The following is a 144,179-nucleotide window of genomic DNA, read 5'->3' on the forward strand; positions in this document are numbered from 1 at the left end:
AAGTATGTTTCGTGATAATGAAGCATCAGTCTTCTTCACATTGTATGGATATTCTCAAATATTCAGTGTAGCTAAATGAAAAATATTCAGAATTTCAGAAAATAACCACAAAAAGTGTTAGCCACTTGTTTTGAAACATAATTTATGATCATATTCTCCGTACGTACTGGGTATTACGCGTATTTTAATTTCGTTATTTCAGTTCCTTTTCCTCTCTTTCTCTATAAATAATTTATAAGTAAAAAGAATTAAAAGAAACTTCGGACAGTTTTACTTATGAGCATTTAATTTAACCTTTTATAGGTATATGTATCTGTACAAATCATTTCGCTAAATTCTTTCACAGAATTTCGCTGTTGGGAACCAAATCAAATAATTCTTTTACACACTTTTTCTAAAAAAAAAAAAAAAAAAAAAAACATTATAGCAACTTAAGAACGTCAACTTACAATTTAACACTTATCACGAGCTTACCATAAAGAGCTTCTCAAATTTTCAAATGTACGAAAATATTAAAAAAATAAAGTATATAAAATAGTACGATTAAAAGAAGCGATAAAATGATCTGTTCATAGAACACAGCATAATTTTAAGCTGAGCATTTCCGATAATCTGCTAGTTTTAAAAGTTACTTCCCAGGGATTAAAGATCAAAGACATAAAATCTTATATTTAAAATCAGCTGTTAAGTAACTCAAACTGATATAGAGCGAAAGTATTGTTATCATAATATTTCACTGTGCATTAACATCATTTGAAGAACGTCCCTTTCTCTAATAAGAATAACATACTATTTCTCCTATGAAATATGCGTAACGAAAAAGTTCTCAATAATGAAACACTTTAAAATTTTTGAAGACAAAGTTGAGCGTTTATTTATCAGGATCGTTTATCTGCGAGCTTTGCAACAAATGTTTCACTGAGTTAGCAATAGTGATTTTTTGACAGGTCAGAAATCAGCGAACTAGAAGCAGTATATACTTCGGAAAGATGTCCAAAAAAAATTCTCTCAAACTCAATAATAGACATGTTCTTAGTAACATAATTTAACAGAAAATTAAATATTTAAAGGAATTTAAATACGTGGTTATCAAAAATTTGATACCTATATAATTATATAATCCAAAATACTGTACACAGGAGAATAATCATTTAACCATTAAGGTATTCTCTATAGCAGAAACATTAGCTTGACCTATTGTATACAAAGTATTAACATGAGTCTTTGTCAAAATATTCTTTTGAGTATACCTACAGTACATGTATATTATAAGACGAAAGATAAATATACTCGTTACCAACAAGAATTTTATATATATATATATATATATAAGAATGCTTAGTATTTGTGTAGTTATACTCTACACACATCAGAATGAAGAATTCCTAGTATTTACGTGTTTACACCGTATTTAATACTCTTTAACATTATTTTTTTCGCCATATTGTAAGGCGTGCTAATATACGCTTAAGCAGTACATGTATCAAGTACTTCATTTTGAGGGATACGAATAATAGGATTATCTCAAATTATGTTTAATAATTCAATCTGTTAAAACCATTTTAAGCGCCGATTTCCGTCTAAATTGATTCATAGTCTAAATGTTTGTCCATAACCGATCCTTTGTCTAATTATTTAGCAATAATACCTTCTAACAGCCGCTTTGTTTTTCAATCAAGCTGTAAGGATTATGTTAATTTTATTAACAGTTAAATTTTAAGTTCCTTTCCTGTCAAATTCTTAACTTCAACTTACTACTTCCGGCCAGAACGTAGTTTTGGAATTTGCTGAATATTTAATGAGAAGGAGCGGTATTTAAACCACGAAGTTACTTATTGAGACAGAGAGAGAAACAGAGTTTCTGAACTACGCGCGTCTGCCTTTTTGGCCGTTCTCTCTCTCAAAGCTATTTTTACGCTCGGCCGTACTCAGGCCCTTGCTAATCTTCGTAGAAAAATCAGTTAAGGGGCCAACTCTCATTGAACCTTGATAGCTTTGGCTATACTTAGTTAGTAATCTTAGTTTTAGTTTAATTCTTAGTTTTCTAAGTTCAAGTCCAAAGTGCGGACTTTTACTTGTACACTCCCAGGCGGAGTTTTGTTAAATCATATCGAAATAATAAAGGGTTATTTACCATTCTCTCTTGTTGTTTCCTGTCTTCGAAATCTAGCGATTATTCGCTTATCAGTTTCTAGGTTCCTCACTTCCAACATTAACTTAGAATTTCAAAGTGAGGGACCTTACAATTGGCTCCCGAAAAGAATTCTAAACGGACCATGTCGTTAGAGTCCGGAAAGTTTAGGTTGACCCCTCCGACCTTTCAGGTCCCTACAACATCCACGAATCCAGTAGAAGGGTTTGGATTCCTCGTGGAAACGCTACATGCAGCCATGAAACCAACAGCCACTTTCGATGGCAAGGGCTCTGTCCTGAAATTTTTGGAGCAACTAGACCTACATTTCACCTTACACCCTGTGAATCATCTACAAAAAGTGATCATCGCTACGACAGCCTTAAAAGGTCAAGCCCTTAGCTGGCAGAAGAGTAAGGAAAGTTCTTGTTGGGGTACCCAGGATCTGAATCATATAACTGGGAAAATTTCAAATCTGCATTAATAAAAGCATTTCCAGTTGTTAAAGATCGTGCAAAGCTTGAATCAGAATTATATAGCAAATCCCAAGGCGGTTTCGAGGATTTGACGGAGTTCATTTTAAGAAAAGTTCATATTTTTAATCTATTATACGGGAAAAAGCCCGATAAAGAAATTATTGAAATAATTCTGCCTCGTATTCTACCGTTAGCGCAAGATTTCCTCTAAGTGCGTAATCCGCAAACGTTCGAAAGTCTATTCCAGCTTGCAATGAAATTTCAAAGTAGAAGAAACTCAGAGAAGGCGCGTGCAAGTCCGTTTGGCCAGTACTCAAGATTTACTCCCCGAAAGAAACCACAAGTTCAGTACAAGGCGTATCGGCAGACGGGAAAAGGTGAAAAGTTTAATAACAAGAGCGCAGATAAATCTAAGGGCGGTGGATATAAAAATCAGCGAAAAGAGGTGGCAGGTAACCAGACTTTAAACGCAAACCGGTGAACGAGAAGGGGCAACGGTCACCGAGTGGGACAGAAGACCCCTCAGAAATTTGTTTAAATACAGTCGTAGTACAAAATCTTGCTATGCCGGAGGTACAGATTTTGGTAAATAATGTACCAACAACTGCACTCCTTGTCACAGGGGCACAATGTTCATTCCCATCGGAAATTTTTTTCAAAAAACATTTTCGTCGTTACAGACTGTTTAAAGCGCCAGGACAAAAAGTAATTCTCGCCCAAGGCAAACAGTGCGTATGTTTGGGGAAAACCGCACTGCATGTTCAGATTAAAAACGAGGTCCTAAAAATTAATTTTTTAGTCGTGAAAAATTTACTCACATCAGTGATATTGGGGGTCGATTTTTTACGCGCATCCGGTGCAAATCTTAATTTTCAGAATTCTACGTTTCAGGTGCACATGAACCCGGTAGAAGAAGGTGAAGTTTCCTTGCCGGAATTGAATCTAGTACATTTGAACTTGGAAGAGAAAAAGAAGATTGAAGGATTGGTAAGAAAATTTAATTCTTTATTTAACGAAAAACCTGGGTTTTGTCAGGTAGTTAATCATTCCATAGACACTGGGAATGCCCCTCCAGTCCGGTCAAAACCTTACCGGTACGATAAAGTAAAAGAAGAAATTTTGGAAACTCATATAAAAACTATGTTAAAGAATAAAATAATTGTACCAAGCACGAGCCCTTACGCAAGTCCGGTGGTCCTTTGTAGAAAAATGAACGGGCTACCGCCTGAACACCCGGACGCGTATAGGTTTGCAGTTGATTATCGTAAGTTAAACAGTATAACAAAATATCTCATATATCCCCTACCAATAATTGATGAAATCATCAGAAACATTCGCTCGACTAAATTCATGACAACCCTAGACCTCACGTCGGGTTACTTTCAAATAGCCGTTAAGCCGGAGGATGTCCAGAAGACCGCGTTTATAACAAAGTCTGGAGTCTATGCCCTTTGGTTTGAGCAGAGCGCCAGCTAAGTTCCAAAAAGCTATGGACATAGTCTTAAAGCCAGTTTTAGGTAAAAGTACGATTATTTATCTTGACGATATCATAGTAACCAGCGAAACATTAGAGGAACATTTGAAACACCTGAAAGAAGTTTTTGCCTTACTTAACGAGGACGGTTTCAAAATAAATGTAAGAAAATGCAAGTTCGCGGCAAATGAATTGCGATACCTCGGGTACAAAATCTCTAATAAGGGCATAGAGACTGATGATTCAAAAGTTAAGTCAATTAAAAGTTATCCTCCCCCAAATACGGCTAAGAAATTGTCTTCATTTTTGGGCTTATGTTCCTATTATAGAATGTTCATAAAAGACTAAATTCGAAAATAGTTGACTTCGAAAATAGTTGAGCCTCTTCTTGTGCTAAAAAGAAAGAAAAGTAGATTTTCTTGGACAGCCGAAGCGAACACCGCATCCGGCGCAATTGGTTTGAACAGCTAAAGAATGCCCTAATCAATGCCCCAGTCCTTAAATTCCCAGAAGGCGAGCAAGGTCTAGAAATTTCAGCGGATGCTTCCGATTATGCAGTTGGAGCGGTGCTCTCCCAAAATGGGCAACCTATAGCTTTCTTTTCCAAAACCTTGAATGCTACTCAAAGGAACTATTCCGCTACTGAGTGAGAAACGCTCGCTGTGTTATTAGCAGTTCAGAAGTTTCGTGTCTACTTCAGAAGTTCACCGATAACGGTCTACTCAGATCATGCGGCAGTGGGTCGCTTGCATTCAGAAAAAAATTTATCGCCTCGCTTGATACGTTGGACTCTAAAATTACAAGAGTTCAACTTAATTATAAAACACACTCCGGGAAAGGAAAACTTGGTCGCCGATGCCCTTCGCGAATAAAAATTGGTGAAGAGGGGAACACTATCAAGTGTGCCATGCTCACCTCAAGAGTTATTGAGACCCGTGAAACAATAATCTAAGAATTAAAAAAGGAACCAGAGTTTAAAGATATTTACGCATACTTGGAAAACCCTGAAAATTTTGAACATATAGATTTAACGGCTATTCGCAATAGGGCACAGCATTACGAAATAATCGACAAATTATTTTACACAAAAGTAACGAATGAAAATCAGGAATACCGACCAGTAATCCCAGCGAGTCTACGTTTAAATATCTTAGAGGAGTTGCACGATCTACCTTCTGCAGCACATTTCGGGATACGAAAAACACTAAAGAGGGTACGAGAAGCGGTTTATTTTCCGCAGTTACAGAAAGTTGTTACGGCGTATGTTAAGTCGTGTCATATGTGCCAATTAATAAACGATGTTAATTACAGCCCGGCCGGGTATTTAAAATACATAAAGACCACTTTTCCAAACGAAATAGTTGGAATATAGATTTGCTAGGACCCTACCCTAGGACAAAAATAAATAAAAACATATATCTTTTAACAATCGACCATTTTTCAAAATGGGTAGAAATAGTTCCTCTCAAACGAGCTTCAGCTAAAATAGTCGCAGATTCGTTCTTAAATAAATATATATTAAAATACGGGGCCCCACTAAAAGTAACATCAGATAACGGAAAACAGTTTGTTAGTACTATATTTAAAAATTTGTGCACAGGACTTGGCATACGCCATCTAAAAATGGTACCATATAGACCGCAGTCGAATATAGCGGAACGCGTAAATAAGAATATTGTAAAAATTATCAGGGGATATGTGAAAAACTTTCATGACCACTGGGACAGCTGTGTCAATGAGTTAGGTTTTGCCTTGAGAACCGCGAAGCACGATACTACGCAGAAAACCCCCGCGGAGCTATTTTTAGGAAGAAAAATCATAACGCCGTTGGATAAGCTATTCTTTGTACAACAGCGACAAGAAGAATTCAAGTTAAACGACGTTCAAAAATTATTGACGAAGCGATTAAAAGTTCTGATATAGCAAGACAAAAACAAAAGATTTATTACGATAGAAATAGAAGGGAATTGGAATATAAAGTGGGACAAAAAGTTCTTAAGTTTAAATATTCGTTATCGTCGGCACCAGAAGACAGAGTTGCGAAGTTTGAGCCCAGGTTTGAAGGGCCGTACATGGTGGAAAGAATAAGAAAAGCCACGTTTTTTTTAAAGGCCGAAAATGGCCAACAACTGGTGGCAAATATCGATCAGTTAAAACCTTATTACAGCTGCACTGACTTAAAAATATTGCAGGATTTATTACAGGATCCTGGAAGTAAGGAGAGAAGCCCGCCAGCTCAGGAGTACAGCTCGAGTCCTCCAACGCAAAAAAGAAAGCAGAGCCAGCAAACGTCGACCAGGGAAACCCATACCACTAATGCTACAAGCGCACAAAAAAGGAGAAAGCACCGACAGATCAAAGAGTCAGAATCGATGAGGCTGCAAAAACTCAAGTGCCATCGACCACAAGAGGAAGGCCTGCTGACAAGGTTCCAGAAAAGGAGAAAATTCAACGACGAATTAAAACTAGAAGTAAAGCACAGTTTCCAACATCAACAATTACAAGGCAGACCCAAGGAGGACCAGCGTGGAGACCGAAAAGTCAGAAAAGACCAGTAGACACAACCGTGCCGGAGCAACAAGGTAGAAGTGTGTGTGTGTGTGTGTGTGATTATGGCAAAGCCTCGAGGGCTATCTGCCTAAGAGGGAGGATGCCTTCGTGGAGGACTTTCTAAGGGAAACTGGCTCGTATACACGTTACACATGGGGAAAACCACGAAAACGCCCATGCAGCCAGCCCGTTCGCGGGATTCGAACCTCGGACCGAACTACCAGTGTTCAGCGACTTTACCGCTCGGCCGCTGGTGGGCCCAACAAGGTAGAAGGGCCAAGAGAAGATTCAAAGACCCTGAAGGACGGAGAGCCCCACCAGAGCCAAAATGGAAATTGGCATTCAAGAATCCACAACCTGCCCGCAAGAGTCCTAGGTTCCTACATAAAGGGAAAAAGAGGAAAGCACTGGAACTAAATGGAACGGGACATCGAACATCGAGAAGAAGATTGGAGGTTATCAGGTTTTCTACATTTGATCAGTTCTGTATTGACAGAATGCAGGAATACAGAAAAAGATAAGTGAAAATTCTTTTTTGCTAATTTTTTTTGAAGTTCAAATTATATCATATTGTTATAAGTTGCTAAATATGTTTAGAAAACTTAAATCGCAGATAACGATATTTTGATTGTAAATGTTCGTAAGCATAGATTTTTATGTAGGTAATTTGGCGAGAAGCTACTACCGTTAAATATTTTTTGTTAAGAACTCGCAAGTTGCGAGAAGTAAGTTGTGAATAAGTTTAGTCGGAAGACTATTGGAATACTATAATCTGTTAACGTAAAGTTAAGATTTCGTGTAAATTTTGGTAAAGTGTAATTAAGCAACTATTATTGTTGATGTAAAATGAATTCAAAAGTGATGCGTAAATATTTAAATGTTCATGTTCATGTAGAAACGTTTGATCTTTGTGTTGAAATATCGTAAAGATTAAAATGACAGAGAAAAGAAATATTTATTTCTGTGTATGGGAGTTACGGAAGAATGGAATGTTTATATATGTGTGTTTAATGTTAGCTCTCCAGTTAAAACGTTTAAAAGTAAAATATAAGCTTTTGCTTACAGTAGGAAACCGTTTTCGTGTAGGGAGTCTTGGCAGGTCTAGTCTGTCAAATTTAACAAAGTTAGGTGTTGTGTAGCGGTAGTTTGTTTGCGGTAACACAACATAGAAGACCCTAAGTACATTTCAGTACATTTGCTGGAGCGCATGGGTGAAAAAAATCTGTAGTATGAATGAAAGTGCATAAGGGCCAAATGATGAATTAAAAGCGTAAAAGCTAGGTTTTAAAGTAAAGTTTTGTAAAATGCATTACTAATGACATTTCCTTCCGGATATGGAAGGATCAAGACCTGACATAAGTCTAGCAGAATAAAGAATCTATATAGGAAGAAGATGTATGTCAAGATATAATGCCCAGAAAGGACACATTGTAAAATTTTATTTTTCCTAGCTTTAGTCTAGCTTTTAGAATTGTTGTAAAGTTGGCCCTAAAAACGAAACTTTAAAGTCATTTAGTTAATGTAAAAGTTGGAAGAGTGTAGTTAATGTAAGTTTTCAGACTTTAAAGTCTTAAACAAGGTCGTTTTGAGACCTTATTTTCCGAGTATTTAAAGTCTGGTTGGAAGCTATGTAAGGATTATGTTAATTTTATTAACAGTTAAATTTTAAGTTAAAGTTCCTTTCCTGTCAAATTCTTAACTTCAACTTACTACTTCCGGCCAGAACGTAGTTTTGGAATTTGCTGAATATTTAATGAGAAGGAGCGGTATTTAAATCACGAAGTTACTTATTGGGACAGAGAGAGAAACAGAGTTTCTGAACTACGCGCGTCTGCCTTTTTGGCCGTTCTCTCTCTCAAAGCTATTTTTACGATCGGCCGTACTCAGGCCCTTGCTAAGCTTCGTAGAAAAATCAGTTAAGGGGCCAACTCTCATTGAACCTTGATAGCTTTGGCTATACTTAGTTAGTAATCTTAGTTTTAGTTTAATTCTTAGTCTTTTAAGTTCAAGTCCAAAGTGCGGACTTTATTTGTACACTCCCAGGCGGGGTTTTGTTAAATTTTATCGAAATAATAAAGGGTTATTTACCATTCTCTCTTGTTGTTTCCTGTCTTCGAAATCTAGCGATTATTCGCTTATCAGTTCTTAGGTTCCTCACTTCAACATTAACTTAGGATTTCAAAGTGAGGGACCTTACAAAGCTAAAACAGTAAATCGATGAGTTTAAATATAGCTATATATTTACTTGTCATAAAAAATAGTTGTACATGTTATCATCGCACATTTTGATGCAATTTTCGAAGAGTTATTGTAACAATCAGTAATTATATGCTTTTGCTTTTTGACTTAATTTTTTTATATTTCCGCCCAAAGGAGTGTCGAGAAATACCCAAGAAAAATAATTCAAAATATATCGAATAACAGGGAATTCTTTACTGCAAAAGTGTGACCGTTCATTTGTTTCAAAAAATGGAGGCATAAAGTTGCAAAGACATTAGGCATTTTTTGGAAGCGCGCAAGATGAAAAATGAGCAATCGCCTTCGCCGGGAGTCGAACCACGGACCTCTTGAATACCGGCCTAGCGTACAGAACCACTACACCATGAAGGCACGACAAAGAGGTGGGAGAAATACTTTATATAGTGAAAGTCGCAGTGATTTTTGTGCAGTTCTGAAGAATTAGGAAAGAAAAGAAAACATTGCTTTTCTGCTAAATCTGAGTCGGATAGGATTCAAATGGGATGAACCAAATTCATACTATATATAAAAAGTGACACTGTACTATACAATCGCTCTATTAAACTCAATCTCCTGGATATCCAGAACATTAAGAGCAATATGGTGGTTTGCTAACTAGTACCACTGAAGTAGAAACAAGTGTACAGGCATGCATCCCCATCCAAAAAAAAAAAAAAAAAAAAAAAAAAAAAAAAAAAAAAAACGCGAGCTAGCTAAAGGTAAAATGTAAAATGCATTTATTGTAAGTAGAGAGCATACAATCCATTTATCATAACTGTCAATGAAATGATAAAATAATGATTTTGCCTAAAATCAGAAAGTTCTTTTCTGTTCTGCATTTCATTTGTTTACAGCCGAAAACAACTTGTCTAAAACATCGCTGACGAAAACGTCGCGGAGGAAACAAAGCAAGACGAAAGCATCTTTGTCCAAAGCGAACGTGGGAGAAATGAAAGCAAAATCAAAGTTCTGAAACCTCGTTTTAGAAAACATCATAGTGGAAAGTAAAGCTGTGTGAGGGGGTCCTTTTAGATAGGGTCATAGTAGAGTCCAATATAGTGTAACAAGTATTTATTAACAGGTTTAAGTTACACACGGACATTGTATTTAACTTTAAGAAAATTACAGAGCAAGAGTCTAGTACAACCTATCAAGTGGGACTCTTGGCTTTTACTGAAGTACTCCTCTGGCTACTCACCAGAGGGCAGCCTTGTTGTCGTCGCAGTTAGCCCAACAGTTTATGTTAAAGGATTGGCTACAGCGGTTCAAAAACTTAAACACATTGTTCATTGCCGTCAAAAATATCACGGTTAAAAATAAATAAATAAATAAATAAATAAATCACTTACAAATCACCGCTTGACGATAACATCCCATACAAGTGATTTTCAGGTTTTAAAAATTGTAAACACATTTTCGCATAATGATTTGTGAGAGCAAGAAGGAATGAGGAATAATTTTACTTTACTATATTGAGTTAATTAAAACTTTTTGCTGAAAAATTAAAAAATAACCTTAAGCATACAAAAACTACAAATGAGCAGAAAGTTAATGCTAGTTATAGAAGTTATCAGAATTTTATAATTTGGTATATAATTAAACAATTTTAATAGAGTTACCCATGCACATTTTCTCCTTTTCCTTTCTCAAATCTTTTTTAGATTATGTTTTTCATGAAAAATTACAAGCAAAACTTTAAATCAATTAATGACCTTTACTATGTAACACTATAAGCTAACATTTTTATTTACTATGTTTTCTACTCGCTTGCACTTTTTGAATGCTTAAACTTACTTCTCAGTTTTTTCAACAAAAGTCTTTTAGTTTATTTACTCCTTCTTGTGCTCACAAATCATTATGAGAATTTGCGAATGTTTAAAGCCTGAAACGCATAACTGCGATATTATCATCATGAGATGGTTTGTAGGTGCTTTATTTTTTACCACGATATTTCCGATTAAGATTTTTAAATTGCAAAGTTTGTGAATCGCTCTATTTTCAACGATTATATTTTCTACCACGATATTTCAGAACAGGTGACAGGTGACGGAGAACGGGGACACCTGATGACTACCAGAGGTCAGCAGGCTTGTGTCCCATGCTCTTCACTGTCTAGTGGGATCAACTCCTTTTCGCCTCAATATCCTTGTTTACTTTTCTTCTACGATATGGCAACTCATTTACTTTGCGTTTTTTTAAAGTAATGTTGTTTATATTCATAGTTATATAAGGCACAAGCTTCATTGACTTTCATAATTATGGATGTAGTGAAATACTTGCAGTATTCAACATCTTCTGTAGGGGTTTACTGTTACCTTAGCACGGTAACTTAAATTACACCTGATCAGAGCAGTTTATATGATTTTAATTGATATAAAGTTTGATATAAATTTTATTTCAGTTTTAAAAAATATAGTGTACATTACTAGATTCCATGCATTATATGTTTACACTAGTAAATTACACATTGCATAATTGCACTTTTACACTATTTTAGGGAAAATTTCAATTGATAGAACTGATGGTAACGTAAACGTATAGCATGATAATATCAGCAATATTTTATAGCGGATTAATTCTCTCCATGAACTAAGTTCCGAGATTGTTCTGGAAAGAGTGCTTAACCAAGATGTTGAAGGTAAAACAGTTAAAAAAAACCCATAAAGAAGATAAATAGCTTGAAACCGCCAAACCCTCATCATAGGAAAATTTTGATCTTGAACATTAAAATTCTTCTGATGTAAAAATGTTGCATAATTCTCTTAAAATTTGGTTCTAAATTTTAACTAGCCGTTTTTTCCTTTCACTATAACATAATAGTTTATCCCATACCAAACAGGAAAACCATACACCGCCGGGCTAAACAATTGTCATATGATCCGGACTGAGTACTTGTGCAGAGTATTGCAGAAAATATGTATATATTATAAATAATGCAGACTATATGTAATATTTTATCAAAAGAAGCTAATTATTTATTATAAAAGCAATGTTCATAGTCTCTATTTGAATATGAAAAATTACTTTAAATGCTGTGCTAAATCATAGCTTAAAATGGTGTAGGAATGTGAATTATTTGAACATTATTCATACTCCTTAATACATATCCTTATTACTATACATAAATTCGCGCTATTTTTTTTAATCCAAAGATGGAAAAAATGTTTCTTTCAGCGTCACAAAATGCTCAGAAATTATATTTTATTTACTGCAGCTTTTCATAGTCAAATATAATATTAGTTTCATGGCATGTTCCTCAATTCTTGTCATAGCATTCAGTAAGAAAATTGAACATATTTTGGTAATTTATAAAATATTCTGTCATTACTTTACAGATAAAATGTTGTATGTTATTATTTTAAAATATGCAAAATTTCAAATGTGAATTAAACTTCGTTTTCAGCTTGAAATACCACTTGCCACATTATATTAAAATGTATTTAATTTTATTTAAATAACGAAAGTAAAAATAATCTGTCATACATGTTAAAAATATGAAAATGTTAATAAATTATATTTGGAAACAGTCAATGTTCATTAGTTAGCCAAATATAAAATGTACATTTGGGCATTAGATATCCAAATGGATACACAAATCAAAAATTTAAAATATAAACTATTTCGCTATATAAGTGTTTACGGACATAAGCACAAATGAGTCAACCTTTGATATAAATTTAGGTGGTTCATTTAAAGTAAATTCCTCAAAATGTAATGCAGGTAACTATATACTTTAGCTTTCTATCAATTATGCTCGCATATCTGATTATTACTTATAAAAACTTCCTTTCGTTACTTAGACTATCATGATATATATATAAATATTTTTAAGGAGTTAAAAAAAGGAAAATAAAACCTAGACACAAATCTGCGCAATGTGCTGCAAGATTTGAAAACAAATAAATCAGTATATATTAAAATACTGATTAAAAATTTTTTTTGGTTTCAATTGAATTTCTGTTCCTTGGATATGGTATATAAAACGTTTTCTAATTATATATGTATATATATACGATTTATGTATAAGCTACACAAACTATAGCTTAGGATTCCCGCTTTGTTGCGGGCATCCCCAAAACCCTTCTGGGTATCCGAATGTAAAAATAATCTGTCATACATATATAATCTGTATGTATATACATATACAATCTACATATATATACACATATAACAAGCAAGGTAGTTATTACAATACTGTATGACCAATTTGGTCTAGACAACATTTTGCGCAATATGCTGCAAAATAAGTAAATTAGAAATTGTAGTAAGCTCGCCTAAATATAACCAGGAGCTGTGGCTCCAAAAAGTTCAACATGTTTTAAGAAACAATGTCATTGAAGGGTGAGAAAAACATATTTTCCACTGACCTATAATATCTGAACTTATAAAGGACACCATATCTCAGATAGGTTAGAGCATTATCAAGTCTAAATCTGGCCCTCGTAGAGAAATAAATTTACTATGCCCTTTATTTGTTACAGAGGTAGAAACAGATAAGTGTAATTTTGAAACAAGAGGAGAATACTAATAAGCTCATTTTTAATGCTGATTTAAAATTATATCATTTATATCTTAACAAAATGATCCTAAACAGTAGCAATATTAGATGTCATATGAAAATTTTTTGGCTTGAGCTTTCGAAGTAAATTTGATTAATGAGATTTTAAAACTATAATTAATTTAAAAACAGCTCATAATTATGAGCAAAACTCGCGAATCTAAATTTCCAAAAACTCACGTTTGCTGGGATTATCAGAATGATTAATATAAAAGTGAAAATAAAAACGGACACATAATTAATATTTATCGTCTGTTTCTAAGCCTGCTGGATATAAGCTTACATTATGAGTTCTGCGTTTCACTGCTAATTCAAATTCAGTCCGTTTCTCATCTACTTGCACTTTTTAAAGGTTTAAAGTCAAAGGGCCCAAATTTATTTACATATTTATTCCATTTACTAATATTAGAAGATATAAGAATTTCACTGAGTTTTATATATATTTTACATGATGTAATTTTTTTTTTTTTTTTTTTTTTTTTTTTTGTAAAACTTCGCTTTATTGCTCAGATTCTGTCTTTTAGTTGATGAAATTAATGATAACTCTCCATACAAAGTATTAACAATGATGATGTACCATTCATTCAAAGTGAATGTTTGGCACTTAGAGCATGAAGAGAAAACAACCTTTACTCAATGAAATATCTAAAATTTCTTCTTACACAGGTAGAAAGTAGACGACTGCATTTACAATGTATACTAATTATAGAAACTTTCCAATTGTCTATGATTTAAGATATGAGATTATTACTTGATAATTAAACTAAATTCCTCTTTTACAGAAATAGTTGGAATTCAGTTCTTATTATGACTCGTAATTATTTTATATTTTTTTCATCGGAAATGTTTTATTCTTAATTTGAGAGGATATTCTTATTTCGTAGCTAATAATGGTTCTTTACCTTTAAGTTGAATAGTGAAAATATTCAGTTTTCTAAAAATGTATTACTTGGCAATTATATATGGTTTTAATTTAGTTTGAATGTGCCCATTCAATATTATAACAACACAATTAATTAAATGCAACCCATATTTAAATAGCAATGCGATCAGAAGAGATACTAGTCACTTTAAAAACTATAAAATATAAATACAATTGTATAGCTTTCTTCTTATTCTTGTAAGTTACGATTGTTGTTGCACAACAGACTTAGAAACTGTGCTTGAACGAGTTACAAGAATTACTGTGCTATAACTAAGACAGCTTCAGTATCGTGATCACAAAACTTTTAGGTGAGATTACTAGAACGCAAAATTTTCACTGTACGTAGTAGTGGAATACTCACTTAAATTAGTCCACTGTGTTAAAGCAGTGTTGTTTGAAAGTATTCTCCACGGCAAAGTAAAATTTGCATTCTTCGGTTCACAAAATTCTCTCGGTCTAAGTTCCAGGACACAAGCTTTAGTGAATTTCGCGGTAACATTTTATATGTACATCGTTCTTAACTTATATTACCCGTATAGCATCTACTAAAACGTATGTTATTTCTCCGCACTTTCCTATCTCAATGATTTCGATACGCGCAATATTTCGGAGTAATAATCTCAATCTTCATTTTCAATTACCTTGCACGTCAGCTTTTGTCTTCAATTACCTTAGGAAAAGCATTAGTTACAAAACCTAGGTTCGTGAACTTTGTTTTTTAATTAAAGCTTGAGACACATTTCTATAATTCAGATAAATTTACTTTTTCTTCACACACGGCAGTGATAAAAGGAGAAGAATATTACACAATGAAAAAAAATTTGAAAGTTTTCAGAATTTATATAGCGTCCAAAGGAATTTTTTTTAACGTTTTGTGAGTTACCTCACCATGTTCTTTGCACTTAAACCACATAAAATTCTAAATAAAAAAATTCATTAAAGTTTAAAAAAATATGAAATAGATAATAAACCAAATTTGAAATTCAAAATTCGGTAGTCCAGGTGCACATGTTCGGGTAAAGGATCACGTTATTCAAAATTTGATGGCTCTATGTACCGTACTTTTTTCACAATGCGAGTAACATACATATACTGATGCAGATTCTTCTTTATTTAACTTCTTTAAATATAAAACAAGGCGATAATATTTGGGGGCAACACTTAAAAAATGATTCACCGTTTAGATGAAACTCGATAAATTGCGCTTCTGGCTACTGCCCCTTTGGGCTAATAAATAATTAATTGTTGTTTTTCGCTTACATGGCTTAATATTAAAGCATTTTAATTTTAATTAAGCATTTAATTAGTTTAAAAAATTAATTCGTTCATATTCATGGATGAAAATATATTAATTTTCGCAACGTGTAAACTTATAATTAATGAACCTGAATGAAGAGTAAAACTTGAGATTCCAAACGCTTGAAGAAGATTTAACGCCTGAGCTTAAATGACGTGGATTAAAATAAATCTTCCTATAACTGTCTAAAGTAAACTATTTGTTTTCTCCCTAAAATAGATGGTGTAAAAACACTTAAGCACAAGGGAACGCTAATGCAATAAGAAAAAGTTGTCAGACAACAAAAGCGAGAATAAATAAAATATATAGCCTCAATTATTTTCGTCGCCGGTTTTATAGCTGGTAAGGTGATAAATAAGGATTTGAGTAAATTTTCTCATAAATGTTTCTCGGAAATGAACTTAACACAGAAAATATTATAAACTCGAAATTAAAGACTTTAACTTAACTTTTTGAAGGAAGATAAATATCTGCATTTTTAAATGTCAGATTAGCGAAAGAGAAAACGTAATTTTGACGTTAAAATTCAATGCATTGTTTATAAATATTTTTGCAGGGTCAGTATTTTGGAGTACATATTTGGCTTTTTTACAGGAAAGCGAGAGATTTAAAGTATTTTTATACAAATACTGTTTTTACAAGTTTCTTTTAATCATATTTTACGAGACAAATCATAACAAGAGAAATTTAGGAAATAGACTGCCATCACATCACTGTCTCTCAATTTTCGCATGCCTTCGTTGTATAATTGGAAGCATACTCGACGCGTATTCGAGAGATCGAGGTTCAAGTCCCGGAGAGGGCATTACTTATTCTCCATGTGTCATGTTTAAAAAATAACCTAATGATACTACAACGGCGCCAAACTTAAGTAGGACATATATTATTTTCTCCTTCTTCCGGCATGCCTTTGTGGTGTAGCAGTAGCTGACTCGGCTTATTCGAGAGATGCATGTTCGAGTCCTATCGAAGGCACTGCACATTTTTCTCGTCTCCAGCATCGAAAGCCCTGATGACTCTACAATATAACTAATGAATAATAGTTTTTATTGTCGCATATTTTTTCTGTATATATGTATGTATACTTATCTTTAGTAATATCAAATTATTCCAAATAAAAGCAACTTTTATGTGACTTTTGTCAATTTTAATGTATTTCATAAATTCTTAAAAATAAACTGTGCTTGTAGCTACTTGAGAGCTATATCCCACCCACGCTACCCACTTTGAAGCGTTCTACTATGCAGTTGGCTGTTCTTTTACTGCTGCAAGCAAAGGACAGGGATCGGGAGCGTTTGTGCATATTGGCACTGGTCTGACGTTTTCTTCTCTAATTGCTTGAGAGAACTGGGAAAGGGTCCATGGCTCATTTGGAATTGTGTCAGCGATAAGCTGTTGATACAAAACTCAATTTGAATTTTTCGACAGAATTGGTTTCAGATGACCGCTATTGCCATTTATTCGCATGGAGCGCATTTGAAATATGCTTCAGATAAAGCAATGGGGAGAGAATTGGTTGTTCTGGTATGGTTATCTAGACGACACGACATTTTGCAGACTTTCAGCCAACATGTGTATTTTGCTGCCACATCTATTTAGCCAAAATGTGTATTTAGCTGAGATGATATTTAACCAATTCAGATATTTATTCAATTCGGTCATTTAACCGGTAAGACATTTAGCCGATTGGGCATTTTCCCACACGAGCATTTAGCCGACAGGGCATCTAGCCGGCATCACGTTTAGCCGACAACACATTTAGCCATTTAACCAAAAACACGTTTAGCAAAACACATTTAGACGATGATGCTTACATTTAGACAAAAGCATGCAACAGCGTTTTAGTAAAATTTAGTCCACAACAATTTAATCTATTTATAAATTAAAAAGTTCTCTAGATTCTTCAAGTTAAGCTTGGATTCTCTAAGCCGTTTTCTCACCTATGAATAAAATTCATTGTTCGATCCTTAAAGCCCTCATCTCTGATTTTAATTCTTATGGAACTTTAGCATACCATATCACTGTGATTTGACATACAGCATCAGCTTAACTGAACGAGAGTTCAAATTTCCTGTCAAGGAAAATAGATTTTTTATTCAAAAAGTAGAAATAAACAAAATTCTGACAGAGAATCACAACTGCACACTGAATCATAATTTTGGTTCTGCATCTGGAAAATTACTCACAAAGGTCTTTGAGTTAGTAAATTGGGTATCGTTCATCCTTTTTAAGTTAACAAAAACTTCTTCCCTTCTTTGTGATATTTTTTCTCCAATCTAGCCCTTGGAATGCTAAAAAAAGTTTAATAGCTTAGTTTTCAAACCTTTTATTTTTTTTCTCAACAGTTCATGCAACAATCGCTTTCTCGTGTCATGACCATACTATGAAGTGAGAGAAACGACTCTACATATAAAATCGTTTCTCTCAAATCATTGATAAAATTTTTCTCTCTCTTCCTGAATTAGAGAGCTGTCTAATCGCTTTTGAAATCAGTTTAAAAATCTGCGTCAACCTAGATTTGTTTTTCTGTCTAATTTTAAAATATATATCCTGTATAGCAACTTCTCTTTGTAGTTGCACTTTTTTTTGTGTATTCTGGAAACCGCCTTCTGTCGAATAAATATGGACAAATTTTGCTGAAACATTATGGCATGGTTTCGTTTAAATATACTCGGCATCAGAACAACAAGAAAATCAATTTGTGGATACATATTCAAACTAGGAAATAACTGCATTTCATGGAGCAGCAAAAGTCAAATCTGCATTGCACTATCTTCAACTGAAGCAGAATATATTGCGGCAGCTAATACAGCACAAGAAGCACAATGACTGTTAAATTTGCTTAAAGATCTAGGACTAAAACAAAATCTGCCGATTACTCTCTATGAAGATAACAAATCATGCATCAAACTATCACAAACGGAGAAAAATATCTCCAGAACAAAGCATATAGACGTGAAATACCACTACTTGCGTGAACTTCAACAAAACGGGATCCTGTGCCTAGAGTACAGCAGAAGCTCGGACATGATTGCGGATCTACTCACCAAACCACTAGGCAAACCTGTGTTCGAGTAACTTCGAGAGTCGCTGCAAATGGCGATCCTGCCCATCAAGTAGGGGTGTTGGTATGCATATAGTGATGGACTGTCGCCAATAGCACGATAAACTGTATGAACTGGAAACCCTGCAAAAGAGTTGTGTAACTCTCTTATTCTGCACACTTACTTTTCTCACTCCTTCAGGATAGGACAGTGATATGATACTCTCTATAATATAAATCCCTTTTTTTCAATATGTATTTGGAATACTAACGAATTTTTTATCTATTTTTCATGTATTAATAAAGAATGTGTTTTGTGATCTTACGATTTCCGTCTACACCTATTTTGGATTACAAGTTAATTAGGTATGATCTCGCTTGATGCTGCGCTGGATAGAAGGTAAGAAGAATCATTTAGCTCTCTATTTTTTTAATTTGTTGTGAAATTTTGAGGCTATAAAATGTTTTACAACAAAAGATTATGAGTACTGATGAAAAGATCATAGTTAATTAAATAATAATAAAGAAAAAAAAACTGTAAAAGCTAAACTGTAGTTTCATATTAAAACCGAAAATAAATTTTTCGACGATACAAAAATGTTGAATTCAAGTCAAATGCAAACTGCCAAACTGAATTCCAGCAATTACTCAACATGGAAATTCAAAATGCAAATGCTACTAATAAAGGAGGATCTTTACGATGTAATCGAAGATGTACTTCCATCCCCATTACAGAACAATGGAACAAACGGGATCGGCAATGTCGTGCGATGATAAATTTATTTATCGAAGACAGGCAAATAATTCACATTAAACATGAAACTACTGCTAAAGCCACCTGGGAAAAACTTAGGCAGGTACATGAAAGTTCTAATCTTTCAAGTAAACTATTTCTTTTGCAAAAGCTTTACAGTTTGAAGCTTGAAGAAGACGGAAATATGCAAACACATATAAATACATTACTGGAGTTAGTCGATAAACTCAAATCAATAGGTGAGAATATAAAAGACGAACACGTTTCGGCACTTTTCCTTTGTTCAATGCCTAGTTCTTACGATACGCTCATTACGTCTCTTGAAGCCACAGCAGAATCGGAACTGAACCCAGAATTCTTAAAAGGGAAATTAATTGACGAATTTAACAAGAAAGTTGAAAATAACTCATCAGATTCAAAGGCATTTAAAGCCTCATTTCAAAACAAGACAAAGAGAGAAAAGTTTTGCTCATATTGTCATAAAAATAACCATTTTAGATCAGAGTGTTATCATCTAAAATCGAAACAAAAAAGTGAACCGCGCCAAAACCCAAAGAAAACATACATGTATTCTAAAACACGCCAAGCAAAGAATGTCGGAAACCTCGCGATGAATCAACAACAAACAAAAATTAAAACACCGGAAATCGAATCCAGACGTGACAGCGTCGCTCTGTCTATGAATTACACCGTACGTCAATCATCCGAGAGTTTTATTTTCGACAGCGGAGCAAGTAATCACCTGGTAAATAATAAGAAATATTTCACGGAATGTAAACCCATAAATCCGTCAGATATTATAACTGCGAATGGGCAATGTATTAAATCAACGGCGATAAGAACTGTCCGTTTTAAAACATTAAATGCTAAACAAGAAATAACTGAAGTTCTCTTATCGGAAGTTTTATACGCTCCTGAATTAGAAACGAATTTAATCTCAATTAAGAAAATAACGGAAAAAGGACTTTCGGTTCTGTTTCAAGGAAATAAATGTATGATCGCGAAAGGAGATCGGATTATTCTAGAATGTCATGCAATTAACAATCTTTACCAAATTGAACCACTAGACAGGAATAATGAACCATCAGTTCATGTAGCATTTCAATGCAAAAATGAGAACTGTGTTCAACTTTGGCATAGACGCCTTGGTCACAGAAACGATGATGCAATCAAGCAACTTGTAAACAAAGAACTCGCTGAAGGAATTAAACTATATAATTGTAAACATGATACAAAATGCATTCAGTGCATAAAATGTAAACTAACGGATTTCCCGTATCCCAAAGAATCGAAATTCAGAGCATCTAAACCGCTAGAACTCGTTCACACTGATGTTTTAGGACCAGTACAAACACCGTCTGTCAGTGTATACCTGTACTTCGTAACTTTTATTGATGATTACAGCAGGTTCACAACGATTTACCTAATGAAAAAGAAAAATGAAGTAATTTTTAAACTAAAACAATTTATTGCTATTACAAACAATAAATTCGGAAGAAAGGTAAAAACGCTAAAAAGTGATAACGGTGGTGAGTACTCAAGTAAGGAACTTGAAGAATATCTTATAAAACATGGTATAAATCACCAGCTTACTGTATCGTATTGTCCAGCACAAAATGGAGTAAGTGAACGCAAAAATAGGTCTTTGATGGAGATGACAAGATGTCTTTTAGCTGACTCAGGTCAACCTCACAGATACTAGGCCGAAGCAGTGCTGACTGCAAATTATTTACAGAATCGTATGCCTACAAAACCAAATGCAAAAACTCCATACGAATTATGGAATAACAAGAAACCCAACCTCTCTCATCTGAGGACTTTCGGGTGCTAGGCTTTTGCTTACATCCATAAATCTAAAAGAGGTAAACTGGATGACACTGCTATAGAAGGAATACTCGTCGGCTATGACAGCAGAAGTAAAGGCTACAGAATTTTAATTCCTGGAGACAAAATTATAATAAGTCGATATGTACGATTTATTGAAGACACTGGAAGTGAGGAGCCTGTAAGCATCTATTTAAAGCAGGATGAAGAAAATTCTAAGGAAGAAAGCTCAGAATGGGAAGAAATAAAAATAGAAGAACCCGAAGAGGGAGAAATATCAGAACACGAAGAAGAACCTTTGGAAGTCAGAAGATTGAACAGACTCACAAAAGGTAAACCTCCTGATCGCTACGGATTCCATGCCAAATACCCAATATCCTCCGAACCCAAAACTTGGAAGGAAATTCAAAGTTTGGAAGAAAATGAAAAAAGAAAATGGCTAACAGCTGTTCGAGAAAAACTTAATTCACTAGAAGAAACAACACTTGGGAATTAGTTGATTTAACAAAAGGAAGAAAACCAATGGGATGCAAATAGTCTTTCAAAACAAAGCTCAATGCAGAAGGAAAAATTGAAAGATACAAAGCCAGATTAGTCGCAAAAGGATTTAGCCAGAAGTTTGGATCTGACTATGATGAAACCTTTGCTCCTGTAGTAAAATACACAACGCTACGAGCCTTCCTATGCGCAGCTTCGTATAAGAACATGTCTGTCAGATATATCGATGTCAAAACAGCTTTCCTTCATGGAGAACTAGAAGAAGAAATTTACATGACTCAACCCGAAGGATACACAAAAGCTGGAAATAAAAATAAAGTTTGCAAGCTGAAGAAATCTATATATGGTTTAAAACAAGCCACTAGAGCTTGGAATCTGAAAATTGGAAAAATACTTCTAAACATGTCATTTAAACAAAGTAAAGCGGACCCATGCTTGTTTTACAAAAACATCAATGGAAAATTCACGTATATAATATTATATGTATATAATATGCTTATAGAAAGTGAAACAGAAGAAGATGTAATGGAAACAATCCAACAATTGAACGCTAAATTCGAAATCAAAAACCTAGGAGAAGTCACCTACTACCTCGGCATAAACATTGAAAGATTTAAAGATGGAACTTTTGCCATAAACCTAAAGAATAAAATCGAAGAAACAGTTCAAAAGTTTGGACTTCAGAACGAAAAACCAATATATACACCAATGGAAACAAATTACTGCAAACTAGAAGCTGAAGGTGATCGTCTAGAGGATAATACAGAATATAGACAAGCAGTAGGGGCATTATTATATATTGCAACAATCAACAGACCAGATATAGCATGTGCAGTCAATATAACCAGATATAGCATGTGAGTAGAAGAAACGAAAAACCTCGGAACACAGATTGGAATGCTGTCAAGAAAGTCATTCGATACTTGCACACAACTAAAGACTTTAAGTTGGTCTTCAACAGAATTCAAGAACCTATACTAACTGCATATTCGGATGCAGATTGGACAAATGACAGAACAACAAGAAAATCAATTTGTGGATACATATTCAAACTAGGAAATAACTGCATTTCATGGAGCAGCAAAAGTCAAATCTGCATTGCACTATCTTCAACTGAAGCAGAATATATTGCGGCAGCTAATACAGCACAAGAAGCACAATGACTGTTAAATTTGCTTAAAGATCTAGGACTAAAACAAAATCTGCCGATTACTCTCTATGAAGATAACAAATCATGCATCAAACTATCACAAACGGAGAAAAATATCTCCAGAACAAAGCATATAGACGTGAAATACCACTACTTGCGTGAACTTCAACAAAACGGGATCCTGTGCCTAGAGTACAGCAGAAGCTCGGACATGATTGCGGATCTACTCACCAAACCACTAGGCAAACCTGTGTTCGAGTAACTTCGAGAGTCGCTGCAAATGGCGATCCTGCCCATCAAGTAGGGGTGTTGGTATGCATATAGTGATGGACTGTCGCCAATAGCGCGGTAAACTGTATGAACTGGAAACCCTGCAAAAGAGTTGTGTAACTCTCTTATTCTGCGCACTTACTTTCTCACTCCTTCAGGATAGGACAGTGATATGATACTTTCTATAATATAAATCCCTTTTTTTCAATATGTATTTGGAATACTAACGAATTTTTTATCTATTTTTCATGTATTAATAAAGAATGTGTTTTGTGATCTTACGATTTCCGTCTACACCTATTTTGGATTACAAGTTAATTAGGTTAGGTTAGGTTATTTAATTATGGCAAAGCCTCGGGGGCTATCTGCCTAAGGGGAGGGATGCCTTCGTGGAGGACTTTCATAGGGAAACTGGCTCGTATACACGTTACACATGGGGAAAACCACGAAAACACCCATGCAGCCAGCCCGTTCGCGGGATTCGAACCTCAGACCGAACTACCAGTGTTCAGCGACTTTACCGCTCGGCCGCTGGTGGGCCAAGTTAATTAGGTATGATCTCACTTGATGCTGCGCTGGATAGAAGGTAAGAAGAATCATTTTTGCTCTGTATTTTATTTTTATTATTTTGTTGTGAAATTTTGAGGCTATAAAATGTTTTACAACATTTCTTTACTATAATTTTTACAAAATAAACTTTTATAATTTAATTTTATATTGTACACCATACGTTTTTTAATACTGCGCAATACATTTAAATTTTAAACAGTTATTGTGATGCAAGATTTAAATCAAACGCCTCTTTCTTTATTTACGTTTCAAAATGGTTTTAATTAAAGTTCGGATTTTAATCCACGCCTTGTAAACATTATGAGAGAGAGAGAGAGAGACTGAGATTAAAACTGAGTATTATACCAAGAATTCTGATCAACTCAAAAATCTCCTTTAACTTCTAGTTTAAATCTCCATAATGTAATTATGCTTGCGTTTTGAATGTATAATATCTGTTTCGAGTGCGGTGCTTGTAGCCATTCTGTACCGTAAAAGAATTTTTTTCAAACTTAGATGATAAATTCAATAGATTCATTAGAAATTTTCTGATTTATCTTCAGATATATTTTATTATCAGTTAGTTTTATTTAGATTCTTTCCTTTATACTTTATTTCGTCAAGTTTCGATCAGTCCAAAGTCTTATGCAGATTTTATGACAAGAGTCGTAAGTTAAAATGAAAAGAAAAATGGTAAACAGCTTGATCAGTTATAGAAATCTGGCTATAACCACAGCTACTGCTCGCATAGAGAGAGAGAGAGAGAAAGAGAACTGCTGATCGAGTAGAGGTGGACCCTTACGTTGAAATTGGCTTAAGCCTTATTATTCGAGGTAGTGTTGAACGCTGGTACGCTTGGTAAGGATGGAACGCTTGTTGCGCTTTCTGTGTCCGACCCAGTTAGAGCAGCAGCTTCTGAAGTTATAGCCCAGTAAGTGTATTAAAAATTACCAGATGTGGTAGCTTTGTTTTCTCCTATTCTAAGTTTAAGGGGACGGTGGACTTTAAAAATTTGTTTTTGTGTTTTCAACAAGATATTTTATACATATACATATCATAACATCAGTTTATAAAATATATGTTCAAAATTTCAATTTATTTTAAATTAAAAATAATTAATTATTTTAATTAAAGATTTAAAATGCTCCCTGCGCGCTAATTTTCAATATGTTTTCCTAACTTTCCCTTTTAGTTAGTTATAAAGACTGGACAAAAGTTTTTGTGTATCCGTTATTGAATATAATGGATCAGGAATTTCTAAAAAAGGTTTTTTGTGAACTTAAACCCAGTTTTCGAAAAAAAAAAGTCACTTTTTGTTAAACATTATCACAAGTTTAAACTTCTTGATAACCTCATATCGAAAAATGCATACACAGAACTACTGTAACATATAACAAGACAGTTTCTTCCAAATATCATTCATTTTTAACTAAAAATGAGACGCATGGAGAATTTTAAAAAGGTACGATCTGAGAAAAAAAAATTTTTTCAGAAATCCGAACTTAAACTTTTTCTTCAAACTTACCTTTAATACATGGTCATGAGAATCAACAAATTGACTTTAAATATGAATATTTAGACGCTGGATAACATTTTCGTATCATTTAACAATTTTTTATCTCTTACTATTAAATATGAGAAAAAATACACGTATCGCAAACTGGTACCTGATTCGAAGTTAGAGGTAGAAACAATTTACGCATTATATCCAATGAAACTTTTAAAATTCAATCGCATTATATGTTTTACCTTCATTTGTCAGATTTACATTATCTTTTAATGCTTTAGAATATTTTTACTATTTCTGTTTTTTCCAAGCAGGTAAACTCCTCCTTTTGCTCTGGTTCAAGCGACGTTGATCACATCTTTTTGCAACGAGTAGGGAAAACGAGCTTGTTTCCTCCTGTTCTACGCGTATAGCATTCACATAACCAAAGTTAAATTCATTAATATTTGCCATTAATGACATTTCTAACCTTTTAAAAAACACTTCTTTTGGGCGAATATATAAATTATAACATCAGTAAATAACTTTTGGAATATAATTTTTTACATTTTGTCCAAAATTTAGAGGGCAAAGTTTACGTTGTTTACACATTTTAAATGCTTGTAAATTCTTTAAAAATTAGAATATTTAAACTCGCTTTTTTGCATACGATGTAGTTACGTATGCGGAATATTACGAGAGCAAAAAAACAAATTCAAACTTTTGGTTGATTTTTAGCTATTTGGTGGACTTTAAAATAGCTAAAACTCTCACTTAAATCTCTCTAGTTTTATTTTACTTTCAGAGCAGCTGATCCACTCGGGGATAATGCTTTAGCTACTACCTCTTGCATTGGATCATGCATCTAAATTAAGAAAATGCGATAGCTCGCCAATACGTAGAAACACGTATAAGAATAAGCAGTTAATTTAAAGTAGTTAATTGAGCAATTAGACCCCCTTGGTTGCTATATTATGAGGCATAGGTCCCAACATTTCTGTCTCTAAGAGTATACTCTAGAATATCTGTTGGACGGCAGGCATCATTTAATTTTCCAAAGTGAGTTATAGCTGGATACATGTACATAAAAAATAACTCGCATTTCGCTTTGTGCTGCTATCTGTGTTGGACGCAATTTCTGTTTCATTAAACATTAAAAAACTTTCATCTAGGATTTTATTGAAAACTAAAACATTTTTATTGTGACCACCCAGCGGCGGGGACACGTTAAAACAGCGGTTCTCAACCTTTTGACTAACGCGTACCATCTAAACAAAAATTGAAAAACTTTAGTACCATCACTACATATATATATATATATTGCCATTTGCACAACCCATTTGCTATTTGTATTAAAAATGAACACACAAAAAATATTATATTAGAAATTGGTTATCATTTTAAGTATCAAAATTTACGTTATAATTCTTTAATTCTAAAATTTATTGTGAAATTTGTTCCTGTTTAAGGGACATCAACTTCTTTATATCTTGCCTCATTTCACTTAGTTTTAACCGTAAATTAGAATCCACTTTTAATTTTGTTCCGTATTTATTTTTTAAATATAACATGAAAGAAACTCCTTTTCACACAAATAAGTTGTCCAAAATGGCAATAAAAATTTAATAGCTTTATTTGAAACGCCTTTAAATTCTTTTTTTCCATTCAGCCAAAAACTACCATGTGTGTTATTTTGAAATCTTCAGTTAGTTTTCGATCACAGGACATTTTCTATCAATAGTACTTTTCCTTCGGGATATAAAATTTTAGGTACATTTGAACAAAATGGATTTTTAATTGAATTTTATTTATAACTCCCGGGAAAATATATCTAGAAATTATTTATCAATGAGAAACAATGATTTTTTAATATCGGATGCTAATTCTTTTATTTTTCAAATTGTTTTCGATTAGAAAACTTTCTATCCAAATCTTTGATTATTAGTTCCAGTTTTTTTAACATTGCAATTATTTTATTTCCAATAGTAAACACTTTGTCCTTGTAATCCGAAGTTTAATTCATTTAACTTTCCAAAAACATCAGCTAAAAATATGCTAAATGCGCCAACCATAATTCCCTAAATGAAAAATTTCGCGATTCAAATTTGAATTTTTGATCGAAGCTGAAAAAGACGATTTAAAACTTTGCACCTGGATTTCCACCGTACTTCGGAATGTAACAAAAGCGTTTCATGTTCACTTTCATCTCTTGGTATAAAATCATGAATATTCTTGAGATCGGGTCTTAATAAAAAGAACAATTTTTGCAGTTTGTTTTCAAAACAATTTTCTGGTTTTCGGGGATTGTTTTAGCTACTGAAGCTTCACGATGAATGCAGCAGTGAGTTAATTTCGTTTCAGGTGCGACTTTCTTTGAGAAATAACACTGGAATATTTTCCTGTTAAAGGTGCTCCGCCACTGTGTACTTTAATACATTTATTTCAAGGAATATCATTCTCAGACATAAAATTGTCAATCACTTTGAAAATTTTATTTGCAGTTGCTGTATCATGAAGATATTTACAAAACAAATACTCTTCGGCAATTCGTTTGTCTTCTTCGAAATGCATGTAAACTAATAATTGAACAAAATTCGTTATATCAGTACTTTCACCCCTTTGCAATGCAGAATACTCACTGTGTCTCTTTCTTGGACTTTGCAATTTCATGAATTTACTGTATCATTTGATAACGGAATATTATTAAGTTCATCAGCCACTTTTTCGTTGAATAATCTTAAAACGATATCTTTAGCTGCTGGTAATGAAAGGTGTTCTTCAACAGTGTGAGCCTGTCCAGTCTTTTCAATTCTTAGGCTTACCAGGTAACTAGCCTTCAAAGTTTTTCACTTGAAGTAACAAAATCTTTCATTACTTGTTTACTATTTTTGTACTCTAATATCCTCATGAAATATTCTTCAGTTTTATCCTTTAAATTAGCAAGCTCACAGACAGCAGTTCTACGTAAAACAATTATTCTAACTGAAATACAGCAATGTGATCCAGGAAATGGTGGAGACATAAGTAAACATGGGTACCCCATAATAAAGGGTAGACATGGTAATAAATGGATCAACTCTAAAACAATTAATGACATAATATTATCTTTTTCTACAGGAAATTATTTTTTTTTTATTAATTGTAACATCCATTTCTATTGCTCCTTTTAAAAACATCATTTATGACAAATTTTGTTATGTCTGTGGCTAAAAGAATATTTGTGAAAATGAAACCGATTATTTTGCTAAAGACTATGAGCGGCTGGACATTGAGCAAAGCTCAGATGGCATGAATTTAGGAGTGTTAGAGAAAAAAAAAAAAAAAAAAAAAAAACTTAAACAAGATGTTCGGGTATTTCATTTTTGAGTTTAATAGTTAAAAATACTTTGTTTCATTGCGTACCACCTATTTTTCTCTTGCGTACCACCGGTTGAGTACCGCTGCGTTAAACGATCTACGGACGCCATGTTGCCCGCGGGCGCATAGGGTTGGCAAACCCTGCTATTTTCTCTCTCCTTTCTGCGGGCCTTCGTAGTGTAAAGGTAGCACAATCTGCGCATATTGAGAGATCCAAAAGACGCTGAACACTGGTAATTCGGTCCAAGGTTCGAATCTAGCGAACGGGCTGGCTGCATGGGCGTTTCCGGGGTTTTTCCCATGTGTGACGTGTATACGATCCAGTTTCCCTTAGATAGTCCTCCACGAAGGCGTCCCTCCCTTTAGGCAGATAGCCCTCGTGCGCTTTGCCATAATTAAAAAATCCAATCAATCCAATCGAGAAATCCAGGTTCTAAAACCGCCAAGCGCATTGCACATTTTTCACATTTTATGCTTCAAAAAAATCCAAATGACGCTACAATCCAGTTTCTAAGCTTCAACAAAAAGACTGCAAAACCTAATGTATACAATATTGCTAATTATACTAATATATACTACATAACATTTGATAAAATGTACCTTAATTTAGTTACGAGTTCAACGAATAATATTGCGTAATTTCTAACAATAATGTAAACTTTATTTAGAATTTTTCATAAAATATAAAGTTCGAAATAGGCGCGCAGCTCCTCAATGAGACAGTGATCCCCATTTTTAACTCTCACCGCAATAGAACTTTGTCAGCAAATTTTTAAAAGAAGGAAATAAAATTTTATAATATAATATTTATTTAAGATTCTATAAATTGCCTAAATGTATGCGATAAGTATAAAAATTAGCAAATGCAATTGCGTAGATTTAGGATTTCCAAAACTATTTTCAGAATATTTGAAATATTACAGAACATTTGTAAAACAAATTTTGGCCATTAAATTAAAGGATAGCTACTTAGCACCGATAAAAAATCAGTTTCAATCACTCAAAAGACACGTTTTCATTATGCTCATTTTTATACATATATCATGCATTAAAGTTATTTCGTATATTACTAAAAATTATTTACCTTCTTCCCAACACATTTTGTGTTAAAAAGCTTAGTACTCAAAATATCTGCATAAACTATAAATATTTATGTCAAAAGCCTACTGACATACTCACAAATTATATTTATTAACTGACAAAATATCAAAAACCTGCTAACGTAAGCACAATTCGTGAATTAAAAATCCCTGTATAGTTTATGAGTATTATTTCTTGAAAAAGATCAAATTAATTCTTTCATAGTGTAAACATTTCTGTTCCTTATCAACATTTTCATGCAATAATTTTATTTTTGCATAAAATTTGTTAAATTCGCTTGAGTGTGTGTGTGTGTGTGTGTGATTATGGCAAAGCCTCGAGGGCTATCTGCCTAAAGGGAGGGATGCCTTTCGTGGAGGACTTTCTAAGGGAAACTGGCTCGTATACACGTTACACATGGGGAAAACCACGAAAACGCCCATGCAGCCAGCCCGTTCGCGGGATTCGAACCTCGGACCGAACTATCAGTGTTCAGCGACTTTACCGCTCGGCCGCTGGTGGGCCTTAAATTCGCTTGACATGCTACGCTAAAATATATCACTTGCATTTAAACTTGTACTGAATGTAATTAATATTTAGTGAAATAACCTGGTTATACTCCTTTGCCTTTTGCCAGTGTCAACGAAGATGCGGCTTCTTGCCAATATCAACCTTCTAAAACTTATCTTTCTAAAGAAAGTTTAAGCAGCGCTTGAATACTAAATGCATTGATCAGACACCGAAAAGAACTGCAGTTAGAGAACTTTACTTCCTGATTAAAAAACTTAAAGCATTCGATCAGTAATGTTGCATTAAAGTTCGGCATTTCATAAAGCTAAATTGGAATTTTATTTGAAAAGACCCATTAAACTGCTAAGAATCTGCTTCATCTCCTAATAGTTGACTAAGGCATGAGAATACTTAATGCCTGGAAATAGTGGTTCTCACCTCCTGTGAAACCCATTAACGTTAATCGATCTTAATGTGGCTGGGTTCTCATTTTCGTGTCTGAAGGCAGCTGGTGTGAACACGACTACACATTGTTATCAATTAAAAGAGGAGCAAAAAAGGCCAACATTTATCGGTTTATTGAGTTGTTTACATAATATCTGACCTGCTGTTCAAGATGATTATGAAGAGGACTATTTCACACAAAAGCGAAAAACCTGTTTTTTAATTATGCGTTTGATGGTTAAACACAGCGTGAGAGCTACGGATGCGGCCACAGTAAGTGTACTTTAATGTGTTGTATTTTCCATTGTATTTTAATTATGAATGAGATAGTAATAAAACGGGAAAATGAAAATTAATGTAGATTCCCTTTCAATGTTATCATATCATTTATTAATCACGAACCAGTGTCTATGTGGTATAGACACTTTGATGCATAAGTTACTTTACAAGTTATTTATGCACTGCAACATTTTTCCCCTTAAATTTCATTAAAATGTTATAACAATAATTGCTATTTAAGTGCAACAATATGTTGTTATCAAGTGAAAAGTGAAAAATTTTTCCCAGACTGCCCCTTTTTTTTTTTTTGAAAAATTACTGTTCAGATAACACATTTCTTCTACAATAATAACTTGCAAAATCATTAGGTTGTTGTGAAGAAGGAGAATTGAAAAATGTGAAATGCTCTTGCCAACACATGAACCTGGACCTCTCCTACTGGAAAATTCTACAGTGGCGTCCGAACTAAATTTGGTGTATGATGAATCTCCACCACCATGGATTTCGCGATTGCGCCCCTCAATCACCAGTTTCCCTTTGAAAAGGGAAGTACGTAAGGTGTTTCCTCACTCCTTTTAGCATGGCTTCGTGGTGTAACGATAGCACATTCGGCGCGTATTCGAGAAGTCCAGGCTCGAATCCCGTCGAGGGCATTTTTCATCTCTCCTGCTTCAAAATGACCTAATGACTCTACAAGGTATTTGAATTGTATCTGAAATTATCTGTTAAATATGTTTCTATTTATTTTTATTTAAAATTTTTATTTAAATTTCATATTTTCAGCTGTTTTTATTACGCCCATTTTTCATGTAATATTAGAGTTGTTCTGCATGAAATCATTACATATTATGTTTAAAAGGATAACAGCACATAAGTTTGAAAAATTTTTCCCCTGAGTTAATTTAATGCTGTGATTTTTTAATATGAAATTATATACGAGGTAAAAAAAAAATTCCATGAAATAGGATTCCTTTCTCCAGATAATAAAAAATTATTTTTGTAACAATTTAAATTCTCAGTTTCATTAAATAACATTATGTTTAATTTCATTTTAAAAAGTGCTTCAAATTTTAAATATTTAAAGCAAGCTTTAAGCACTTGTACAAGTTCTGTTGCAAATTAAAATATCTTGGCTTTATGCAGTGCAGGAGTGTTTTTTTTTTTTTTTTTTTCTTTTTTTTTCTGTAAATTATCTAGTAATTTAATCTAGTAAATATAATGCATTTTACTGTAAGATTGTATAATAAGTTAAGCATAATCTCAGTAGAAAATGCGAAATGGTTTTATAATGCCCTTTAGAAACATTTTGGAAGTTGAATTATATGATAAAAAAGCAATGTATACTGCACAAAAATAAAATGGGACAGTTCTCCGTTCTACTGATTGGGAGAACTGTCCCATTTTATTTTTGCGCAGTGAAATAGACAGATAGACAAAATTCAAATTGGGTCTTCCACGTCTCGAAAGCCCGAGATAGGATATATATTAGATTTATATATAGAATTCTTCTAACATAGGTATTTTGACACAAAATCGGACTTTTTCTAAAATAACATGCCACTTTCTTTCCATATTTCGAATTCTGCACCTCAAATTAAGCCTAGATATTAAATTTTGTAAAATTTGGTGCAAAATTTACGGAAAATTCAAAAATTAATCTTCCCGCGATTTCTTCAGTTTGAGGTAAGAATAATTTACTGGGCGAACTTCTTAATATATGGCAACCTATTTTTCTTTCCCTTCCATTATGCCGGAGCGAGAAAAAAGGCACCTCGTTCCTACCTTTTACATTGTGCACAAACGGAAAAAAGGTCACATCGTTCCTACCTTTTACATTGTGCACAAACGGAAAAAAGGTCACATCGTTCCTAATTTCAAATAATTTTCACAAATTTTGAATAAAAACTGTAATTTTTTGCAGGTATGCTTAGAAATACGTCTACTTTAAGATGATGGTAAAATTTTTATAGTTTATAATTCTATAACGTTGCGCGCCTCTAACTAGCACGCAACCAAGAGGTGACTGTGAAAGCTTGTATAAACCACAGAGTCTTATAAAGGGTTTAAGTCCCTTTTTATTCAACGTACTAAATTACAATTGCGTCCTCTTGACGCTTACAACTGTGCCAACTAGGCAGTCAAATAAAAATAAAAACCTGAAAAGAAAGTAAAGACAATATCCTAACTACGAGGCTCTCTAAAATAACTACTCACCGCGTTTTACAAATACCGCAGCTAATTCAGCAGACTTGAAGCTCACTGGAACAATTGCAACTACTTCCCGCCAAGCACATAGGCCGCAACGCGGGGTTCTTTAATTCTCGATTTCTACCTCCGCGCTCGCGAAGTAAGAATAACTGTCTCTCACCGAACTTGTTTCCTTCTATTTAAATCATACTACTTCCGCTGATAATTTGAATGCTTGCGCGTTCTACTCAAATTTACATATTCTGGCATTGGCAGTTCCAGGGGAAAGTAAGGCTTGACAGGAAAGATAGTTTAAACTTAAAATAAATGTTAGTTAAAATAAATATAAACCCTACATTTGCCGCTGCCAGAATTTGGAAAACTTGGAAGCAGGTCCTACAAACGACCTGTTGTAAGTTTATCTAATTCTGAACTAACTGGCGAAAGCCTCGTTTACACACACAAAAAAAAAAAAAAAAAAAAAAAATATCTTATGTAACAATCAAAATTCTGTTAGTCGTTACAAAGCTTTCTTCTTACAGCAACTTTTCCTGGACTTCATCAATCAATCTTGGTCTTTCCTTCCAGCATCTGGAAGGAATAAGTATCAGTATCTTTCTACATACATTATAATTTACACTTTCTTGACACAATAAATTTTTGTTTTTAACGTTTCGTTTTTCTTAGTTATTGCTTACTTCACATTCATTCAATTTTTCAAGCATTAATTTAACTTTACCCTGGCTCTCCACCGTGTGTGGTGTCAAACGGGAATATTCGTGTTTTAGTCTTACAACACTTCCCCTAACCACCATGATTTGTTAGAATTCAACAACCAAATAGACACACCTTACTCGACATTCTACAACTCAATGAGCTACTTTACTATTCTTAAAAATTCAAATGTAGGTGGAGAACCCTACAAAACACATTCATTCTAACTTCCCCCTCATTCATCTTTAAACATGCAGGCTTTCGCTCTAAAGCATGACTTTACAGTTTAATACTTAAATTTTGACTTCATTGCTTTTAAGCATTCACTTTTAGCATCTACAATTTTATGCTTCTAGACTAAATTCTACTTTTACATAACATGCAAGTATTTACATACATTTACAAAAGTTTAATACATATGCTTTTTACAATTTACCATAAAATGAATAAGAGAAAATAAATTTTTACTTTACTCATACTTCGCCAAGCTGGCGGTACTGGAACTAAAATTCTTATTCGTACAAGAATACGAAGTTATTTTTATCTCCGGCCAAATTTTGGCTTTAACATAACAGAATTAATCTTTCGACCAACAGAAAATGCTTGTTTTTAGCTTTTACACTTAAAGAAAATAATACTTTTGCCTTAGCTAAATAAAGTAAAACAAAACTAAGTCTCAACCGAGACATATTGACTTTCGTCAAAACATAGAACTTCGTACTTATGCATAACATTTCGGAACAAAAGAGAAAAAAAAAATTATAAAAGGTTTTAACTTATCTTTGAGTTTTCGATGCTTGAAACTCCGTCATCCGTTTTTGACAAAATTGATCCCAAGTTAGAGGTGTCATGGATGTCAATCTTCTCCTTGTTGATCTCCGCGTGTCGTCCCCGTTGATCTTTCTTTTGCGTCCTCTACATGCTGGCCTCTTGACGGAGTAATCGTCTGGTTGTTGTCCTTTGCGTTTCTGCCTGGGACGGCTGGTCTTGACGTCCTCCGGTCTGGAGTCCTTCTTGAATTTCTTCTGTTCGTCGTATTTTTGTGCCTCCTGTTGGCGTTTCAGTTTCCGGGACGGCGGCCTTGCTGGCACCTGAATCTGTGGCCGTGTGCGCGTTCTCCTTGATGTGTAATTTCTCCTGCCATCTTTTGTAGGTGGTGTTTTCGTCTTTACCACGGTTTCTTTACCCGGTTCATCTGTATTTTTGTTTTTCTTAAACGCCGGAGTTTGAAACTCATTTTTTCTTTTTGATACCGACGTCCGGGTTGTAGAAGTGCTAGGTCTCTCTTCAGTTCTCCGTTTCTTGGGTGGTGGAATACTTGTTGCAGTCTCTGGCCCTTCTATTTCGTTTAGACTTCAGTCCTGCAAGAAACTTTTAAGGATTTCAAAATCATTGGGATTATAGTATTTTTTCACCTGGTCGGGACTTGCTTTACAGATTTCCCCTCTCTCGTTTTTAAGATATAAGACTACTCCTTTGATTTCCTGAATTACATAGGGGCCTTCAAACTTTGGAGCTAGCTTTGCCATAAAATTGTCTGGGGCACTTGATAAAGAAAATTTCCGTTTCAATACTTTATCCCCAACTTTAAAATCTGCTTCACGGCGTTTTCTATCGTAATATAACTTTTGTCTATTTCTTGCCGTATCCGAGGTTTTAAGCGCCTGATCAATTAGTTTTTGCACGTCCTTTTGTTTGAATTCCTGCTCTCTTTGTTGCACAAAGAATAATTTATCTAAAGGCGTAATTAACTTTCTGCCTAAAAATAATTCTGCTGGAGTTTTTCCCGTAGTATCATGATGTGCCGTTCTTAAAGCATAAGCTAATTCATTTATGTAGCCATCCCAGCGCTTGTGATGTGTGCTAACGTAACTGCGAATTATTTTTACAATGTTTTTATTAACTCTTTCTGCTATGTTAGCCTGTGGTCTATACGGAACCATTTTGATATGGCGTATATCAAGTCCATTGCATATGTTTTCAAATATTTGACTAATGAATTGTTTTCCGTTATCGCTAATGACTTTTATCGGTGCACCGTATTTTAAAATGTATCTGTGTAAGAATGCATCTGCGACTGTTTTGGCTGACGCGCGTTTAAGTGGAACAATTTCTATCCATTTTGAAAAATGATCTACTATTACTAAAAGAAAACGATTTTTATTTAACTCGCTCTGGGGGAAGGGACCAAGGAGATCTATGCCTAAAATTTCATTCGGAAATGTAGCGCGAATGCTATTTAAGTACCCGGCCGGGCTGTAATTAATATCATTTATTAACTGACATTGATTGCAGGACCTGACATACGCCGTTACTATTTTGTATAATTGCGGGAAATATACCGCCTCGCGTACCCTTTTTAAAGTCTTTCTGACCCCGAGGTGGCCCGCTGTTTTTTTTTCGTGCAACTCCTTCAAAATGCTTAATCGAAGCGAGGCTGGGATGACTGGCTTATACTCAAGATTTTCGTTCGTTGTTTTCGTATAGAATAATAAATTATCTATTATTTCATAGTTTTTTGCTCTATTTCTTATCGCATCGATATCTGTATGCTCAAAGCCTTCGGGGTCTTTCAAATAAGCATAGATATTTCCAAATTCAGGATCAGCTTTCAGTTCAGTAATAACCGTATCTCTAGAATCTAAAATTTTTGAAGTCAACACAGCGCATTTAAGTTCATTACCTTCATCGTCCAGTTTTATACGAGAAAGTGCGTCAGCTACATTGTTTTCCTTACCCGGTTTATATTTTATTGTGATATTATATTCTTGGAGTTTTAAAGCCAATCTTATTAACCTGGGCGTTAGGTTTTTTCCCGAGTAAAGTCTACCAACCGCCGCATGATCCGAAAAGACTGTTACTGGCGATTTGCCGAAATAAACTCGAAATTTGTGTACAGCCATTAATACGGCTAATGTTTCTCTTTCTGTAGCTGTATAATTCCTTTGTGTTTGATTCAATGTTTTACTAAAAAATGCCAGCGGATGGTTATTTTGCATAAGAACCGCACCCACCGCATAGTCTGATGCATCTGCCGCAATTTCCAGGTTTTCGTCCCCCTCAGGGAATTTTAAAACAGGGGCATTAATAAGCGCTTCTTTTAATCTTTCAAAAGCTGTGTTCGCTTCCGCTGTCCACGTAAATTTACTCTTTTTTCTTTTGATTACTAAGAGTGGTTCAACAATATTAGCGAAATCTTTTATGAAAGATCGATAGTAAGAACATAGTCCAAGGAAAGACGAAAGTTTCTTCGCGGTGTTGGGCGGTGGGAAATTCTTAATAGTTTTTATTTTTGAATCTTGCGTTTCTATACCCTTTTGCGAAATTTTATAACCGAGATATTTAAGTTCTTTAGTTGCGAACTTGCATTTTGAGGCGTTAATTGTAAGACCGGCCTCTTTTAATAATTTAAAAACTTGTTCGAGGTCACTAACGTGTTGTTCCAACGTACTACTCGTTATAATTATATCATCTAGATAAATTAAAGTTGATTTTCCTAGGACAGGCTTTAGAACAATGTCCATAGCTCTCTGGAATGTTGATGGGTCCCCACACAACCCAAAAGGCATGCGTAAAAATGCATAAGTGCCCGATTTTGTTATAAGCGCGGTTTTATGTATATCTTCGGGTCTCATAGCTATTTGATAGTAGCCAGATGTTAAGTCCAAAGTAGACATATATCTCGTCGATTTGATCTGTCTAATGATCTCGTCTATAACCGGCAAAGGGTAAACTGGGAATTTAGTTATGCTATTTAGTTTTCTATAATCGATAGCAAACCTCCAAGCCCTTTTATCCGAAGGAGGAAACTCGTTCTTTTTCCTACATAGTACGACTGGACTCGCGTATTCACTATTTATGGGCGTTATTATTTTATTCTTTAACATCTCCTGAATATGTTCTTCGATGATTACGTCTTTTTGTTTGTCATAGCGGTAAGGTTTAGTCCTACAAAGTTTTTCGGCATTTAGTTGAATATTGTGAGTCATGATCTGACAGTTTCCCGGTTTTTCTGAAAACAAATGAGAAAAATTACTCACCACTTGCTGTATTGCTTTACTTTCCTGGTCATTCAAATGGCTAAGGTCCAATTCAGGTGTCTCCACCGGTTCCACCACCCTCTGGTCCATCTCCAGCACCACGGAACTATCTTGAAAATTTAATTTGGCCCTCGCGGCCCTTAAAAAGTCCATACCTAAAATAAGAGTGTGTTGGAGGTGTTTCACCACAAAAATTAATACTTTGAGATTTTCCTCTTTTACCTGTATGTTTAATGATACTTTCCCGATGCAGTGACATGTTTTTCCTTGCGCCGCTATAATTTCCGTATTTCTGGTTTTAAAGAGTCGTATCCTATAAAAATTCTTTTTGAAGAACTTTTCACTCATGAAATTTCCTTCTGCTCCTGTATCGATGAGGGCTTCTACTGGTACATCGCCAACCAGGACTTGTATAATTGGTAGCTGTGAGTTTTTTTACGATGACTGTATTTAGATGTCTATTTGAGGGTTTTTCTAAAACTTCCGGGGTCTGGACCCTCCCTTTCACAGGCCCCTCTAGTTGTTTAAAGCTTTCCTTTCAATCTGTGTCTTCTGGGTACGCGGATGCTTATTTTCAAATTTACTTTGAGAATATGTTTCCCCTCTCGCTCTTTCCGCGATTCTGCGATTTTGAAACTTCACCGCCAATTCGAAAAGTTCCTGCAATGTGGTTGGGTTTCTAATTTCAAAGTAGTCTTGGACAGCGGGTAACAATCTTGGTAATATTATTTCAATTATCTCCGCATCGGGTTTTTTCCCATACAACATATCCGTTAGCTTGATTTTTCGTAAAATAAAGTCCGTCAATTGTGCTGTATCCCGTTGATAGAAACTATATAGCTCGGCTTCCAGCCGTGCGCGATCTTTCACTATGGGGAAGGCCTTCACTAACGATTTTTTGAAATTTTCAAATGTATACGTCGGGCTTCCAAATTCACCTAGTAGAAATTTTCCTATGTTTTTCCACCATAGCGCGGCCTGTCCTCTTAGTGCTGATGTGGCGATGGCGACTTTTTGTCTTTCAGGCACAGGATAGAGCTGAAAGTGATTTTCTATACCTTCTAAAAATACGGACACCGAATTTTTTCCGTCGAAATAGACGTTTGGCTTGATTGATGCTCTCAAAGTCTGGACCAGGTATCCAAATCCTTCTGAGTTGTCATTTCTTGGTGTTGTCCAGCGGCTTCCATCCAGTTTTCAGCCATTTCAGTTCGATAAGTGTTCGGGCGCCAGTATAACGTTGCGCGCCTCTAACTAGCACGCAACCAAGAGGTGACTGTGAAAGCTTGTATAAACCACAGAGTCTTATAAAGGGTTTAAGTCCCTTTTTATTCAACGTACTAAATTACAATTGCGTCCTCTTGACGCTTACAACTGTGCCAACTAGGCAGTCAAATAAAAATAAAAACCTGAAAAGAAAGTAAAGACAATATCCTAACTACGAGGCTCTCTAAAATAACTACTCACCGCGTTTTACAAATACCGCAGCTAATTCAGCAGACTTGAAGCTCACTGGAACAATTGCAACTACTTCCCGCCAAGCACATAGGCCGCAACGCGGGGTTCTTTAATTCTCGATTTCTACCTCCGCGCTCGCGAAGTAAGAATAACTGTCTCTCACCGAACTTGTTTCCTTCTATTTAAATCATACTACTTCCGCTGATAATTTGAATGCTTGCGCGTTCTACTCAAATTTACATATTCTGGCATTGGCAGTTCCAGGGGAAAGTAAGGCTTGACAGGAAAGATAGTTTAAACTTAAAATAAATGTTAGTTAAAATAAATATAAACCCTACAATTCAAATTGTTTTTTGAAAAATTTATAAAATTTATATAAAAATAAAAATTTTAAAAATGAATCATAAGAAATTGAGTGAATTTTATTTGGAATGAACGTGAATTTTGAAATGTGAAAGGAAGAATCAAATAAGTTTAATAAAATAAGAGAGATTAATAAATATATACCAAACTCGATTAGCATAGAGGAGCTAAAATTTTGAGAGCTATTTTTTTAAAAACTACTCGTGCAATTTTTCCAAAACTTGGTAGTTTGGCGTAATTTGAGTCGTACAATTGAAATATGAAAAAGCATTGGCATGTCGTTTCAGAAAAATTCCGATTTTGTGTCAAAATACCTATATTAGAGCAATGCTATATATGAATCTAATACATATCCTAAGTCGCGCTTTCGAAACATGAAAAACGCATGTGTAATTTCGTCAATCGGCTCAGTAGAATGGGAGCTATAGAACTGTCCACTTTTATTTTTCCCCGCAATGTACATTATTCTTTCACGATGCTGAATACTTATGCCTGCTGCAGAAGAGAATGCTATTAGCATTTTCTTAATTTCTAAAATATTTATCCACTGAATGCAATGATAAAAAATACCAGCTAGTTGCAACTATTTCATTACTTATTTATAAATATCTATTTTACTAGTATCTTTAACTCTTCTCTCAGCATTTCCTTTGAGAAATTGTCTTAACTTTGCATGGCCTGTGATAATGGCGTCTTTCCAACATCGAAATCTTACACGTATAAAGTAATCTTCTAATCCTCGTTTAGTTATCCTGAATAAGATATAATATAGCGAAAAGTATCCTTTAAATACTAACGTTTAATTTAATTTACAACACTTGCTTAATTGTGATGGTAAACAGTAAATACGTTATTATAACTTACGTTTCCTAATATTCTCTTTGGGATACTGTTTTAAGAGGAATGAATACCTAATTAGTTTACAAACCTAAACGGTTTATCCAAGTTTATTTAAATATGCATTGCTTGCAGCGGAATATATTTGAATTATTAGCTAATAATTCATGATTTCCAATGAGATCATTGATTTTAAATTATACAGAAATTAAGCTATTTGTTTGCAACGCAAAATTATTTAACTCAAAAATTTAGCTGCAAATAGTAAGTAAATAGTATAATTGAAAGGCTACTAAGTGTGTTTTAATATTTCAAAATTTTCAATACAAATAACGTTAAGAGTTACTAAAGTTTACAATTTTGCGGAATTATTTTATGAGAAAAATCATAAAGGACCTCAATTAATAAAGTGATTTCTTGACAAAATTAGCTTTATAGTTCATACATATTAGATAACAAAACAGGCAAATAATGCATATTCTTCTTATTTTACTTATAACTGCTGCGTTTATTTTCATATATTTGATATCGGATGTTTTGTCATAGATCAGGATCAGAATTTAGGTACTTATATAACGGTGGCTTTGAAATTATAGCTTTCGAAATAGTGTGACATCATTTACTAAAATATACGCGTATTTTAAAACGAAGAAAAAATAAACGTTTCAATTCCTAATCTGTTCTTTAAGAAACAGAAATATTTATTGGAAAAAGAAAAATCTAGCAATAAAATAATAACATGTAAAACTAGTCTCCAAATAAATCGTCAAAATTATATAGCTTTAATTCTGCCTATATTTTGCCTATAATTTATATTTACCATATAAAAAATAACTGTATGGTTTTTATGAAGGGTAATTTGGAACATGGGCCTTAAAAATAAATTTATAATAACATACATAATTATATTCCTAATCTTTGCATTCAAATGCTTAACATGCCTAACTCTCTTTATTATTATTTATTCATGTTTCTCAGGTACACTGTTAGCCGTTAAAGCCCTTTAAGCGGCAAGGCCGTATATATACGGCCTAGAATATTTTTTGTGATATCTGTAAGAACGTATATATACATGCATATTTAAAATATGTCAACGAAATTAAGGCAATATATCAAAAGTTCACAAATCCAGGTATGAAATACCAGGAGAGGTTTTACATTAAACTTATAAAAATAATTTGTTCTCATAGTAGCTTTGAAAACTTAGTGCTTTCTTAAATAAAACCCTGGCCACTTAGAGGGTTAAGTTACAACAACATCACAGAAACAGCTGACCAAGATGAAATTTACAAAATAAATAAAGCATGGTGGAAGTTAAAATTTATTTGCGATGGAACGCATATGAAACAACAAAAATGGGCACTTCTAATTCGACATTTAGATATCTGTGATTAAATTATATTGCCACTTCATTCTGAATTTTGTATTACTTCCATAACGAAAAATTCTAATTTCTAACCAAAGATATGGGTTTACTTTTAATTACTTACATCAACAACAGCCCATATGATAGAACAATCTTTACACTCATCATATCTAAAATTTTCATTTAATTCTTTTTCTTTATAAGGTTGCGAATTATGGTATTTAATTCTTTTGAGAGACGACTTATAACTCACCAGCAGTACGGCTTAAATTGCCATTATAGAATCGAGTTATATTCTTTGTTACTATTTATTTATCCCTTTTATTTAATTTTCGCTTTCTTAAAGGTTATTTCATGGTTTTCTTAAGGCCTAAATACTATTCGTTTTACAATCCAGTCTTATTCTTTGACATTGTTGGTTTACTTAGATAGAGTTCACTATCTATACTATGTTTCGTCGGACATTTGACAATTTACAGAATAAATGTGTGATTGTAATTATATAATTTCATGTCAACTTTTAAGCACGATTATATTCCTTCTTTGTTATTTTGAACTGATCGTATTAACCCTAGTGTGGCATAGTGTTGTCCTCAAAGACTTGCTGCATGTTTTGAAAAGTTTATGAGAAAGTATATGATTGAACTTGTAATTATGCTACAAAAAATAAAATAAAATTTTAGCTAAATATCCTGACTCGAGAAAAAAGTGTTTTTCTATGACGTAAATTTAACATTTAAGTGAATATCTAGACGACTTTGATATTTTAGGAAACCAAACTTCAACTTAGATTTAGGTAACAGTTTCGATTTATACATCAGACAAGGGCGACTTTGAGAGAGAAATTGTATTGTATAGGCAGATAAATTTGATACTGCACCATATATAACTATTATACAATGTCGTTAATATAATATAGTAACAGTAATTATTACATATAAAGACGTAGAATATAAAAAGTACGATGGTTTTGCTAACAGACAACCTCTAATTTACTTTCCTCAATTTCAGCATCTTCCACCTAGACCAGTACTTTCGAGAACATTCTTGCATGTTATCTAACCGCTAGCAAAAATACGAGTACGCGCCATTTTTTAGTTAGATTGCTTCCTACTAACGTTGCTACAAGACTCTGCGTTTCTCTGTCCATCTTTCTAACCTTTGTTAGAATAGTTTATAAGGTATTTCTCCCGCCTTCTTAACGAGCTTTCGTGGCAAAGTGGTTTGCACACTGGGCCGGTATTACAGAGATTCGCGGTTCGATTTTCGGCGAAAGTGCTGTTAATTTTTCATCTCTCTTGCTTCCAAAAAATCCTATTGTCGCTAAAAGTTATGACGTCAGAAGCTTAGATTTCAGATTGTTTGGTTTAAAACACTATTTGATATGTAATTTGGAGAATTTCATCTTAAAGAAAAAGGATCTGCCATTTGAATTAAATAAAGATGTGCAATTAAAAGCAAAATCCTTCTGTGTCAGCATTCTGCTGTATTCCGCTCAGCCAAATAACGGCCGGATTCTGATGCCAAACTTCATCATTGCTGTGCCTATCCGCAAAATCATTACATATATGTGTGTGTTTATATATATATATATATATGTGATGTACCAGCTTTTGTCCGGAATAAATAGATCGATGAAGAAAGAATCATAGATGTTGTCAAAGCTTAAAGTATCAGACGATAAGTTGAAAAAACAGGATCCATTTATTATTATTCAGGAGAAATAGCAGTTACAAAAATCAAATCTCCGGAGTAAATAAAAAATAATTACTAATAACTTTTTGTATGAAGTTTACTGCATCCTTACATTAAAGAAAAGGCCCCGATATTCCTTTGCGAGTCCTTTTATACCCTCTGGAAAGGCGTAGCTTCCAAGAAATGACGTCAGTCTCGTCAGCCATTCCAGTTCGCTTTAAATATCTCCAGAACATTCTGTAACTGTACGTGTTGAAAAGGCGGGAAAAACAACTTGACTACGGGGCTGTGGATTTAATTCCACGTACTTTCAAATAAGAGTCCGTCGCCATTAAAAATGAAAAGAACATACAGTTAGAATTTTAAGTGTATTTTTGACTACGGAATTTTATTATTACATATATATATACATATATATATATACATATATATATATATATATATATATATATATATATATATATATATATTACATTAACAGTAAATAGCACTATACATAATACTAGTTACGAAAATAGAAAATAATATTTTATATAATTATTATTAATATATTAATTATTACAGACTCCATTATGATTCTATTACTAATCTCATACGGTACCATATTTCTGTATGATAAACAAAGTGTTTCGATTAAACCTCTAAATGTTACTCGTATAATGAAAACATCTTAATTGAAGCTTTACATGTATAGAGATAGGACAAAAATTTCAGATTCGTAAATTTTTAAATAAAAATAAAAACGTGATGAAGATTCATCCCGAAAACGATTGCTTCTTAAATTAGATCCACGTATTTACAACTAACCTTTCAAGAATAGGATATAAAAACAAAATAAATAGAAAATATCACATAACTTAATTATCTAGATTTATTAACGAATTGTAATCCTTTGAATTTGCAGGAGAATAAACATAATAGTATCTCAGCTGCGGAGAAATGAGCGTAGTAATTCCTGTTTGGGCAGTCAAAGGAAAAATAAAAGAGTAAGTGAAGAAGTTACTGAGTTGCAGTTCATGTTTCTTCATATACTTATGCTCATATACATTTCTTCTTACTAACCGTGGTACAAAATATAAAAGTCTTGTTAAAAGGATAACTTGTCTTTTACCTTTAATGGTTTGTAAAATTGCATATGCTACTAGAATCAACTTTCAAACGGAGTTTTACCACTTGGAAAAGAAATAAAAGTCTACGGTTTCACGGGCCATTGATCTGCTACCGCTAAAAATAACGTAACACAGAAATGGAAAAGCAATCAATAGTTAAAGTCGAGAGCTGAATACTTGAATATATCCATTTGAACTTGCGGTGAATTTCAAAGCAGGAAATAGCGTTTCATAAAACATGGAATTTTCAGTTACATTACTAGCCTAATATAGTCTTCTCCTGTTTAGATCGGAATACAGAAATGTACAGAAAGGAAATTTGTTTGTTTGCTTTCGGTGAAGGAACTAAAAAGAAATATAGAAATAGAAATAAAAATAATTAAAACTACTTTTTTTAACGTACCATTTATGGAGCATGTAATCTTTTATTTACAGGCTAATAAAATGCATAAATATGTAATTAAAGCTTTAGATTTATTATTTGATCTATTTTATGTTTTCAGAGAGCAAAGGACTGTAGTATTACTTTAAAAATAACATGAGTTCAAAAAATGCATAGATTAAGGTAAAGCATTTTTGTGAAAAGGACAAGCGAAATTGCTAAAAAACTAAATCCTTTTAGCTTAAAATATGTAATAAATAGCAATTGCACTTGCTATCTGCTTTAGTTCTGAATAATAATTTTTCTTTCAGAAATTAAGCACAGATTTAATTTTATAATTATATACTGCCATTAGTAATAATATCGATAAATAAACAAGCTATTTATTTCCATTTCCTTTCAGGTCTGTATTACTAAGCTTTATTCTATTTGAATAAGGAGTATTGCCAGATAAAAAATAGAAATTTACGCAAAACATTTGAAGCCTGGTAAGCAACTTTAAGCATTTATACTTATTATCGAAAAATTTGTACATTTCTGTGCGCAAAAATATACTACGGAATTTGACACTGATTGAATGTCCTATCATGGATATTTAGAATAATACTTAATTGCATTGTTAATGCATGGCATTAATATCTTTACTTTTTAAATTCAAAACTTAGCTTTATAGACGATTATATGAATTTTAAAAAATACCTTATAAATCTTCGCATAAATGCATTATTAAATTTTGAAAAATATAGTTTAAACGTTAAAGAATCAAAATTCGTTCACATGGTGCACAAGAAAAAAAGCATCAGTAAAGAAATAACCTACCGGAAATTTTAGTACCGGAACTTTTCTTGAAATTTTTATTGGGACTCCATCTTTTAATAGAACAATTTGCGCATTAAACATGATAATGGAAACAAATAACATCATTTCGTGAAATAAAGCGACATTCGTAAAGCACTTAACCGACAATTCTTCTCCACAAAATGTGTTTTTTTTTTTTCAGGATCCTTGATATAAAATCTATGCAGTTTTATCTCTGACGAAATAGCTAAACCGTTACTTTTGAAGTTCAGAACTTAACTCTGATTTCAGATTAAATTAAGAAAACCATTAAATTTAAAAGGTACAATACGGATAAAAATAACTATAGATCGTCATAAATATTTATTTACATTTTCCCCAGTTTTGTCTAGTCGTTTGGTTCTTTTATTCTGGAGACGTGAAAAATGACCAATTCTCTCGCCGGGACTCGAAACTGGACCTCTCGATAACGGTTACACCACGAAAGCATGCTCGAAGAGATCACGGATTATCAGTTGTATAAGAAGCCTTCGGTCTTACAACATTTGCTTCTGTATATCACGTCAGTGGTCTTTCATGTAATTCGTAATTTCCTGAAGTTTTTTAAAGAAACATCGAAAAAACATCGATGGCATAATCTTTGAAGCAAGGCAATTTCTTGATAGAGATCATCGATCATCTGATTTGGAGAAGCCAATGGGAAAGCAGCAGCACTAAAGTTTCTACAAAAATCGAATAATTTTAAAAGTATCTGGAATAAAAATGAAGACACATAAACACACTGTAACTGAAAAATAAGTGGAAAAATCCAAACAAAACTATAAAAATAAAAAAATATGTACAAGTCTCATTTTAAATTTATCACGGTAGGCTGGGATAGAACACTCAATCTCGCTGGCAAAAAAAAATATCGTAGGTCTAGACCGCTCAGCTAAGCGTCCCTGGGCAGGACTGCGAAGAAATTAAACTTAAACAAACAGTTGGAGGTAGGTTATTTTCTTATTGGGCCTGAAGTTCGAATTCTAATATTTTTATTCTCATTCTGTAATCTGATAAATTTGTGGTAAAGATCTTTTAACTTGAAAATAAAGGACTTAAATTCATCTAGGTTTTTAATGTTCGAGATTTTGGTGTTCTCTGCTGCATTGTCTTTATTACTTGCCATGTCGCGTAATTTCTAGAATCGCTTTTAGGAATTTCAGCATTTTCCTATTAAATTTGGGGAGATCTTCTTGTGTGGGAATTTTATGTTTCTGTTGGGTTTGGAACTTTTTACTTGGGGGCTCTGGGCAATCAGGACTGGTGGCCGCATGAAATCCATTACAGAGGACACATCTCGCTGAAATATCTCGATTACTTTAATCGGACATTGATAAGATTGATGATTATTCAAGCATCCAACGCATCTGGGAATATTGCCGCATGCTTTCTGAGTGTGGCCGTATCGTTGAAATCAGAAGCATTGTACTGATGCTCGAATTTCCTTTTCCTTTTCCCACTATTGTCATGTGTAGCTTGCAGGTAGCAAGCTGTATGCCGGCTGTCATAAATTAATAAGTACACTGCAGGTATAGGAAGTGCATGAGTATGTCCTGAGGACAGGATGCAAAGTGAAAGAGGGCGTGACTACTTTGTCACGTGAGGCTATAACGGCGTCTGGTAGGCTGGAGAGATGCTGGTCCAAGTTTCAGGAACAGTGTGCATTTTTACTCGATGCTCGAAGGAGGGAGCAAATACCTTATATACTCCATGGGAGGGGCCTGTTATGACCATGAGAGCAACTTGTTTGGTTAGATGGGTCGGGCTGCGCCCACTACTGATACTTTATATACTCCCCCTTTTAAACGGTGATTGTGGATTAGGGGACACAGTCGCCAAATCCTGGTGGTGACAAATTATTGTTCAACACCTTTTCTTTGTTCGGGGACCACTGTAGAGTCATTAGATTTTGTGATGCTGGAAACATAGAAAATGATAAATACTCTCACCGGGATTCGAACCTGTACCTCTCGAATACGCGCCGAATGTGCTACCGTTACACCACGAAAGCATGCTGAAAGAAGAAGAAGAAAATACCTTATTGACTTTTATGTAATATTTAGCGTTTTAAAATTCTAAAATGAGTAAGGAAATATATCTCTGGTTAAATAAGACTAGTTATAGAGTTTATGTTTGATTAATACTCAAACTTACAAATATTCCATATAAAAGAGCCAATGTTCTTCCACTGATAATTCTAATTTATATTTATTTCCAAAAACAACAGTGAAATATCTAGAATGTTTGTTTTTTAAAAAAAGGTAGTTGTTTTCATATTATCGGTGGCATGTGTATTTTAATGTAAAATAACCTTGGAAAAGCGTGTATTTATCATGTATTCGTATGATCCAAAATCCTGTCGAATATAAAGCAGCTTTCTTCTGGAACACGCAAAATGGACAGTGAAACTTATTGCCCACAAAAGTACATATATAATCAATATTATATATAACTTTGTTTGATGCAATCTCCCCATGTTTGATAAAGGGAATGAAACATCACTCACTTGGTGATCAGTTGTTACCAAGATAGCTCTAATAAACGCTTAATGAATTCCTCAGCGGCGTATTATAACTTGGAATATCTATTAGAAAACGTCTACATGAGGATAAAGCAGTTCTTGTTCTACGATGATATACTGACTCATTTAATGTTGGAAGTATTGATTTATTATGATCACTCAGAACAAAATAATGAGGTAAGACTGGACACGTTTTATCTACCCAATAATTAACTACGACAGCAGTTAAGCATTTTGTATTCAGACTAACAAACGACCATTATTTTTAAAAAAGTAAAAGATACAGGGATGCTGTAAAATTGAGCTACTGCCATATGGAAGTAAATCATTCAATGAAGAACTTTTTACTGAACAATATCTCTGAAAGCATTAATTTAGTTTTAGTAATATACGGTTAAAAATTTAATGCCCTTTCGTACAGGTTTTATGAAGTAGATGTTAAGCTGCACAAAATATGAAAGGTCTTATAACATATTATTATAATTTTAAGTAGAAACTAAGCGCTCAGAACCTTTCTTAATATCTGTGTATCAGCAAATGAGTTGCGCAGGTAATGTAAATTTTACTGTTTAATTTGGTACTGGAGATAAAGTTTAAAAGTATTCTGTCTTCAAACAATCAAGATATAAGTCAGAAATTTTTATTATGAGAAATGGCCAATGTATTGCCGGCATTTTTTTCTAAAAATTAGGAGTAAATTAAAAAGGAGAAAGCATAAATACGTAATTAAACAACCACTATGTAAATATGATTTAAATATGTATAATTTAATTTTTTTATCAGAAATAATTACAAGTGTGAAAAACATAAGCAACAAATTCATTTTTCATCATACAATCATAAACTTGTTGAAAAGTGCTTTTTGCTTTCAGTACAGTAAAAAGCCAACTTAAGAGATGCATATGACATCACAATCCATGACATCAGCATCATGACACCAGAGTGTACGTCAGGGCATGCAAAGTGCGCGGACGCAGCGTTCATAGTACAAGGCAACTTAAAACGAAGAAATAAAAACGTGTTTCCAGTTAATTCTTCTGCAAATGTAACTGACATTGTATGTTCCGTATGAGTACAAGAAACATCCGGACGATTTACATGTGGTAGAATGATTAAAAAGTTTGAAGAGTGGCGTAATTTGATGTCTGTCGCCCAGGAGCTTGGTATTCATAAAAATGTTGTTTCATGAGTTGGGAAAGCCTTCCAGACGACTGGTCCAGCTTTAAGAAAGATTAGTTATGATAGGTATAGGAAAACAACGTACCAATATATTGCCCTGCAGGAAGAAAAAATCATTACGAGGAATCGGACAACATTGCTCAGTAGTTCCGCATGGCAACTGGATAAGGGATGTGTCATCTTACTGTGGTTAGACGACATTCTGAAGATGGACTATTCACCCGCCGCCGTCCTGAACTCTGCATACCATTGACAGCAGCCCATCGGCGGCGCCGTTTACAGTTGCGTAGAGACAAAAACTGAACACCTCATCAACGGAGTTACGTCCTCTTTACGATGAGACCCGTTTCAGTCTGATAAACGAACCTAAACCCATCTTGATATAGAGAGAACTAGGGATATACTTCATTCCACTAGCATCAATTAAAGAGACGGTTAGTGTGAATATGGAGTGCTTGTATGGGGAAAGCGTTATGATGAACGGACTGGCAGAGCTCTTACATTTTCGACACTTGCGTCTTTTCAGAGCTCTTTCTTTTACCTGACACTTGCGTCTTTTCCTGGCGCCGTTGGTCCCGACTTTGCTGCAAAACCGCAAAATGCGGTTTTGCAGCTGAAGATGATGGTTCGGTAAAACCATCGAAACTAGTCCTGTGAAAATTTTGTAGGTATAACGCTGATTTTTGTTGTTTGACTTCTGAATCAGTATTTATTCGGCGTGTTATTGTGTCTTAATTGTTAATAAAACAATAAAAAAAGGAAAAAACATGTACCGGTTATAACCAATAAACAATAAAACGATATCCAGATAAGACGTCTTGTTGATAAAATATTACATTTACTTGTTACACGGTTTTATCAAATGAATCTGTGATTGGAATACATGAATAGTACTTAGACTTAAAATATCCCAACTACGAAATCAAGTAGATAGATTTCTTTGTATATAAGAAGAACGACTTATATGAAATAATTTATATTAAGAAGAAAGAATTCCAATCATACTATGTCTTCGAATTTTTTTTTCTCAGGAGCTTTGTCTGCAAACATAGTTAAGGCTTCTTAGGTAATATCACTGTAACTGGATATTATCATACAGTTGCAGAAAAAGTTTATTCCTGCAATGAAAATGGTTGCATCTCGAATATATTATAAATGCAACAAAACCAGAAGAATATGTTGTCTTTCTCCGAAAGAACGGCGAAGAGTACAATCGTGGAATTAGCAGATAAACCCATGAAAACCTACCATGCACCCACCCCGTACGCCTGAGATCGAACTCATGTCGTGGCCTCTGGTGATGCGGACTTATTGGACACTGGCAATTTAATATGTTTTGCCAGATAGGATTTAAAAACTACCTAGCAACTGACTGAAAGACAATAGCAGAAGAAATTTTTAACTCGATTGACACTGGCATGAGTCGAAATGATCCGTCCAGGCCTTTTTCCAAAAATAAAGTCTATGGCACCAGAATGTACATGATTATATTGCAACACAGACTTGGAATACTTGTCTATAAAAAAATTACAGCACTTTCGCAAACTCTTATGCAAAAATGTATGAAATTTATAAAATATCGTGCATTGAATTCCAGACTCAGTGCATTATGTAAAACAGGTAGGGAGTGAACACGAGCATTTTCTTTTGCATCGCAAAATACCAGGTTATTCAGAGGGAATATTTTGTATAAACCTTTGGAAATGGGAAATGTAGTTTTAATGCTCTACAACAAATATTTTCCTATAGCTAAAAGGTGCAATATTTAAACTTAATTATAATTTCAGTTATGTTAACTTGTTCTTGAAGTTATCTTACCTTTTGTGATGAGTAACTTAACTCGTTCACATCCAATCCGTCCAACACGGCCCTACATTGAAACGACCAGAACCGCCCGAAAACGGCCGAGATTGCAATCTTCTTTTCTTCCCTCCCCCTAAGGTATGTAGTAGCAGGTGCACTTTCCCTAAATGCAGTGTATCAGTTTACTGCAAAAAGCTTGTCCTAAGAGTTTTTTTTTTTTTTTTTTTTATCTTTTGGGTGATTGTGACATTTCGTTGTTGATTCTTTTGTAGTACAGTGTGCTTTTAAGCTTTAAACAGCAATAAAAGAGCAGGCTAGAAGAGAAACACGCTAATGTGACAATCAAAATCGTAAAAAACAACCTTATATTTAGCGTAGGTATAATGAAACACTCAATCGATTTCGAGGGCAGCTAAAGGTCCCTCCTCATCAGGAGAAAGAAATACATAGAAAGAAGAAAATAGGAATCACAGAAACACGTGGTGCATATCAGCACTGCACTTGGTTATAACTAGATTTTTAATCAGAGTTGCACTGGCCGCCTACTTTTACTGAGCCAGGCTGTCTGATCAAGCATAAAGAAATATTAGCGAAGTTAAAATAGGGAGCGAGGGGCAAATGCACATTACGCTCAAAATCTGAACTTCAAATAATGGAAAGCAACCACTGAACGGATTTTTATACCCTCTGGTAGTACCAAGTGCGAGGAGGTAACGCCATCTATCGGCAAAAATAATTGAATTAAGACAGTAGAATTTTAAAGGCATTAGGAAGGACAGGATTGGACTTCAAATCATTAACTAAACTTTCTAAATCTTTGTGAATGTGAAAAGCCTCAAGAAAATCCAATTCGCCTACGGAAGAAGCCTTTTGGATGATTTTTGCAGACCCAAAATCAAAATTATGGTTAAAAGTCCAGCTATGATACGCTATTGAAGACTTGTTAATTTCCCCTTTTTTGACATAAGATTCATGTTCCTTGATACGAAACTTCAACGCTCTTTTTGTTTGGCCAATATATCTTAAACCACACTGACATGATATACTATAAATTCCCCAAGAATTCAAGACAGAAACGCAATCTTTTAGAATCGAAGGGTGGATTTTATTAATAGGGGAGAAACCGACTTGAAGATTGAATTTCTGGAGAGTCCGTGCAATTTTATAGCTAACAGAAGGATAAAATGGAAGCACGACAAGGTCATTGATATTATTTCTAACAGTAGAATGTCTTCTTTGATGGGAATCTGAAAATTTTTTGACGGCTTTATCAATAATCACGGGAGAAAATCCACGGTCAATCGCAACTGCTCTCAAATAATTAAGTTCATTGGTAAGCAAAGATTCAGAGGAACAAACTTTTAGCGCGCGGAAAACATAATAGTAAAAAGAAGCCATTTTTTGCTTAACAGGGTGGCATGACTTGGCATGGGGTGGTAAACAAACTGCAAAGGGTTTACGGTACACAGTGGTGCTAAAATCGGTTTCATTGCGGATTATAAGAATATCGAGGAAGGGGAGGGAATTGTTGGATTCAATTTCAAGAGTGAATTGGATGGCTGGATCAATTGAATTCATAATAGATAGAATCTCGGATAAATCCTCTTTATAACCGTCAAAAAGTGCGAAAGTGTCGTCAACATACCGAATCCAAAGACGAAAAGATAATTTATCAAATAATTTCATCTCAAAATAGTGCATATAAATGTCAGCAAGTACCGGACTGAGAGGATTACCCATAGCCAATCCTTCAACTTGACGAAAATATGCATTTTGGAAAACAAAGTGGGTTTGACTTAGAGAAACTTTAGTAAGCGAAACCAACTCATTAATTTCAGTATGTGTGAAGTGAAATTCCCGAAGCCTAGTTTCAAGACAATTTAGTGCTCCTTCGACCGGAACATTAGTAAACAATGATTTGACATCAAATGAAACCATAATGGAACGAAGTGGGGAAATATTTTTAAGTTTATCAATGACTTCCACAGAATTTTTTTTTTTACAGTGTGAATATTGTTATCAAGTAGAGGAGAAAATCTGGAAACTAAATATTTGGCCAAAGGATATGAAGCAGTACCTATGTTGGAAACAATTGGTCGAAAAGGAATACCGGTTTTGTGGACTTTTGGAAGAGCATAAAGTCTAGCGCAATTAGTAATAGGCGGAATAAGTGATTTCTTCAACTGAGTTGGCAGAATGTGGGAAGATTTAATAGCACTTTTTACTTTCATGAGGTCCGAAGTTGAAGGATCTTTAGGGATCGAGCAGTATGGGCCTTCATTTATCAATTTAGAGACTCCAGTAATATATGTGTGTTTGTCCATAACAACGATCTGTCCTCCCTTATCAGCTTTAGAGATAATGATATTAGTATCAGAATGAATTTCACGTAAGATCTCATTTTCCTTTTTGCTAAAATTAGAACCCAAAGATTTATTGTTAAAATTAACGTTATGAGTAATTAGGTGGCGGATTGTATCCTTCTGCGTTTCCGAAATTTTGGAGAATTTAAAGGCTTTCTCTATAGGGGCGATGATTTGAGGAATTGAAGGTTTAGATGTCTTTGAAAAGTTGAAATTATATTTTAATACTTTTAACTGATCCTCCGAAAAATTCCTATTGGAGATATTAACGATGGAGTTAACGTTTACAGTGGGAAGATCAGCTAGATAATTGGGACTATCCGACTGGTGTGTGAGTTTTTGGAATTTAGAAATGAGCACATTTTTATGCCGTTGACAAACGGTATCGGTTCTAGACCAGGATGTATGTTCAAATGAGGAAAAATTTTCAGTGGAATTAGCAATTTTTAAATGGAGGTAATATAATTCAAATTCAATTTTAGATAAACGTTTGCGTGTGTCCCTTATAATGTGACGAAGAAGTGCCAATTTGAATTTATGCAAAATTTTTGAAACGTGAACGGAAGCTTTAAGGCTACATTTCACATGTATAAATTTGGGAATGAAATTTTGATTTTTGCATTTAAGTAGAAACTGTAGATGATTCAAGAATTTCGTACGCTTAAGGCGTAACTTACAAAATCGGTTCCTGTCAGTGGACATATTGTGAAAAGGGCACAAGCAAGAAACAAGTGAACAAAAGAAATGTAATTCCGAAAGTCCAAACAAGTAATTACTTATAACATGAAAAAAAACACCAATAAATAATGAAGACAATTTTCATCAACAAATGACAAAAACATTCCAAAAGGAGAGAAACATCCAATACTGAAAACCAATAGCCACGTGGAAAGAAGCAACGAAAGTCAAAATCGTGCACGTGGTAAACCGAAAAAATATAGAATTACCTCGAAAATGCCGGTTGATAGCATAAACCAAATTCGAAAAAATGATGGCCACGTGGAAAGAAGTAATTATTGGTTTTCAGTATTGGATGTTTCTCTCCTTTTGGAATGTTTTCATTGATATTGTCAGCGTAAAATCGTAGAAAGGAGGAACTCAAAATTAAGGCTACCCTTGGCACAAGGACCTAACTTTATTACAAGCGAACATTGCGGCTAAGCAAATAGTTCAGAAAATCAATTTAAAAAAAAGTACTAACTTTATTTCGAGAGAACCTAAGGTAGGGAAAATGCGATTTTAAATAATTCGGGATTTGGTTATGATGTGTGATGTGTGATATGCATGAACGTTTTATGTATAAATTTAGTGATATTTCCCAATCTTGAACAAATCCTATTTTCCATAAAAAGGCAAAACTGTTTTTATAAATTATACTTAACGTACATGTTACCCTTCAATATTCCTTCCGTTATGTTTTTGGCATATTAGGGTTAATTACAATTTAACAAACCACCAAATAAAATGACGATTTTGAAATAAAAATAACTCACATTTTGGAACTAAATACCGCTTTATTCATTTATGTCGACGTTTGAATGAATAAGGCTTAGTAAACCTTGGAAATAAGGCTTTAGTCTCTATATATTAAGTGAGTATAGTCAAATGTGATGTTTCTCAAATGAAAGGAATGGGATCTATTCACTTAACGTAATTCTATTAAGAAGAGTGATTCCTTTATTTGGAAGTGAATGCGCCTAATGTTATAATACAATTCGACGAAATTCACGAACACGAAAAGCGAGCACAAGTCACTGTAAACAACTAACTTTGAAGCTGTCTGGTGACACCAAATACTTTGTGCGTGAAAGCGAAGCATGCCGCAGGCAAGTGAAATGATGAAGTTTACAGGGATTAAATTCACCAAGGTGGTTGCACAAAGGTTATTTTTAATTAGCTACGGTGTATGCAAATCATTCCTTTCAGCTCCAGAGTTTACCATCTTCTCGTAGCGAGGTTTGGGTAAAGAGTAGTGGAAGACACGGTAACGGTCTAGTGTTATTTAGGATTTATTAAGAATTTTTCGAATTGTCTCGTTTATAATAAAGATGATTTTATTCATGTATGCTACATTACATACCTAAGTTGTAACAAATTTCCTGCTGAATATTGAATTTAAATAAATGCATTATGAATCAGAACAGAAAGCTTTAATACAATTAATGATCTTATTATGTTCAATGCAATAATGATATTGATCCATCTGTGTTGTATTTGTGACTGACAGACTAAAACTATTATTTAATATAAAACGAAGTAATATAAATGATTATTATTATGATTAAGAGCAAATTATATATATTAGCAAGAATAAGGACGCACAAGTAATGGAATAAGAATAAAGATAAGACTGTACGGTTGTCTTTTATTTTCCTAAAAGTTATTTTTATTTTAGAAATAGTTTTTCTTTTATTCCTCATTTTTTTATTTACGCTTCCTGCCAGAATGAGTTTACAGTTTTATACTTTATGCAAATAGTGTAGAAACTACTATTTAAGCTGAGATCTTAGGTACTTCGGTAAGAGAAAGCGTGTTCTGCCTCACGGTCACGTTGTTGTTACGAGTTAAAGCATTCTAATTTACGGCTGTTTTTATTACGTACCTGTTAATCTACTCCCGTCATTTTTGCAAAGAACGTAAACAACTCTTTGCAGCTTAGTTTATTTCTTCATTTTCTATTTTATGTTTAAGCAAAAATTGTTTATTTCTTGTACACCCAAGAAAAGCTATATTTGGATCTATCTGACTTCAAATAAAAGGGTATTTTAAACCTTCTTCGAAGTTGTTATTTACGCAAACAGAATTTAGGGAATAGTCGTTACACAGTTCTACTAGGTTCTAGTAGTTAAAGAACTTAGCTAGAATACTACAAGATTTTGGAATAGTACAGTATTGCACACCCGAAGCCAAGCCAAAATTCTCTATATCGCGCAGTGTAACACTAGAATCGTTAAAGTGGAAGCAGAATAAAGCACTTACCCGAAACGTATGTTTGTTAATTTTACATTATTCAGTTATTTTTAAATCTGATTTCAGGATTTATCGTACCTAGAGTATAAATTATTATATTTTTCGCTTTATTTTGTGTCTATTTATATACCTGAGTAGTGATATAGTCTGCAGACGCCAGAAATTGATTAAATAAATATAAGTTAAACAAAGCCCCCCCCCGAAAGAATATAAAATGGCAGTTTGTACAAGATGCGATAATAGAAGCGTCGAAAAAATAAAAAACTTATACGCTCTAGTAAAATAATGGATTATCCTACACACGAGGAAATTTACTGAATGGTGGTTTGTATTCAAAACACAAACTCTTTTAAAAGCAAAAATGTGTTTAAATAAAAATTAATTGAAAGAAATAATTCCGAAATGGCCTTTTAGAAAAATGATTAATTTTGTTACAAAGCAAATATGTCAAATTCTTGAAATGGGTTTTTCTCATTATCTGCATCTTTAAGGGAATAACGAAATCAGTTGCATTTCATAAGAAACTAGAAATTTCATGCTAGGGGGCGAAAATCTGTATGACAAATAAATGCATTTTTACGCTGGTGGATACCGTTCAGCGAAATAATATTCACGGGGAGGATAAAGCAACATGTACAAACATATATTTGACATGTGTCTGCATGAATTAGATATTACAGCATGAGTTAACTCCGCAAACACGGAACTTGCACTGTATGTTGAAATCGGCGAGGGACTTATCAGAAATACCCACTGAAATAATTATCAGATCACATTATCCGTGTTAATATCTCTAAATAAAGACATAGTTTAGAATTTAAAAGTCCAGTTCAACGACTTTTTATCTTTTATATTTTGATGAGCAATATTTACAAAATAGTGTCAGCAGTTTGTATTTAATAATAATTGGATATCTGTAATGAAACTTAATTAAAAATAAAAAAAAAGTATTTTTTTAACTTCAGAAAGCAGATTATAGTATTTCGAAAAGCAAAACTTGACGCAAATAATTTCTTGATTCGAGACTAAAGGGAAAATATGTATTAAGCTGGGTAAATCCGGACAGAAAGTTTTCCTTTTATAAAATTTCGACAGAATGTTCCCCCTTATCCATGAAAAACACCATATGTGATATTTTACATGTAAGATATAACAAAATATGATAGCTGTTTCAAAAAATCAATTGGCGACCTCAAAATTAACATTCTAAATTTGGTGATCTGCCCCTAAATTCGTCTAATCTCACAGGTTCCAGATTTTTCTATCTTACGTAACGTTTTAATGCAGATGCCTCTTGTCCATTCAAATTAATTTTAAACCAAAACTCTGAACTGAACATTCCCACTCCCAACCTTCATCCTCTGAAACTACTATAACTTTTCCCTTTTTCCGCATAAGCTCTCCTGCAGGCAAGATGCTTTTTGGGTATGCTGCTGCCGCTTACTTGCTTAACGACGTTGTACTTCAAAATGCAACTTACTGTATTCAAATATAATTAGGAAACATCTTGTCTAAAAAAGGATGATTTCATATGCGTAAAAAAAAAATAAAGATTGTGATTTTTCTAAATACGTTGTGCTAAATTGCGTCATCATGCTTTTCCACTCTGGCACTACGGTCTTCTGGGTCATCTACGCAGTATCGTAAGCTGTTAAAGTTCCACTGTCTTCATCTACACATTTTAAAATTGTTACACACACACACATATATATATATATATTTGTTTTTGTTGTTGTGTATTAGAAGCTAATTTTGTTTCCTATTACGTAATTATTATGGAAATACTTATAAATTTAAGAAATATTGAGATTTCAATGTTGAAAGACCTTTGTGAAACTCAATTTCTCGAGCTTAACGAACAGCATTTTTGATCTGAGTTCATATGAAAATGCAGCCAACAATAAATTATCTTTATATATATAAGCGGCTTAAGGTATCCGACCACGTTGGAGCACTTTTTTTCAAAAAAGCAGTATAGGTACACTATAAACACATTTTTTCATTTATTATCTAGAGAGATTAATTATGGAATATCAAAATTTAATATATTCTATTATTATCCTGCAAAAAATATTAAATTTACGTGAAATTTTAAGCAAATTTTAAAACAATTTGAAACATTCTATATGAAAAAAATATTGAAGTTATATTAAAAAGAGTCATATAATAATAAATTACATGCTTTTATCAAGGGAATGATATAGGATTTTAAAAATATCTCAAATAGTAAAAATATTTCAGAATTTTGAAAATTTTTTATGAGATTTTCAATAAATTCACGGTGTCATTATTTAAATAACAAGCCACAATTTCAAAAATATTTAATATATAAGTATTCTGGTATGTCATTCCCTAGATAACTATATATAGATTAAGCATACAAAGTTTCATAAAAATTAAGTAATAATAATTTGATTTATCGTGCACCAAGTGAGCCAGTTTTTAGAAAAAATAGATTTTGAGAAAAATGCATTTAAAGTTTAAAATGCTTTATTTTTATTATTAAATCTTGACCCAGATATCTAAAACTCCCCATAGCTATAGCTTATACCTTCCGTTTGTTCAACTTTATCTGTCTTTCTGTTTATATTCAGCCTATTTGTCTTTTGTGCCAATTTTTACTGTGGGTAGTGAGTGATATTTTGATTTCCTTAATCGCTCCATGTCGAGCTTACTAAATCTCTCCACTGCAGATTCACCATGGTGCATACCTATATAATTTAAAATATCTAGTAAGCCTAAAAGCCCTCTGTTAAAGTGTATAACAGCTACATATGCCCCCAGTTTAAGAGTTTGTAATTCCACAATGGCAACCATCGGTATAAATTTCCAAAAAATGTAATTAAAATTTTGTTTGCATTTCATGTCTTTTTTTATAAGCACTTCTAAAAGAGCTTCTGCTCACATAGTTTTATATACACTCTGAAGAATATTAATTACATTCTTTGGCCCAGTCCTTTGGATAATTGTGTACACTCTTCTAACTGATACAGCTCGTTGATATTTACAAAATATGTCTGGTCCATCTGGGCACTGACTATGTATAAGTAGTTTTGCACGAGAGAAAGTGTGAAAAAAATGGAGCAGTTACAGCACTTTCCATTCATTGTTCCTGATTCTAATTCCATTTTAAAGTTTGTCAATAAAGACATCATTAGTGAGCGCCGTTGACCCCTCCATCAAGATATTTTTGTTTTCCCTTCAATTTTCTAACTCTGGAACGGGGCTTCTGAATATGACTTACGCATTCATATTTAGTGACACTACTAAAGTATAAATATTTACGTCACAAATCACGTTCAAAAATGTCTCCTGCCGATGCGAAACATTTTATTTTTAGTTCACTCGATGGAAATTGCGTTATTAATATTATTCTCTATTTCCTTCACAACACGATTCATAAATTTGTTCCTTACGCATTTTCGTTCACAAACACACGACTTCGATTTTTTATGACCCTTTATTATGCTTTTAAGTAGAATATTTTTAAAAATAATCAAAGACTAAGATAAATCTAATTACAGTATGCAATGTGTCGAATCAAATCAAACTCATAAGCTAGCGAGGACATAACGCTTTCTACAGGTAATTAATAAAAATATTGCATTTTATAGGAAATAATTTCAAAATAATTTCATGTTGGTGAACAGACTACAAAGAAGGTTCTATACATTCCCTCTCTTTAAAAGTCTTTACATTACATTTCAAAGACAGCAAAGTATTTATGTCCATTTCTAGCTCTTTCCAATCCTTTGAATGGCACTTTCGGTGATTTAAATGCCCATTTCCGGTTTTTACATCTTTGCGAAATCCTTAATATCTTGGTTTCTAATTAACGTATAAACAAAAGCATACTAGTTTTGGAAAGCTAAATAAACAGTCTATCCAATGAACGAATGAAAGAAAATTGCCATTTTTTGCCAAAATTGGCCTTTTCAACGTGTTCGGATACCTTAAGTGTTTGTCGCCGATAGTTTATTGTTACCACTCGGAAAAATGAGCACAGAAATTAACGTTTCTGCAGTTTTTAATTAATATATCGGCGGATTAAAGTCGTACTAAAATGAGAACGATATCGACGGATTCGGAGAAATTTCGGAATCCAAGTATACGCGTCTCGAATTTCAACTTAGCGCCGTTCCGTACATATTCGAGAAAAAAAGAATTTGGCACGTAGCCAAATCCCTCTAATAGGGAAAACCCAAGAAAGGAAATGGAAATTGTAAGGAAAACGTAGTGGAAAATTAGTTTTTAATAAATATCCCGGCTAATTAAAGTCCCGCGAAGACGTGAATGATCAAAATGGCGTGCCACCGACCTGCGAAATCCAATGGTGTGCTTCGCTAGGCCCAGGAGCCAGCCATTTCGGAGGAGATAATGTTACTCCACCTCATATATATATATGCTGCTTAAGTGTCTGTTTGTCGCCAATAGCTTATTGGTTTCTCGCGCAACTGTACTAGCCAATGGGGTGAAGTTGCCACAGCACAGGGTTGCCGTTTCAATTGAGACGTAGACAATTTCCTGTAAAACTAGCCTTTGCTATGACCATCCATATGTCTCAGGGCCAAACGCTTAAGCATGTTGGCATATTTTTACCTGAGCCTGCATTTGAACACGGTCAACTTTATGTTGCCTGTTTAAGAGTTCGCGAAAGAACGGACATAAAATTAAAAATAATGCATGGTCCTCTGCAAGGCGAGCTGAAAATTAATGGATAGGTCTACACAAGAAATATTGTGTAAGGGGAGATCTTTGACATGTGAATTAACATTTTATTATTTAAACCAATTTCATTTATTGAGCTAGCAGTAGCTCTTAAGAAATGTACCGCCCGTGGTTTCCTTCATTGCACTCTACTTTAAGGAATTAAGCAAGTAAAAGGGGGAAACCCCGTGGGGCAGTACACAAAGGGGCGTCCTCGCCGCCTGCCCTGGGTAATTCAGTTTGAATTAGCAGACACGTTTGCACAAATCATTTCAATTAAATTTATAATATCTAGAACAGCGGTCATTTCGTATAAAAGCCGGGCATCTAGTATATGTATATATATATATATATATATATATATATATATATATATATATATATAAACAGTCACACCTTCAAATTTTTAATTTGAACATTTTCCTTTGCTTTTAATTAATAATCGCAATGGAATCGTGTGTTTTCTCGCTCAGTAAGCGGTTACTCAGAGGATCTCGTTTCCAAGCAAAAATTTCACATGAGTTTCTATAAGTTTCGAAATGCGGTCAAGCTTCTAAATTGTGGCCAACAACCATATGTCAGATGGACGGTCAACTGCAGTCAACGCAATCAATTGGATTGAACAGGCTCATAATTTACTTACATAATTACTTCACAGATATGCTAAAAAAACAACAATAGATCATATATGCGCATAGCGCAGGCATACAAATCTCTTAGCGGATTAAATGGTATGGACGCAAAATATACACCATTTATTTCCACTAATTTGCAGTTTTTCTATGAACAACAATACTCATGTTTTAATTTCGCTTTTAAATGCATCGTAAAAATGCCTTAAGCTTAAGGGAACGCCAAATATTAAATTTAAAACCTGCGCAGAATTTTACTCTGCAGAACAACTTTATCAAAATAAATAAATAAATAAATAAATAAAACTGTATCACATCTTAAAGGGGATTATTTAATTATGGCAAAGCAAACGAGGGCTATCTGCCTAAAGGGAGGAATATCTTCGTGGAGGACTTTCTAAGGGAAATCGGCTCGTATACACGTTACACATGGGGAAAACCACGAAAACGCCCATGCAGCTAGCCCGTTCGCGGGTTTCGAACCTCGGACCGAAATACCAGTATTCAGCGTCTTTAGCGCTCGGCCGCTGGTGGCTCTCACATCTTAAAGAAATTACAATGAAATAAGCTATATTCTTTAATGCAAATATTAGTTATCCTAATAAATAAATTAACCAACTTCCGTTGCAAAATCTTAAGAATTCAAATCGTATAAAGGAAGTTAAGAACTTTGTTTCCTAAACAAAATAATGCAAAACTTTTTATATAATTAAAATACAATATATAAAATTACAGTAAAATAAGCAATAAATCTCATATTTTCAAGAGAAAACAGTTAGCAGTCCAATAGCCAAAGGAATGAATGAAAAACTGTTGTGAAAACCCCATTTTTAAAAGAATGAAACTATCATCAGAAATCAGTAACCAATTAAACTTGTGCTTTGTGGATGACATAATTCAAATATACAAACTTCTTTGCCATTAGCTAGTAAAGAGAGAGAAGAAAAAGGAAATTATTTCTGTTGTGCCTCGCGAGACACGTGTGCGTCAGAATAAGAAGATTGCGATATGCATGCTGCGTGTCCAAAAATCAAAAGAAAAACAAGCAACATGAAATAAACTTCAACAGTCAGCAGTCCAGTATACAAAGCATTGAATGAAAAACTGCTGCTAAAACCCCATTTCTAAAAGAATGAAACTATTCAAAATGGTGCGATTTCATCAAAAAATATTAAAAAAAAATCTGATTCGAATTTTGTAAAAATCCTTCGAGGTTCACTGGGTATTGTCTAGATGCTCCTATGTACCAAATTTCGCAGCCCTTGTTCTATTACCTTACGCTGAGGCATTATATTACGAAAGATATGCAATGCAAAGCTATTAAATTTTCAAATTAGAATTATCTATCTATCTATCTATCTATCTATCTATATATATATATATATATATATACATATGTATATAATATTTACTTATTATAATATATATTTGTTTACTTTATTAAACATTTCTTTCAACGTAAGTTGTTTAAGTTCTCCCACAAAAAAAAAAAAAAAAAAAAAAAAAAAAATTCAAAATCCTTTTTCTTATGTCATATACAGTCGACTTTCTAATGCCATACTCCTCCCATAATTTTGAGACGGTTATGCCTTTATCCATTTTCTGCAGCAAATCCACTTTTTGTTTAATGGACATCGAAACATGGTTTCGCTTTGTAGATTCTTAGGTAGCCACGGAATTGGAAATGCTTTTTAACATAATCGAAAGTTCAAGCTTAACCCGCGGGAAAGCGCATAGGGTGTATCATACCCCAACCCTACATAAAAGTGGAATATTCCTAACTTGTGAAACTGAAATTCTATGCTGCTTTCAGTAGCTGAGTTTCTAGTTGTGGTTGACGTTCAGAACCGCTTTTTCTTTGCCTACGTGTTTCAGAAAAAGATTTATCGGTATTTTGTTGGAACTGGGGTATGACACACACCACGCGCCTGTCCGCGTAAGTGTTTTTCTGACTGAATATTTAGTTCAGAAATTTATTTTTAGAGTGTAACAGTAAATATTTCTACTCGCAAGTGATTTTAAAGTACTTGACATTAAATTCTTAAACACTTCTAACTGCATTATGGTAAAAAGAATGAGTCCCTATGAATTGGAGATGCAACACATGTGAGATTTATTAGAAATATTTGAAAGCGATGAATATTGCATTTCGGAAACTGAAGATGAAACTAAGAATATTTTCTACAATGTTTTGGTTTCGAAAAAGATAAAACATTAAAATTTCTGATGTTCCTAAAAAAAGAAACTGTTCTTATGCTTTCAACATTATATAACGATCATACTATAGATGATAATATTGGAGAAAATAAAACATCAGGAATTATATGTTTTAATAATATGACTAAATGAGCAGTGGATATGGGGGATGAAATGAATTCAATTGCCAGAATAACAGGTGGCCAATGGTAATTTTCTTTCCTGCACTGTATGTTGTTGTAATAAATGCTTGAATTATATTACATTCAACTGCTAATCCACCAACCAGAAACAGAAGTCTGTTTTTGAAGGACTTAGCATTACAATTAGTGAAAAACGTATTGAACAAAGATCAGAGATTAACACTTTACCAAGAAACTGATGTACTGCATGCAAAACAAAAGCAGAAGTTTCGACGAAGAATTAAAACGAATACATGACATTCGGAACAACTAAGTATGAAAGATGTATGTGTGCGATAAAAATTTTTGTTTTAGCATTTTAAGGAGCTCGAATGTTCTTTATTTTGAAATTTTACGCGGAGTGCATTTTTAAAATTCACGCGGAGTTGAAACTCATTTAAGGTCATCAACGCGAGCGAAGCCGCGGGTAAAGCTAGTTATATACATATATATTGTTGCGTGCGTACCGGTTCGTTAGGAATTGAATGCTCAAGCAGCCCGATGAAAAATTAACAAAATTTATTATTACCACAACAAAAATGCTTACATTTCCTCAGATATTCGTGCAGTATTACAATATCTCACAGTAGTTATCTTTTAACTACTCAAACGTTCAAAAGATCTTAATTCAAAAGAGCTAGAGAAAGCTAATCCGCGAATTCGCTACAGTGAACAAGCGTTGTTTTCTAAACAAACTCTTGAAACAACAACAAACTAATTACAATAACGAATTGAGAGGTTTTCATGCCGCTTATAATAGCTTTTTAAATGCACGAGAATTTTCTGGAACTTTCTCGAAAGAGATATTTATTTATTTATTTATTAAATGTTAAATGCACGCGTTCTTGTATCTTTAATCTTCCCGCTTAGCTTTCTTTTAATGTTCGTCACGTGCTGCACTGCACGGGGAATAAAACAGTTTTATTTATAATTCAACTAACATTAGCTATTCAAATAACAAATATTCAAATTAGAATCATATAAGGGAAATAGTATAGGAGATATAAACAGAAATAAATTATACAATAGTTTTGATGAAACGAAGACTACTTCCCACTATTTTTTCTTCATTCATCAAGCTGGTTGATCATTAAATGAATTCATATGCTCTAGTAGTGTTACTTTAAAATAAAATTTACCCTCTTAAAAAAAAGGGAAGATTAATAAATAAATATGTTCTTCATCGAAAATCCGGTTGCACAGTTTTCCTTAAAATGAGTCCGTTCGTTAATGTTGCCATAATTTTCCGAAAATGGGCGACTGAATTAGCAGCACTGCTAAAATTATCACTATAGAAATATAATAATAGAATAAATTACATTTAAATAGTTCTTAGTTGTTATTTGTTTATCTCCGAATAAAACATTTTTTTTAATATTATCCACTGTGCATTAAAATTGGGCATACTTACTAATATACTACTAATTAACACATGTGCATAGTTTAGATACCACCCATAAGTACTCAAAAATTATTTTTCCAGCCCCCAAATAAGTTCAGTTTCCAAATCTCCTTCTAGCCGGAAGTTATTCGAAAGCTTAATTAGGGGACGCAGTCTGGATTTTTATTTTCCTTATTATTTGTCCTCAACAAATACTTCAGAGTTAATAAAATATCTATTGCCGTTCCGGATAATCTTTCTTTCCGCTGAGGTAGCTTCACATCCATTTCATCCTTAATGATGTTTTAAAAACGCTCCTAATCTTAATATGATCACATCTGTCTGACTCCAGGCAAAAATTAAATTATTCACGCCGTATCTTCTACCCCCTTACCATCTAACTAAAAGCGAAACTAAATCACTGTGATTGTTTAAAAAGTGTGTAATGATGTGGAAAACTGGATATCTAATCAGGAAAATTACCTTCGTTAATCATATACTATGAGGTTTCTTAATAAAACGGAAATGAAAATGCGCAATAAAAATGATTATTTCATTAAGGTGACATTTGTTTCCTAACGAGTTCTAAGAATCAAATAAGCATGCTTTTGTAATATTCAATGCATTATATTCAATTTATTTGTTTTTGTGAAAATGTTTGGAAAGTTTTAAGAGTAATTCGGGAAACTAATTAACTTATTGCTTCTGTTCGCAAAATTACTATTAATCAATATCTCGTTTTTAGAAATCAACTGGTTAATTAGGAACTATTTTATGCAATATTAACTCAGTTTGTTTCTATATTACATTATTTACTTATATGTATTTTAAATATTTGGCTAAATTAGTTATTAATATTTAAACTAACTAAACTAAATATTATATTTTAATAAAAATAATTAATAACAGTCAAACAGTTTGCTAGTTAGACGAGTAAATATGCTGATGTAATCCATGTAATGCTTATTGAATTATCCACTTTGGTTAGAAAGGATAAATTCTTCTGAATTACAGTCATGTCCAAAATTTTCTTTACAGGCATGAAATGAATAGATTTCTCGGAAACTCTGAATTATAAATTTATTAACTTGCGTTGTAACACATAAATACAACGGAAAAAAATTAAGACCCCTACGTGGGATATAAAATGGAACAATAAAAATGGTTATAATATGTTAGAAGAGTTACAAAAAATGACTAAATAAAATTAAGGATAATGACTTTAATACGAAATATGATTTTCCCTGACTCCTATACAAATATCATAACAAAGTTGGATGCAGGCAATAAGCATAGTTTGTGAACTACAATTTAAAAAGTTAAGTTCCAAGCCTCCAGCATTGCACTCTTCGGGGCGTTTAGATCCGTATATGGCAGATGTCTCCTTGCAACTGTTTTCCCAACGTAGTCAAATAAGATGAGGAGATTTTGCCAGTTATTCTCTCAATGTCTTCACTATCACGCAATTCCTCAACGAGATTTGCTTGATTTACATACGATTCTAAGACTCCATCCCTTGTCTGGCGGGTCATAAATCCATTATTGAAAATGAGAAAGGATGCATGATCATCCATCATTCTTCTTCCCCATGCATCATACCAGCGTTACCGAAACGGTCACATTCCATAATTTTCGGCGTAATATTTCTCGTTCCTGTCTCCTTCCAGATGTCAACACATTTCGTCTGTGTAAAATAAGATGTTAAAAACGTTTCGTCATCACGTGTAAAATAAGATGTTAAACTAAATCTCGACTCAACAGTAAAGGGAACACGGAACCACGGGTGTTCACTCCAGTTTGGATGTTCTTTGCCCCAATTAAAGCAATCGCTTCTTTGTTGTCAAGACAATGACACGCATACGCTTGATTTTGTGGAGTAAAGATATTTTCCATTAAGCCTTTCGTTTGTAGCTTGCAGTGATACAACTATTCCAGTGGCAACTGCAAGCTATGAACTTAACCCCCAGGTCGAACTACCAGTGTTAACGATTTTACTGCTTACTCATGGCTGGACGCTGGCAGTATTTTATTTTAAATAAAATCATGTTCAAGTTTAAAGTTGACCTGCACCTTATAGCCTAGAACAGAAGTAAGCCTTCAATATAAGCGACCTCATCTTCGAAAATTCAAAATAGTTTTTTCAGTTTTAATGGATATGACTATTTACATAAGAGAATGAAAAACGTTAAAGGAAAACGACTGCTAATACATGATTTTTCAAAGGTGAACTGAGGGTAGACTTCCTTTTACAGTGGATAGTGATTTACAGGTATTGATCTTGAAAATCATTTATTATTCATTTACGATCTTGACTAGTCCCCCTTACAACAATTCTAGAGTTCTGAAAGTTTCTCCATAACGGATACACTGTTTGTCTTGAAATATTTATACATGTCACTACTTCCATGATTTTCTGTCCTATTTCTATACGCCTGCTGATTCATCTTTCAAGAATTCTTCCAAATGATATTTCTGTGTCTTAAAAATAATTCTTATTCCTTACACACTGAAACAAATGCAGTACTGTAGAAATTCCCTCAGTTATTCAATTTCCGCAAGGCGAGTGTCTCATCAGTAGATCACTTGATTAGCACATCAGAAAACGTTAGATCCCTTTTGATTGGATAACGCTAATTAAATTAATTACACACATTTCTTGCAAAAATGGATTACTTCGATTGGATTTTTCGTGGAATATAATTTTTTAGATATGTAAACATAAAAATATTAAAATACGAATAATAAATAAATATTATAAATTATAAATATATCAAAATTAAGGAAACGGGAAAGGAAAGAATTTAATAATGAATGTTAAGGTTGAAGGAAATAAATGTATTACGAAATTTCATTTTATTTATTTTGTTAAAAATTAAGGTAATTTCTTTACTAGAATACAGTTCGATTAAACTCATTTTGTCATACAATTATATTCAGCCATTTTACTACTTTAATAAATTTACACTAAATATAACAATTAAATTTAGCATAGATTTTATGTCAAATTTATGAACATAACACTCTAGAATCGTAGAACAGAAATAAGGCTCAGTAGTTAGAAGCACGACAAGCTAGCAGTCGAAAGGTCAGGAATTCGAAATCTGACGAAAACATTGCTAATGCTTCTTGTTTGCTCCTCCGATGTAAAATTAACGACTCTAGACAAATTATTTGCTTATATTTCATTCATCTAAACTGATTTCTTCTTCGTCTTGTGATTCAGTTTCCACCTTAGATGTTTCTTTTGATAAATAATCTTCAAATTTACTATATAGTCATAAAATATATGTGTTTAAAGCTTCGTTATTATATATATATTTTCATCTGTTAATGAATTGATTTACATACGAACGGAGTAAAATGAAATTAAAATTGAATCGCACATAAAATGAAACAAATTTTTATTCATTGAAAATTCCGAGGAAGAAAGGAGGCGAAAATAAAATATCGTGAAACAAATTGATATACAAAGAAAAATTTCAGTACTTTTGGTTCCATTCTGATAGAGGCAACACATATGAAGAAAATTACTTTATGCAATACGTTAGTTTAGATCAGCGGTTCTCAATGTTTAACTAACAAACATCTAAACAAAAATTTAGAAACTTTAGTACCACAACTGCATTTTACAATGATTATTTTCCAATTTCTCAACACATTTTGCCATTTGCACAACCTATTGGCTATTTGTATTAAATATCCACGTATAAAACTAAGTTAGTTAAATTAAAAATTGGTTACAATTTTAATTATCAAAATTTAAGTTATAATGCTTTAATTCTAAAAATTAGAGCGAAATTTAGGTGTGTTTAAGAGAGATTTTTTATTTTTATTTTTATTTATTTATTTATTTATTTTTATGTCTGGTTTTCATTTAGTTATAACCGTGAATTCAGATTCACTTTTAATTTTGTTCTGTATTTATTTTTCTAACATAACATCGACGAAAATCCTTGTTCACACAAAAAGGTTTTGCAAAAAGGCAGTAAAAATGTAATGGCTTTATTTTATTTATTTCATATATTTTTAATTATTATCTAGCATTTAAAATGCCTTTAAATTTTTTTTCCGCTCCAGCCAGAGGTTAACAAGAATGTTATTTCTGAAATCTTCAATTAGAGTTAGACAACATGAAAATTCCTATCATTTGTTCTTTTTCTTCACGAGATAAAACTTCAGGTACATTTGAACAAAATGAATTTCTAATTTTCTTAATCACACAATTTTCTTTTTCCTAATCCTCGGGAAAATACATTTTGAAATTACTTATCAATGAAAAACAAGGATTTTTAATACCGGATGCTAATTCTTCTTTTATTTTCAAATTATTTTCACTTAGAAAACTTCCCAGAAGTGGTAAAAACCTAAACATATTATTATCTAATTATTTGATTATTATCTCGAGTTTTTTTACCGTTGCATTTATTTTAACACTAATTGTAAACATATTAACACTTTGTGTTTGTAATCCTAAATCACTTTCCAAAAATGTCAGCTAAATATGCTAAATGAGCCAACCATAATTCACTAAATAAACACTTTTGCAATTCAAATTTTGAAATACAGAGGAAAATTTGTATTTCGGATCAAAGCTCAAAAGTACTATTTATACCTTTGCCTCTGTACAACCACCTTACATCGGAATGTAACAAAAGCGTTTCATATTCACTGCTCATCTCTTGGCATAAAATTGTAAATAGTCTTGCATTTAAAGGTCGGCTTTTAATAAGATTAAAAATTTTCACACCTTTATTCAAAACAATTTTCAGGTTTTCGGGTTTTGTTCTGGCTACTAAAGTATCCCGGTGAATGGAGCGGTTATTAAATTTAGTTTCGGGTGCGCTTTTATTACTTGAGAAATAACACCGGATTGTTTTTCCAGTAAATCCCGAGATTCTTCACTGCATACGGCAATGCACTTATTTGAAGGAATATCATTCTTAGACATAAAGTTTTCCGTCACTTTGAAAATTTCATTTGCTCTATCATGAAGATAATAATAAATACAAATAAATACCGATCAGCAATTTGTTTACCTTCTTAGAAAAGTATGTAAACTAATAATTGAACAAAGTTGGTTATATCATACTTTCACCCAATTACGATATGAAATACTTACTAGGTTTTATTTCTTGAATGAGTGTCTCCTTCATGGAATTTGCCACTTCATGAACTCGTCGACTTACTACATCATTTGATAACCAAATATTATTAAGTTCATTAGCCACCTTTTAGCTGAATAATGTTAAAACAATATCTTACCTACTGCTATTATAAGGTTTTCTCCAGTAGTGTGAGCTTGCTTAGTTTTCGTAATTCTTAGACTTAAATGGTTACTAGCTTCCAAAGCTTTTTCACTTGAAGTAACAAAATCTTTCATTACATGTTAACTATTTTTGAACTCCAATAATTCCCTCTTAACAATATTTCTCAGATTTATCCTTTAAATTGGCATGCTTAGATTGAAGATGTCTTTTAAAAAACGATTGTTTCACACTTTAATAAATAGTTCAACACGAATAGAATTCTTTTTTGATTAAGGCTATTAAGTACAACATTCATTTCTAATCCTTTTTTTAAAAACATCATTTATGACAACTTTTGTTAGTTCCATGGCTAAAAGAATATTTAAGAAAGTAAAAACGGGTTATTTTGCTAAAGTGTTATGAATGGCTATATAGTCCTCGGACAAAGCTCATATTGCATAAATTTCCGAGTATTAGAGAAAAAGAGGATGTTGGGGTATTTAATTTTTGAATTTAATAGTTAAAAATAATTTGTTTATTTATGTAACACCTATTTTTCTCTTGCGTACCACTGGTTGAGAATCGCTGGTTTAAATCATTGATGCTTTATTCATATTAGTACATTCATTTTAAGAAAAAGAAAGTGAGAGAAGTAAATTTATAGCTTTAAACGGAAAAAAAAAAAAAAAAGAAAAATGAAAGAAACGATGAAAATTTTTGTTTACATTTTTGATGGTTATATGTATATGTAAATATTCATTTACTTAAAAGAAAGAAAAAATAATCTATTACTTCTTAAATAGCATAAAATATAAATTATATTGCTGATAATTAGATTTAGAAGAAATAATGTGTTTTTAAGTAAATATCGAGAGAGAAAGGAAATTCCTTTCTTTATAAATAAACTTAAAATACAGTTTATACATCTATTGATTATATTTACAGTTCAATATTTGTTTTCAAAGGAACAACTAGAATGAACTGAGGCAATCTAGAATTCAGCCTGGAGCTCGACAAAGAATCTAGCATTAGCCGCATTACATTTTTGCTGCGCAAGCTATTGATAAACGTAGGTCTGCAAGGGAAGGCGAAACATTACTAATCGTGCAAAATACGAAGTAAGAACAAATGCAAACAGAGGATAAATTTAGATTTTCTTGTTTGAGAGACTTCTTGGATAGTAGGAATAAAAGAAAAGGGATGAAATAGAAAAACGATTATAAGCAGATCTAGTGTGCTAATAAATGAGGTAAAAAATACACAGATCTTTATCTTACATCAACAAATCACTTGCATCAAGGCAAAAATATTTTAGGGGTTACATCAAATTTCAATGTTATTAAAATAGCAAAAACTTTAAACATTTAATGGCGTATGATATTTAACAGGGAAACACTAATTCAGTAATATTTAATGCTCTTCGGATACGCAATATCCATCAACTATTGCATTGACTATTGAAATTTCATTCGCCAGCAACCTTGCTTTCCAACATAATCATGGAAGTTCTTCCAACATAATCATGGAGAGGCTTCACGGAAAATCGCGTGAGGGCAATCTACCTAAGAGGAGGATATTTCATGGAGGACATTTTAACAAACAGGTATTCAGATTTCATATGAGAAAATTACGCTCCACTGCAGGTAGTGATCAGACGAAAATTCGAATGTTCAGAGGTTACATCTACTCTGCCACCGTCGGGATAGTACATAAGCTATGAAATACTTGCGAGTCCTGAGAAGAAACTTGGTTCTTGGGAAAAGAAAAAGATTGCACTTGTTAAGACTTGCAACGAATTTTAAATCCTAAAAGTAATTCCTACCTAAACAATATAGTATAATTTAGGGTATCATCAAATAAGAATGAACAAAAGTATCGTATAAATCTAATATCATATCTGATATTCAAATTTTCAAAATGTGTGCAAAGTATACATTGAAGAGTGGCTGCAAGAAAACTAAAGAATTTATAGGGTTTTACCGGATCTACAATTCTATATCCATTGACGCAAGAGCAACAAAAAGAAGATAAACGTAAGAAGTGAGAATGAAAGTGACAGTAACGTTGGAAATTAGGTAAAATATTGTAAGGATGGAACGCTAAATTATATGTGTAGTATCTTAAAATTATTGATTCTAGCTTTTGTTCAATGTATAAAAAATGCGCGAAATAATATACTCGAGCACTTTCACTTTATTGTGTTGAATATCCTTCTTTTGTAAATATATGTAACAAATTATTAAATAAATTACACAATAAGGAACAACAGTTTGCGTTCGACCTTGAGGTGGTCATTTTTTGTCCAAAAAATGGCTGTACGCCTTTCAAAACTAGAAATATAACAATATTTTTGCCGAAAAAGTAAAAAATGGGTATGGATTTTTTTAATTTTATTTATTTATTCATTTATTTTTTTTAATTAAAAGTAACATTTACTTGCCCAATTGTTGATGCTATTATTTTTTTAAGTTGCATAAGACCATTTTTAGATGAGTCATATCTTTCTGTTTTCATTACATATGCAGGTATACGAACAAATAAATAGGGATAATCAGTAGTTCAGTGAAAATACCAAATATAGCATAATGTTCGCAAGGGAAAAAAAAAGTTTTCCTATTTTTTAGTCAAAATGTCATAAAGTTTCTTATGTTTTCCGTTGAATAAGGAATGCAGAAACAACTTTCCACTCTGAATTAGGAATAAGTTTGTTTTTAAAGAAGGAGTGATGAAAAAGAGAGCCATCGCTTTTGCCGGGAATCGAACCACGGACCTCTGGAATACCGACCCAGCGTGCAGAACCACGTAGGCATGCTAGGAAGGCGGGAGAAATACCTTATAGTAAGTGTAGTTAGACAATGTGTACTTTGACGTCTAATGCTACGAATATTTTGTAAATACTAAGATTATTTTACAAATATATATATTTTTAATTATTATTTTTTATGTAAACAGATTAATATACATTAAAACATATTCCATTATAATATGCATAAATGCATTATGCTTTAAAAATTGCTTAAATGCATAATGCTTAAATAAATTATATACCTCTTCTCTAAACTGCATTAGGATTTTACACGGAGAGAAAATTGTACGTTCTTTGTTATTTTCATCTATTCAGATATTTACATAATTTTGCAAAATATTAAGCCTTATATGAATATTCTATAATTTTTTAAAGGTAATAAAGTATATCATAATATTAGCCAGAGAATAAGACAATAAAAATTCTTACTACACGTACTTAATTTTCAGTTTATAAATAGACTACTTACTTATATAACGAATTAAAAGTAAATATTAATACATTTAATGCTATAGAAAGATTCTTCACTTACATATTTCCATAGCAAACAGCTTTTCCTCTTCATCTAGAAATTAGAAACATTTCGATTTGATTGATCATATCATTAGCCAGGATTATCCTGGGATTTAGAGAATACTTGCAAACTGAGCATTACCCTTAAGCCAGGAACTTGCTTTAGCTGGCAGATATCTGGTTGGCTTAAAGTATGTGAACGCTTGGCTGCGATAATGATCATTCCCACAGAAGATACTCGGTAATTTTATGACAAGTTAAATCCTAAAAGTTTGGAAACAGTTTTAATAAAATCTGTAGGTGTTCAATCTTACATAACAAACATTAAATGTGACTTCACTTAGTAGTCAACTTATAATAAATTGCAATCTACGAGTGTAAAGAAAACATTTAAAGATAAATGATTTTCTTAGTTATATTTTCAGCACGATGATGAACATAGTTATTAATATTTTAATCGATTACTCTGTCATTTGCTCGAATGATATTTACATATTTATTTTCCAATTTTCTTTAAATGCGTAATGTTCATTATTATTTAGAAGAACGATTATTTGTAAGGAAATTGGGTTTGAAATTCGTTTAGTTTAAAAAGATTAAAATATAAGTAAACAAAAGAAGCAGTATTAAAGAAGTATAAAAAGCAGTATAAAAGAAGCAGTATATTTTTATCAGTGTAGCTCCCATTATGTTTTCATTCATAATTTCTGCAATCAAAGTATTATATTTTACAACTTAAAACATCAGGTCAGGTGCAGAATGATAAAAACGCTAAAATGTAAAAGTGGTCTGAATTTAGAAATGCTTTTGTATAGCAAATAACAAATAATATTAGCAGTTGTTTTATATGGGAAATTACTCAACTCAAACACTTTTTAGCATACACAGTGGATATTGAAGCTCTTTAGTACATAATCTATTCCTGGCGCGTATACAAGTAATAGTCCGATAAAATCAAATCTCGTCACGTGTTTCATAGTATTTCGAATGTTATTCTTTAAATGAATTACTTCGCTTCATCCAACAGCTTAGGAGCATGATTCCGTAAACCGCATGTTTTATAAATTTTGAAAAAAAAAAAAAAAAAAAAATACTCCAGGCTGTTATTCTGGCAAATTGCCTTGGTTACGAATGTGGTCCCATAACACACCAAGTTTTCTTAACATCGGAAAGAAAGAAAATGCTTATGCGAACAATGTGCAAGTTAGTCTCTTCTTTACTGTATGCCTTAATGGTGTATATGGATACATTGCCAATGAGGAAAAAAGTTTGGCTTCAAGGAAAACATTGTTCAAAATACATATCTAAGGAAACAACGGAATGTTTCGAATGTTGCAAATGTAAGAACTTCAAAGTTAAAACAAAATCTTCGAAGTCAAAGCACAGTTGCCATAATCATTTAAATGCTCACTGTCAGCTGTAAACAAAGTGATTAAAGCTGATTTGAATCTTAAAAAGGCGGAAAAAACGTAATGTGCATCGTCTTTCTTCACGACATATCGCCGAAAGCATAACGCGCTGCAGAATTCCCTATGAGAACAATTATTCGGATAAAAATGAAGAAAATATTGTCGCAAGAGATGAATCTTGGGTATATTTAAATGATCTTAATAAAAATGGATCCATTTATTATCATTAAAGAGAAGAATGAAAAACATAGTTTAAACATAGTTAAACAAATCTAAAGAACATTTATCAAAGGGATTAAAAATTGTTGCTCGTTTTTGATGTAACAACAAATAAAAATTAAAGAGCGGGCAAGAAACTCTCAAGGTCAACTACACTTATTATTATCACGAACATATTTTATAATCGGAACATTTAAAATACAAAACGTTTAGGTGAGGTATTTATATGAATGCCAATGACAATCGTCTAAAAATGTGAGAACAGCCTTAGTATTATTGAAATTTAATAGTTAATTATGGAAGTATACAGATATTCAGCAGAAATTGCTAAGGCACATAAACGAAGAACTAAACAACAATAGAATAGTTAAAGATGCCATTAAAATGTCTCTATTTAAATTATTTAAAATTCAGAACTCATGTCAAAAACCCTTTTGAGACGTGTTAAAAATGTTGAGTTATTGAATAGTTATAAGCGTCTTTAGCATATTTAGTATTCACTGAATTACCATCAATAATTTATGTTGTAAACTTATTTTGTTTTCAAGAATACCATGCTTACAGGTAGATGAATGTGTAAGATTGTTTAACAACTGTAGTTTGCTATGGGTAAAATCTAAAAGATATGTTTACTGCATTAAGTTTTCGTGTTTTCTTATCTGTAATTGTAAAGATGAGCTAATTTCTTTCAGAAATTTTTCCAGAGAATACATACTTACTCTTAAGCAGATTAGCACTCACATGCTTTGCCATTTTCATTTAACCAACTTCAAAAGCACAGTTGAAAATTCTAGAAATCAATCTTCATTTCGCAGCGTGATGCACATAAAACACTCCTGAGAATGATCGTTTTCATCGTGCTTTAGCAAAATGCGTAATGACTCTGCATTTATCTGTTTGTTTTTTCTACTTTTTTTCGCACTTGTGACCTCAGGCAGCAAAGCTCAAAGCAAACTACTTGGAAACGTGTCAAATAATATTACGTGTATTTCCTGAAATCATGTGAATAATTGTACATTCCATGTGAAAAATTGTAGATCTTCACGTGCCACTATTATTCACAATGCAGGGAATGCAAATCAGATTACAAATTTCATCTTAAAGAATAAAAATCTAAGCAATGTAAATTTTTTGTCTGAAACATGTGCTTTTTAATTTATTTTCTTTATATATATAAGCAGCTAAAGTTTGTGTCGCCAATAATTTATTGTTGCCACTCGAAAAAATGAGCGCGGAAATTAACGTTTCCGCAGTTTTTAATTAATATCTCGCTCGATTAAAGTCGTACGAAGATGAGAACGGTATCGATGGATTCGGAGAATTTTTTGGAATTCGAGGATACGCGTCTCGAATTTCAATTCGGCGCCGTTCTGTAGATATACGAGAAAAAAGAATTTGGCACGTAGCCAAATCCCTCTAATACGGAAAACCCAAGGAAGAAAGTGAAAAATGTAGGCAAAACGTAGCGGAAAATTAGTTTTTAATTAATATCTCTGCTAATTAAAGTCCGAAGAAGACGCGAATGGGCAAAATGGCGTGTCACGGATCTGCGGAATCCAACGGTGTGCTTCGCTAAGCCCGGGAGCCAGCCGTTTCGGAGGAGATAATGTTACTCCACCCCATATATATATATGCGGCTTAAGTGTCTGTTTGTCATCGATATTTTATTGGTTGTTTGCGTAACTGTACTAGCCAATGGGGTGAAGTTGCCACGGCGCAGGGTTGCCGTTTCAATTGAGACGTAGCCAATTTCCTGTAAAACTTGCCTTTGCTATGACCATCCATAAGTCTCAGTGCCAAATGCTTAAGCGTGTTGGTATTTTTTCACCTGAGCCTGAATTTGAACACGGTCAACTTTATGTTGTCTGTTCAAGAGTTTGTGAAAGAACGGACTTAAAATTAAAAATAATGGATGGTCCTCTGCAAGGCGAGCTTAAAATTGATGGAAAGTTCTACGCAAGAAATGTTGTGTACAAAGAGATCTTTGACATGTGAATTAGCATTTCAGTATTTAAATCACCTTTATTGATTGAGCTAGCGTTGGCTCTTAAGAAATGTACCGCCAGCGGTTTCCTTGATTGTACTCTACTTTAAGCAATTAAGGAAGTAGAAGGGAAAAACCACGTGGGGCAGTAAGCAAAGGGGCGTCATCGCCTCCTGCCCTGGGTAATTCAGTATAAATTAGCAGACACCTTTGCACAAATCATTTTAATTACAATTTATAATATCTAGAACAGCGGTCATTTCGTATGACAGCCGGAAGTTCTAGTTTTATATATCCGTATTCCCTAAAAGTATTCGTTTGAAAGTGAGTTTCGTTTAACGCCTATGAAACAGGGAAAATTTTATATAAATGTATTTTCATTCCAACTGTGTTAAAGTTGCTTACAATTTTACAATTAAAAATTAGCGTACTAAAGAACATCTGCATACCTCTTACATTTGAACACAGTGAATCAAAGACGGATATACTGTAAGGTCTCAGGAGATAAAATGGCTAAACGATAGCAGTTCCACGTCGATTCTGTTTCCAACAAATGTGTTTGCTGACAAGACGTTTTGCGAAAATTTGTCACGTAAATTTCCATTACGGAATCTTTGACTAAAACATCTCTTCATTTCGGGTTTGAGCCAATTTACGAGTACTTAGTCAAGGGCAAACTGGAATCACAGAGATCGGCTTCAAATTTTCATTTTACTATGTAATTCGGTTATTTATTCATAATATAATTATATTGAGCAGCCCAAATTAAATGTTTGCAAACCAGTGTCTGCAAGTTCATTGTGGCATCAATATTGGACTCATATATTAACATACTAGTGCATGATGAAGCATTTAATTCAATGTATTGATTACATTGGTAAAGCAGTCGAATGAGCCACATTAACAAATGCTGATAGTCTCATGCAACTCACAATTTGACATGACTATATTACCATCGGATGAATTCTATTCGCTGTTGCAGAACTACGTATTGGAATTGTTAAAATTGTATGCATTCGGTAAAGCTGATTCTTATTTGTGCACAGATATTCTATCAAGTTTCATTTACAGTTCAGTCATTAAATATTGGTTGTATATTTTACATCATGTTAGGATTTCTAAATTAAATAATTCTTTAAATCTGACAAAATTGAAACTTAGATTTTAATTCATTAGACAAGATTTAAGATTAATAATTTATTTGAAAAAATGCTAAAGTGACTTTTCAAATATAGCGTAAATTTCTTATCTTTATTATTAAGGAATTTTATATTGTATGCTCATATTTTTTAAACAAATGTGTAATCATCAGCGGAATGGTTTTTTTATGACTAAAGTTTATTAAATATAGTTAACTTTCAGAGTAAATATTTTTAAAGTCGCAAAATAATTACCAGTGAATATTATGAATGCTAAAATCAAATTTATATACCTCTTGTTTTTAAAAGTTTTATTTGTTATATATGTTAGCATATGTAAAATAAAGAGAATACAGTAAAATTTGTTTTATTTGTTTTATTAAATGTATTAAACGTAAATACTTTAAAATATTATTTTATTTATTGTAACGATATATATATGATCTGAATTCACAATATTTTTTTACATGAAAAGAAAAACTGCAAACTTCACCTTTCGCTGCAAAAACCTCTTCCAATATTTTATGAGAAAGGCTGAAAAATCGAATTTCATTTGCTCTCAGGGAACATCAAACGACGAGATTTCTTCTGAGATTTCATCCTCCTTATGCATATTCAACACTGTTTCCTACATTTATTGCTTTATTTTATTCTTCCACAGCATTCGCTTCTTTTTTCAACATACTTGAATAAAATTATATATTTTATAAATTTTGTAAGAATACTTTCCTCCTTATTGCTACTAATATTTTATTTTTCAATCTTTTACAGCAAAATATTAATATGTATATTTCCTTGAGGATGATTATTATTTATTTACTTACAAAAATATTATCTGCAAGAGGATCATTAATGATGTAGAATAATGCTACACTACCTAAAATCAGTTCGATTAGTTGTAAAATTAATGAAGTAATAATAATTCATTGACTCCAAAAATTATTCTTTGCAATATTGATCAGACACATTTATATTTATCTCTACCAAAATAGCAGACATCATTTTCTTTTTATACTGAAATAGGAACCATTCCATTGAAATTGTTTTGATGACAGTTTATCTCACATCGCCTAAAAATGCAATGCCGTTATATAAAACATGGCTGTTTCAGTCATTAGAAATAACATTTCAAGATACACCCAAGAGAATATAAAATAAATATCCATGTTAATGACAAACTGAAAGTGATAAACTAACCAAATTATGCAAAGTGAGATAATGCATTACCTAATCAAATTGAAAAGTTTAGGAATTTGCTGAAAGTAGGTCTCTCTTTCAAATTTGTCATTCCTCCTTAAGTGTTCCTTAAAACGTTTCATCCATTTCCTGATTCTGATATAATTCAGTTTTTAAACAGCTTCTAAAATTGAAGCCTTCCAGATTTCATTTCATCATGGCAAGTGGATTATGTCATATAACTTTAACCATTACTTAATTTTTCAATATTATAAAGCGTTTTTAACCTCTCCTTTTGAAAATATTTAGTACAATAGCAAGTATTACTAAACAAAAATTTCCAAATAGAAAGCGGAAGTAAAAATTTTTAATTTCTTATATTATTTCTATAAGTATCGTAAACTGTTATTTTATTAAATATGATCCAAACTATCACATTGTGAGAATTGCATTGGTATTCAATTTTTTAACCTGGAATTTTAAGTCCAAAAGAGTCTGTTTTGTGACGCAAAAATAAAAAATTTTCAGCAACTTTTTCTTAAATAAATTACTTGTGGATTTCATGAAAACATTTCCATCTGGCAACAAGATTTCTGAGATGAGACCTTTATCAGTTAAAGTTAATAAATGCTCTATTTGTTAGTTGGAAATGTGATTGGATTATAATGACTCAGGTTTGATAAAAATCTGGAGAAGAAATATTTTTTATGTATTTTAGGCTGTAAGCCGATTCGGCTCTAGCCGATTTTAGACTGTAAGCCGCCTCCTCTTTTTGCGCATCACAAGGGTGTCAATCTAACGCAACACATGATACCATACCATTATTATTTTTGTAACCGCTTCATATGATTAACAGGGAGAATGTATCTGATTAATATTAGATATTGTTACGTTGATTTCTTCCTTCAAGTTCGTATAGGGTTCGTAGATTTGGAGTGAATAACGACGACACTTGATGAAGTATCGAAACACACTTTATTTACCAATATTAATCAGATAGCTCCAAAATCACTTTTACTGTCGTCGAACTGTTATAAACACTGACACGTTCAGCGACACAGCCTTCACACTGTCGGGAAATAACGGTGGAGACAGCTTCACTGCAAAGCACCCGAATACAGCTCCTGACTCTGCTTGTTCGTTCTCGGAACTCCACGTACTCTCGAGACTCTCCACGCGATGCACTCGGCTATACACAAGAGTATAGCTCTCGACTCAGCACAGTCTAAGACAAAACTCGAAGATGCACTAATTCGCGACGCACTAAAAGACTTTCTCGATGCACTGGACGACCAACTCGACTTCAAGACTTCAAGACTTCAAGACACTTGCTCAATGACTGACTATCAGCTCGCTAGACAAGGCACACACTAACTCACAACTCACTTGGATCTTCGATCATTTCTATACTTCTGGCTTCAGCTACTAAGAGCTCTTACCAGTAAATATTCTTTAAACCATAGGCTATTAAGGTTGTAAAATAAAAGGTGTGTTGAGAAACACACCGCGCCCTAGGGCGAGATCAATAAATGAGAGAACTCATAATCTAAGTTTGCTAAAATGCATATCATGGGAAGCGTAGATATATCAATGGCGGTGAGAGGCGAAATGAAAGAATTGGCATCTGTGAGAGTCAAGAAGAGCAAATTACATGATCAGCATTCTGTCAGAGTTTATAAATTGATGTTTTTAGAAATACATCAAACAAATATGGTAACATGGTAAAACACAAGTATGGTAAGTATAAACATGGTAAAACACAACAAAATATGTTGAGAATAAAAGTCCAAAATATTTTGAAATACATGAAAACTTCTTAATATGCGATAAATTCATGAGTGTTTAAATAATAAATACGAAAGTTCATCAAAACGATGTAAAATGAAATCCTAACATTGTAAAAGTAAATTGTTTCTTGAATAATAATAATACGAAGGTACCATAAATTAGAGATGGAAAAATTCTTCACCACGGATGGCATAAATCTGTCTCCGTGCATTTTAATATACCTATTTGTCTGGTGATGTTTCTTTGGACTTTCTTGTGGTGGATTACGAATATGAATTTTTCTTGTTTATTGGACATAATCCTGACCATCTCTTAATTTGTCGCAGATGCAAATATCTGTCAATGAGATACATCTGAAGTAAAAGCTAGTATAGAATTGGCCATGGCCTTATAAAGTCCAGTTAAATTGCGGAGTAGCTCTACTGATATCACAATTTCGAAATATATTGAAAGTCTTTTCCTTTTGTATATCGAATTCCTGGTGTCATTCTGCCAGTGCAGTTTGTTGCAGATAGGTAGTGAGATCGTTATCATGTTTTAAAGAAATGTTATGCTTTATAAAATGTTTTTTTAAGGTGCTCAATTGTTAGCTTTATGAATTTATAGAATATCATTGCACTACACAGCTATTAGTATTTGCCATGTATGGAACATTTTGGATTTTCTATGCTTTGTATAATGATCAGAGATGTTGACTGTGCCAATGGCCTCGAGTTTGAATCCAGAAGAAAGTATGGATATTCTTAAGTATATAGTGTATGGTGGAGGATTTAAAATACTGTTGGGCTGAAAATCCTTTCAAGCAGCCTGATGGCAGGAAAAGCGCAGTGAGAGTCCCTCCAACCGTCCTCCGCTATGTTCTCTAATATATTTGGGGTGAAGCGGCACAATTAATGCAGTGGGACGTCGTAACCTGTAGGACCAAGGGTGAACTTCTGATGTCTCACCCACTTATAGCAGCACCTGTTTATAGACCAATAGCATTTTACTAAGAAGACTTTTATCTAAGATACCTATGTAAAATGTTAAGTTTTATATTTACTGCGGTGCCTGCCTTCCAGTCCTAAAATTATTTTCATGAAAACCTCTACTTAATCTGAAAAAAAGGGCGGTAGGTAGCATATACCTAATATAAATATTTAAAAAAAGTAAGATCTGCCCGTTTCGTTTTTCAAGTATTCTGTATAAAATATTTCGAACTAGCATAGCGTTTTTTGTAAAAATAGGGCAGAGCAGCAACACAAATATTTCGCAACAATTTTCACCGTTTCTCTATTTTTAATAATTAAGTTTATTTTTTCTTCATAATGCTGCAATTTTAAACCTTTATCAATGCTTGACCATAACATAATATCTATAAGAGTAAATTTATTTAACTTCTTTTTAAGACATTAAAAGAAAAAAGTTTAAGAAATTTTCGCAAAATATTTCATGCAAAAATTTTTAACGGAATGAATGGGTCACAAGGGAAATAATATATTCAGAACATGACAAGTTTGATGGGAGGCAGCAATAAATAGTGAGCCTCCAGAAACTTGCCACTTTTAAACAGATAAAAGGAACTTTGTGCTTATTTTATTGGTGCTTGTCTAAACTTCTGCAAGCTATGGATTATTCTGCGCAAAGTGGATTATCATTGTTTGACTAATAGCATAATTAATGATGTCTCAAACTTTCTAATACATGAAACATTCACAGTAGAAATGGCAGATTATATATGCTGCATTAATTAACGTTATAACCTGCCTCAAAACTCTTCTGAGATTAATGCAGACTGAATGAATAATGAGATGTCAAAGGACTAATGCATATTTAGTAGATAAATAAATAAATAATTAAACGCAGTAGTTATTATTAAAATACAGTATATGTTACTTATTTTCTAACATGTGTATGATGTGTGTGCTTGAAATTTACATTAAAAGTAACAGAAAAATAATTATTCTTTGAAATTTTATACATTTTTAGCATAATTATTCAGTCTGTTGTAAATTCACTGTATATTACCTTTTCGTACAGCAGAATCCTTTTTAAATTTGAGGTAATAGAAAAGCATTAGAAACGGGTATATGTTCTCCATACTTCACATTCTCAGATCATTAAATCGCAGGTTTCTAAGCAAAGCCAGTGAATCACTCCACTGAGCGATTCACGAAGGCCGCGACATGAAAACTATCGTGAATTACCAAAGCATTTAAATTGTTGCTATTCGGCAAATCATGGGGTGACTGATTTTTTTAAAGTTTGACACGAGTAGTACTGGATCGCTCTTTTGAAGTTAAAGATTTGTCGAAATTATTCACTATATCACCACCGACAGCGGTTGTCTGGTCAACATCAGTGCAAAGTAGCAACCTGAAACAATTCCTAAGCGTCCAAATAAAAAAAAAAAAAAAAAAAAAAAAAAAAAAAAAAAAAAAACACCGTTTGCCATTAATATTGTACACATGCCTACCGTACAATTTCTACAGCTGTAGGCAATATCCGAGCAGTACTTTACTTACGCCACTGCATATACAAACAGATATAATAGGCTGTTCTTCAGTTACGAAAACAAACGCATTTCCGCAACATGTGGTTCCACCCTCAAGCGTATGAGCCATAGAGAAACAAACTGCACATTCGCCTGGCTTCCAGTGAAGTTTACAATAGAAGTATATATCTGCAACAACAGTCTCCCACTTCTAGTAATACGTTTTAGTACTACATTCACGGTTTATGCTTAGGTAATGAAATTGACTGTGTTTCAGGTTTCAGTACACTAATAAACAATAAACACATACACGGAAAGTACAACTTTCATACAAAAATATCATCTTCCATGTAGAAGCAACACATTAGCAATATCAATAACTCATACAGTGAACAATACACACTACAACCGCTAGTTTCTGCAGCGATAGACTCTGAGTGCTACATGCCATCCTAAACTCCATCCACCGTTTTCATACCATGAGTAACATTCAAAGCCATTTACGGCGTCTCTGATACCTTAATTTCCACCTCCACTTTGATAAAAGCACACTTCGGAAATAAACAAAATGAGCAAGAAGATTCACTAGCAAAAGAGGCAGACTGCAACATCGGAAGGAAATCGCAACATCTGCTCCTACTCTACTGTCACTGTAATTTGTTCTAAAGAGTCATCAATAATTTGGCTAAAGCGAAAAGACAAGACGAATCGACCATGCATCGCAAGGACGTTGCTCCTATCTAGTCTTTCCTAAAGTCAGCAACAAAAGATGTAATTCCACTGCTCAGTTAACAACCTACATTACTGGTCACAGCCCATTTCTAGTCTACTTTCATAAACAATGCGTAAGCAGTACGTATCAGCGCATCTACGGTAGCACGGAAGTTCCAAAATATTACCTGACGGACTGTCCACTGGCATCCAGGCACCATCTCAGATTTCCGGACAGTACAGATGACAGAATAGCAGAATATATTTCCCAAAGCTATACTTTCAAACAAAAGCCACTCGTCAAAAGAAAATCAAGACTGTCCTGGATATCCTGGCAGCACATGAACTGTATCTGCGTGATGTAACTTAATGTCTCTTTTTTTCGCAGTCGCACAGTACATCTTCATAGTGTATACGCATTTTTTTGTCACATCATTCCCACTATTACTACTTTTAATTCTTTGCCAAACTATGGAGTGAAGCGGATCCTAGGGCAGCAGGAAGCATAGGACAAAACCTGTCTAACTGCGCAAATACGACTGCAAAGTACTGATGTTCTTGTCTTCCGCTACCTGTATTACAACCCAAAATTAGATTTACGGTTATTTGTGTGTAATTATTTCGGAAAGATAATCCCTGGTTGAACCAGTACATTTTCTTTACATTCCATCATATTATCATATATTTTGACAAAATATAACATTTATTCTATTCAGAATTTCGGAAAAGATTATGTGGTCGCATGTGAAAGGTCTCGGAAATCTTTTACTGTTTGTTTTTGTTCTTTTATAATAAATATTTAACTATACTTGTTTATGAAAATGTAACTTATTGTTCCTCAGAAATTTGTTTTTATAGATAACATTCTATAAATGCAAATGCAAAATTTTCAGTATGTATTTCCAAACAATAATGTTTAAATAACTAATAGAATATTACACTGATGTTTAAATAATTAATAAAAAATCCATTTAAATAACTAATAAAATTACTGGTTTTCATTGAAATGTAATTATAAAGTAAATACAAAAATTAGCATTTCAATTTAATTATATTTTTAATAGTAATATATTGTGTGAAAATAATATATCAATTGTAAGTTAACTTCATGAACAGAATTTCATTTCGGTACAGTCAATTTTCATAAATTTCTATATGCATAAATATTTTGTAAGTTGACATGTTGATTTCATATGATGCTCATGTTGATGTAAGTTTCGAAAAGCTTTTCTTTTCTCGCCTATATATTGTGAAATTCTAGATAAGTTAGCACTCCTTGTAAGCTTGAATACTGAAGAACTGTAGAGTGACTATTCGCTGAGTTCTTGTAAGTAACAAGCTCAAAGATGGGATATTCGAACTCAATAAATGAACAGACTGGGGCTCGTTTTGGGCGTACAATAAGCGTCCACGTGCACTTTAAGTCAAGATAGAAAATATGAAACTAATTTAATACTAACTAAAATTAATCAGCCGAAGCTGCATAGATTCATCTAATGGTATTGGCCCTTATTTAAATTCATCGACGCAAACTAGCAGGCACATTTCAGTATTGCCGTATATCAGTACTGTCCTACGCTATCCTACTGAAATGATCAAGACTTCAGCTTAAGTACTCTTTTTTACCTCAGTTGCATAAATCGTAACATTGAAACTCATTCTGATAGGGAAACGTACTTGGGAAATGAGAATGTATAGGAACTGTAGATAAGAAAGGCTTGTTCTAAAATAAAAATAACTGTTAGAACTGTTAACTGTTATGATGGAAGACACCACCTCAACGATTGGTCAGTTCTGATGACTTGGCTTACATTTCTACTTTTAAATCTGCTATTATGGAAGAGTATTTTTCTAAACCTTTGTTTGAACTGACGGCACAAATTTATAGAGCACAATTTCTTTGTAATCCCTCTACATAGAAAGCATTACTTTTGGAAATGCGGTCTCCCTCTCAATGTTATTAAAGGAGGTTCTGTCGGCTTACACCATGATCTTTTTCTTGCAGAATTATTGTATAGTAACCGCTTCTAATCTTAATCAATAGTAAACCGCTTCAATAAAGGAACATCTTTTATTTCTTTTCACTAAGAATCATATGGCGTAGGGTATCAGATCGGGCATTTAAAAATATTCTTCATATTTTAAATCTGAATTAAACTGCTCCCAAATCGTGATCCAAATGCCTAAATACTTTTTCTAATTGCGAAAAATCTATGTTCGGCATGAAAAAAACTGTATGTAAACTGCATAAATTTGTAATGCAAACATACCTTAGTTCACATAGGAAATAAAACTTTTAATTCGGTTTCATTTAAAAAAAAAATTTTATCCTGAAATCTGAGTAGTTTCACAAACTAATGCTTTACATTGCTATACCTTTTCATAAAACGTATAGCAATGTAAAGCCCTAGTTTTAAGTTAATTAGTTTTAAGTTAGATTTTAACGTTTAAGAGGTAAAATCTAACTTTAAACTAATTAACTTAATCCAAACTAATATTAACTAAATCTAACTTAAAACTAACTGAATCCAGAAAGGCAATTCTAGATCATTAACACCTTAAAAGCATTTACATCACTATCTTCTCAACAGTAAATACTTAAGCCGGCATATCTTCAGGCTTTATTGTTGTGTAGAGAATTTGTCTGATAGCGTTATAAAAACTAGGTGAATGATTTTGTGATTTATGGAAATTTTAATTTTATTTGATTCTGAATTATTTACTTTAATGCTTTAATTTTGGGGAAAAACAGATGCTTCTGGGAATATTATTTAGTTTAAAAGAATATTATTTGTTTTCCTTTATTTGCAAATTTTGTACAAGCTTTGATTCATTGTGAAAAGAAGCAGGGAAAGGGAAGCAATTTTTTGCTAAGTCATGATTTCGCGCGCTTTGTCCTTTAGAATGTTCTAGAAGGAATTTCATTGTGTAGTTGACCTTAAGACAGGAAGTACGTGACAGAAAGGTCAAAGGTTGCTACGTGACTTTCAATGTAAGTCATTCAGGTTTTTGCCGATTGAGGGTCCGGTTGTTGGCTAAGTGAAGAAGAGCGCGCATGCGCGATCACCCTTATTTCCGCATTCAGGGGTTGAAAACGCAAATTTTGCCAAAGTTAAGGGGGCGATAATTGAAGCCATACTGGGAGCCCGCGTTTGTGAAGGAGACGAAGAAAATTTGAGTTGAATCACTTACTGGTTTGCTGGACTTACTTTTGGATTGAAAACTGGCTTGAAAACGATAGACAAGATGTAATTTACGAGGAGAGATGTTTCCCGGCGGGAAGCGGCAAATATGCTCCCCGGCCGCGTTTTGGTTAAGAGGCGAGGTTGAAGAGGTATGAATATTTGCTGAAAGATTTAAAGACTTTACTTACTTACTCTTGAAAAGACTTTTTGGTGTCTTTTTTCGTGCGAGACTTGGAGAGACTCACTGGCTGGCTGAACTTACTTTTGGAGGTTACTCTTGAAACTTGCTTGAAAAAGATGTAATTTACGAAGAGAGATGCTCCCCTGCCGCGTTCTGGTTAAAAGGCGAAATTGAACCTGGCGAGTGACCTAAGACTTTCAAGACCAGGCGGATAGCCGTGCTGGGCAGCAGTGCTCCTGTTTCTGTTTTCCAGAGTTAAAATACCTTCGTCGTTATGAAAACCGACTTAAGACTTTCAAGACCAAGCGGATAGCCGTGCTGGGCAGCATTGCTCCTGTTTCTGTTTTCCAGAGTTAAAATAGCTTCGTCGTTATGAAAACCAATTACCTGCGTGTTGACTTAAGACTTTCAAGACCAGGCGGATAGCCGTGCTGGGCAGTAGTGCACCTGTTTCTGTTTTTCCAGAGTTAAAATAGCTTCGTCGTTATGAAAACCAGTTACCTGTGTGTGTGTTTCGCCAATAGTGCCAGGACAGGACGATGTCTTCTGAAACTTCCATTTGTGACCGAAAAAATGAGCCCCGCCGACGTCAACGCTTATTAGGATACGAGCCCTCCACTTCAAGACGTCCATACCAGATAAGTCATTTTTTGTGTTTGAACTTTAAGTAAGGTTTCAACGATTTCCTTGGAATGTAAAATAACAACATCGAATCTTAATTTAATTCACAGGCTTTCAATTGTTTCCCTTTCCCCTTCTAAATTACCAAGACAAACCTTAAGGTTTTTATATGAATTTAAATGTAAAAAAAGAAGTAAATGACAAATTGAAGAATTCCCCTTAGACTCTCTGATGAGGATAAGATTTTATTTTATTGGTGATGAATTCGAATAAACTGATATTTAATCTGGAAACCTATTACAGTATGTTTCTTTATATATTTAATATGTTTTTCCTATATATCTTGTATATGTTTTTCTTATGTTTACGATCCTCTCACGGCGCGGTCCCGGGATGCAATTTTTACTACGCAATGCATTAAAAAAATTCACTATACGATCACTAAAAGTTTGGTAATTAGCAAATTCTTAAGAGTTTAGTTTCCTCCCTAAGAGGAAGTAGAAACCTCTCACGGCTAGCAACATTCATAACAAATGATAAATAAGGAGTCGATACTTAAAATAATAGAAAGAGTTCTTTTTTTTAATCCTTACTTAATGGAAGTAATTTAGTCAAAACAATCATTGTCAATCTTCTCAACTGCGTACATACATTTTTACGACAGGATTTCCTCGCTTTTTTACCCGTATTGGCCGACCGACAAAACTGCTGTACTTCAACCACTGGACAGATCTTAGCAAACAATTAGGTTGTATGTGAGATTTTGTGCTTTCTTTTGCGCGCAGCATAAATACAAAACAAGAAAGTAATTAAAATGAAAGGCCCATACAGAAGACGTTCTTCAACTAAAAGGGATAATTATCATTCTCTTTGCGGTATCCAAATCAACATATCCTCCTGTGTTAGCATATATTATATTATGTGAAGTTAAACCACTTTTATGACGAACTCGTTTAACTCAGTTAACATGAACAAAATTTGGGTATCCCGGCTGCGATGTGAATGATCTTATATGCTTTCAGAAATGCTTCGTTCCGTGAAAAAGTCATAGAATACACTTTATTCTTTAAACCCTAGCTAGCACGAATAACACTACTCGAAAGTCCCGATCATTATGTGAACAATGAAATTTAGTCGCGTCAACAATGAGCAATAAATGTAATTAGGCGTTCGGTTTTATTTTTATTTTATTAAAAGTTAGCAAGTACAGCTCATATTAAATCTTATACAATAACAAATTAATCAGGTAAATTTAACATCTTGTCTTCTTCTTCAAATGGTCATTGGAGCGAATTCATGATCTTCTCTTCGTTCTAAAACTTCGTATGATAATGCTTACAAAATAAATAATCCAAGTTAAAACTTAAATGAATTTTAGTTAGAATAAAATATTTGTATAGATTTACTGGAGTGCTGAACTACTTCCAATGTACCATTATAAATACCTATAATTCAGTCCAAAGCAAAACAGATTGAAAACAGTTTAAGCATTCATGATTTCACTTGGTCCGCTGGTTGACTGTACCGATTCCAAAAGAGACACGCAATTCCATCATTATTAATTTATAACGAAGTGAATAAAGTTGATGAGGAAGGAGCAAGTTTTATGGATTTAACCAAGTGAGAGAAAGTATGCCTCATGTAAAGTCAACAATAGGAATGAAACTGGACTTGTTTACAAGTCGTAACCTCGAAGTGAAAGGTGACAAGTGTCATGGTGGAGCACGCAGTAAACAACATTTAATTGTTGTCCTTGTATGTAATGCAGACAGCAGTGATAAAAACCCTACTTGGGTCATCGATAAGTTACAGAAACCACGTTGTTTTAAGAATATAAACATTACATTTTCTTGCATCTAACCTCGCCATAAGAAAGTTTGGATCGTCAGTTCATAATTTCGAAACTATCTTCTTCCTTTGAATAGTCGTACGGTGCCTGAAAATAGGCCAAGTGTACAGCCTATAACTTACAAGATCTGAACTTAATCAAAGTAAAGTTCACTTTCTTCTACAAATGCAATACCTCGTCTTCAGCCTTTGGATCAAGGCATTATTGCTGTTATGAAGAGACCTTAGCGCTGGGGACTTGTGAGAGTTGCAATTAGTTATGTTGAAATTGAGATGGGAACGCCAACTTGGAACGTGCTTGATCCAATAAAAGCTATTTCTTCATCGAGAAAATGCGTGACATCACAACACATACAGAATTGTTTTAGAACAGCCTGGAGACATAAATACGTTAATCCTGCTGATGAGTTAGATGGTAACAACTACAACACTTCATCTGACGAATGAAGTATTCTACAAGACGTTGCGAACATTAGTTTTAAGCTTTGAAGAATTTGTTAGTGCAGATGACAATTTTACTGTGTGTGCTCCAGAAGAATCTGATGTAATGCAGTTGTGTATGAGGTGCAAGAAATGTCAGCTGAAGAAAGTGAAGAGGGTAATATCCTTCCGCCCACCCTCTGGGAAATGTTACACGCCTTATACAGAAAGTTTCGCTGCAACATCCGAATTGACAGCTAGTTTTACAGTTCATCTGGCCGCTAGTTAAGTACAGCTGGCCTTGAAGTCTCCAGGCATTTTCTTTCCCGTCTGCGACAGCGCGATATAAATGAACTGGTCGCCAGAAAATGGTCAGTGATTACACATTTTTCAATTGCAGTAAAGTAAATAATGTAAAACTTTAGTATTGTCTATTAAGACACACATGCCTTCTACTCTAGTATGTCAAAACCTATATACTGTAAATGATAAATATGGGGAAAAAAATCCCTCCAAAAATAAAAAAAAAGTATAATTTTGAGTTCTAGTTTAACATAAATTCTTTAAACGCGAGCTTTTGATTTTTCGGCCAGTTGATAATCCTGTTAACGAGGGTTTACTGTATAAGGTATTTCTCCAGCTTTCCTAGCCATGCCTTCGTGGTGTGGTGGTCTGCACGCTGGGCCTGTATTTCAGAGGTCCGTAGTTCGATTCCCGGCGAAGACGATTGCTCATTTTTCCTCTTGCCTGCTTCCAAACAGAAATCGTAATGAATCTACACGGGCGCCCGAACTAAAAGGGTGTTGTATGATGATTCTCCGCACCCTGGATTTGGCGATTGGGTCCCCTAAAACCTCCAGTCGCCCTTTAAAAGGGGGAGTATATAAGGTATTCCTCCTGCCTTCCTAGTGTGCCTTCGTGGTGTGGTGGTCTGCACTCTGGGCCGGTATTCCAGAGGTCAGTGGTTTGATTCCCGGCGAAGACGTTGCTAATTTTTGATCTTGCCTGCTTCCAAAAAATACCTAATGTCTCTACAACTACACTTATTTCTCTCTTTATTTTTACGGATTATTAATATTTCAGGCATTTAAAACATATGCCGATTTCCTACATATGTGAATTATGTACGTGCTTTGCCATATATATATGCTCCAGTTTCTATTTTAAAAATAATCTCCAAATGCTTTTGCAATAATGCGCATCTACCTAAACAAATGCTTTTGCAATAATGCGCATCTACCTAAACATTTTATACGAAGTATGGCGAGTTTTTAAAATCGTGAGTCAATTTGTTTTTCTAAATGCGAATTTACTTGCAAATTTGACTGCAAATATAAACACACTATAAGTGAATAAAATCATGAATGAATAGCTCAGAACTTCTTAGAAAATGCATGTATAAAATTACCCCGAAAGCAGAAATCTTTAAATCGGATTTTTTTTCTTTTGAAAATACCTAAATAGTCACTATACTGTTTCCAATTAAAAGTGAATCAGTTTAAAAAATGCTTTCTATGAAGATGTTCATAAAATAATCCCCCGATTTAATTCCTTTTTACAATTCTTACAAGACATTATGCATTACAAATATAATAAAGGAATGAATTAACGACAACATATTTTAACTAGGTCTTGATATGTTAATGGGATAACTCATGGCTCCATCAGAGAATATTTATGAAAGAAACTTTGATAACATATGTTTAAATTTTAGTGATTAACTCAAGCTGTTTCTTAGGTAATAAAATTGTACAGCAAAATCCAAAATGTTTTATTTCTTGAAGTAACAAAAAAGGACGGGACTCGAAATTTAAATTTCAAGGAAATGCAGAAATCACGTGACTGTTTAAGAAAAGAAACTTAAGTCACAGACAAACTCATATTCTTTGTTAAATGAAAATGAAATGCAAAGTTCTTTAAAAATAAAGAAAGAAAAAAAAGTACGAATGTTGAGCTGATCGCCTTTGGTGAGTTTATCGTAACGTCAATGATTTCACTGTTTTACCTCTAAGAAACAAGAAGAGAAATGTGAAGAAATCTATCGTCAGTTTTATTAATCATAAAGGAAAAAAAAAAAAAAACTTTGTACACTGAACTCTTGGTAGTACTGTAGGGTTTTCCTTATTTTGCATAACAAATTTATTTAAGTTTTCCTGTTCTAAACTTCTCAACTTCCCCTCACATTCTCTCGCCTGGATGTAAATTTAAAGTTAAGTGAAGTGCTATTTAAACGTGTGATTATCTCAGTTTATTCAGAGCGTGTTTCGCTAGCCAAGCGCGCGTTTCGCTGTTATTTCGCGACAACGCTAGTAAGCCTCTTGGCCTTATCAGTTTCACGCCGGTTAGATTTCTGCGAGTCCACCTCTTAGGCGTAAACTGAAGTGTGTTCTTGCATTCGTTATCTTTTCAGATTTGATTTGTGTTATAGTCTACGTTTAGTCTACGTTTAGTATGATTAGAAGCAATCATTAGCAGTTTCAATGAATCGTTTCGCGCGTCCGAGGTGCACTAGAACTATTGTCAAGTAACATTGGAATCTAATGGCAGGGGCCTCAGGAATGCAGAACGTTCACTTTATATCAGGACATTACCAACCGACACCCAATCAGATTAACCTTGATAAATACATGCCACAGCGTTATGAAGCTAACCTGGATTCAGTTAACCAGATGATGAACGCTTGATGGATAGAAATGAGTAGCCAGATTAAATTAGTTGCAATTCCAACTGTTTCGGCAGTATTAAAGGTATGTGCATCGCAAACATATTGTGAATTCGTTGATCCGAGATGTAAATAAGAGACGGTTTTACGTGTATAAGAATACGGTCGTTTTTTACTATTGGCATTCGATGTTATGCGTGCTGTGCTACTTGGAAAAATATGTATCTGACAGGTGAATATTGTACGCGCATTCTTTGTGACGAGCCACTCTCCATCATGTCCCGCCTTCATTCAGATAGTCTAAAAACGTTAAACTGTGGTTAGAGAAACTCTCATCTGAATATTTTGCCATACCATGGTCATCCTATTTACCGGATTTTAATGTTATGAAATATATGGAATGTTATGTAATGCTTTGTGGAACAAAGAAACCTGTAATTTCTAATATGAAAAAATTATGAAATCCTTTGCAGGAACTACAGTCTTGATACTGGGCAAAATACTGCCACTTATTCCTAGAGTACTCTCCTACATTCCTGCCCATCATGTGGCGAGCGGTAAAGTCGCTGAACTCTGCTAGTTGGGTAAAGGGCTCGAATTTCGGAGAACTGGCTGGCTGATTCTGCATTTTCGTGGTTCTCCCCATGTGAAACGTCAAGTGCCAGGTTCCCCCAGAACGGCCTCCACAAAGGCATTTCTCTCCTCAGGTAGGTAAACCTCGAGTGCTTCCCCATAATCAAATAAATAAAACCAAAGACATATATCACTAGAGTGATCCCATGTACTTGTAGAATCATTTTTTTCTCGGGGCTGTTCTTTCGTGCAGCAGATATGTTTTCGCAATTCAGCGTGTGTGGAATATTAGACAGTATCTAATACGTATTTAAATATATTATTCATTTATAGCAAATGATAAAGAAAAAATTCCAGAATTTGGCAAATAAAAGTGTGAATGTACATAAACTAAGATTCTAATAATTAATTAGTTAATGAAATTCGGTGAGGAAAATCATAAACATATCGAAATGTCCAACAACACACACAGCCATAAAATTAAAAGTTTTTTTAGGCAGAGATATGCTTAGCCTTCTCAATCAATGACACCTGCAGTATCTTAACACATAGTCACAGATTAAGAAATGCACAACATCCTACAGACAGAAATTAAACTACTATCACATTAGAATAATTATGATGTGAGAATATGCCCAGAATGCACTCTGTACAAACGATTTTGCATTTCCACGGGATAAGCGTGATTTCTATTTATTTTAACTAACAATTTAAATTTTAAATTCAGCCTTCATTCCCCTAATTGTCAGTGCCAGAATAAGTAAATGTTGTAACCCGCGTGAATGAACACAAATTTTCTAATTTGAAGTTATTTAGTAAAAGCCGAGTTTTGGTAGGAGTTAGAGAAAGTTAGGCTTTGACCGCCACCTCTGCCGTAGTTACGTTGCTTATTGCTGATTCAAGTGGCTTAATTACATTTATCTGCTGCCACTAGCTTCGAAACGGGTTTAAGTTACGGGATCTCTCTGAGCCCTGTAGGCTAGTTCTATCACTTGTTAATATTTCAACTTTTAGTTTCCATTATCTGACTTTCAGTTACCGCCCAAGCACAGGCGAAGTTTCTTAGCGTCGAATTGACGTATTGTAAATTTTCAAAGATTTAATAAAGGGTACTTCAACCCTTCGCTTGTGTAGTTTCCTGCTACTCGAGTTTTCAGATAGAAGTTCACCCACCTGGACTCTACAAGCGTATATAAATTAATAACAAATGGTAAGATGCGATTATATCATTTACATTCTGATGTACATTGTAGCTTTATAATGTTTTCAATTATTTCAAATATTATAACTTTTTTAATCACACAGCTTACAAGCTCAGTATACTGTATGAACGATTGATGATACTTCACATTATTTTTAGGTACACGAATTATTATGAAAATTAGTGAGAAAATATGTGATATTCGTTTCAGTATTTAGACTTTAGTATTAGCGAGATATATAAGTTCTATATATCAAAATAATATATAGATATTTTGTCCCAAATCGCATTCTTCTTCTATGTTAAAAAATACCTATAATTTTCTGTGATAGGAAAAACAAAGAATTCTCTCCTGCAGTAAATAACACATTAGAAAAAGCCTAAGCATTTTTCGCAGAATTTATTCGATGAATGTTATTACCAGTGATTGAAATGCTGAGAGGAATAATCACTATAACTGCTAATTATGGGCAATGCTAATAAATGACGGACGCATATTTAATAATTCCACTGAACACTTAACATTTAATAATTTCAGATAGCTTTAAAGGTTAAAAGGTAAGGTCTTGTAAGATGTTAAATACAAAAATGATCTTCTAGATTATTTAAAATGTTCAAGGTTTTGAACAGATATATATTTCATCACTAAACTATTCATGAACTCAATAACTAACTTCCATTGACAAATGTAAAGTTTAATCTTTTTCCTAAAATTAAATTGACTTTAAACCAGATTCGTTTAAGAAAAACTTCTGTAATGGCCAGAAGCCAATGAAAAAACTGATAATCGAATCTAGTTCGAAAGAGTTCATCTCATCACTTCAATAGAAATAGATTAGATGCTATTGGAGAAAGTACTTTTCCCACTTTACCATTCCTCCTTCGGTCAATGCGCTCAATTCCAATCGAGGAAGAAAGAGAGATCTGCTTAAATCTGATTACTTTCGCGTAAATGAAATACATATTACTTTCCTTCTTTTATTTCATTACGAAACACTTAAACTAACTCACAAGTTGAATAAACTCTCATCGAATACTATCTTTCGTCTCATAATTTAGATTTTCCGAAAATTATATTCTGTTTCTTGCTTTTGTATTAATTAATTTTTTTTATTTTTTCTTTCTTTCTTTCTTTCTTTTTTTTATTTTTTTTTTTTTTTATTTTTACTTTTTCCAATTAAGCTTATAATACAGAAATTTGCTTTTTTTTTACTTATGCTATTAAGTTGTGATTTATCTCACTTGTCTAAAAGTAACATCAGAACAAGAAATTCGTGGGGGTAAGGAATGCAAAACTGCGCCTGTCGTTGGCAAGAGCCTTCAGCACCATACAGGTGACAGAACGACGTTGCCCAGTTCCGCCCCCAACATTGATGGTGAGCAGCCCAGGGGGAATGTGTTCGAGGATCTCCCGTCCGTCTTCCCCCACCAACCTTTCGAGAAGACTTAACGGTTCGTTGCATACTTAAAGTGTCCCCATGCCGCACAGACATTATACGTTTACAAACATCTATGCCTTCTCCGAGATTCGAACCCGGGATCTATGGGTCGACAGTCAGAGTCACTAACCACTATCCCGGCAACTGTTTCTCATAGAATATTTGTTTAGTTTCCCTATTGTTAATCATTGCATTTAATGAAGTATTATGAGGTATTGGAGTAAGCCTTCTGTACACTAAAATGTACTAACTGAATTTTTCTTTCGTTTGGCTGATATTTTATTAGTCGCCAAAGATCTGTGAAAAGTGAGTGAAATCCCAGCACAAAAAACGTATTTACGTAGTGATATGATTCCAGTGTCTGATGTCTAAGCTCATTATTTATATTTATTCATGTATTTATTTTTATTTCCATCGACGGAATCCAACAGGCTGAAAAGCACCTAACCCAGTGGGCCAGCTGTTCCGTCGATGGCGAAAAGAAAGAAAGTGTCGACAAACATTTCTAAGATCACAAAGCCTACATGTCACGAGGTTATAAAATGGATAGCTCCTGATATCCATGAGTATATAAACATATAGAGGATCAAACATTCTGCCGCATACCGATCTAATGGGTCATAGAAATAAAAATAAAGAATTTCCAAAAAGTGGTGATTCCAAAGTGATTTCCAAAGTGGTGATGGATTAAAAGCCGCACAAGAATCGAGAACTCTTCTGTAAAATAATTTATGATTTTTAAACCATAATTTATGAGTTAAGGAATAATTGAATGCTGTTTTATGTTTATTAGAACCATAACAAAAGTGCTGCAGTTGGGAAAACCTGGTAAACATATACGTATCAAGAAATTATAGCTTTTGAAATTGTTGATTTTTAAAAGTATAATTCTTTAGACTGTCATGTCACAATCATCAATGTGTGTTATATTATCTTACGATCTATGGATGCTTTCAGTGCTTTGATATCGACTGGAAAGAGATATTTATTTGTTGGCGAAAAGCACTGTCAATGTCTTGTTATCAAAAAATTAAAAAAAAAGAAAAGAAAAGAAAAGGAAAGAAAATTCAGAATTTTGGTTTAAAAAAAGTGTATTTGAAATTTTTTGAAATATAAATGTGAGTAATGTTTATTCAGTATTGTTGTACATACAAAAAGTCGTCTTAGAAGAAATAAATAGGAATTAGTCTAGGTTACACTGTCATGTTACATAATCATCAATATGTGTTATATTATCTTCTGATTTATTGATGCTTTATGTACTCTGATTTCGACTGAAAAGATATATTTATTTGTTGATCAAAATCTAAATAACTATCAATGTCTTGTTTCCCCCCAAAAAAAGAAAGCAAAATACAGCATTTTTATTTTTAAAAAAAAACCGCACTTGAAATCTTTTGAAGCATAAATGTGAGTAAGATTTACTCAAAAAGGCTGTAAGTTGTACATTCAAGAATTTAGATTCAAAGAAATAAATAGGAATCGGACTACATAAAAACAATAAAATTTAGCAAATTGATTAAGAATGTATCCAAGTGCAAAAGATGAACAGAATCTCAATTTTAACATTGAAATTAAATTTATGCATAACCGTATTTATTTCCGGAAAAGTATGTTAAATCTGCTTTTTTTTTTTCTTCAAAGGAAAAAGTTACTTTGCTGAGCAATGAAACTCTGAATTAGCATTACGCTCTCACTCTGGGCCAAGGAAATGGCGTTAATTAGCATCACTAATTATCCCTTCAATTAAGCAATTCTCGTTTCTGGACGCAGACATGCCATTTGTCTGGGTATCGAATAAATTTTTTATTCTCATTTACATGAGCATTATTTCGGAAATGTCCCAAAGATTATTCTGTGAGTTTCGAGAAAATTTAAACTTCTATTCAGAAAAGTAAATACGTTTACTGTGAAGTTTTGAAGTGTGATTAATCACTGCAGATCCTTGAACAATGACGGCATTAAGTCTGGGTAAACGTGAAACAAGAGTTCGAACACTTTATTTGTTCTGGAAGAGGAGATTAAGAGCTTTTCTATTTCAAAATGTCTTGAATAACTGAGAACACAATGTCATGGAAACACTCCATGCGAATTTTAACTACATTCGGAAATACATCACTAGAATGCAAGATTAACTTCAAAGTTCCATCATTAGTGATGGGTATTTTGTACTTTTAAAGCAAAATCTGAAAAAATTGTCACTATCGATTTTGAATATATGCCTACTGTAATCAACTGAGTGATTTCTTTTCAATAGAACTGCAGACATTAATATGTAAGCAGTATTACCTTTCGTATATGCATATCCGTTACTGTACAGAAACTCTGCTCCTGTGCACTATTGGAATTAAAACTGTGTGAAGAATAAATGGGAAGAGTCATGTGCTAAGAAACGTATTTACTTTAAATCGAATTAACAATAATTCCTTTACAATTTTACAAGCTCAGTATTTTATTTCCGATGTACACTTAATTAAATGTTTCGTTAATATACATTATTTGTATTATAAAATATTAGAATTATGCATAAAAAATAGCAAGAAATGTTGCTAAATTGTTAAAACTTTAGTGCTGAAGCATTTTAATCCCTTTTTCTCAGAATAAATTTTGACACATTTATTAATTTTAAGGGTATGCATTTAAATTTCTTTACATGATTCTGAGCAGGAAGCTTTCTCATCATTTTAATTTTCTCTAGGTTTATTTATTTTGATTTATCATTTATTTTCATTTATATTGATTGAAAAAAATGAAAACATTTACATCAGTGAATAACAGTATAAAAATGAGGTAGATTGTTTATTAGTTTTGAAGATATTTTAAGTTTTGTAATTAATATTATTTTAAATTCTGCATTAAATTAAATCGGTTAGAAGATTAGTCGTTTCATAATAAAAATTAAAATTAGTCGCTTCAGAGGATGTATAAAATGTTGCCTTCTTTAAAATTAAAATTTTGAATTTAAAAAATATATTTTAAAATCTTGAAATTTTTAGATGTAAATTTATATATAGTTGAAAATATTCGATCTATGGTTGAAAATACTCGAAAACATTCGATATCTATAGTTAAAAATACTCGGAAGTATTTGATATCTATAGTTGAAAATATTCGATACGTATATGTTGAAAATATTCGATAAGAAGTATCCATGAATAAAAAAATTTTGTCTCAAAACCCTTTAAATATTTTTGAAAAGTTTAATTTACTACATAATAATACTAATAATCACTGTTTGAAATTTACTTGATAAAAATTGCTTCAACAAATGCATATACTCTCTATAAATATTAAATGTTCAAAACGTTTTAAGAATGTCAATGTCCACAAATGAAAATCTTAAGCAGTCGAATTCTGGAGTTGTTGCATTTGGATATTGTTTAAATAAAGTAATAACCTGTCCAAAGTAATAACTGTATGAAAATTAGACCATCACAAAATTGTCCGATTTTTAATCCTGCCTGAAGTCAATATAATATTAAAGGAATATTAATAAGCAGATTGAGTAAGCCAAAAGTTAATTTCATTAAATTTGTTTATTTATAATTATGCACATTTAGTATCTTTTGTTACCAAACGTTTATGCGAGAATTTGCCTCCAATTCATCAGACAGAAATTTAAATAATTGTTTTTTTGCTTATATTCAATTTTTAGTGGAAGCTATTTTTAGTTTCATACAACTGGAAAAATGTCTGCCGTGTATTTTAATATACTATTATTTCCTTTTTAAGTTAGGCTATTTTTATTTTATCTATGTTACTATTCTATAGTTTTAATACATTTCTGTGATGTAAAGACTACTGCAATGTAGTCGCATGGAGTGTTTCCATGACATTGTGTTCTCAGTTATTCAAGTTCAGAAGTAAAGATTGAAGGCTGGTGATGTTGCCAAATTATAATTAAGAAGTAGATTACATTCAATTTCTTGCATACAATAAATTGATTAAGTTCAATTGTTCATATTATTGTTTCATAATACGATTTTAGATTTTCTTCTTGGAAAAAGCCCCTATTCATTAAGTATGGCGAGATTTTAGTGTTGAATAGCTTTGGTGTGGAAAAGGAAAATACGTTAGACAGATTGTCTACTAGTCTGTTATTTTTAAAAGACGTATCTTCGAGACTTACCGCAGTGAGCAATTATATATGAGTCTCTCTTTCCTCATGGATAAAACTGAAGGAAATTGCGTGCATAAATTTAATTTCTGCGTGGATATAATTGGTTTGAATTACCTGTTGTGTGACTAACATTAATCAACTAAGATCAAATGAAGAGTGTTTGCATCAGAAGAAGAATTTTATTTATAATTAGACAGGAATTAAGTAGGAAATATATTGTCGAAATGAGCTTTTTATTTTGCTAAGAAGAGAAAAAAAATTGTAAGGAACGATAAGAGAGCGTGAACAAGGAAGGAGGATTTTTAAAACGTTTTTTGAAGAGTTAAACAAACGAAGAACAAAAGAAAGGTAGAATATATACAATAGCTTGTGTTGGAATGTGTGATAGAGAGCAGAGTACTGCTGTGACGATTCTCAAATATGTGAGAGATGAAAGAAAATATATAGAAGATATATCGGCCTTGTTAATAGCGATCAGCTGAGCCGAATTATTTACAGCAGGATAAAAAAAAAAAAGAACTGGAACAAAAAAAAAAAAAAAAGCGATAACGATGGAGTTATTATCTGTGATGTAATCTCGTTCTGATCCCATGGTCCTGATGTGTATAACGTAACGGAAAACTCAATGTACAAAATCTTTAATGAATATCAACAAAAACTCTGATCGAAAGTCTTGTTCAATGAATGAAGACATTTAAAATGTGTGAGCGTCCAGCTTCCGACTGCGACGATTGCGCAAAAGTTCGTGTGGGGTATTATCGTCTACGAAATGTTGGGCTCAGCGAATTTATGAATTTATGACTCCGTGAATGATTATTACTTGAAATTCTGCTCGAGACTCATAACTGGTGAGTGATGATGAAGAAAGACGTGAGTGTGCAAATTTGTGGCCTTAGAAGAAGTAATGACTCGACTTCTACCAACATTGTCTCAAAATCCTTCCTATTTAATGGTCAGCTATCAATGCGGATCTTTTTCTCGGTGAGGACTGTTCTTTGCTGCTTATGCAAATACGATTCACCTCCTCTTAGCGCGTATAGCGACAAAGTAAACCTGCCTTCTTGAAAATAATATTCATAATAGCTTTTATTTTCAAATTTAAGGTAAAGATATTATTTTTATCCCAAAGAAGCGTTAGCACAAAAGGACTGTGAGTCTCAAAACGACATTTTGTGGCATTTCACTATAACAGGAGAATCACTTTTTAAATTATTGCCATCAATTATTATAGCATTGTATTATATTTAAAGAAATTAAATAACCAGGAATCTGCGCAAATGTATGTATGTTTTCAGTATTGTGAAGAAACGACGGTACTTAGAGCCATCAAATTTTGAATAACGTAATCCTCCACCTGAAAATGGGTACTTGGACGAGCGAATTTTAAATTTCGAGTTTTCTTTATTATATATTTCATATTTTGTAAAACTTTAACGAATGTTTTTTAACTAAGCGATTTCAAAGCGAGCAATAGCAACACTGTACTGGAAAAATTTAGCTCCATCGCAAGAGTCTCTCTATCGGAAATTCTAACGATGTGCTGTTTTTAAATATTTCGTAATAATGTTTTTGAATCGAATTTAATACAGTTTCAGTGCGATGAACATGATATTTAATAAATAAAGGTAACACAGAAAACGTTAAAGAAATGGTCCTTTTGGAGTAATCTAAAATCTGAGATCTTTCACTTTTTTATTTATATATTTTTTAATTTATTTAAATGTATATGTTAACAGGAAACTTAGTGTAATTTTACATTTGAATTATGGAAATGTATATGTATGTATTACCCTTCTACCATGCAACAGCCTAACGAAACCTACAATGTTCTATTTCATGAACTTAAGTTTTTGAGGTTGTTCTTGATTGTTAAATAGTTTATCTAAAAGTAAGATTAAAAATGTTAGTTTATCAATAAGAGCGTGATTATTCACTCTAACTTCCTCTGCACAACATATGTGGTAACATCTTATGAAAGGGAAATATAAAGGGAAAATAGTAGTAAGGTAGCGCATGACACATGTATTAAGATAAGCAAATATATTAGTATTTTCAAGACAACATATTTTAACACGGCCGAATGGTTGTCCTGGAAAACAAAGTAATACTTTCAGAATGCATGATTACCTGGCTAGTTTAGTTAACCAGATCTGATGCACTTTGATAGGGTTTAAAACGCTAAGATGACATGAGTAATATTTGTTATTTAGCTTTCTTTACTGATTTTTATGGAATTTTATTCTTTTTAGAAGTACAGAAACTCTGTTGTACAATGAGCGGTTTGGTTTGATTTATTGGGATTATGGCAAAGCACACTAAAGTTATCTGCCAAAGGGAAGGTACGCCTTCGTTGAGATATTCTAAGGAAAACTGGCTCGCATACACGTTACACATGGGGAAAATCACGAAAATTCCCATGCAGCCAGCCCGTTCGTGGGATTCGAGCCTCGGTCCAAACTATCAGAATTCAGCGATTTTACCACTCGGCAGTTAGTGGGCCGTATGACGAGCGGATAAGTTATTCGTCTGATAAGATATAAATTCTGATTCAGTTATTACTCATAGGTAATAATTCAAGTTTTGGCGCATTGAAGCATGTTCTTATCCTGTCTCCGAATTTTGAAATGCAATTCTATCATGTTTCTTATCCCTTAATTTGTTCATTGTTTATGTGTAAGTTTCAGAAAGTAAAATATAGTTATGCATCAAAAATCAGGATTTATTAACAGGATTTATGTCAGGATTTATGTCTTAAATTAATATAACTCTTAAGAATATACAGAATTACAAAATTCTTACCAGTTGCTTTTTCGATAGCAGATGTTTCCGATAATGTATCTTCATGCCACCAAAATGAAAGTAAGAAAATCAGATGGTTAACATTAATGGATACAGTTACTATAACGACCATTTGCTTGATGGGATTTTTAATTGATTGGATACAATAACTTCCAGACCCTATTATCAAATAACCCTAAGACCCTATTGTCAAATAACACGCGTCTAAATGCGAGGTAAATAAATACATGTGATGTGACTCTGCTACAGGGAAAATATAAAATATATTGGTCATCAATAACTAGAATGAAACCTTACCTACGAAGAGGCACAACAATCACGAAAGATGAAGAAAAATATATGAGAGAAAAGGAAGAGAAAAGTGAAGTAGAGTTCCACAGGATTAGCTTCGTCGTACTCTCAAAGCTATGTAAAATAAATGTGCTTATCTGGCTATGTAAAATAAATGTGAAAACTGAGTATTTCATCTCATGTACAACCCAACGAAAACAACAATAATCGAGTAAGTAACTAACTTCATATTCCATGGGTTAAACACTGCAGTTTAGTTAAATGATTGGAAGCTCTTTTAACAAAAAACAAAACAAAAAACACAGCGTTTCAATATCTTTCTTTAAAGTTTATGATATTGTTTTAATTCTAAATTTGTTATTAAATCAAAGTGAATTGTTGCAAGTTAAGATTAAATAAAGCTTTTTAAGAAATTATTTTTTTTAATATTTAATTTCAAATACGAAATCTCTTCTCTGTTCCCAAAGCTAAAAAAAAAGGCAAGAAGATCGTTGTGTCGTTCATTACTTTGGATACAAGCCTTTTTTAATTAAAATGGATGACTAAAGAAAAGTCGAGAAAATCTTGACAAATGTGACAAGAAAGCGGGCTTAAGTACACTTTTACCTCTCTTTCCTCAGCTCAATGGCAGAAAAAAGTATCCGAACACCTTTTATTTGTTTTATTGATACATTTAAAAGCGCAGGAAACGATTCGTATTAGTTTTCTGGTTTTTCTTCTTCTCTTGGAGTTGTCTTAATTTGACATTATATAAAACGAGAATAACTGTATTTGAATATCAGTGATCTATAGAAGGCTTTGGAGAATAAATGATGAGACAAGCATTTGACTGTCTAAATACTGCTATTTGCTAATTGTTCTCAGAAGGTACGAGAGAAAGTTTTAGAAAGAATGGTTGTTACTGATCACAGTGTTGCCATTGCTCGCTTTGAAATAGCTGAATTTTTTAATAAAAAATTCGTGGACATTTTACAAAATATGAAATAGATACTAAACCAAATTCGGACTTCCAGTTCCTCATATTCTAGTGGAAGACTACTTATTGAAAATTTTATGTTTCTAGGCACCTAATAGGTGGGCCACCATCGCCTTTCCTATGAAGGGACGAACAGTTACAACCATGCTTTCTCCGGGATTCGAGCCCATGCCCTTCGGCATCACAGTCAGCTTCCCTGACCACCATACAGTCTGGCGGCTGTTTTTTGAACTTAAACCATAAAATTCAGTTCAACAGCAGTATAGTAAAATAATTTTAAAGTGAATGTATCTTTAGGATTTCCGATACACAGTCTCGCGCGCTGGAGATAATTTTTTTCCGTACAGTGTTGCCATTGTTCGCTTTGAAATAGCTGAATTTTTTAATAAAAAATTCGTGGACATTTTACAAAATATGAAATAGATACTAAACCAAATTCGGACTTCCAGTTCCTCATATTCTAGTGGTAGACTACTTATTGAAAATTTTATGTTTCTAGGTCACGTTGTTTTTTCGTAGCGCTAGAAACATGCATACTTTCATGTAGATTCTTCATTATTTAATTTCTTTAAGTATAATGCGCGATTGTAATTTTTGGTGGCAACAATTTGAAAAGTGAACCGACATTTATGGTGAACCAAGGCAAAATACTAAAACGAAATTAGTAGCTTTTCTGGGCAAACGACCTTTGGGCTAATAATCTACATCTAAGAGATAATAATTCATAGATTTTTCACTAATTGTTTTGGCAAAAGTTTCAATTTACAAAGAAAGAAAAATCAATTATTTCAGAGGATAAATTTCAGGACATCTACTTAATAATTGCAATCAGTAGAGAAATAGTAGAGACCTAATGCGAATTTTTACTAAACCCCTAGAGTATTCACTAAGAAAAGAAATAATTATTATCTTACTAATTCACATATTTGTTCTAAAATTATGGTATAATGTCTAAATCTCAATGATTCCCACTAAATATATAAATTAATAATGCTGACTACTCAAAATTCTAAAATAATTGCACCTTGAAAATTAAGGAAAAACGTAAACATGGGGCTTTAGCGTTAAAAGAAAGAGTTTTGTTTAATTAATACTTTGAAAGCCCTTTGGCGGTTTTCATTGCAGATTAAATCTCGGCTGTGTCTGACTCTTGTAATTTTATAAAATTTAACTTCTTTTCTATGCAAATTTAAACTACTGCTATACTCTGCCTGTATGCAGAGAGAGTAATATCTTGAATTTAGTAGTGTAGTAGTATTGACTTGAGTTCAAAGATTAACTCTAGAGATCGACTGAGTCGGGAACTGTACGTAAGTGTTTTGCCTTGAAGCTGTCTTCATCATAACAGCCTGAAGGCTGTTGCTGATCATTTCAATGTGTTTATTGTAGTTTTTCGATGACTGTAAACATGTCTTTGGAATCCTCCTGTGTAATATTGGCAAATAAATTGCGTTTTGATTCCTCATCAATTACTCCAAATCCACGAACCCGTAGAACGCAACAATATAATGCATACAGGCAGAATTAAAATGCCTTTCAGGTATGTGTTGTGTGAGCTGTAAGGATTTTCGATTTTTGCCTTAACAGTTGACAAAATATAAAAAATTACATATTATAAATCAATATATACAAACTATTTTTAAGTAAAAGAAAGACTGAGGGTATCTGTTAAAAATTGTCGAAAAGTTGTTTCTGTTAGTCGTGTTGTATTTAACTCTGATATGTGTTTCATTGCATTTGAAAGCCTGATTGCCTGATTGGTAAATCTTTACGATATTTATTATTTCATAAACTATCACTAAAAAATCCAAAAAAATTCAAAATAAGTTAGAGAAATTATTTAAATTAAACTTTTTTATAAAATTTAACTTAAGCACGTTTTTTAAAGGAAAATTAAACTTTGCAATTTCACTTGATGTATTTAGTAAACTGCTTGAAAATTTGCGAAATGCACACATAGGTGTGTATATTATACGATAACCTACATATCATATAATCTATCAATAGATCGAAATCGATACTTCAAGTTATATTATAATATTCAGTTAGCCATGGCCAACATGAGATAGATCTATGCGCATGTGAGCGTAATGTTTAAGTAGCAGTTAGTCTCCAATGGACAATGCATGTGAGTTGAATGCTATAGCCTGTTTTGTCTGGCGTAATGTTTAAGTAGCAAGTAGTCTAGAAGTGACTGTGAGTGCCATAGCCTGTTTGATCATGATAAAAAATACAGTCTGGTCATAGGCTAAAAAGAGGTACTAAATTTTGGATTATCTTTTGCGAGTTTGCGGTCCTATGCATTGTAGTTATACAGCCAGTCTGGACAATCAGTAAGAAGTTACTAATGAACTGTGGCTCTTTTCCTTAGTTGTTGTGGCATATTTCAAAAGGTTTCTGTAGGCATGTGGACCGCTTTGAAAGGCATACCATGAAATTTCACTTGTGGTAGAAAGTGATCCCGCATGATATCTACAAACAGGTCCTAGTCAAAAGCACTGTCATTGCCTTGCTTTCTACTGTCCAGAAGGCAATGCATTGTCACGCTATGCACACTGTAGCGTTACATTTAAGTTTCACTGAAAAATTTAAATTAGCATATTTCCTATTGCTTCATTTTGTACAGGCTTGTTCAGCGATTATGCAGATTTGAGGGGCAAAGAGTTTATCATGAAGTTAGAGGATAGATTGTAATCGCATGGGAGTTTTGAGTAATGTAGGCTGTCTGCCCGTCCAACTTGTTACTAAAAACGTAACTAAATGAAGTTACATAGCAGTTACTGAATGAGAATATATTGTTATAAAATTTGTAAACAGTAAACATATTACAATAACTGTCTACTTCACGTGCTGCTATATATCTTTAATTTTATGTGAGTATTAATTAGTAATACCAGTTAGTTAATTATTCAGTTATTAATTAATTATATAATGTATGACAACAAATTAACTGTATGACACACGCTTGGAGAAAGTTGCGTCTTTTAATTAGGGTTTTTCTCTTAGATTTTGAAAGAAATGCCTTAATATTATGGCTTTAAATTTTAAACCTAAAGAAACCAAAAAATGGGTAAATACAATTTTTTTATTAAGTGATTTATTTAATTTTCTAGCTGAAACAACCGGGAGTTGTAAAAAAACGCATAACTCTTACAATGCTTGCGAAGTGTCTCTGTCTCGCCTAAGATTAAAAGCACGATTGTTTAACAGCCTAAGGTTTTGAAGGGCTGTTACCTGTCGATCTATGACATTGTATCCCCTCTTAGAAACAATTAGATATTGTAATTATACGATATTTAAAGGACAGTTTTACGCTCAATACGAGATTAAGGTGAATGGTAACTTTCCTTTGTAATATTTTTATTTTAACCCTCACAGGTACTGAAACAAAAGAAATTTAATTTGAATAATATTGTTTTCTATTTCTTTCAGAAATGTGTTTAGTCTAGCAGGATATAAGCTAACGATGCTTATTTAGATATCAGTGCAGGATGGATACAGTAACATTTAATACCTCATGATTGAGATTTAATTATTTTTTTCCAAGTCGACATTGTATAAGGAAATACCGTATTCTCCCATGCGAGTTATTCGCATATTTTTAGAGCAGTTTTGTTAGCAAATTTTATTTTCGTGCTAGACAGAAATGAAAGATTTGCTACGAAGCATTCAGCTATTCCAATACTATAAAATATCATTCTTTAAATTCTCTAAGATTTTTTTAATACAACTTTCATCCGGATTTAATACATTAAAATTCCATGTACTAATTAATATACAAACTGAAGGTTTCTTTTGCATCATCTTCCTCTGAAACTGAACGTAAATTTTCTTTACCCGTATGATGTAAGAGGTATTATCTGAATAATGATAATCTATAAATAAATAACAGAAACAATTCAAAAGACATTTTATCATTTTATTGTATAGTGCAGCATTGTAAGAGTTATGCGTTTTTTTACAACTCCCGGTTGTTTCAGCTAGAAAATTAAATAAATCACTTAATAAAAAAATTGTATTTACCCATTTATTGGTTTCTTTAGGTTTAAAATTTAAAGCCATAATATTAAGGCATTTCTTTCAAAATCTAAGAGAAAAACCATAATTAAAAGACGCAACTTTCTCCAAGCGTGTGTCATACAGTTAATTTGTTGTCATACATTATATAATTAATTAATAACTGAATAATTAACTAATTGGTATTACTAATTAATACTCACATAAAATTAAAGATATATAGCAGCACGTGAAGTAGACAGTTATTGTAATATGTTTACTGTTTACAAATTTTATAACAATATATTCTCATTCAGTAACTGCTATGTAACTTCATTTAGTTACGTTTTTACTTCCTAATCTTAAGTTTCATTTATCTTCTACAAATTTGTCGCTACTAATTTTGATAACGATGCGACTTTCAATTTATTCCCTATAACTTTTGTTTCAATTTCAATCAATATCTATTTTTAATAACAATAAGAAAACCGTGAAAATGAACAATTTTTATTTAATTCTCAGCCTTCTCAGCAAGCGCGATGGAAAATGAGTGCAACTAGTATTATTCATAACAGCAATTTCATTAATCTTTCATTTCCGTAGCAAGTTTAACATCTGAGAATAATCAACAAGTTTCAACTGAAAAGCTCAGTGAGGTCGTTGCCAGCAATTGGATATAATGTTATCGCTTGTGTAGTACGTGATTAATAGCAAAACTCAGGTTTGTTGTAATTAGTGTCCCAGAGTGTACAGACAATACTCGCCTAAGCGGGACATTAATAATGGCTAAGACTGGGATGTCGGTGCGCGAAGCAATTTCGAATCTTCGTCGTCGTAGAAGTAATAAATGGGAGCCTAACTCCAAAGATTGCTATATCTGAAATTAGAAATAAGAAAGCCAATGCATCAGCATTGCTTGTCTGCCTTTTGCTAAACTTTATTTCATTCACTACTTAGATTTTATACAGGAGAATCACGAACGCGCAGTTTTCTTTCTTTCTTTTTTTTTTTTTTTTTTTTTTTTTTTTTTTTTTTTTTTTTACTATTTATCCGAATGTAGAAAATGTTATTACATCTGCTAAGAAAATTAATATTTCATTTGAAGGACATAAGGTTTAATTTGCGTTATTTGCTTATTGCAATGCATACAGCAGTTTAGGCAGATATTGCAGTATATTCGCACAGTATACTGTATTTTAGGCAAGTATGATCTTCAGCCCGTGTCCGCTCCGGTACTTCTTAGATTTTGGGTGACATTGTGAAACGATTCCAGTAACATGAGTTTCGGTATTTTAATACATTATTTAATCATTTGCCATTAATTACTTATTTTGTCATATTTTGATTAATTTTAATCACTAATTTTTATCATTTTATTCTTTATAGCTGCTCACCTTTCCTGACGGTCTTCCATAGAGTTCCTGTGCTCTCAATATTAGAAATAAATCCAAAGTTAATGTAATAAGCGTTCTTTATTATTATATTAACTTGGAGCATTGTAAAGCACCAATGACAGCACAAGAGAGAAGAGAGAAGAAACCTTTTATTACACTTATTAAGAATTAATTATTAAGAATGTAAAATGAAAACTCACTTAATAGAACGCCTTATTATTTTCACGTACCTAAACTAGTATGTTTCATAATTAAGTTTTTGAACAGTTCTGAGAACTCTTCAGATATGTATGTTAGAAATTCCTTTCAAATTATTTTATTGGCAGTCAAGATGATGTTTGTTATTTAATACTGTCTGTAATAAGGCTAATGTTTGCATAACACTTCTGTCTCAAAATGCTTAAATCTTGTTCATTTGAACTTTCATCGTCGTAAATAACTAAGACATGAACTGAGTTTCAATAAACACACAAGGATAAAACTAAAACTAAATATATATTTTTGCTACTACTTGTCGTCTTCCTAATTAAAACAAACGTTTTTTTAGGCGGGTGTTTAAGCGATAAAAACAGGGAGTCTTCGCCTATCAGTTCTAGACTCGATTCACTGCCCATCAGCTAACGCTAAACCAAAAGTGGCTTAAAATCTTCCACTAACTTCCACCACTAAAGTGATCCTCCAACTTGTTCTGGGATAGCGCCTCACAGTGAATGCAACAGAACTTGGTTACCACGAAAGATAACAACCTTGGTTCTACTAGCCGTAACTAGTAACGTATTTTAGCGTATGAAAACTTGTAAATTGAACTTACAACATGAAATCTTTTTCAGCATATCACTTGTAGAAACATTCTAAATTTAATAAGGCTACATATTAGTAAATCGCAGAGTCACTGAATGGCATTCAAGCGGAAAAATATAATTCATTTGTAGAATTTCTAATTTATTGTTTAACCAACCCTTCAAGACAAGCTGAAACTGATGTCAGTATCCAAAACTTAGAAATTATACATCTCGGTAAATTTTTGTGGTACAGAGGTCAAAATATTTTTTTTTTTTTTTTTTTTTTTTTTTTTTTACAAGAACTATTAAATTTTACTGACGGCAAGTATAAGAACTCAGAAGCAGGATAAAAATGTAAATTTCTTAATTCTTATAATTTTTTTTTTAATGTAGGTATGCCAAAACATGAATACTTTGATCATTTAAAATATTTTTGTAACTGGAAGTATATGTCTTAAACGCTATAAGAAAATAAAGGCCAGATAAGAGCTTCTTTGGACAAAGTGTGTGAGTATATATTTTTGCTATTTACGTGATCGAACAATTTATTATGAAACGAAGAACAATTATTAGCACACAAAGCATAATAATATCTGGAAATAACTGAAGGAGAACGCGAATATTTAGCAATACATCCTTAACACACGAATTAAATCCTAATTTTGCTCAAATCATTCTCATTGGCAGGAATAAACCTAAACCCGTAATTCAGCTATCGTTAAACTCACTGCTGCACAAATGATTTACAATTGAATTCTCCCTAGCTCTCCTACACATATATATACTCTGCATCATGGGCTCCAGATATTTCTGGAAACATTGGTTGTAGGGCTTCCAAAATGTATTTTTCGAATATTCCCGAAAGTTGCCAGGTAGGCGAGAAATAACTAAATATCGCTATTGCCGACGTTCCTTAGTAACAAAATAAGCATTATCTCGACTTATAATTAAGCTAATTTTACAATTACAACATAAATCCACTGAACTGATATTTAAATAATCTACAATTCTGTGTTTTAAATTAATACTTATGTACAAAACATGTGGCCGCATATTAGATTAAATCCAAAATAAGCTATAAAATTCCCATTGTAAACACACACACACACGCAAACAATAAAACAATAAAAAATATTACAACAATAAAATTATACTCATAAAGGCTTAAAATATTTTCTACAATATATATACAAAGTAAAAAAAATTCAAAACCTAATCCGACTGCGCGCTGAATTTAGCAACAAGTGATGGTAATAATGCAGGAAAAAAATTAAATATCTTAAAAATTCGCTTCAAATCTACACCATATTCAATTGGGAATAAACCATAAGCAATAGACAAAAGAAAAAAAAAAGTATAGTGGCGAACGGCATGATAAACACAGAAAAAGTCAAAAACGAAAAGAAAAAAGAAATTTACATCTTTCGCTGCATTGTCATCAGGGGTGTCCTGAAACGAAAGAAGTAAATACATTAACCTCTTCCAGAACCGAAAACGTAAGGTGTTCAAATGTGCTAACAAGATGAGTCTTGCAGGGAAACTACGAACTGAATTCATAAAGCTGGTTTCATCTGAATAGGGAAAATGGTTGTCGAAGCGATGCCAGTTTTTCTGCCAAATCGTAATTTAATATGAGGCGCATGTTCCGCAAGTATTGTATTTGATTAGTAAAAAAAAAAAAAAAAAATTGACAAACTAGATGCACATGTGATAGATCTGGGCGACCATGTGTTCGTGTTGAAACTGTTGAGATTGGTTTATTTAATTGCGCCAAAGCCTCGAGGGCTAACTGCCTAAGGGTGCCTAAGGGTGACTTTCTAAGGGAAACTGGTTCGTATACGCGTTACAGATGGGGAATACCACGAAATCGACCATGCAACCAGACCGTTTCCGGGATTCGATCCTCGGACAGAACTACTAGTCTTCAACACTGTTACCGCTCGGCCCTGATGGGTCTGAAGTTGTTGAGGAAGTGCATAACAGGATTCCTACAGGTCCATTGCATACTGCAAGAAATGTTCGACGAACTTAAGATGTGCCGAAAACTACAGTTCTGATGCTTCTGCGTTCTGTTCTGTGGATGTTTTCTTATCGAATCCAGCGCGTCCACATGTTGCAATCTGGAGTTGAGAAAAAGCGTGACACCTTTGGGAATGTTTTCCTGATCAGATATCATTATGGTATCAGGTGGCCGCTGTGAATAGTATTGACGGATGAAGTGTATTTCTCCTTAACTAAGAACGTTAAACACCAAGTACCGCATTCCCTGACTGACGAAAATCTTTACGATATGGCCCCAGCGGGATTACACGAAGCTAAAGTGACTGTGTGGTGTGGCATCCGCAAGCAAATTCATTCTAGATTCGTACTTCTTCTAAGATTCATTTACGCAGGTATGAGAGCGTGCTCCATTACAGGTATACAACAATGGTGCAGAATTATGTAATTCCAGAAATGCGGGAGCGAAGTATAGTTAATGGCATTGTAGGGATGCAAGATGGTTCTCCTCACACATCGCCACGTGTATTCGGAAAGTAATGCAACAAACACTCGAGTAACTTTGCAGCTCGTGGCCACCGCGATCCCCTGACCTCGCTCAGATGGATAGCCTCTAGAATTATCTGAAATATAAGGTACACGTATCAAATTCATGATATTTGTGAGAATTGAAAGATGCCGTAAAGCGTGAAGTTACACAGATTTCTTCTGCAAAATTACGTTCGCCATTGTTGCCAACATTCTCCCGCATGCAATACGGTATCACCTGCGTAGATTGGCACGTTGAAAATTTGTAAGTGTAATAAAAGATTTCTTCTCTCTTCTCTCTTGAGTTGTCATCGGTTCTTTACAATGCTCTCCTTTGCAAATGATTTGCACTGATAATTTCTGTCACACGTTTCTGTCATTTTAAAGCCATTTATGGATTTTCAATGCGGTGATCAGTTCGCGTAGGGAAATGTGGGTGCTTCATTAAGAAAATTTCGAAGTTTTTTCACTGTAAGCTAAGTATAAGAGTTCTGTTGTTTTAATTAATTACAATCTTGAGCACATACCTTGAAATAACAATATCTGAAATTTCAGAAACGGATAGGCCGTAGAGGATTATAGTACATCGGGGGAATTTTTTATGACTATATATGGAAAATTAAGAGTCAAATATTCAGAGTCGAACATGTAAGCGTAAACGTATAAGTATGGGGAGTTGTGATTGTGGAAAAGATATAAGCGCACTAGTGGTTTTCGGCGATTTGTGTGCCCATACTCCTTCATGACATTTTTCGTAAATAATCGCATAATTTTGACATATTTCACTACATACATTTTAAAAATAAAAGCAGTTAATGTTGTAGATCTGATTTGTGTTAACAGTCTTAATCATGTGCTGATTATTGATGATAATCCCCCCCCTTGCGAAGATGTTCAGAGAGATATAGTCTGTTTATATTTCCTTTTTCTTTATTATTTACACTACATTTTTGGCTTTTAATTACTTTGCATTTATTATTTGCCCTTTTTCTGCAATTTTCTGTATTAATCGCAATGCAGTTTTTATTTATTCACAGTGTTTCTTCCTTAAGCAAACAAATTTTATACATTTTATAATAGCTTCGTAAAGACTGAATATTTGATGAATTTTTTTAAATATTTTTCAGTACTATCACCTTTTGTTGCAGTTTTCATCTTTAGCACATAATTGGCTTATTTTATGATTTTTTTCCTTTATATTGTTTTTCAATATAAATATAGCTTAAATTTAGACCAGTTAGAATTACAAATGAGGATAGGTAATACTGCTTTAAACTAATGTCACAGAAATCATCAGATGAATGTCTGTGTCTAATTATTAAGCAAAGAAAATGAATCGTAAAATGTGAAATGCAGAGGCGAAGTACCTGAAAAGTCCATTTGATAATATAAGTTTTATGTTATGCGCTGTCTAACTAAGGCTAATACAGCGCTTTTTTAATATAATGTACAATCACGTTTCCAGTTTTGACGTTTCCTTGAAGCTTTGGCAATTTTTTAGGAGACCGAGAAATCTAAACCATTCAGTTTATAAATCTAATATATGGTCAAAGGCTAAAGATTTCAACAGTATGTGTCTAACGAGGAACTTTTATATATATATAAACATACATTCTTGTGCAAAATTAAGAGAATCTGCACATTATGTCGAATTTTTGAAAAACCAATGGAAAGATTTTATTGAAATTACACTTATAACACAAAAACTGATATACAAATCAAAAATCATTTTATTTACATAGGAATATCAATAAATCTGATAGTGTACGGATGTTCAAAATACTACACACTGTGTTATCGAAATGAAAATGAGTTTAATATGGGATATGGCTCCGCCTTACAGCCTTATCCCCGTGTTACCCAGATCGCCCAGTGTGACGTCATAGCGCATAGGAGGAAGTTGAATAGCACTCGTGGTAGTCGATCCCCTTCCAGCAGCAAGGCGATTTTCAACTTCACGATGGTCCTCGGAGAGGGCACCAGGAATTAAATTGCCCTCCTAAGAGCATCCCAGACATACTCGATAGGTTTAATGTCAGGAGATCTGACCGGCCAATTCATGCGGCTATCCTCTCTTTCCAGGTAATCGTCAACAAGCTGAGTCGTATGTGGACGAGATTCCTCCATTAACAGGATCACAAAACGAATTGCGTCCCAGAAATGTTGAACATAGGACGATCTCCCTTTTATAGATTCAAGACAAGAATCCTTTGTGAAAGACATGCAGGGGTGTGGAGCTTTCCAATGGAATTCCTGCACAATCCATTAAACCACCGTGAATAACTGTTACGCTAATGAGAGAGGGATGGTTTTCGCGTTCCAGGTTGTTCCAGATACCGGTAAGCCGATAATCAGTTACTATGTTACTACAAAGCCAAAGCCCTCAGCTTCCCTGGCTGGCCTCTAAAAGCTATGTGATTCAACCACATAGCTTTTAGAGGCCAGCCTGGTAAAACTAAAACGAACTAAAAAATATAATAAACAGTTGAACGCTTAATAAAACGACAGATAAAGAAAAGAAAATACATACACATCATTCACACATCTCTTCCAGCGATATATCTCTGTGCATTGATAATATTCATTATTTCCCTGGAATAAAGCAGCATTTTATTATAATCCTTAAGATCTCTTGGAAATTCGATTTTCATTTTATCTCTAATACTAGCAGTCAGGCCACAGGTTTCAACGAAGTGAACATTATCACCTCTTACTCTACATAGCCAATAAAGATTGCTTTCCTGCAAGGCAAATCTATTCAGGTATATGGGAAAACGTCCATGTCCCGTTCGCTGCCTTGTATGCTGCTGTAGTGAGCAGGACTCAAACATTGGATCTTTTGACATAGAGTCCTGTGTCACGAATCCTTTGACGAACTGTAGACAGTGAAACGTGAGTCAAAGTAACAGCATACAGCTCACGTGAGATCTGTGAAACTGTAGAAGGCCTGTGACGAAGCCTTGAAAATACCTATATAACAATCCTCATTTTTGTTGTGGTAATTGGCCGACCTTGTCCAGTGTTTCTTGATGTGGATTCAGTGTACTAAAAACCTTTCTACAAACTATAGGGGACACTGGGAATTATACAGCATTCTCTATCCACAAGCACTTGTGATTGATCTGCCTCAAATTAATGACAATTCTCCATCTCATTTCTTCATTCATACATTCATGGCTCCTCATTTTACTTGATACATTTTAAAATTTAGCCAAATGTTCTGTAATTGCGAAGAACGTGATATTTAATAAATAATGTAAGAAGTTAACAATGAAAAGAAAACAAAATAAGCTTACCAGAACATAAAATGAACATTGATATGGTAAACTGAGAAATGACTGAAAAAATTAGAAAATCTATGTCAAAATTTACCATTGGTGAATTCTAAACATACGCTGTTAAGCAGCTTAAAAATGCAATTTTGCTGTTGAATTGTGTGTGGCATAATGCAAAGAAAGCAGTGCTTAATAATAAAGCTATAAAGGAGAAAAAAAGAATAAAAGAAAACTTATGTTAGCAGGGAGTGACTCCAAGTGCAAATTGGCAAGATGCAATGCTCTGCTAGAGCATGAAAGGCCTTACCGCGAACTCTCTGGTGAGACTTTAAAACCTGAATGCTTTCAGATTTTCTTACCCAAAAAAAAAAAAAAAAAAAAAAAAAACTTTTAAAACTGTGGCTAGTAGAATTAATATAAGGGTTCTGTGCAGGGTGTTGCCATTTTAATATTCTTTTAATTTTCCAGATGTATTTATTTATATTTACTTCCATAAAAATTGTTTAACTAAAATGACTTCAGAATTATCATCTGTAAAATGTGATATTTCAGGAATAACACACATTCTCGAGTACTGCGTAACTAATTTTATTATAGTAGGAATTTATCATTTCCACTTATTTCAATGAATAAATGAAAACATTACATTTTGCACTTTGTGTCTTCAGTTTATGTTCCATAATATTTTACATTCAAGTACATAAGTTATTATAAATATACATCAATATTTTCGACTTTTCGATTTTACATGAAGGCTAATTTACAGCAGCGGTGAAAGCTCCAGATTAAAATTGATGTTTTGATGACGTTGTTTTTATCTTCAAGAAGCAAAGACTGTTCTTACTTGCAAACCAATACATGTAGGCATTGTAAAATACATATTTGTGTGAAAACCTCGGTAGCAAATCTTTTCGCTAAACCTGCATTTAATTTGTTTATGCAGAGAAAACACGAATAAAAGCTACTCAAACTTGCGTGCGTTGCTATTTCTCTCTTATTCGATACAAAAGAATGAAAATTGCGCTCTTCCAAGCGTGCAGTCGTTAAATATCAAGTGAAGATCATGAGGCGTTTTACGATTGATCCCAAAGCTTCTATTTGAATAGCTTATCGCCACTGCTGCCTAAGGGTGAAAAGGAAGGGTGCAAAAACAAACAAAGAAAAACCGATCGAAATTGTATCGATCCACGGGGTGTTTCCTAAGGCACAAAAAATGCCCTCCATGACTGGGGATAACATCCGGGGCACCGGACAAGTACTTGGGAAAGAGAAGGGCTGGAGAAGAGAACTCGATGAAATACATAACGAAAAAAAATGTAAGCGCTTTTTTATTCATTCTTCCTCCATCTCTTTTCTCGTGATCTTGGTTTCTTTAGTAAACGGATGCACAGGCGCAAATTCCAGATTCTGTTTCACGAAAGAAAAAAGTCTGTGATGTATTGCCCTTGGGATTATGAATATCGCTGGTCGAAGAAGTTTTGGGAAAAGTTTGTTGATTTAGAAGTTATTTTTTATACAAATTCGGAAAACAAAAGGCGGGTTGTATGTCTTCGTAACGATGTAATAAAAGTAAGAGCAAGATTTTTTGACAAGTCAGAATATTAAATGCTAAAACAACAACAACAAAAGAACAAAAAAAAAAAAAAAAAAAACTGGGTCTTAAAACTAAGCTATAGATCTGTGTTTCAGTTTGCATTGGGAAATTAAGTTCTTCCACTAACAAACTGAGATTAATATACTCGTTATTAAATTCAAAACAAAGTCATAAATATTTAAAAGGAACGAAAAATATTAGATGATGAAAACTGAATCTAATCCGAATGGTAAATTATTCATTTATTTCGCTTAGAATTCACACCGGGTTATTACGCTATGCTTGTAATCTACTCGAATTTACATCAGTTTGTAGATTTAAAAAAAATCCTTTTAATTCCTTGTAAATAGTTGCGTACCTTTAGGCAATCGGATTTGCCTTTTCGTTTTAATTTATTTACATTCGTAAGGAAATTCCAACAAATACTTTCAATTTCTTTAGTAATTTAGTTTCAGAGGGATAATAAAAATTAGTTCATTTTTATTTTAAAGCAAATGAATACATTTATTATGAGGTTTTCCATTAAAAATAATTTAAAATTTATATATATATATATATATATATATATATCAGAGAAATTTATATGGCATATATATATATATATATATCAGAGAAATTTATATGGCATATATATATATATATATATATATATATATATATATCAGATAAATTTATATGGCATATATATATATATATATATATATATCAGAGAATTTTATATGGCATTTTATGTATATATATATATATCAGAGAAATTTATATGGCATATATATATATATATATACTTTTCTTAGTACAAATAAAAAGTAAATAATTATTAAACGGCATTTCAAAATAAAAAAGAAAAACTTTCTTGAATAAGATTCGTAACATCATATATTTTCTTTATCTTTTGTATCATAACATAACGAATATATATTACATATTTAGTCTCATATTTTCCCTTCATTTTTTGCTAATTTTTCGTACGATAATCAAGACAGGGAGACTATGTGTGTAATTAAATTTCCAAAGAACGCCGTTGCAGTAAGAACAGAAGAAATGGAACGTATTCAGGAATAAATTACCTGTAATTATCTCGATATGATTTATTAAAAAACCTGTAGTCTAAGAAGAATACGTAGTATAGTTACATTACAACATTTAGTAAGACATTTTCGTTTGTATTTCGCTGTATCTTAAATCTCACCCTATTTTAATGCTGTCTACTGCCAATCCCCGCTGCTCATTTAGCGATTCTGGGTGTATTGTCGCCATTGTCACCGATGCCATTGTCTTCATCAAAGTTTAGTCTGTCTCCCCATGTGCGAGCCATCAAGATCAGAATGTCTTGAAGATGGAGAAAATTATGTGAATATATATTCTTTATTCATTAAATTCGAATGCATCAAATTCTTCTATGTAATAGAGATAATGTAGTATTTTGGTTCACATATTATTAAGGAAGGTGTGTGGAAAAAAATGTCACCCGGAAAAAAGGGAAACGGAAAGAATATCCCCGAAAAATAAGGAACGGAAAAAATGTCACTCGGAAAATAAGGAACGGAAAAGAAGGAACTCTAAAATCTCGCCAAATAATGTCGCCGATTGGAGATACGGAAACCTGCTAAACGGGCAGGGTTATCTAAACGGGCTCTCTTGAGGGAGGTTTTAAGGGTAAGACGTTGAGCTGCCTGCAGCTGAGCAAGGTCATTTCGATAGCAGGTTTTTCCAACTTGCCTGCGGAAAAACTGTATGTTCTCCCCCGTGGTTTGCTTCACCCGTTTCCTTAAAGAAACCGACCCACCTCACCCGGAAGGAAAGAATTCACGGGGAGCAAATGTTTCTCCTCTGTTAAATAATGATTGCCGGTCTTTAAACTAAATTTCATCCATCCCTAACTGGAAGCTAACAGCTTGTTCACATTAAAGTGTTGATAAATGACGAATTGTCAGTAAAGACGGCACACGAAAGCTGCTAAACAGAACTATTGGCGTAGTATAGTCTGTTATTTTTTATTACGGTTTAACGAATCTAGCAATAATATTATATTATGCATACCGTTATTATTTAATCTATCCGTAATATGAAATATAATTTTCTAAACACTAACGGTTTATCATCAGTTAATTTATAAAACGACAGATATTTTATAGTGTCATTTTTTGTTTCCACTTTAACGGTTTATCATTAGGTGGGTGTTTTTTTTTTTTTTTTTTTTTTTTTTTTGTATTTTAAAGTCCAAGGAGACTTTGATCCTGGAGGACTATTCTTTTCGTTTTGCGATTTTGCGTTGAATCACTATAAACGGCGAATCACTTTTCAAACTGTTGCTACCAAATGTTAGAGTCCTTTTATTCGAAGAAATTAAATAATGAAAAATCTGCATAAATATATGCATATTTCTCGACTTGTGATAAAAAAAAACAGTACATACAGCCATCGAATTTTGAATGACGTAATCCTCCTGCGAATATGGAATCTGGAAGCCCAAATTTGAAATTTGTTTTATTATCTATTTCATATTTTGTAAAACTTTAACGAATTTTTGATTAACAAACTCAACGATTTAAAAGCGAGGAATGGAACACTGTACGAAAAAAAAAATTATCTCCAGGGCGCGGAACTGTGTATCGGAAATTCTTCTAAAGATGTGCTTTTTTAAAATTCTTTTCCGACATTGATATTTAAATGAATTTTATGGTTTAAGTGCAAAAAAGATATTTAATAAATAAACGTAGCCCACAAAACGTCCTATTTGGACGTAGTTTAAAACCTGAAACCTTTGAGATTTTTTGTTTGTTATTAAGTTTTTTTTTTTTTTTTTAAATATGAATGATGGCCACTCAGCCGACTTCGACTTGACCAGAAGCAGTTGTCACTTTATTATGCAGTCACCTAATAGGTGGGCCACCTTTGCCTCCTATGAAGGGACGGACAATTAGAACTATGCATTCCCCTGTATTCGAACCCAAGCCGTTAGGTATCGCAGTTGGCTCCCCTAACCACTACACCGTCTGGGCGGCATTTATTAGTTAGTTTATAGAATATTATATTCTATACTAATTAATATAGTTATTTTTAAATAATTAGCTAAACCGGCTTGGCTAGTTCCCCCCCCCGCCAAATATTTACTTATTCGAGGAAATAACTTAATTATACGCTTTAACGGTAATATATATTTTACACTATATTTATTTTATATTAAAGTTTTTCCTATATATAAATAGATACTGCCATACACGCAATCGAATCGGCTTAATGTACTTTCATTTATAGAATAATGCACTTCCGAATGTGAACAGTGAACTTTCTTCTGGTGATTATCTTCCTATGATGATCAGTATTTCTGAGAACTTGGACATCGGTGCTGAGAGCTATTTCTCTAATTCGCAAAAGCCCAAAATCTTATGAACCTGTGGTCATCTTAGAAAGGGTTTACTGTACTTTCCGTCCCTAACTCTGGCAATTTATTGGTAAGAAAAAAATTTCTTGTAGTAGAATATAATCCATTCATGCAAGCCCTGTTATAAGAATAATTTAATAAAGAAGCAAAATTATCATTTTATTCAAAATTGCATTTTTCGAGCGAGGTTGTAAAGAGTTCTGACTTTTATCGGTTAAATGTTGCTATTTCTGACTTTTAACTTGCTAATTTATCTTTTTTTTTTTTTTTTTTTTTTTTTTTTTTTTTTTTTTTTTAGCCCAAAGGGGCGTTAGACCCAAAGGGCTATCACTTTCTGCGTTGATTCACTTTTCAAACTGTTGCTACAAAATATTATTGCCATGCATTATATTTAAAGAAACTAAATAATGAAGATTTTGCATGAATGCATGAATGTTTCTCGCATTTTCAAAAAACAACAGTACCTAGAGCCATCCAATTTTGAATAACGTAGTACTCCAAACAAACATGAGCACTTGAAATTCCGAATTTGGAATTTGTTTTATTAGCTATTCCCAATTTCGCAAAACTTTAACGAATTTTTTAATTAACAAACTCATCGATTTAAAAGCGTGCAACGGGGACACTGTACGAAAAAAGAAATGTATCTCCAGCGCCCGAAACTGTGTATTGCAAATTCTTAAATTTTGCGCTTTTTAAATATTTTGTGATATTGCTGTGGAATTGAATTTTATGGTAAAGTGCGAAGAACATTATATTTAATAAATAAAGGTACCACACAAAACGTTAAAAAAAATCCTTTTGGGCGCAATATGAAATATGAAAGCTTTCAGATTTTCCTTTAAATAATGAAAAATCTGCATAAATGTATGTATATTTCTCGCATTGTGATAAAACAACGGTACATAGAGCCATCGAATTTTGAATGACGTAATCCTCCTACGAATATGGGCATGTGGAAGACCAAATTCGAAATTTGGAATTTGATTTATTATCGATTTTATATTTTGCAAAACTTTAACGAATTTTTGAGTAACAAACTCAGCGATTTAAAAGGGAGCAATGGCAACACTCTACGGCTGGGAAAAACCTTTTTGTCTCCAGCGCGCGGAAGTGTGTATGGGAAATTCTAAAGATATGCTGCGGCATTGCTATTGAATTTAATTTTATGGTTTAAGTGCAAAGAACATGATATTTAATAAATAAAGGTAACACACAAAACATTAAAAAAACGCCCTTTGGACGTAATTGAAAATCTGAAAACTCAGATATAATTTTTTTCCCCAGTGGCGTGGTAAAATGAATCATTAAAAACGAAGCTGAGCTTCTTAATTACATTTTGCAGCTTTAGAATGATACCGCTAATTTGATTATCCAGAACTCGAAATATTGAATAAATTTTAGTTAAATAAAATTCAAAATTAATGCGAAAGAATTTGTTTTAGCAAATTTCGTGAGATAGATTATGTTCTGCTGTTCTGTAATTTTTAATTAGGACCGTAAAAGAAATGTTTCTTGACGAAGAGGTGAAAACTGTTGAAAACAGTCAATTTCCTATGAGAAAACTTTATTATGACTTTGGAGTTTAAAAAGTACATATAAATATTATAGTTCTTATTTTTCATGTTTAAATTATTAGTAAGAAATATGGTTTCTAATGCAGCAATTGTAGTGTAATTCTAAATGAACTATTTATAACATTGTTATCAATGAAGCAACAATCCTATAATTAAAAAAAAATGAATGCAAAATTCTATTCTTATTGTTTTGAGCTCAAGTTCTATGATTCAAGAGCTTTCAAGTCTGAATTAATTACTTTTCAGATTTAAAATTGCAGTATAACTTTTGTATTTAAAATTTTGTTAGCAGTTTCTTAGCAGTTCTAAAACAAATATCATGCAGAATTTTAGCAGTATTAGAAAAGGGCTGACAAGGAAACTTCCTATCTTTTGGCTTTTTTAATTGTTGAAGTGTATGGAGTCAAAATTAAAGCTACTAACAACCAGTTTTTAAGGTTGTTATTAATTAAAACAGCTGTAATAGGTTGTAGGAAAAAATGTCACCCGGAAAAAAGGGAAACGGAAAGAATATCCCCGGAAAATAAGGAACGGAAAAAATGTCCCCCTTCGTTTGCAATGGGAAATATAAGGCATGTTTAGAAAGATCGCCAATCTGGGTGATAAAAGTTTTATCTCAACAACCGTAACTTCGGATGACCGGAAAGATGTGCGAATAGAAGCAAGAAGATGTGTTGGCTGCTTGTTTCTTCTATGGAGCCTACCTCCGTAGTTTCTTCTCTAAGGTTAAAAATAGAGGGTTGTTTAGAGAGGGAAGCTTTCGCGATGGACGGCAGGGGGGAAAGGCGGGTTGTCCAGCGTCGGTCATTGTCAGGTCTTTAGTAATTACTCTCCTCGCACTGCATGTAGTTATAGCCTTAAGCTGCGGTTTAGTGAAACATTTATTGACGCACAACAGAAAACTAATTCATCCTGAGCTTTTGTATAAGAAACAGTTGTAGATGCAATTTCAAGTTACGGTTTGCGATAAGAATAGGACTAAATTTTTTACCTAATTAATTTTCGCATAATTTTTTTTTTTCTCATTTGATTTTAATTAAAAGTAACGCATCTGCACAGGAAACATTTGTTTAAATTTGCACTTAAGTTTGAAAACAAGAATACCACAGTTATTAAAATTAAGAGGTTTATTTCAAAATTATTAGTCCAAAATTATTAGTCTCTGAGGGACTAATGTTTTCATTTTGCGTCGAATCACTCTGAATGTCCGTTTCACTTTTCAAACTGTTGCCACCAAATATTGTGATAAAACAACGGTACCTACAGCCATCGAGTTTCGAATGACGTAATCCTACTGCGAATATGGGCAACTGGAAGCCCAAATTTGAAATTTGGAATTCGTTTTATTATCCATTTTATATTTTGTAACGAATTTTTGATTAACAAACTCAAGAATTTCAAAGCGAGCCATGGCAATGTTGTACAGAAAAAACATTTTTATCTCCAGCGCGTGAGACTGTGAATCGGAAATTCTAAAAATGTGCTCAATTTAAAATTATTTTGCGATACTGCTCTTGAATTGAATTTTATGGTTTAAGTGCGAAGAATATGATATTTAATAAATAAAGGTAACACACAAAATGTTAAAAAAAGGCCCCTTTGGACGTAATTTAAAATCTGAAACCTTTCAGATTTTTTATTTTACTAAAATTTTAAAATCTAATTAAAATGGATCCCATAACCACGCGATCTGAATTTAAACATTTAATATGTAATGAACCCTCTTATTGCGACCTCTTCCAAAATAATTTCTCAGAGTAGAAATTAACATTTGTACCGAGCATTATCTCTTTAAGATGACCACTTCCACCAAAGACCAAAATAATTAGAAACGTAGATGATCATATTAGAGAGGATTTAATGCATTTTACAATGCACCAATGCGTAACCTACTCAGAGCCGGACCATCTAGTAGCCCATAAACGATTGGCGACCATCTCCTTAAGACGATCACTTCCAAAAGTGACCGGCATTTTCAAAAGTATAAACAAACACTTGCACTGAATATCATCTTTCTAGGGTGGTGATCTTCACAGATATCAAAAATCAACTAGAAACATGGATGGATTAGGAGTATTCAATTATGGCAAAGCGCACGAGGGCTATCTACCTAAAGGGAGGGATGCCTTAGTGGAGAACTTTCTAAGGGAAACTGGCTCGTATACATATTACACATGGGGAAAACCAGAAAAGTGCCCATGCAGCCAGCTCGTTCGCGGGATTGGAATCTCGGACCGAACTACCAGTGTTCAGCGTCTTTACCGCTCGACCGCTGATAGGCTGAAATCTGATGGATGGCTGATGGATATCTTAGAAAGGATTTTTACTTATAGTAGTTATATTAATTACAATTACGTGTAGAGCTTATGGAAACTTAAAAGCGGCCGAGCGGTTAAGTTGCTGAATACCCTGGTTGTTATATCTGGGTACGAATCCTAGCAAAGCAGCTTTTCGTGGTTTTTCCGCTATATAACGTGGTTACGAGCTAGTTTTCCTTAGGAAGCCCTCCACGAAGGCAACCATTCTCTTAGGCAGATACCTTTCGTGCGCTTTGTTATAGTCAAGTAAACCAAACCAAATTAAAGAAGCTTATTTATTCTACTCTCCAAATTGCGATCCAAATAAGTCATACGTGGGAGCTTTTCGTATTCATAACGTAAAACGTATCAAAATGGGGAAATTAAATAAATTTAATTATTTAACTTAGTTATCTAGAATTCCAGTTTTTAATTTATCTCTTGTTTCCAAAAATCTGAGCATGAATAAATGTGTAATAAAGCATAGACAGATAACTTTGAAATTCAAAGAATAACATAAATGACCTTTGACCACTAGCAGCCGAGAGGTAAAAATAGTTGAATATTGGTAGTTCGACTGGCACGCCACGATAATTTCCTGGTAAGGAAATTTTCGTGTTTTTCTCCATGTGTAACATAAATACGAGGCAGTTTCTATCAGACGTATGAAATAATTTTTGTCAACTACTCGCTATAAACAGTCCTCCATGAAGGCATCCATATTCACTTCGGCAGATAATCTTATGGTACTTTGTCATAACCTAAATAATCTGATTTGATGATCATGCTAATTTTTTCTCATACTGATGCTTTAATTAATGTTTTATTTATCATAAACTGTGTTAACTGCTTTAAATTAACCAAATCAGGATTTTTTTTCTGTTAGATTTCCTTTTTGAAATTTTTGACATCATTTTAGAAGCCTAAATATGTCAGATCGTTTTATCAAGACGTATTATTTGTAACTGTTTTACATATAAGTACAGAGAATCTCATGACGGTGAACTCTAAAAGTGTTTCCTACAACATAAACAAACAGGCTTTTATACATTTGCCTCTCGTATGCAACCATCTATAGAAGTGGCCTAAAAATCGCTTGAAACGGCCGTTAGTGGTCGCATTAGAAAAGTCTCATTATATTTGCATTTTTGTGGCATTTAATAATTTCAGTTACATGTCTGCCTTATTGATTTTTCAAGGGCGTGTAACAACTTTCAATATAAATTAGAATAGTAATAATCTTTTACATTCCATTCGGATTATTGTATTCGTATGAAAGCCTTGAATCAATTGTTGATCATTATTTTGTACGTATGCTATTGCAAAAATTTAAAAATTCTTAATTATGATATTTTCCGATATTCGGGCTTTAAATGCCCAAGTTATTTAATTTTATGCCAAGATTTAAACTTTGTGCATTTACAATAAGAAGATCTTAATTCTGGAACTTTTTAACATCTGAAGCTGGTTAAACCTGGTTGAAATGTGTTGCAGTCGCAGTTCGTATGCAAAACCATTCTCGCACTGATTTGTTTTATGCTTAATTTAGCATAAAACAAATCAGTGTTAATCCCTAAGTAACCAAATTTTAGATTTATATCATTTTTTTTTTTAAATTGTGAAAATAAACAAAAAGAAAGGAGAAAATTTTTCTTTCTTACATTATAATTATTTTCAGTTCATCTTTTATGATAATTAGTGTATTTTTCAATTTTCCTCAACTGTCAAATCTTGTATTTCTAAATATTAGATTATTTACAGTCCCTGCAATTTTAGAGTTTTTATGTTAAACTCTAAAATAGTTATTAGAAGAATTATTAAAAGCATTTGATGTAATTAACGACGCACGTCGCCCATAGATTTGCCCATAGATTCGCAAATTTTGAATTTTCAATATTGTTGGAAGCACTTGAGCAGAAAATTCGTCTTTTCTGGCAAATTGCAAATTTTAAAATTCAAAAAATTCAACTCCATCAATCCAATTTTCAGACTCAATTAAAGGCACTGAAGTTATTTAACATTTAAGAACTCTCGGTGATTTAGAACTCCCCGGAATTGGTACTCAAGAAATGATTTCAAAAATGCTCTTCTACATCTATTAATAATTGTTCTATCCCTTGAATAGCTAGTATCTACTGCATTTTCTTCTCATTTCTTCTTTGGTGGTTATTTGAACCATGGAAAAGCACGGGAACTGTCTGTCTAAGAGAAGGGATGAATTCGTGGAGGACTTAACGAAGTATGAGAAAGGGAAACTTGATTGTATTTACCTTACACATGAAGAAATAACTAAATTATCTTGCAACCAGCTTGTTTGCTGGGATTTGAGCCCCTGTCGAACTATTAGTGTTAAGCGACCGCCAGAGTCGTAGCTAGGGTTTTCAGCGCCCAGGGACAACTGAAGATTTCGCGCCCCTTACTGCTTGCCAAGGATGGAAAACATTTAATTCTACAATGTCTAAATTCAATTTCGCCAGATAAATTTTCCATAAAATGAAAAAACAATTTTCAGTACACATAAATAATTAATTGAATTAATGTAAATTTTTACTGCAGAATACATAAACTTATTTTCAGCTCAATGTAAAACTGTTCCCACGCAAAATTTATATTATAAGAAAAAGTTAAATGTCTGTTATGTCGAATATTTCTTCACTTAGATTGCAGAGACATTCGATATTTTATGGAAGCAGGAGACTTGAAAAATGAGCAACCCCTTCTCCGGGAATCGAACCGCGGATCTCTGGAATACGCGCCCAGCGTGCAGACCACTACACCACGAAAGCACGTCAAGAAGGCTGAAGTCTAAAATTTATGCATATTTAGTATTAATTCTATATTTTGCATATTAACATTTTAAAAATTCCTGACTAAATTACTCCTGGACGGTTGTGTATAAACCTATGGTTTGTTTGATCAAGTGCGACTCATTTGTAAAGTATTGAATGGTGTACTCGCTTGCAAAACCTTGTGAATTTTGTTTTTCTTGAAAAATCGGCAATACTAAGTATGATTGCTAAATATTACATTCTTTTTAAGGGAACATTATAGTATAATAATAAGAATATTTTCTCCTGGGATATACTTTTATCAATGATATGTTACTGTAGCGCAGTTTTGCTAAATTCCTATAAATCAGTTCTAATTATTCTAAGCTGATTTACTAAGACTTCGAATGATGCTCAAGGCCGGCGCTAAACGTTTTGCCGCACGGTGCCTGCTTTACAACTTTAAAATTCTGCCGCCCAGCTCTTTCCAAAATTCTAAAAATTTTGCGTTCTCTCAATTCTGCCGGCCGGTGCGGCCGCACCGATTGCATATGCTCTGGCACCGGCCCTGATGATACTAGGAATGACTAGGAAACGATAATTCAGATAATACTTATTATCTGAATTGTCATTTCCTCATAAACATGATGCTTATTAAAAATTACAGATGTTTTAATGAATAACAACCTTAAAAACTGGTTGTTAGTAGCTTTAATTTTGACTCCATACACTTCAACATTTAAAAAAGCCAAAAGATATGAAGTTTCCTTGTCAGCTCTTTTTGAGTCCTTTTCTAATACTGCTAAAATTCTGCATGATATTTGTTTTAGAACTGCTAACAAACTGCTAACAAAATTTTAAATACAAAAGTTATACTGCAATTTTAAGTCTGAAAAGTAATTAATTCAGACTTGAAAGATCTTGAAACATAGAACTTGAGCTCAAAACAATAAGAATAGAATTTTGCATTCATTTTTTTAATTATACGATTGTTGCTTCATTGATAACAATGTTATAAATAGTTCATTTAGAATTACACTACAATTGCTGCATTAGAATCCATATTTCTTACTAATTATTTAAACATGAAAAATGAGAACTATAATATTTATATGTACTTTTTAATCTCCAAAGTCATAATAAAGTTTTCTCATAAATAGGAAATTGAGTGTTTTCAACAGTTTTCACCTCTTCGTCAAGATGCATTTCTTTTACGGTCCTAATTAAAAATTACAGAACAGCAGAACATAATCTTCTATCTCACGAAATTTGCTAAAACAAATTCTTTCGCATTAATTTTGAATTTTATTTAACTCTAACTTATTCAATATTTCGAGTTCTGGATAATCAAATTAGCGGTATCATTCTAAAGCTGTAAAATGTAATTAAGAAGCTCAGCTTCGTTTTTAATGATTCATTTTACCACGCCACTGGGAAAAAAAAAAAAATATCTGAGTTTTCAGATTTTCAATTACGTCCAAAGGGCGTTTTTTTAACATTTTGTGTGTTACCTTTATTTATTAAATATCATGTTCTTTGCACTTAAACCATAAAATTAAATTCAATAGCAATGCCGCAGCATATCTTTAGAATTTCCCATACACACTTCCGCGCGCTGGAGACAAAAAGGTTTTTCCCAGCCGTAGAGTGTTGCCATTGCTCCCTTTTAAATCGCTGAGTTTGTTACTCAAAAATTCGTTAAAGTTTTGCAAAATATAAAATCGATAATAAATCAAATTCCAAATTTCGAATTTGGTCTTCCACATGCCCATATTCGTAGGAGGATTACGTCATTCAAAATTCGATTGCTCTATGTACCGTTGTTTTATCACAATGCGAGAAATATACATACATTTATGCAGATTTTTCATTATTTAAAGGAAAATCTGAAAGCTTTCATATTTCATATTGCGCCAAAAGGATTTTTTTTTAACGTTTTGTGTGGTACCTTTATTTATTAAATATAATGTTCTTCGCACTTTACCATAAAATTCAATTCCACAACAATATCACAAAATATTTAAAAAGCGCAAAATTTAAGAATTTCCAATACACAGTTTCGGGCGCTGGAGATCATTTCTTTTTTCGTACAGTGTCCCCGTTGCACGCTTTTAAATCGATGAGTTTGTTAATTAAAAAATTCGTTAAAGTTTTGCGAAATTGGGAATAGCTAATAAAACAAATTCCAAATTCGGAATTTCAAGTGCTCATGTTTGTTTGGAGTACTACGTTATTCAAAATTGGATGGCTCTAGGTACTGTTGTTTTTTGAAAATGCGAGAAACATTCATGCATTCATGCAAAATCTTCATGCATTCATGCAAATTCTACAAATATTTTGTAGCAATAGTTTGAAAAGTGAATCAACGCAGAAAGTGAAACCACGCAAAATGTCGTTTTGAGACTAATAGCCCTTTGGGTCTAACGCCCCTTTGGGCTTAAAAAATAAATAAATAAATGTTAGATTAGCAAGTTAAAAGTCAGAAATAGCAACATTTAACCGATAAGAAAGTCAGAACTCTTTACTACCTCGCTCGAAAAATGCAATTTTGAATAAAATGATAATTTTGCTTCTTTATTAAATTATTCTTATAACAGGGCTTGCATGAATGGATTATATTCTACTATAAGAAATTTTTTCATACCAATAAATTGCCACAGTTAGAGACAGAAAGTACAGTAAACCCTTTCTAAGATGACCACAGGTTCATAAGATTTTGGGCTTTTGCGAATTAGAGAAATAGCTCTCAGCACCGATGTCCAAGTTCTCAGAAATACTGATCATCATAGGAAGATAATCACCAGAAGAAAGCTCACTGTTCACATTCCGAAGTACATTATTCTATAAATGAAAGTACATTAAGCCGATTCGATTGCGTGTATGGCCGTATCTATTTATATATAGGAAAAATTTTAATATAAAATAAATATAGTGTAAAATATATGTTACCGTTAAAGCGTATAATTAAGTTATTTCCTCGAATAAGTAAGTATTTGGCAGGGGGGGGGAACTAGCCAAGCCGATTTAGCTAATTATTTTAAAATAACTATATTAATTAGTATAGAATATAATATTCTATAAACTAACCAATGATAAATGCCGCTCAGACGGTGTAGTGGTTAGGGGAGCCAACTTCGAAACCTAACGGCTTGGGTTCGAATCGAGGGGAATGCATAGTTCTAATGATCCGTCTCTTCATAGGAGGCAAAGGTGGCCCACCTATTAGGTGACTGCATAATAAAGTGACAACTGCTTCTGGTCAAGTCGAAGTCGGCTGAGGGACCATCATTCATATTTAAAAAAAAAAAAAAAAAAAAAAAAACTTAATAAGAAACAAAAGTCTCAAAGGTTTCAGGTTTTAAACTACGTCTAAAGAGGGCGTTTTTTTTTTTTTTTTTTTTTAACGTTTTGTGTGCTACCTTTATTTATTAAATATCATATTCTTTGCACTTAAACCATAAAATTCATTTAAATAGCAATGTCGCAAAAGAATTTTAAAAAAGCATATCTTTAGAAGAATTTCCGATACACAGTTCCGCGCGCTGGAGATAATTTTTTTTTCGTATAGTGTTGCCATTCCTCGCTTTTAAATCGTTGAGTTCGTTAATCGAAAATTCGTTAAAGTTTTACAAAATATGAAATAGATAATAAAACAAATTTCAAATTTGGGCTTCCAGATGCCCATATTCGCAGGAGGATTACGTCATTCAAAATTCGATGGCTCTATGTACCGGTGTTTTATCACAATGCGAGAAATATGCATATATTTATGCACATTTTTCATTATTCAATTTCTTCGAATATAATGCAGGACTCTAACATTTGGTGGCAACAGTTTGAAAAGTGATTCGCCGTTTATAGTGATTCAACGCAAAATCGCAAAACGAAAAGAATGGTCCTCCAGGATCAAAGTCTCTTACACTTAATGATAAACCGTTAAAGTGGGGAAAAAAATGACACTATAAAGTATCTGTCGTTTTATAAATTAACTGATGATAAACCGTTAGTGTTTAGAAAATTATATTTCATATTACGGATAGATTAAATAATAACGGAATGCATAATATAATATTATTGCTAGATTCGTTAAACCGTAATAAAAAATAACAAACTATACTACGCGAATAGTTCTGTTTAGCAGCTTTCGTGTGCCGTCTTTACTGAAAATTCGTCATTTATCAACACTTTAATGTGAACAAGCTGTTAGCTTCCAGTTAGGGATGGATGAAATTTAGTTTAAAGACTGGCAATCATTATTTGACAGAGGAGAAACATTTGCTCCTCCCCGTGAATTCTTTCCTTCCAGGTGAGGTGGGTCGGTTTCTAAGGAAACGGGTGAAGCAAATCACGGGGGAGAACATACGATTTTCCCGCAGGCAAGTTGGAAAAACCTGCTATCGAAATGACCTTGCTCAGCTGCAGCCAGCTCAACGTCTTATCCGTAAAACCTCCCTCAAGAGAGCCCGCTATAACCCTGCCCGTTTGGCAGGTTTCCCCATCTCCAATCGGCGACATTATTTGGCGAGATTTTAGAGTTCCTTTTTTTCCGTTCCTTATTTTCCGAGTGACATTTTTTCCGTTCCTTATTTTCCAGGGACATTCTTTCCGTTTCCCTTTTTTCCGGGTGACATTTTTTCCGCACACCTTTTTAATAAGCATCATGTTTATGAGGAAATGACAATTCAGATAATAAGTATTATCTGAATTATTGTTTCCTAGTCATTCCTAGTATCATCATGGCCGGTGCCAGAGCATATGCAATCTGTGCGGCCGCACCAGGCGGCAGAATTGAGAGAACACAAAATTTATAGAACTTTGGAAAGAGCTGGGCGGCAGAATTTTGAAGTTGTAAAGCAGGCACCGTGCGGCAAAACGTCTAGCGCCGGCCTTGAGCATCATTTCAAGTCTTAGTAAATCAGCTTAGAATAATTAGAACTGATTTATAGGAATTTAGCAAAACTGCGCTACAGTAACATATCATTGATAAAAGTATATCCCAGGAGAAAATATTCTTATTATTATACTATAATGTTCCCTTAAAAAGAATGTAATATTTAGCAATCATACTTAGTATTGCCGATTTTTCAAGAAACACAAAATTCACAAGGTTTTGCAAGCGAGTACACCATTCAATAATTTACAAATGAGTCGCACTTGATCAAACAAACCATAGGCTTATACACAACCGTCCAGGAGTAATTTAGTCAGGTATTTTTTTTAATGTTAATATGCAAAATATAGAATTAATACTAAATATGCATAAATTTTAGACTTGAGCCTTCTTGACGTGCTTTCGTGGTGTAGTGGTCTGCACGCTGGGCGCGTATTCCAGAGATCCGCGGTTCGATTCCCGGAGAGGGGGTTGCTCATTTTTCAAGTCTCCTGCTTCCATAAAATTTCGAATGTCTCTGCAATCTAAGTGAAGAAATATTCGACATAACAGACATTTAACATTTTCTTATAATATAAATTTTTCGTGGGAACAATTTTACATTGAGCTGAAAATAAGTTTATGTATTCTGCAGTAAAAATTTACATTCATTCAATTAATTATTTATGTGTACTGAAAATTTTTTTTTTTTTTTTTTTTTTTTTTTTTAAATTTTATGTAAAGTTTATCTGGCGAAATTGAATTTAGAAATTTTCTGCATTGGCTATAATTTTCTTCCTTCTGCAAAGATTGGTATTTACGTAAACGAGACATATTTTGTCGAATGCCGTAACAGCATTGCCGTATCCATTGTGTTAATATATTCAAAAATTTTAATTATTACGTAAATTACAGCATTATATGTTACATGAAGGGGATTAAATTGAATCCAAATTCAAAATATTTACATGTCTTTTCACTCATATTTCTAACAATTTTATTTTCATAGGGAAAGTTACCAAACACTGATGATATAATAAAATTGACACCAATTTGTGTTCTATATTCTTAAGCAGAATACATAATGCAGCTCATCAACGCTCCAGCCCCCTTCTAGCTATGGCCCTTGCCCCCTTCTAGCCCTTGCTCCCTTCTAGCTATGGCCCTGGAGACCCAGGGCCATAGCTAGAAGGGGGGCATCTGTCCCCCGGCGCAGAGTCCAAGAGGCGCCAAACTGATATTACGACATTGTAGAATTAAATGTTTTCCATCCTTGGCAAGCAGTAAGGTGCGCGAAATCTTCAGTTGTCCCTGGGCTCTGAAAACCCTAGCTACGACTCTGGCGGTCGCATAACACTGATAGTTCGACAGGTGCTCAAATCCCAGCAAACAAGCTGGTTGCAAGATAATTTAGTTATTTCTTCATGTGTAAGGTAAATACAATCAAGTTTCCCTTTCTCATACTTCGTTAAGTCCTCCACGAAGGCATCCCTTCTCTTAGACAGACAGTTCCCGTGCTTTGCCATGATTCAAATAACCACCAAAGAAGAAATGAGGAGAAAATGCAGTAGATACTAGCTATTTAAGGGATAGAACAATTATTAATAGATGTAGAAGAGCATTTTTGAAATCATTTATTGAGTACCCATTCCAAGGAGTTCTAAATCACCGAGAGTTCTTAAATGTTAAATAACTTCACTGCCTTTAATTGAGTCTGAAAATTGGATTGATGGAGTTGAATTTTTTGAATTTTAAAATTTGCAATTTGCTAGAAAAGACGAATTTTCTGCTCAAGTGCTTGCAACAATATTGAAAATTCAAAATTTCCGAATCTATGGGCGACGTGCGTCATTAATTACATCAAATGCTTCTAATAATTCTTCTAATAACTATTTTAGAGTTTAACATAAAAACTCTAAAATTGCAGGGACTGTAAATAATCTAAAGATATTTAGAAATACAACAAGATTTGACAGTTGCGGAAAATTGAAAAATACACTATTTACCATAAAAGATGAACTGAAAATAATTATAATGTGAGAAAGAAAAATGTTCTCCTTTCTTTTTGTTTATTTTCACAATTTAAAAAAATATATATATATATAAATCTAAAATTTGGTTACTTAGGGAAATTGCTATAAATTACGCATATAACAAATCAGTGCGAGAATGGTTTTGCATACGAACTGCGACTGCAACTCATTTCAACCAGTTTTAACCAGCTTCAGATGTTAAAAAGTTACAGAATTAAGATCTTCTTATTGTAAATGCACAAAGTTTAAATCTTGGCATAAAATTAAATAACTTGGGCATTTAAAGCCCGAATATTGGAAAATATCATAATTAAGAATTTTTAAATTTTTGCAATAGCATACGTACAAAATAATGATCAACAATTGATTCAAGGCTTTCATACGAATACAATAATCCGAATGGAATGTAAAAGATTATTACTATTCTAATTTATATTGAAAGTTGTTACACGCCCTTGAAAAATCAATAAGGCAGACATGTAACTGAAATTATTAAATGCCACAAAAATGCAAATATAATGAGACTTTTCTAATGCGACCACTAACGGCCGTTTCAAGCGATTTTTAGGCCACTTCTATAGATGGTTGCATACGAGAGGCAAATGTATAAAAGCCTGTTTGTTTATGTTGTAGGAAACACTTTTAGAGTTCGCCGTCATGAGATTCTCTGTACTTATATGTAAAACAGTTACAAATAATACTTCTTACTAAAACGATCGGACATATTTAGGCTTCTAAAATGATGTCAAAAATTTCAAAAAGGAAATCTAACAGAAAAAAATCCTGATTTGGTTAATTTAAAGCAGTTAACACAGTTTATGATAAATAAAACATTAATTAAAGCATCACAGGCTTCAGTATGAGAAAAAATTAGCATGATCATCAAATCAGATTATTTAGGTTATGGCAAAGTACCATAAGATTATCTGCCGAAGTGAATATGGATGCTTTCATGGCGGACTGTTTATAGCGGGTAGTTGACAAAAGTTATTCCATACGTCTGATAGAAACTGACTCGTATTTATGTTACACATGGAGAAAAACACGAAAATTTCCTGGTAAGCAGCACATCTGATATGATTTGAACCCCAGTCGAACTACCAATATTCAACGATTTTTACCTCTCGGCTGCTAGTGGTTAAAGGCCATTTAAGTTATTCTCTGAATTTCAAAGTTATCGGTTTATGCTTTATTACACAATTATTCATGCTCATATTTTTGGAAACAAGAAATAAATTAAAAACTGGAATTCTAGATAACCAAGTTAAATAATTAAATTTATTTAATTTTCCATTTTGATACGTTTTACGTTATGAATACCAAAAGCTCCCACGTATGACTTATTTGGAGCTCAATTTGGAGAGTAGAATGAATAAGCTTCTTTAATTTGGTTTGATTTACTTAACTATAACAAGGCGCATGAAAGGTATCTGCCTAAGAGAATGGTTGCCTTCGTGGAGGGCTTACTAAGGAAAACTAGCTCGTAACCACGTTATATAGGGGAAAAACCACGAAAAGCTGCTTTGCTAGGAATCGAACCCAGATCTAACAACCAACTTAACCGCTCGGCCGCTTTTAAGTTTCCATAAGCTTTACACGTAATTGTAATTAATATAACTACTGTAAGTAAAAATCCTTTCTAAGATATCCATCAGCCATCCATCAGATTTCAGCCTATCAGCGGCCGAGCGGTAAAGACGCTGAACACTGGTAGTTTGGTCCGAGATTCCAATACCGCGAATGGGCTGGCTGCATGGGCACTTTCGTGGTTTTCTCCGTGTGTAATATGTATAAGAGCCAGTTTCCCTTAGAAAGTTCTCCACGAATGCATCCCTCCCTTTAGGTAGATAGCCCTCGTGCGCTTTGCCATAATTGAATAATCCTAATCCATCCATGTTTCTAGTTTATTTTTGGTATTCTGTGAAGATGACCACCCTAGAAAGATGATATTCAGTGCAAGCGTTTGTTTATAACCATAGAAATGCCTGTCACTTTTGGAAGTGATTGTCTTAAGGAGATGGTCACCAATCGTTTATGGGCTACTAGATTGTCCGGCTCTGAGTAGGTTACGCATTGGCGCATTGTAAAATGCATTAAATCCTCTCTAATACGATCATCCACGTTTCTAATTATTTTGGTCTTTGGTGGAAGTGGTCGTCTTAAAGAGATAATGCTCGGTACAAGTGTTAATTTCTACTCTGAGAAATTATTTTGGAAGAGGTCGCCATAAGAGGGTTCATTGCATATTAAATGTTTAAATCCAGATCGCTTGGTTATAGGATCCAATTTAATTAGATTTTAGAATTTTAGTAAAATAAAAAATCTGAAAGGTTTCAGATTTTAAATTACGTACAAAGGGGCCTTTTTTTAACATTTTGTGTGTTACCTTTATTTATTAAATATCATATTCTTCGCATTTAAAACATAAAATTCAGTTCAAGAGCAGTATCGCAAAATAATTTTAAATTGAGCACATTTTTAGAATTTTCGATTCACAGTCTCACGCGCTGGAGATAAAAATGTTTTTTCTGTACAACATTGCCATGGCTCGCTTTGAAATTCTTGAGTTTGTTAATCAAAAATTCGTTACAAAATATAAAATGGATAATAAAACGAATTCCAAATTTCAAATTTGGGCTTCCAGTTGCCCATATTCGCAGTAGGATTACGTCATTCGAAACTCGATGCTCTAGGTACCGTTGTTTTATCACAATATTTGGTGGCAACAGTTTGAAAAGTAAAACGGACATTCAGAGTGATTCGACGCAAAATCGCAAAATGAAAACATTAGTCTCTCAGGGACTAATAATTTTGGACTAATAATTTTGAAATAAACCTCTTAATTTTAATAACTGTGGTATTCTTGTTTTCAAACTTAAGTGCAAAATTAAACAATTGTTTCCTGTGCAGATGCGTTACTTTTAATTAAAATCAAATGAGAAAAAAAAATATGCAAAAATTAATTAGGTAAAAAATTTAGTCCTCTTCTTATCGCAAACAGTAACTTGAAATTGCATCTACAACTGTATTTTCTTATACCAAAGCTCAGGATGAATTAGTTTTCTGTTGTGCGTCAATAAATGCTTCACAAAACCGCAGCTTAAGGCTATAACTACATGCGGTGCCAGGAGAGTAATTACTAAAGACCTGACAATGACCGACGCTGGACCATGGAGGTAGGACCTTCCTACCTCCATGCGCTGGACAACCCGGCTTCCCCCCTGGCTTCCATCGGGAAAACTTCCCCCTCTAAACAACGCTCTATTTTTAACCTTAACGAAGAAACCATGGAGGTAGGCTCCATGGAAGAAACAAGCAGCCAACACATCTTCTTGCTTCTACTCGCACATGTTCCGGTTATCCGAAGTTACGTTTGTTGAGACAAAACTTTTATCACCCAGGTTGGCGATCTTTCTAAACATGTCTTATATTTCCCATTGCAAGCGAAGGGTGACATTTTTTCCGTTCCTTATTTTCCAGGGATATTTTTTCCGTTTCCCTTTTTTCCGGATGACATTTTTTCCTACAACCATTAAGGAAATATGTGTTCTCTTTTAGTACATTTTATTAAGACTAAATAAATAAAAAAAAAAGCTCTGTTTATTTTACCGCCGCACTCATATTTTAGTTTTTTAGACTTATATCGTTTAATATTGTTATACTTCTATAAAGCTGATCAAGTGCTTAACTGCGATGATGCTTTCCCCCGCAACCCCCCCGAAAAAAAATGTGAAAAATATTTGCTTGACTAGCGGTACTTATTTTGTCATGTTTATTGTTTATTCAATGCTGTATTTTAATTTTGTATTTCATTGAGAATTTTAGTGATATTCATCATAATTGTAATAAAAGGCTCTGCGATCGATTGAATAATATGAATGAGTACAAATATCAGCTTGTTTACGAAATTATTTTACCCTTTACATTTTCCTGCTATTCTAAATATAGTCGTAAAATTCCGAACAGGAATGCTTGCGTGTTCATACTTTATTATGTTTATTGCAAATCAATGAGTGGAAACATGTAAATATAAATCCGACCGGAATGAAGGATTTGATTATTCTTTGTCAAGTAACGTTGACTACAATGGAATTAGCCATGTTATGGACTGCATTGATAACTCAGAAATCAATATCTTATTAATGTTAAATATGTAACATCTCTATATGTAAAATGTTGCAGATGCGATCAAATTTAGTAATAAGTTATATTACTTAATTTAATTATTATTAATAAATAAATTACGTAACAAGTAAGGGACATTCAATGAACACTATTGAGTTAAATTTACTGCTTATCGTGTTACCTAAATACGATACCTAAATACAGTGCCTAATACGGAATACCTATATGGTGCCTGTAAAAAATTCCATAAACTGCATAAAATAGCATTTACTTAATGTCAGATTATTTACTTTTTTCTCAAAACTGCATATTTTAAATTGTAATAAAAACTCTGCTACTACATGTACACTTACAATGGTTTCATAGAAATCTTCTCGCAATTTTTGTTTAAAATGTTTTTACCAAGGAGGTTAGAATAGAAGGAGGGAGGGTTCGCAGTTTCCTCTACTATTAGGGAATGAAACTCCACCGAACAAGCGGCGTCCTTGTTTGTAACTTCAAAACATTGCATTACGGCAGCGAAACGTACGTGTTTTTTAAGCTATTCCGTGCATGTGTTTTCCACTAAAAATATGTAAAATTCATAATGAAATACTTCGCTATTGTTAGTTTTTTGTTTTAAAGTTATAAAGATGATATCCGTAATTTACTACGTACAGAAAATCATTAATAAATAGTTCGAAATCTAAAAGCCTGTGCATAGCATTAAAGCCTTTAAAAATACTGTTTCTGCATATTTCAAGAATTTGTTTAGGTTTTATTAGCAACCTGTTGGGTGTACTTTCCAGTTTTTCCTTTAAGAAGTGATATTTCTGATTTATTAAGAATATTGTAATTTATTAAAGAATCATTTAAAATATATTTAACCCCCCCCCAAAAAAAAATAGTCACAGGTTGCATTTTTTAAATGAAAGTTTTTAAATAGATTCTTTTCACAACCAACAACCTTATAACAAGAAAATAAATACTAATAAAATAAAACAGATTTATGTGAATTCAGTGATTTCAGTTTATGCGCGTTTCATATTTATGAATCTCAAAGAAATTGCCTTTAATTACAGAAATATACCTATACCTATATTTTTGGATACATCTTTCCACAGTTTCCAGTTGTGTAAATATTTTACTTACTTTTATCGCTATGCTGCCCACAAATTTGTAAATTTATGCAAAAAACTTTTAACAACAGAAAAATTAGTTTATCTTGTTCAAATGCACAAATTATATTCTTAACAGTTCAAAAAACTTTAAAATGAATAATAATTAATACATAAAGAAACGCATTACTTTATTTAACACCTTTACAATTCATAAAAATAATAACAATTGGTGTCTTACTTTTCATAAAAATTATCAAACGAATTACCTAAAACGTTCAAATTATGCAGTTTAAATCCTAGCATACATCATTGTATGTTAAGGAACAAAGATGCCAGCTACAAACAGAAACATTAAAATGTATTTAACATATTTTGATTCTTATTAAGCCCTTTTTTTCACATCTGGAAAGAAAACAACATGACATTGTGATATTTTTTACCATAGTTATCAAATTACATAAAAAAAGAAAATCAATACTTACGCGTGAAAAGTAATCCCAGGAATCTTTTTCGAAAATCTGTTTGTGCATCCACATACAACACAAGCTGACATGCTTCAAAAAGAACAGAAAAAAAATATTGCAATTACAGACTTCCTTGCACAAGTCAGAGTGATAACAGGAACATGGCCGCCAAGCTTCACCGTTTGAGTTGAACCTTCCCTCCTTCTATTCTAACCACCTTGGTTTTTACACACAGTTCGCTTTAGATTTAAAAATGCAGTTATAAAATCAAATGTTATGCAAAATGAGTATCTCTTGTGTACAGATATGAAATCATATATAGAACACTTTAATAAATTATCAATGATGATTAATTATCGTTCAAAACCTTTTAAATGTAACGATATCTTACCATGAATCTTAATACGGAATTTTCAAAACAGTGATTATTATTTGCAAAATAAGCAAAAGGAAGAGGAAATCTGTAATACTTAGGTTAAAAATAATAGTAATTTTCTGTCGAAAACTTTAATAAATAGATAAAAATGTACCTTTAATACTTAATTAAATGCACGCATATTTAACTAATAAATGTAGTAATTCCTTGTTTTGCAATGGTTCGATTTAAAACTGTACAGACTTAAGCAGACTATGATTACTTATTTATGAAGTACGACACCATGAAAAAAAAGGAATATACAAATTAAAATTAACAAAAAAGGAAAATTTGTAATTTAAAAACATCAGGCTACTGTCTAATAATAAATAAATATTTTTCAGCGCTAGATAAGGACAATCAAAGGTTAAAACCGTCCCTCCAGTCAAACTGTTTTTGTGCATTTACCTTATTAAGACGTTCACCCCACTCTCTACAGTAGTGCTTGAATACCTCGCGGAGACTCTCAAGGGTCTACTTTCACTTTAATCTGTCTTGTCTTGTTAACAAGAAAGATTTTGTCATCGACCATCTTAAGCAATTGGCTGTGGAAATGATAAACAACATAGCAAAAAATGCCATCAGTGTCTTTACTGATAATGCAAAACTGCTGACAAAAGAAACAACGGATTTGATACTGAGACTGCTCTTGCTAACGTAACCCGGAATTCAGTACGCTTGTTAGAAGGAAATTAAAAGCAGTTGACATGGGAATCGAAGCTATTCTTAAACGAGTTTTTTCATTCTACATAAGCTGGTTTGCCACACGATTATATCCATTTCTAGTGGATTCTATCTTAATTTGGCGATCTATGGATGTTATCTAATTGCCGTATTTTCGAACAGCATCTTGGAAACTGGATCTCAGTGGCCGATAAACGAGTTTTTTCATTCTACATAAGCTGGTTTGCCACACGATTATATTCATTTCTAGTGGATTCTATCTTATGTACACATTTACGGCAATGGAATAGCGAGCAAAGTGACTAACAAGAATGGTACTTATTTTACTCCTTCTTCCTCGGACCTTAGTCTTTTCAAGCTATTCTTCCTGAGAGAGTCACAAAATGTGATGGAATGGTTTTGCACACACACACCCCACCCATCACTGGTATTTGGGGAGTAGACTAAGAATGGCTGCAACACTTTCAGTATCGCAAGCGCTGATGGACTACGCTTTCACGTCGAGCAAAGTGGCCACATCAAGTGCCACTCTTTCTGTGGGGGCAAGAAGGTCTTCGACACCTGAATCAAGTGCCATGAACATGAAACTTCGGTTGAACATATTTTGAATTGTTTCGTTCTGTCAAGAGAGGATATATTTTCCAATCCCCTTCTTTTCATAGGGTCAACGGTTTTTCGAAATCTTCTCTGATTTCGTCAAAATTTTGGAGGATAAGCAAGAGCAACAAACATGTCTCTCGTTTTTAATTAATTCTGCTTTATTTTTTTAAATTATTTCATTAAATAGTAAAATTAATATAAATTATAGATCTTAGTTGGTTATAGTATAATGAGATTATGCAATTATTTTTAAATCCAGGGTTAAATAATTAGTTCTAATTATTTTTAAACAAGCATTGCTTGTTTTAATATTTATACACTTCTAATTTATTCCATTATTTATTGTAATATAGTAACTTTTAATACAAAGATCTTATCTTATTAAATAAGTTTTAAAAGGAACGTTATATTTGGAATAGAACAGTGAGTGTCCCCTTTAGCAGCCAAATTTTGTATCAAAAAGTGTTCAGAATTTCAGAGGAAAATATCTTGTTCACTAGAAAAACAACTATGACGTTAATAGGCAATTATCTTGACTTCGCATGCGCGAACAAGATACAACTTGCCCATCGTTTCACTTTCTAATAAAACCTGCCAAAGGATGCACTCTTTAGGACCAATCAGCTTCTCATTAACAGCATCCTTTCTAACCAGACGACTAGCGCATTTGGTTCTTGAAGGATTACTCATACATAGATT

General features: G+C 33.2%; 1 long non-coding RNA gene across 1 annotated transcript; it reads left to right on the top strand.

Moving 5' to 3' along the window:
• The first annotated feature begins 44,201 nt into the window (after positions 1–44,201).
• On the top strand, positions 44,202–112,057 carry LOC118191686 (uncharacterized). Its single transcript, XR_004758645.2, has 3 exons — positions 44,202–45,532; positions 94,670–94,903; positions 110,978–112,057. It is a non-coding gene; the product is annotated as an uncharacterized LOC118191686 (long non-coding RNA).
• Positions 112,058–144,179: the final 32,122 nt, after the last annotated feature.

The sequence above is a fragment of the Stegodyphus dumicola genome, chromosome 3, assembly GCF_044657685.1.
Source record: "Stegodyphus dumicola isolate Sdum_Otavi_A_Nest chromosome 3, ASM4465768v1".
NCBI lineage: Eukaryota > Metazoa > Arthropoda > Arachnida > Araneae > Eresidae > Stegodyphus > Stegodyphus dumicola.